Source organism: Labrus mixtus, chromosome 13 (genome assembly GCF_963584025.1).
Source record: "Labrus mixtus chromosome 13, fLabMix1.1, whole genome shotgun sequence".
NCBI lineage: Eukaryota > Metazoa > Chordata > Actinopteri > Labriformes > Labridae > Labrus > Labrus mixtus.
The window spans coordinates 26,500,256-26,632,597 of NC_083624.1; the positions used below are offsets into that span (position 1 = coordinate 26,500,256).

Sequence of the window (132,342 nt, forward strand, 5' to 3'; positions counted from 1 at the left end):
GTTGGTTGGCCTTCTCTTTTATATATCTTTGAGGCTCTTATTGGAAAACTTCCACCTTACATCACAGACCTGTTGGAGTGGAATACGGGTGCCTACATGACCCGTTCTTCTGATTGGCTCGTTCTAAAAGTCCCTTGAGCTTTTACTCTGAACTCGGTAAATCTGCATTTTCTTTTGATGCCCCAAATTTGTGGAACGCCCTCCAGCAAACTCTAAGGATCGGAGTTCTTCCCTCTCTTCCAGAGTTTAGGAATTTGATTTAGAAGAACTTTGTTTCAAATTGTAACTGTTTTAAATGATCTCAGTGATTTTTGTCACAGATTCTGAGTGTTTGTTGTGTTTTTGCTTGTTTTACTGTGCTTGTAATCTCGACGGCATTGGAAATGAGGGAAACCTCAGTGTCTTTTCGAGAATAAACAAAGGTTTGAAATGAAATGAAAAATGTAATTCACATGAACATTCATCATTTTAAATATGACTCAGAAAATGTTGACTTGTGCTCATTAGAGCATGCAGTAACTCCACACAGTCCAGCAGTTTTGTTATTTTGCACACAGGACTACAACAATAATCTCTGTTACTCGACTGGAGGAGAAATACTCATTAGGTAGTTCTCTGTTGACCTTGAGCACAGCAATCATTGAACAATAACACCTCATGGTTTCTTCAGTGGTAACTCTGGAGTACGGCATGTTGATACAGATTAACATTTACAATTTTAACTGGATATGGAAGGATCTAAAGGAAGATCATAGAGTAAAAATAATGATCAAAGAAGCTACGTAGTCTGAAGGGTTTTTTATGCTTGTAAGTGAAGTACATACAAGCTTCCATAAGTTTGAGCTACTCATTCAGAACTCGGATATCTGGTATAAAGAGAGACACTTCACTTAGGAGCTTTGTCAAAGGAATGGAAGTTAAAGATCTGACACTAAATTTGGAGATTTTGAAGCCTTAAGCTTATTTTTATAGGCCAATATTAATGAGGTGCTATCATTAAATATAAAAGAACTTAATCATCACATTTAAATTTTAAGTGTCAAACTCTATCTGCTCTTGAAGATCATGTGCTATGATTGAACAGCTAATAAGTACACCTTGATGTAAAAGTGTGCAGTGAACAAAAGCTGAATAACTAATGTTCATGTTAAAGACTTCTCCATTAGTAGAGTGAGCGGTTCGCTGAATGCATCAACACTTCTGATGTTCTAAGACAGTCACCAAATGATCAGATTAATCATCAGTATGTCACATTTCAAAATTCACCTTTAAACTCATACAAACTGAAAAACAACATTATGACTCACAGGGATCGCAGTCGGGATATGTACACTTGAGCTTGTTATTGATGCAGGTATGGCGACCGGCACGGTCTGACCATTAGGCAGCTGTAAGAGCACAGGGAAGGTGCCAGACACTGGGCTGAGGGGGACAGAAAACACATTCCAGTGAGGAAAACAACAAAGAACTTTGTGAATAATGCTAAAAACAGTGTTACAAATCAGAGACGGGTATGGATACAGATACAGATACACAAACATCATGTCATATCAGGCATCAGAACTTGTGGAAATAAAGGATAACTAAAACAAAAGCCAACTCAAAATACACCTGTTGTGTAAAAAGTTGCACTATAACTAGAACACACATTTGTTGTCATATTAAAACCCCATAAGTGACATCAGTGTTACCCAGATATGGACTTTTGGTTTGCTCAAACACATTGGTGTTCAAACATGAATACAAAGTTTTATCTGAAATAAATCTTAACTGTGAAGATGTTTTTTTTCCCATCTACTCTGAAGGGAACATTTTGTATTATCTACTGGTTCCTTTTACTTTACATTGGGGAGTTTTTGGGGTCTTTAAAAAAACATTTTATAAACCAGCTTTTGGTCAGACAAGATGACCTGTAGAGATGTTTGCTGTAATCAGATAACATTAGATTTGACACATCTGATATAAACTTACATGCAAGCCGGTTAGTTACTTACAAGTGTTCATCACTATTTTCTTTTTTTTAGTAAGAAATGTTAGAAGTATGAATTGTGTGGGATGCAGCATAATTGCAGCTGTGGATTTGTTCCAGACTTAAATGATAATGACCGTTTATAATGGATATTTTACATGTATGAAAAAATCATCTGGTAAACTCTGGAAATCTGGTGCTTTACTGTACCAGTTTATATTTCTTTTTACTTGAGTCAACCGTCTCTGAAGCTCAAACAAAAGGAAGTATCTAGGACTATAAATACCAGCAACACTAAACCATGCCATCATTTTGACAAAGATAGATTTTGAAGAATCACTTAAGCATATTTTAACTGGAGCGGCAAGTCCATATCTGAGTAATGCTGATGTTGATCATGAAAAAATTACTGAGGAGTGCAAAAACAAAAACAAGCACATGCCTTGTGAAAATATGAGCTCACAACGACAAAACGGCACAAATATAAATGATCAAAAAGAAGAGATGACTATGTTTTTTATTAAATGGACATTTTGAGTTACTTACACTATAGGCCTATTAGTGGATGGGACTTGGGTAATAACAGAGCTAGATGTTGGTGATGGGAGCGCTTGCTGTATTACAACACTAGCCTCTGTGGTTGCTAGAAGTACATTGGGAACTTGGAGGGATGCAGGATGGACTATAGTGGATGTTGGCAGTGAGGCTGGCTGCAAAGATATTTCCTGAAAACATCATACAAAACCTTAGCTGCAGGAATTGTTTAGTGAACAAGAGACTTAACGTATCATGTTAAAATGATGGCCAGATATCACTGTATTCTACTAAAAAAAAAATCAGGAGATTTACAAGTAGAGAAGAAAAGATAACTAAGTCATCTAACATCTCCACTGAGTTTCTATTCATAACAGTTTTTGTGCAGCACTGTTAGTATCATTTTACAGCATGATCCACAAGTAACATCTTCAAGTCACATTACAACAAGCAAATTATCTGATCCATTACTAAATTCATATTCATGCCATTAAAACTTAAATTACAGATTAATTTATAAAGAGAGAGAGTCCACTTTTTAAACTCTGTGATTACTATAAATATCAGAAACATTTAACTCAAAAGGCATTACCTTGTCATCACTCGTGGTAGATTCAGGGTGAGGCAGAGGGCTGTCTCGATGTGCCTCCATTGCTGTTGGCACCTCAATTTTGTTGTTGCGTATGATAGGCGTTGCAAGAGGCGACAAGTCCAACGGTAACTAGAAAAATAAGAATAGATTTTCTCCATAAGATGCTAACTATGTCACAAAGAAAAATAAGATCTTCTGTAGACAGGGATTTTACAACAACCTTTTTAATTTCATCTTCTGTTGCTTTTTTGAAGTCATGGTCGAACGGACTAGCAAGTTCATTGAAGAGTCCAACCTCCTCACAATTCTTCAAAAAGCGAGTAGGTGTTGGGGTTTGGTCTGCAGCAGAGGGAAATCTTTAGTACGTAGACTGTGATGGGGAGTATAGCATTAACATCAACACATGTAAACTTCAGGAGTGCTCACCAGCAATGATAACAGTGTCTGTCCTTGCTGGACCAAATTTCAGTGTCATCTCATGTTTGTGTTTGTGGACAGCCAAGTGGTCCTCATTTGTAAACCTCTGTGAACAGTCAAAGAAGGTTAAGACTCAGAGACAGAACGATGAGATACGATCAGCTTCAATCTCTCTACTACAAAAACACAACATCATTTTCTCAGTGAATTTTAAGATTTAGTTGCAGGGCTGCTGCTGACAAAAACATTGAAAAGTCCTTTTTTTTTTTTAAATTTGATGACTTGTCCTCGGATTTGATGACTCACTACATCACTTTTTAAAGCCAAGAAAAATGTAACATTTGCATTAATAAAAAAAGAAATTGAATATCAGGCGGAGAGATGTATTTACAGTCATGTAGGGCCACTCAAGAATTTGAAGATGTCATGAAATAAATAAATTAATGACAAAAACAATAAGAAACATTTTCTAGTGTTTTGTAGCAGTCCCCTTTAGAAGTCCAGTTCTGCCATTTCCATTTCAAGATTTAAAAAAACGTTATCACATTGTGACAGAAAATGATATTTGGTTAGAGGCTCGAACATTAAAAAACATTAATACCATTAACCTTATGTAAAATAATACCATGAGTAATAAGTAATAATACAATCTACATCACTGAAGCGCAAAGTCAACTGAGTCTTGCATTGTTACATATAATTAAAGCCCTGTCTTCTTGAGGGTCCCTGTGTTGAAATCCAGCTGTAACATTTTTCCTATGTGAAATTCAAACTTTGATCAGTGCCATCTGGTCTCTGGATCTCCGTACAGTATATAAATCTGCCAGCCATGGTGTGCTGTGATCATTGTAACTCAAGGGAATCTGGAGGTTTATTTCAGGGTAGTTTGCGCACTAACTTGGGGCATAATAAACGTTAAGAAGAGATGACTTACCTGTCCACACCCAGGAGCAGTACATTGAAAAGGTTTATCATCACTCATATTAAGGGATTCCTAGTATGTCACCCTAAAATAAAACAGGAAAAAGCACAGGAAACAAAATTCTAAATCAGACCAATAACTGCCTGATCAATAAGGACTAAGTGTACTTTAATATCAGGACTTTTGGTCCTTAAAGAGGTAGAATAAAACAATGTGACAATAGGAGCAGAAAACGTCAATTGGCTTACATTGAACACATTTGTAAGAAATGTATGTAGTAGCACTGTAAATATCCTGATAAACTGCAGCTGGAGGTGTGGACAAAGCATGTGGCTGATGGGCGGTTGCTTGTGTTGTTTACATCACGGTATCAAAATAAAAGCCGCTCAGTTCTCGTTTGGTTTGTTTTGGTCCGAACACGCAGATGAGCGTTATCCTTCACTGACCCTTAAACTGCTTTATGTGTTTTAAATATTGATAATTATTATGAGAAAGCTCCGCAGAAAACCTGCACCGTTATGACACACAGCGAGCATCTGTTCAGAATAACGTTAGCCTGCGTTAACATACAACCGGCGCCATGTTTGGACCTAAATATCACTTTAAACACAGATGGCAACGTTTATTTTGAGGCCGTTTAATTGTACTTATAAACATCACACTATACCCGACAGATATCAAGCATTTTACGACGGCTTATTATCCATTCGCTATCAGTTTCTGTGGTTACTTACCCCTCAGCCACAACCCTTGATTTCCAAAATCCCACGTCTGTACCAAACTGTCGCGATAGCACCATATGCATTTCCGCATACGTCACTTACAACTCGAGGAAGGATGGTCGAATCGGATTTGTTTTTAGGCAAGTTAACAGCAAGTAAAATACACCTTTTCAAACATTTAAATGCTCTGATTTAACTAATATCTAATAGTTTACAAGCTTTACCTTAAATATTTCAGACGCTCAAAATGTTTAAATTTCATTACTGTTCAAAGTCTTGTACCTCATTCACCCTCGTTTTCTAAAATATTTGCATCACGTCTTCAGGGTTAATTTAGTCACTATGAACAATATGTGGATTAGACTAGATTGATTCACTTTGTATAGATTTTAAACTGTCAACTTCACACTACTTCTGGTGAGCATTTCCTTTTTGTTAGTATCAAGGCTTAATTTAAGAGTCCAGGTATGAAACATTTTAATTTCATTATGTTTAACAGGCTGTAGTGTTTTTCTCTAGTCAATGAAACTTGAGATTCTAAAAACTGGTCTCTCAAAAGCTTACAGCGACACTCAATTCCAGATTTTCTAAAACAAGACCAAACCAAAGATCATTTTTTTGCCGCTTTGGAGTCGCTGGAAAAGGGAAATGTTGGGCATTTCTGTCCGATATCTGTTAGGACTATCAGTTGTGTCATTCAAAAAAGTCATAACCCAGCATATAGGTCAATTAAATCGTCTATATTTATTCAATGCCATTTACAAAAGCAAGCGCTGACTTGCTGCCTAATTACAGTACTAATGAACTGCAGTCGAACAAATAATTCCTTAAGGTGGACCCCAAAAAGCTTGCATGTGATGCTCTGAGAAAAGAATGCTGATTTATGGCAGGCATTAGCAGCTGCTTCACAGGAAAGATGACATTCATGAAACCTGACTGCTTTCTTTTGATTGCATGATACTCCAGACAAAAGGTTCCGCCATTGTTAAATAGTCAAATACATGTATTTTAATTACGTAATTTCTTACATTTGTACAATACATGTTTTGCTTACTTTGACAGCGTCTGAAAGACTTGAAAATGTACATTTCCATGACAGCAACACGGAACAATTTTGGTAGCCACAATAAAATATGTAGTCACATCTGTAATGAAAGTGTTGTTTTACAGCAGAGTTTTACATAGCAAACAGGATAAGGAAAGCAACCATCAGACAGAACAGTCCCATAGCTTCAGACAGGGCGAATCCCAGGATGGCATATGAGAACAGCTGCTGCTTCAGAGATGGGTTCCTGCAAACAAGGTCAAAATGTTAATGCATCAATGAAAGCACGAACAGGGAAAACAACAACCAAGTAATTCAGTATTTTATGTCTGCACGTCTGTGAGAACCAACCTAGCATATCCGATAATGAGACTGCCAAACACTGTCCCAATACCAGCTCCGGATCCAGCTACTCCAACTGTGGCAGCACCAGCTCCGATGAACTTGGCAGCAGTGTCAATATCCCTGCTGACAGCACTGGTCTGGAAGCCCCTCAGTGTGAGCTGGTTGAGAGGGCTCTGTGACATCACAGCAGCACCGCTCTGTAGCCAGAAGAGGAAAAAAAACAGTAAATACCACCTTTAGAATCATGGCATATGGAAAATGCAGGTGGCTAACAAGGTCTATTAGTAAAAGGAATTACTCAAAACCAGAAACTTTGTTACAGTTTTCCAAATCATTCAAAGTCTCAAATTTGTCTTTTTTTTTGGCTGTCTGGAATACTACTGACACACCGTCACACTAAGGACAACACAGTAAACGGCTAGAGCCAATTAGTCAACATTACAGACAAATTACAGGCAGATTGGTAATAGAGATTTTGAGACCTTTATGTCTCCTTACCTCTGTTGTGATGTCAGGCCTGGACAGCACAGAGGCAGACAGGGGTCTGTAAAGAGCCCGGGAACCAGCACGGACCTGCAGCAACATCACAGATAAAAAGCACAAATTTGGATGCATCCAAACTCAATCAGAAAATGACACACATTGATGGTAACTGTCCCCATCTTGCAGACAGTAAGAAAGTGGAAGGCACCTTGAATGTCACTTTGTCATCAGTGTTATTCAATGCTGTGCAAACGCAGGATGACCTGTGGCCTTTAATGCTCTACCAATACTGCCTGTGCTGTCAAAGTCATTCATGGTGAGCTGAAGGTTTATTAGTCCTTAGAACTTGAAACTACAGAAAAAACATCACTAGCAAGCTTTAGGAACAAACTACCCTCTTGTAGTTTAAAGTGGTTAGCTTGCAAGAGCCATTAGATACAGAAATATGACCTTGGAGAGTGACTAACAACTTATGTTAACAAAAATATTAAATCAAACAATTCAAAGAAGGACCAAATTACCAAAGTGTATCAATGTGGCAGCCCTGTGAGGGGGATTTCAAGTGAACTCTGCACTAAATTCGGCTAATGCAGGCTAGACATGACCTTAGCTAACTACCTCATATGAAAATGTCAGCTAAGAGCTAAAGGAAATGGCAGGGATGCAGTTTTTTTAAGACATTTTAGATGCACTGCAGTCGTGAACGATGCACTTACATGGCAACCATTTATAGTTTGTTATTTTGTGTTTTAGCATTAGCTAGTTAGCCTGTTGGCCTACACTGCAGATACCCTTGCCAGTCAGATACAGTCAAGTTCAATCAGAGGCCCATCCGATTTACGGTTCCTAATAAGAAAGACTGAAATCCAATGCACCAAAACACAACGATGAAATAAACTCACCAGAGCCGGCGTGGAGACGAATTTTGCACAGGCGTACATTTTCTGCTTCAGGTAGTTTTAACAAGTTTGGTCAAATCTGGATGAAGCCCGGGTCTCTCTGAGGAAGTTAGACCGGAGAGAATTAAGGTCAAACGGGTGTAAAAATGCTCTACAGAGAAAATAAAGGCATTCACGTGTACATTCAAATCCATTCTGCATGCTATCCTCACTTGTGCGATGCAATGTGAAGTTAGAAGAGAGGATGAAAAGGGATTTCTAAGGATATGCTTCTCATTCAAACTGCCATTACACACTTACCGACTGCAGAGGTCGAACCACAGTGGAAGAGTGCGCATGCGCGATGTGATGTATGTAGAGGATTTAGAGGCCCGGATGATGACAAGGGAAGGTCATTTCACGGAAACTTTATTGAACACGATCACGTTGACAACGTTCATTCACAAAACGAATTGTTCTTTGTTTAATGGCTGGGTTTATTAGTTGGTTCATTCTTATTGTATCAAAATTGATTAAAGAACGATGCAAGTTGATTTTCATAAAAATAATGCAGAAATTGGCAGCTCATGTTGATCTGAGCTGTTGGTAACCCGGAAGAAACAAAGTCAAATGGAATATTATATAAAAAAAATCATATTAAATATCAAAAAACAATGAATTGATCCGGTCTGATTAAAATAATTACAGTGTAGACACAGCTTGAATTAGTTTCATGGTTTTTTTTTCGGCACGATTATGGACACTCTAATTTTAGATGATTTCTGGAAGCCATAAAAAAAATAAAAGTGACCCAAAGCCATGACAATGGCCCAAAACAAATCAGTATTTAGTACAGTTTGAATCTGCCAACTACAGATCCCAGAAGCTTTAGGACCTCATTAATCCTTTTTTGAATGATGACTATCAGTTTTTAAACATTCCTACCTTACGTAGAAAAGTAATGACTTTTGGGCTTAGTGTCACAAACAGGGATGGATTGATGGACATTATATGCTCATTTTATGGACTGTTTTAATAATATCAAAAATAAATGAATATCACCAACCTAAATTCCTTTTTTGCAATCTATGTATCTTATATTGTGATTTAGCAGGGCATGTTTTCCAGCAAATGAACAATTAATCAAACTAACACAAATCATCTGCTACACAATAAATCTCTTACCTCTGAGGCTCGTGATTGTCTCAAACCCTGGGGAAGGTTCGTAATCCTGCTCTGAGCCCAAGTGCACCAGCACCTAAAATAGCTCCACAGAGGTTTCAAACGAGACCCCTGCAGGTTCACATTCAATGGACTGTTTGTTCTGAACAGGATGTCTGTTTCCACGGAAAACAGGCTATGTTTTAGAGAAAGGTGTTTTTAAACACCTTTAGCATTTTAGCATTGTAGCATTTTACTGTGCAGTCACTGATATACATGAAGTCTGTGGTTTCAATATTTTATAGTTTAATGTAGAACTGGAACAAACCAACACATAAATATACTAAAAATAATAATTTTGCATTCACAATAAAATGCAGTTTTAAATCTGAAAAGATCATTCTCAACATTCAAAATGTTTAAAGGTTGAATGAAATGTCAAACATCTAAAACTTCTGGGGCTTTTTTTTATGTATGTATAGATTAGATCATTATAAAAACATAATATACTACAAAAAAGGATAATTACAAAACAAATTCTTATAAGAATTTGTTTTGTGAATAAAGTGTATCTGTATAGTTGTCAACATTAACCAGTTCTTCAAATGTAACTTAACATTTACTAACAGTCTTTAATTCAGGACCGATTTTAGGGTACTTTAACATAACATTATACTTCCACTCGGCTAATTTACAAAGGAATATATTACTATTTTACTTTTGTCTCAACGTCTGTATGTTCAATTACATTTCAGTTTGTGATATTGAATTTCAACTTTCTGATAAAAAATAAAAGATGCTGTGTTTGTTAGGGCAGTTTTTCTGAGCATTGCACTTTGTGGTAAAGCTACTATTACTTTGTAAGGCTTTGAAAACCACTTTCAATGTGACCATTAACTCAACCATTCTTTTATTATGCTTTACATAGAATTAGACTGTAACAATGTTTTTACAAATATGGACATTCTTATCTGCAACATTGCCTTGGGGCCAAAACAATCATACAACATGTAGAAAAAACAAAATCTGCAAATTATTTGAGGTTTTGTTTTCATAACCAAAACTATTTTAGAACCTTGTGTTATCACACTGGAAGAGTGATAATGACACTGACATCTTTTTTCATATATCAAAACTGTAGTTTGCATTTCCTGTTTGAAAGGTATTCTGGATGTTATGGCTGACCCCAGCACAGAATAAGGCTCTGTCATTTAAACTGTCTACATGTTGTAGAGAAACAGAATTTCCACTTTGATTTCAAAAATAGTTTTTCCCCTCAAAAGAAAACCGGCCTGCCACAGTCCATCACTATCACCTGTTGTGGTGTGAATTTAACTCTGCGCCCGGAGGGACTGATGGCTCTGCCTCTCAACGGCTGACGGTGGAGCTGTAGGCTACCAGCACCAGGTGGATTTGTAATCGTGATGAATGACTCCACAGCAGCTGGTCTGTGATGGAGAGGTAATGAGCACAGGGACTCTTCAGGCTGGCTTTAAGGGAGGAATGTCCCACTGACTCCTCAGGTATGATCTTTTCAGTTTTACAGCCAACACAAAGCCACACACTCCTGACCTGAGCAAAAACAGACACAGATCAGGTATTCACCAGAAAATACTGAGGACTGCTTCTGATAGTGATAGATCTTATGTATTGAAAAGAAACGGAACAGCTGAACACAAGTTAATCTACTATTCTGTTTGATTCTTTTTTTATTCCATCACATCTATCCTATGTTATCATTTGTTACATACTATTCCATTATATCACATTTCATTTTAGTGGCCATTCTTGCATTCCACTTGCTCTTTTCTACTCTGTTCTACATGATTATTTTAACTATATTTATATTGTTCTATTCTGTTGTATTATCATTGTTTCTGTTTGGCCTCATTCTATTCTAATTTGTTCAGTTCACTTCTTAGACATCCTATTCTATTATCTCCACTTCTATATGATTTGTTCTACTCTGATCAGTTGTAATCTCTTCTACCATGATCTGTAGCTTTCTGTTCTATGCTGCTTTGTTACATTATTCGTTTTCATAATGAAATAACTCTTAATAACTCTTCTTCCTTGTCACTCTCCAGCTGTAATGTATTCTTTTTAAACATACTGTTGTTTTTTTGTTCCATTCTGTTCGATTCTGGTTTTTGTTGTGTTCCATTCTATTCGATTGTTTTCTGCTCTGTCAAGTTCTGCTCTCTTCTTTTTTTGTAGCAGTGGTCTGAAGTAATTTTTTTAAAGGCCAGTTTGAGCTCACGAAAAAAGCTTAAATGACATTGTTCAAACTAAACTTATTTATCCTAACATGCAACTTTGTCTCACCTCAAGAACAGTTTTAGAGTAAATTCTCAAACCGTTTAATCCTTATTATACTGAGTAAATCCAGAATAGCTTGAAAATTGCTTTTAGCAATCAAGGTCATTTCACTGAAGGTCCAGCAGAGGGTGCTATCAGGTCTAATGTGACATTACCTTTTGTTGCCAGGGTCATGGTAACTGCATCAGAGAATTAGACTGCTTAACAACACTGTTGTACAATTTAGAGGCAGATTAATCAGAGCAGAATATTTTGTTAATGTGAGTAACTATTTCATTGATAAAATGTTAAATATTATTTGTATGATAGTTTACACTGGTTTGGTCTCGATCTCTTAATCTTCCATTGTGCTTTGTTAGTGCACTAAGAGAGATAGTTAAAAGCCAGACTATTAAATGACAAATCTTTGTTTTATTTCACATAGCTGATATTGTATTGCTGTTTCTGAATATGTGAAATGTTGGAATGTATTGTAGGCCCACATGTTTTCAGCCACTTATAGGTCAGAGCTAACCGCATGATAAAACATGAAGATTTACAATATATTAATTGTGAGACGGCACATATCAAAGTGGCCGTTAACTACCTGAGGTCAATGTCATACTGTCTAATTAACCGGGCAGCGGCTGTGTGGTCCTACACGGCTGTGGAAGGTGGAGAGAGCAGCCGATCTCTCACACATACATACACACACACACACACCCTCACACACACACACCACCCTTTACCCACCTCTTACTTCCTCCCATTCAGAGGCACGCACGCACTGGCTGTCTGAGTTCTTGCATAGAACACTGAGACATTCCATTTGCATGCCCACCCCATCAAGCTGGATGCACTCAGACTGGTAATAAAAGGCATTGACCCCCTTAACCTTTATGAATTACAATTTGTGCCTGCAGCACGTCCTGTCAGAGGCCTCAGAAAAGCAGGCACCTCAGCCAGGGTGTGTGCGTGTTGTTTTGCAGTTGTTAAGGAGAGGGGAAAAGGTTTTTACAGCTCCTCGTCGGAGCTCCTGACAAGCAGGGAGGAGGCGGTCTGACAGGAGAAGCAGGGTAGGGAGGGACTGCGGCGCCGCTGATGGCTCCATGCTAATCTCCATTCCTGGATGCTGCTGCACGAAAACTACTGAGACTCCCTTTTCTTTGTCAGGACCGAGGATACACAGCCTGGAGGACTACAGTTCATCTGCCTTCTTCCGCTGATTTCTTACTCTCCCAAACATCACAGAAGGCAGCTCATAATCCTCAAAGTATTAATTAAAGTAGATAATAATCAAACAGGCTCTCATGGAAACATCTGGCTGGGCTTTCATTCCAAGTTGTTTGAGTAAAAAGAAAAAATACCAACACAAGCGTTTGTAAATCTGATGTGAGGACCATAATAACTCCAACAACAAAACTCACAAACTTGTTGACTTTCTTTGTAATATAAATTAACGAAGACGGCATGAACAGATAACATTTTCCTCCACTCTCTTTACCCCAGTACATATTTATAATCTTTACGTACATCTTCAAGACGGGGGAGTTAAGTCCACTTTTAACTCAATGAGTTAATTCAAAGTAAAGCTTTATGTCTAAGGGAGTCTCATTCATGACAAAGCCTCTTTGGTTAATAAAAATGTGAAATGTATTTCACAAATGACTCACACAAAACAGATGACACTAACTTCTGTGTGTTCCAGAACATGTTCTTGAATTAAACCTGGTCTTTAGATATAATGGTAGTCCTGATACATGGGGTCCTGATGAAAAATATACTGTACATAGGTTTAAGAGCAAGTTTATTATTAGTAATTACAACAGTAAAATCTGAGTCCAGGGGACAGAAGAATCTGTAGGGGTCAGGGCTAAAAGACATTTACAGTTTATCTGTTGTTTAGCAGTCGTCCTTTGAGGTCCTTGTGGAGTTCAACACATGTAAAGTCTGCTTAAGACTCTTATAACACGTGAGTTACATCTGCATCCCTCTCTAATATATCATGTGATTCTGAAACGGCAAGTGTTTCAAAGTTTAGGAACTGAAAATAACTTTTTGCTGATAAACTATGTTTTACACGTTTTGGTCTTGGTGATTTTCTGAGTTTCAGAGGCAATATGTAGCACAGGTAATCAGGAGAAAAGCTTTTTCTAACATGCAAGAGATCTATCTAAACTGGGTGGGAGTTGATAATAACAACAGTATTATCATACACCACTTGCAGCTTTATTCCCTGAGCAAACTGCAGAACAAGTGGAATGTCATGTGAAAACAGAATCCAGGTCACTTTATTAAACATACCTGAGTTCTTTAACCTGAGTGGCTCAAACAGAAAACCTGAGATCCCTTTTTTTCCCTGATCTTTTAAGCTGATGTTCCAATAATCCTCAATAGGAGTAGACATGGGGGGGGGGGGGGGGTTCTCTTATATGGCGGGAAATCATCTCACAGAAATGCAATGCCTTTCTTATCTCTGAAAGATTTAAAGGACATTAGCATGCACCAAATTGATTTTTTTAACAAATCCATAATAACACTGATCTTTGTGCTGCTGGTGAGCCGAGCAGTTGGAAGTGGTCTAAGAAATGCTGAGGCTTGCAGAATCATTAGTCTTTATCCAGACTCTTTTTTTGTGCTAAGTCTCTAACACCGCGATATCCTATCCTATTACCTATGTAAAGACATGCTCAGAGAAATCCTGTTTAATATTTCTGTAACAAAAGCATCGCAAAGCCAATATGTACTGGAGTTTGAATAAAGTGGAAGCTGACATTGTGCTCTAACTGAGCTTTATTCCCCTCTCCTGCCTCTGTTTAACATCAGGAAATTCAGGCGGCGACTGTGTGAACAGGAGCGTGGCTGACAGGGGCAGCCGTGCGATGATTGGTTTACGGATCTGCGCTTTTTTTCTGGTGACTTCAAGGTCACTAAGATTTACAATCAAACGGCTTATGACATTTTAGTAAAAGCCACCCAGAGCTGACGACAGGAGAAGAAAACATGCTTGACCTCATACTGTGATCCATTACCAGGATGCACTGTTGTCTGTTTTTATTAGAACACCTAACAGAGATTTGCAGGATAGTTTTAGCAGACAGAAGGTTGTTAAGGACGGCATATGGCGGGTTGGATTTGATCGACAGACAGTATATGGTGAACATACTATTGTATATTAGAAGCACCAGATAAAGTGCGGTAACACACTTCCACACAAAAGAGCAATTAAATAAGATATAAAGGCCAATCTGTAATAGGAGTGTGCTGCCCCTTGTTGAATTATTAGTGCCCTATACTTACTGTGTCCTGTCTCGTTTGGTTTATTTTAGTTGTAGCTCCTAAGTAAAATGAGCTTTTATTGAAGTAGCAATAAAGAACACAAAATGTGTGTACCTGAATTTGTAGGTAACAACAAAACGACGTATTAAAATAATGATTGGTTTGTAAAATGTAGCTTATTTTCCATCGACATGTCGCTCTTGAGTTTAATTTAAAACCCCCCAAAAAAATCCCTATACATGAAAATAATAGCTGCATTCTTTGTTTCAATCATCAACAACATTTCATTGCCAACCCTGGACTTGTTAGTCATAAGCTGATACTCAAGGCATGTTTACTTAGCACTCATATGGAACACTGTTGATTTTTTATAGGGCACATATGGCTGCATTTTATTGTGTTCAATTAAAGCGCTTTAAAACAGGATTAACTTTTTCGAAGCGGCAATCCATTATATAACGTCTCCTTACTCAGGAGATGTTCAGCGCGCACGCCTGCTGCAAATGTCTCCCAAGCAGCGTTCACAGATTGGGGTGTCAAATATGAGGCTGTCACAGCGATATTTAGTGGAAGAGCCCCTTCCTGCTTTTAATGGGCCGACCTACAGCCCAGTTCAGAGAGCTAATAAAGGCAGTCTGGTGGAGGTCCTGGAGCTGCACAATGTCACTCACAGATCCCCAACTCAGCAAGATCCGGAATGCTCAATTAGTTGCTTTTATAGGCCCCATTAATATGCATTAACTCGCCCTCTCTCTCTCTCTTTCTCTCCAGTGTATGAGTTCAGACAAACAGTCGCTGCTGGCAGCATATCAGCTAGGTAACACATTGTTTTTTAAACTTTTCTGAAACATATTGGATTTGAAGGAGCAGAATTAAGATACAGTCAATTCATTGGAAAATGCAGTGTGAGTACTCGAGTGTTCTCATGTACAGATCTGATGTGTTATACTTTACTGGATTAAATATACTTTAAACTTCTACTACACCTCATTCCAGAGGGACACATTTAAGATCTGGAAAGTTAATCAATTAATCCATCGAACGAAGAAAGAATTATTTTGCTGCTCGTTTGGTAAAACTTTCATCGTTTCAAAGCACACCCCCTAAAGTTTTGGACTTTAGTTTAGAAAACACTGAGACATGATATGGTAGTTCAGCTCTTTAAAACGATGACTTCTTCACATTCATTTGAAAGCTTCGGTAGGTAGTTATCTGTATGTTATGAAACATTACAACATGTCAATCACTAAGTCCTTGTTATTCTTAACCGTTTGATACTATAAGTACATATAGTTTGGTCATTTTAAAGTGTAATTTTGTATCTGGACACCTCCTCCACCACAGTCAATATCCATTTTAAAACGTGAAATGAATATTCAGACCTTGAGCTCCAGTGGAAAAACCCCAGAAACATCACACAAAACACAACACAGCAGTTATAGGGAAGCACAACATTTACATAAAACATTTACATATGATCACTGAGCCTGCCTCGGCTCCGCTCCTGAACCAAGACAACAGATAGCTCAGCACAGAAACCAACACAATCTGGTACCACTCCTCCCACACAGTAAAGTGATCTGGCACACAGCAAGCTGAATCAATCATGGCACTTTATTATCCTGTCACTAGTCTGCTTCCTGCACGGGTGTTTACCCTGTCCATGGCCCTGCAATTGTGGCTGTTCAGTGTACATTAAGACAGACATAATTGAGATTGTGGGCGGCCGAAAGTGCAGGGCTCAACCTGTTGTCGTTAATCTGTCATATTGTGGAGAGTCACAGCAGCAGTGACCTATAGGAGGCATGGCTGATGGCGCTTTGTTGTTCATGGCAAAGGGCCTCACCTATTTTAAGTTTATTGGTTTGCCACCAACGGAGAGCCCGACGTGTAATCTGTAGCCCAACCTCTGACTTCAAGTTCTTTGCTGTGCTGCTAATCCATGGTAGGTATTTGATGATGAGTAAGGACTCTGTTAAAACTCGTCACCTCGATTATATGGTGGTTTTCATGATTTGAGTGATTAAGAATCAGACTGTTTCTAGTATTAACGCTCTATGATAAGTTTTTTTTTTTTTTTTAAACAGCTGAGGGAGCACCAGTGTCCAGCATTTAAAAAAGCATTATACGGCTTTTTGTAAAATTCTAAATTATAAAGGCAATCAATTTGAATTAATTGGTAAGCCTCCAGGTAGCAGCAGATTCTTTATAAATTACATGACTGATGGAAATTTGCCTTCACAATTTATATAAATTAAAGCTCTGGAAAAGCATTTTAAAAAATAACAAGACACAAATGAAAGCAATCTTACTGGTGGAAAAGGTGCTTTTTACAATCACACAACATATTAGAAATAATGACTAAATCTCGCCTCAGCGGCCTGTTATTAATTACCTGGCAAATAGGAGCTGTCTGTTTTCAGACTGGGGGTAGAGTGGTGGTGAGAGATCACCAAAGAAAATTAATCAGCAATCAAAGTGCATTTCTATCATCATAATTCTGATGTTCAGCATCACCTTTACTGGAATGGCTCGCAACCAATCCCACGTTATATTAAGTGGCTCAATTTGCTGCTGCTCATATTTTATGCTTATGTTGCATTACAGCAGTGTCATGCATGTATCTGCATCCTTTTCATTTCTGCTCGTTGCGACGTGATTTATCAGACGTGAAAATATGAGAACGCTGTGATGAAAATGAAAGAGATAGTTAAAGACAACGTAGCTCCTAAAGAGAGATCTGTTCTATGTATGTGTAAAGCAGCATGATATTTTAACACCATATTAACACAGCAGCAACAACACTAAGCCTCCTGCAAGATGTTTTTTTTTTTTCACACATCATGTATACGTTTTATCAAACCCTGAAAAATCACAAATCAGTTCAATCTCACAGAGGATGTAAGTATCTGGCTCTGTGTCTTTAGAGTGTGGCTTCTTTTATAGCAAGGAGTGGGGGGGGGGTGTTATATCAGCCTGGAGACCCATAAGTTATGAAATGTCAGGATCCTATGCATTCTAATTGAGTGTGGAACAGTTAATGGCTGTGGAAATTCAGCCACTTGACGTCTTATTCCCCTGTGTGCCGTTTCGCAGCCGAGCCCATGAGCCTCAATTAAATGGCAAAATGGGCCCATTCTTGAAAATAACAACAATAAAAACACAAGCCTATACGGCAATAATATCAGGTCTCACCTTGAATCAACAATGGTCACAGCTTGCAAATGACTAAACGGAGACACCGGGGTTAGAGCGCACAGAGGGGGGCGATACAACCTTGATATGGGAATATACCTGGGCTCGACTTACATTTTAGTCATTATGGGTTAATCGTTTAGGCCATGAAATAGTACCAAAACAGTTAATATTCTCATTTGTAAAAACTAATTTTAGCTCAATATAAAGGAAGCTGACATTTAAATGTGGAAATCAACAAGTTAGTATCCAGTTTAGCTTTACATTCAACTTAATTAAATGATAATCACAATCATTTCTGTACATGGACTCGTTTTTTTCAGCTCCTTAGTGTACATACGAACCCTATATTGATCTCTGTTTTGAAGGGATTAATAAAAAGAAAAGGTACTACTTTATCTTTAAGCTGACCTACAACTCGGTGTGTCCACTGTACCCACAGGACACAGCACACGCTTTCAGACACAGGTCTACATTTCCTGCTAAACTAGATCATGTCCCAGAATATACCCCCCAGCCCCCCTTCTTAAAACTCAAAGTTACCTGTGGGTTCCTGAGTAAAACTTTTAAAAATCCAGAATCAATAAAGCCTAAACCTTTTCCCATTTTCAGCAGATGTCTGCAATCTATAAATACACATGGAGCATGTCCTATTAAATCCTGCGATATGGTGAATGGATAAATATTGACCCAATCCTGATTGGAGTGGATTTTTTTCACACCCTTGCTTATTGTTTTTATGACTCTTTGACTTTTACCTCTTTACTGTTTCACTGACTTCCCACAACAAACAATAGCTTTTCAATAATTCAATTTATAGCTCGCCATAAATGGAATTCAAAGGACAATGCTGTTGCAAATGAACACGGACGACGCTTTTGGCTCCAGCAACACTGCCAGAGGAAAGAGAGGATATTTATTTTATGGTTGCTTCACATTCCCATTAAAAGGAGGAAGCTACATTTCCGAGCGTGTGGTGTAAATGTAATATACAGAGTTAAAAAGAGACAGATGGTAGAGTGAAACTCTCATGTGGCAAAGCTGTGCACTGGTACCACTGCAGCCAGCGCCAATGTTGAAAAATACTCCCAACACCATCCAAGGCCAGATTAGATCTATTAATACATGTTCATGTGTGTCCATCACATGCCCGTTTACACACATGTTCAAGCAGGCGGTCTGATCCTCATCCACACGAGGCAACACCTTATTCATCAGTTACAGTTAGAGCCGAAACACAGAGAATTTATATAAGGGAATGGATCTAAGACACAAACACAGAAATGAATTACCCTCCTATTTATTTATCCAGGCCTCTCTGTCAATCACAGCAATAATCAGAACTAACTCATTCAAATTTTGAGAAAATGAAGCATGCATTCCGCCCAATTTTCAATTTGGAAGTGGCAACTATGGCCATGATGAATGTGTGAATAGTCCATCTTCCTCCTCTCATTTCTCCTAACCTTTCCTGACAGCTTAGATATTGCCTACCTGGTAATTTGCTCAACAATAATTGTTACTGTGAGATTTCCCCCCCCAGCCTTTAACAAGGATTCTTAACACCCTCTGTAGGTGACAAAATGCAATTACAAACACAAGTGCCCCATCGTGACGGGTCATCAGCAGCTGCCACCTCCATTCCCCAACCCCAACTGGTGTCATTAATGGAAAAACAAAAGATATGCAGACAGATTCTGCAAACATTTGCCGCGAATAAAACATTAATTAAAAGATATGAAGCTGTTTTATTGATTAACAACATCAGTGATTAAAGTGTACGGCTGACATTTTTTTCCACGCTTGCTGTTTTGTTTCCTCTCAGAGATCATTTATTTGTCGTGTGGCCCTGTTTATTGATAAGCGTGTTTGATGAATGCAGATGCGGCTGTTTGGAGAGTGGGCGTGCTGATGGAGCGATCATATTGTGCAAAAACACCAGGCTCGGGCAAGAACAGCTGTTGCCGCTCCATCCACTGGGACGCCATGTTTCACCAGCATCCCGAGTGCACATGCAGGCGCGCTGCTGTAAAACTGCAACCGACATACTCGCAGCGTTCTAACAACTCTATGAATTTTATGACACATCACCACAGCTCTCAGATCTCTGTCCAGCACTAAAACCTTAATTGTGGGACTAATTGCTACGGCTATATTCATCTCTGTGGTAATCCTTTGGTGATTACATTTTGTGTTCAATACCAGGCTTATCCTTTAATTAAAAGGATTATTAACCTTTAAAATAGAGCCATGTGGGATTAAACCCTGAACTGTAAGTGTCAAAAGCTTTTTTACACAAAAAAAAAAAAAAAACAAGCTTGGAAAGCGGTGCATCATTTCAATCATAATCAGGAGACTGTGGGCTGGTCAGAAGGCTCATAGCTGCACTTTAAGTTAGCCTTTTTAAGATGCTGACTTACAACAGCAATAAGCCATCATCCATATCTCCTTCCAATTAAATCCACAGAACGCTGACACATTACGCCTGGGCTAACAATCGCTGCACACAAAGAAGGATAATGATACTGCTGTTACCACAGAGAGTCTAAACATGGTGAGAACAAGGTGAAAGGGTGAATGAGTCAATGCTAACAACAAAAAAAACATAGAGTGAGATCTTCACCTCAGTAGCAGGTGAGATCAAAGTTCAAAGTCAGCCTAAGTGGAGCGTGATTGAAAATCACTGCAGATCTTGGAAAATAAAGGAACATCTTGAGTCAATGAAGGGAGTAAAGGGTGATGCGGTCAGGGTCTGATGACAAATCATTGATCTAAGGAGGGCCTCTTCATGCGTACCTGCGTGAGAATCTGTAAGTAGAAACCGTGCTGCAAACTCTGTTGTTGAAAAAAGAAGCAGAAGAACAAAACACTTCAGTTACTCCAGAGTCCACCTGAGGCTGGCAGCAAAAATAAATAAATAAAAGGGCCCATTTTAACATCAGAAATCTATAAAGCTCATCCATAGCCATCTATAGCTTGTTTCTTTGTGTGCACAGGGCTGAATAGTTAATTAACGCATCTATTTTGATTATATTAAAGCTATGAATTATGCATATATTTGCATAATTAGGGGTATGACTGAGCTGACTGACAGGTGGGCGCATTGTAGCTATCTGTTCACCAGGAGAACTTTATCTCTTTGCATGTTGCTATATTTATCTGAAGTTATGTAGAGATATTATTTCTAATATGTGACAACCATTATCAGGCCCAAAACTTCTCTTCAGAAACTAATAGGGGGAGTCACTGACACTGTGTCCATGTTTTATACAGTCAATGGGAGTAACTCTGATTAGCATGAAGATAAATGGATATAAGAGATTTGGAGTTGATACCATCAGTGACTTGGCTTCTGCAGCTGTTGTAGCCCAATTTGTCTGATCAATATCGGCCCTCATCAATAATGTAATGGAACGATTTGGTACCAATGAGCCTTGAGTGAAAGCCCAAAATGCTCAACCTCCCTGAAGCTGAGTCAAGCAGTTAGTATCAAGCGCTGTTTGCCCATGCCAAAGCCACGCTGCATTATCCAGAGCAAGTCTTCATTTGAATGTCCTAATTAGTTAATTAGTTGGTGGTTAAGGATGATATGAGCATCTCATCAATCTCTCTATCTCTAAAAATAAACACCCAGGGACGGCGGTGGTGAGTCATTAGAATACTGATGACTGTGGGAAGTGTCTGTGAGGATTAGAGGTCTGCTTCTGACACTCCATATTTCCACAAACCGTCCGGCTCCATAAAGAAGACTAAGGGGGCCATCGCAGTGAGCATTGTACGGATGACAAGCCAAGCATGACATAATGAGTTTACAGAAAGTCTGAAGAGTTCAATTAATGTTTTTTCATGCGTAGTGTTTGGGATCCATTTACTTGTTTATCACTGATGGAGGCAAAATGAGAATTAAACATGAGAATGAAAGTTGTTTTCATAGCCACAAAGTATCATTAAACCGATTTTTTAAGTTGGGTTGCAGGAATTACTAATCAATCATCAATATTTATACCCGACAAAGCCATGCAGCCAACCAGGACCCTGTCTGAAGAAGTAAGCTGGAGTAACCAAGACTGAAGCTATATACTGCTCAAGTGGAAACCTTTAGTGTTTACAATGAAGCCAAAGCAGAAGTGCAAAAAATAAACTGCAGTTCCACAAGTGTCCACTTGAGGCTGGCTCCAAAAACCAAGGAATCCCCATTAGGTTTCATATTATGATGCTTATTTTTAAAGTAGAATTAAACATGTTTCTAGTCTTCATAAAAACGCTTAAGGTCTCTTTAGCAGATTTTTTTATTTGTAAAAAAACGGTATGGAGGATGAATTAATTTATAACGCATCAGCTCTGATGATACTAAGGTGGAGAATGATGCATGAATTGTTCTTATCAGGGGTATGGCTGAGTTGATTGACAAGTGGCTGCTTTTAGCTGGAGGATTAGGCCCCGCCCCCAGCTCCACCGCTTTGTATGTTTCTTATTTGATCGAAAGTTAGGTGGAGATCGCCAACTGCCATTGTTGGGCTTCATAACGCCTCTTCAGAAACCAGTGAGTGACATCACTGAGGCTACCTCCATGGCTTATACAGTTTATGGTTCTGCTCCGGAATCAGTTTATAAGTCTTCGATATGTAATTAACGTTTTTATTCCATCATTAGCCACATTTCAGAGAGTGTGGTTTATGACTTACGATTTTAAAAAAGGACTGCTATTGAATTTTCAGTTCTAATCGTATTAAAGGAGCATCATGTAACTCTGACATCTAGCGTTTAAAATAGGTACTGAAGTCCAAATTCAAAACAAGGGAGAGTGCTGTCTCCCCTCGCCCCCTTCCTCCCTAGAGTCGATGCTCACGCTGGTTGCTATGTCGCAGACACTGAAGCTTCAGTGTTTAGCCAGCTCTGCACTAGCCTTCAAACCTGTCTGCGTTCTATCCGATTTCCATTTTTCAAAAGCATCTCCAATATTTATACTGTGCTTACCATGTTTCTGGTCATGGAGACTTTTGGGCTTTTTTAGGTCCGGAAGGATCAGTTATATCTGACTGTTCTCTTGCTTCCATCGCTGCAACACCTGTTGTTTTGCCGTTAGCCTAACAAATCGAGGGGCGAGGGGAAAACCGGCCATGTGGGTGTGCCTTAACACTGCCTAGTTCTCTGGCCAAATGCTCACTACCCTATATTTCCTGTCTTCAGCTTTTCTATCCATATATGCAAACAATGCCAAACACACAAACACAAAAAGCTCAAACAATATTAGCATGCTGGTGGCCTAATGGTGAGTTCACGCACCCAATGTAAAGAGGGTGCAGTCCTCGTAGCCGGCAGCCTTTCTCGCATGTCATGAACGCCTTGCTTATTTCAGCAAGACAATGCCAAACCACATTCTGCACCTATTACAGCAGCATGGCTCCGTAGTGAAAAAGACAGTTGATAAACTGGCCTGCCGAAAGTCCGACTTGTCCCCCATTGAAAATTAATCCAGTCTGAATAGTCCAACAGCTATAATGCAACAGTAAGCAAGAATGGTAAAACTGTCCACTTTTTTTTAAATTACAGAAACTGGTCTCAGCTTCCAAAACACTTACAAAGTGTTGTCTAAGAAAAAGAGATACAACAAAGATGTAAACACCACATGTTCCAACTTTTTTAAAACATTGCTGGAATCAAATTCAAAATGGGCTCATCATTTTTTTTAAACAATGACATTTCTCAGTTTTAACATTTGGTGTTTGGTCTTTGAGCTATTTTTAATAAAATATGAGGTTTCAATGTTACTTTATTTGAAGTTTACAGAATATCCCAAATACACTGAATTTGAGTTGGATGTTGGAATTACTGTAGAAAAAAGTAACAGCACGCAGATAATAGTTTGCTCCTCATTTCTGCAGTGGAGTAAAAGAAAGAAAAGGCTGAAGAGAGGGGAGAAGAGGAGGAAAAGATAGGTTAAAAATAGTTAGCATTTGGCAGCATATGATTGAGTTTCCAGGGCTCTGAAAATTCACTCTAATTATTCAACGGTATCCCACTGTCATCCTCCCCTATATGCATTCCTCTGCGTGGAAGTACAAGTGACTCCAACTAATATACATAATACTGCTACTTAATTGGCACGGATCGGGTGAAAGTGGGCTAGGAGAACTCCTCAGAGACTAATAGGGGCACATATCATCGGCTCCATCAGAACAGTAGTCCCACAGGTGATAGAAGTCAGCAAATATTTCATGAGCTGTGCTATCAGAGTACCTCACCTCTGGAGTCCTGGGCACTATTCTGCGAAGAACACTTCCCAAACTGTTCTGCTGTCAGGTGTATTTATAGCAGGCGGGCCGATGACTGATGCTAATGCCTGGGAAATTATGCAGTGCACTATTGCTGTCATAACAATATGTTAGACTTAAACAGGAAGGTTAACTAAACTAGTCATTTAAGTTATAAGTGGGGCACTGGCGTTTGTCTGCGTCCACAGTTATGGATAAAGCTTGGTGTTGCAGAAAGTGTAATCAGTTTTCATATACACGGCCCTAGATTTAGCCGGGTGTTGATTTAAATAATTTGGTGTTATAGGGTCAGATTTGCAGAACAGCTAAATGGGGGATCGGGTTTAATTGGCATTGAAAAAAGAAGAGTCAGAGGTCACCCTTACGCCAGAAGCTGAGGGGAATAATTGAAATTGTACATAAAAAAAATTAACAGTATCAGATAGTGTGTTAAAAATAGATATACTGCATTTTTTTTAAAAGATCACATTACATATGAGGATGTAATGATGATTTAAAAATACTTATTTTTAACCACAAAGATGGAAAATGATTAAACTACAATAGAAGAACGAGTTTAAGATATTTGCACAATGTGTGTTTGGAAGCTATTTGTGAGAAAAATTAATGTATTTGGATATTTAAAGTGCTACACCTCAAAACCAGGAAAAGTTGTTTTGCTGATCAAACTAAAACCTGTTACATGTAAACCCTTTAACAACGGGATTTGAGGACATTTTGCAGAACTATGTGCATTCTGGAGCGTCACTTGCATATTTAGCCGGTTTGAAGAGGGCATTTCAGCAGATTTAACAAGTTGTGTTTAGTTCCAGTGTTCAACACAGTGTTATAAATAGCGTTGATTAAACTATAGATCAGATTTTGGAGAAGAAGGTTGTTTTTAGCGTGAGTCAGTGTTGTTAGCATTGGTCGACTACAGCTTTCAGTTTGTTGTCATATGGCCAAAAGATTCACAGTAGCTTTAAACTTAATGATGTAATACATTCTGCATGCTAATGCATTTATTTTAGTTGACTGTATTTCATAAGACTTCACTGTATTCAATCTCCTTTACACTTTTGATCGATCGTTTTTAATATATACTGTATATATGGATATAACCTGTTTAAAAACATACTGTATATTTCTTTTAAGAATCCTCAGAAATAGTGCCAGTGCCATTTGTTTTAGAAAGAATAAAATAAGAAATATTTATGTATACAGTTAAATAAAGAAATAAAGGTGATTTAGAAAAGAACTATTGCAAAAAAAATGCTATTCATAGTGAAGACTATCTGCCGCTCTGAATCAAATGTGGTTTGTTCCCCGATTACTTACAGGAGAATTTAACATTTTGATGTATCTCTAGTCTGCTTCATCAACTGTATGCTTAAGAGCTAACATGGAGCTTAAACATGTAGGGACTGCTTCATCAACCAAGCAATCTCCTATCAACTCGGTGTATTCCTACAGGACGAGGCCCTTTCACCTTTCTTAAATGGATGTAGACCACCACAAACATCTAAATGATTGGTCCCTTCCCCCTCAGATGGTGATCAGTGCAGTCAGAAGCCTTTTGGTTGAAACCAGAACCTTCAGAAACGCCACACTCAATAGTAAAACGGCATCATAATAAAAGGTTCACACTATATCAAAACAAATTGTGGCCAATAAAGGAATCAATTTTTGACATTTCACCTCCATCTATAGAGTTCACTGACCCTGGCTCGGAGATTTACAGCTCCATGTAGCCTCAATCAAAGTGTTTGTCAGCAACGCATTTTGTCGAAAGTTTTAGTGTAACACGTTGCAGATCATGACATGTATGGATTTAATGGGCCCTTGAGCCACCCTTATACCTCATGTCACACACACACACACAGGATAAATATTGTAGCTCTCAGTGTAGTAACACAGGTGGAGATTTGTGGATGAGACCCCCCATTTCTAATCTCAGATCTATTACAGTGCTTCTGAATGAATCATCAAAGCTATGGGTGTCACTCGGGGATAGTTAGCTGCATCTTGCAGTCAATAACAATTTCTGATGGGGTTTGTGAGGGTGGTCACAAATGGTAACTTTTATGAATAATGAAATGTGTGAAAATCTACAGAGCGCTTCTACTGGTGTTTAGATTTCTCTTCTTAAATATTAGAAAACATTTACTCTATATGTTAGAAAATATATTCTATTACTGACATTAAGTTCATTATTTTCTTGTATTTTTATAAAGTTGAACACTTACTCTTGCACAAGGTTAGGAACTCAGCAGTAAGGAGAGGAACAGATACCAGCAAACAGGAAACCACAGATATAATCCTTACACTTTCTTTTCCCTGGAACAAACACAAACCACCAGCTAGTATTTTTTTTCTGAGAATCAGAGAGAGCAAGAACTACTCAAGCTGAGGATTCCCTGTAAGCAGCAGAGATGACTTTTCTCCATCGCGGTGAGAGGTGGTTTCGACTAGCCCGGGGAGAGGGATCATGAGTACAATATTGACTTTAAATTACAGCAATAGCTGCTGCTCATGCTGTCTCAGGACCATGCTGCGGATCAAACACAAAGATCAGGCCAGGATTAGGAGAAAGCCACTGACAAGCGTCAAGCCGCCTCTCTGCTGCGGCAGCACGTGTACTCACACAGCACCTCCCAAATCTCACACTAAGCTCTCCTCCGCCTCTCAACATGTAACACACAGACCTAACAGTCACCCGATTTGAATTTCAAAGCCAAAATTGATCACAAACAAAATTATCTAAACACAAGGGTTTAAGGTGCTTGGCTGGTGGTGTGTGTGTGTGTGTAGACTTTGTCAAGGGAGATCTATTGTGAGGACTTGAGGGCGGCTGTGTTTCCTCCCTGATGTTTCAAGACTCTCACGATCACTTACAGGATACAGCCTTGCTGTTGCAATGCCTTGTAACTGGGCTTTTATTTTCCTTTTCCTGGCAGTTAAACACAAATAACAGCATGGATGATGTGCCGGGACTCATTGTCTGTGCTCAGGGAGGAGTGCAGGATATGACTGGTGTGATAAATGATCGCGCCTTGTGCCTGGCGTGACAAAGAAAACTGCGGCACAATCTGCATGTGCTCCATCCTTTCGCCATCATTAGGTGTAATTGGGACTCATGGCGAGGCGTATTCTTTTTTCCGCTGTGGAAGTATCGGGGAATGGAGCTGGAACTCCTAATAGGACAAGTTACAGAAGGTAGACATGTCCAGGCCACTGCTACAGCACTTCAAAAAGTATGTCCCAGTATCACACTGCTGGACTTAATGGAAGCTCAACAGATATGTGCCTGTGTCAAATCTCATTAACTCTAATGTCAGAGCCACTCTATTGTCATGTCAAACTACGCTTTTTGCTGTTGACCTTCACAGTGTACACACGGAGGCTGTTATTGGCACCTGTCTGAGGCGGGTGGAGTATGCTCCTGGAATCTAAACGTGCTTATGCAAAAAAACATTACATCCATCTAGGCACTCATTATATTTTGCTGCTTGTAAGTTTTAATGTTGATGCATTTTATCACAAGGTTAAAATCTGACTCACAACTTCTCATGCACATTTTATTTTTCCTGCAGCACTATTTTTTTATTCAATGACAATATCAAATCAACGCAAATTAAGATAAACAGTAAGTTTGGACAAAACTAGCAAAGGAATAATGCAGAGGGAAAATGTGCACGTTTCCTGTTTGTCAACCGAATACTCTAAAAACCCTCACATGCATCCAGCACAATAAGTTCTATCAGCAGCAGCAGGATCACAAAGTCTTTGTTTCATGACCTCCGCCTGTATATCCTTTCCCCTCCTTTCGAATCAAAGCCCCCACACCATCTTTAGCATTTAGAATTAATTGCACAGTTATCCTCAAATTAATTCCTAACTGTTTTACAACACACAGAGAGAAAAGGGCAAACCAATTATTATTCTGTTTTCACCTTACAGAGGGGGATATTATGCAAATGATCTTCTCTACATGAGAAGGAAAAGGGGCTTTATTTTCCTCAGCAGATGCTGCCTAGACAGTCTAGCATTCTGTGGGGGACAGAAAGTGGGGATGCTGCGAAGATCTGATCGCTCCACCTGGCTTCCTACTGACTCCATATCCAAGCAATAATAGAAAACACACTGATTAATTATTTATTTTAAAGAATCTTTTTTTTTTTTTTCTTCATTTCATGCTGGACATGTAAGGTTAAAAGGAATGTTCCAGGTGCTGTCTGGAAGTATTTTACAACTTCTGTGCTTACGAGCTAGAGGTGTTTCTTGATGGAAGACAAAGTCCCTCAGCTATGCAGACCTGCAAAATGTTTTATTTGCTTCTTTCCCAGGAAGAGAGAATACACATGAAGAGCGCACAGTGAGCCTGTGAGCCAGACATCACGATGTGGCTGACAGGATGGCAATGCTGGGTTTCAGAGAGGACAGGGGGCATCTCACCTCCCTCAGCTGTTCCGCACTTCTGACCACAGCGAGTGTTTATTAATCTGAGACCTTGAGACCTCGTGGAAGTTGCTGAATGAAAACTAAAAAAAAAAACACAGACACGCAGCATTTTCAACTTCTTAGCAGTCAGGGGGCCATGATGCTTTGAAACGAGCTGCTTTAAAATCAGCTTCTTCTTTCACAAGGTAGAACAAAACCAAAGCTTTAATGAGCTGTGATGATGAGTTGAGGTCAAAGTGCTTATCGTCTTTACAAATCAGGAGAAGATGTGCTCATGGAAATAAGCTCCCATGAGTATCCATCATCACCTCAAAAAACTGCACGCAGCGGCGCAGCTCCAGGTGCTCGAGCAAATTGGGGCTTTCGATGTGGAATGGATCAAACACCGACTCAATATTCATTACTCTTTCTGACTGTGATCTGCCGCAGATCTGTGAGCGGGTGAGGGTAATTGTGTACCTCATTGTGCGCGTGTTTGGACCAAACTTAATCATGATGTCAGGCTGTTAATAAAAGGTTATTAAAGGAACAAAGATCCAGGTTTTACATATGTTAGGCAGGGGAGGTCTCGGGAACCCCTGTCTCTGAGGTAAACACGGGTCTTCATGACAAATGATGCTCATGCTGAGATCAGATAGTTAACAAGAGATCCCCTTATTAACCAGGTCTGCATAGATAATTGGCACTTGAGCCTCACATTTTGAATCTGGCCTGAGCAGTGTCATTTATCAAGAAGCCGAGCATGCTGTCAAGGCTCCATAATAAGCTGCAGTAACTGATGAATCAAGATTAGGCAGATAGATTGAGAATGAAGGAGGAGGAGAAAATGGGACACAGCCGCGTGGCAGGGGGCTTCGCTTGATTTTCATGACATTAAAGCGGTATTATTCCTAACGTGGAGGGAATCTATCCTGCAGTAGAAGCTATAGCTGTAAAATAGCTCCAACTCAGCAGCATCATGATGAAGAATCTTAATCTAGACTGCAACACTTTGCTCTAATCTGCATACTGTGTGTGTAAACTGTTTGACCTGGAGATAAAATGTTGTTTTGGTGTAACACTTTACATTTTAAAGTTAATTGTTTAGCACCAATACACCAAGTCAAATTCCTTGTACGTGTTAATGTACTTGGCAATAAACCCCGATTCTAATTTTGAAATCCAGCTTTGGATGTTTTAGTTATACATAATATACTCAAACATGTTACTTCTACAAATACCATATTCAAATTAATGATATGCTTAAAAAAACAAGTGTTTATCAACACAGTCCATTAATCACTTTGTAAATCCCCAGAAGGTTAATTAGTAACAAATCTGATTGGAAATGACTAATTCAGATGGTAGAGGTGATACATTTCAGGGTTGTTTTTAGTCGGCTGAATATCGAAGTTATCTACATTTTTAAGGGGTTTGACAAAGAAGAAGCACCTTCAATATGTCACCTTGGGCTACGTCATTTTATTATGGGCATTTTTTTATTTTGTGGCATTTATTTAACAAAAATGACGTTAACGAAATTGAGTAAAAAAAATATGAAAACCTCTTCATTGCAAATACAGCACCAAGCATTAGTTTCAGCCATACGTTAACATTGCTTTTATTTGCCTTACATAAATATAAGTCAAAAGGACAAGAGAGAGATTGCTGCATGGGCTTCACTAATAACTACTGTTCACAATTTGAGTAAATTGTTGTTGTTACACGATATAATTGGAATTAGCGAAACAATGCAGGAGCACATTAAGCCTATTACTGCTGTACAACAATATCAATCAAAGCAATTAGAGCAGATACAACTGCCCCATCAGAAGAACACAATTAGGTGCATTCAATCCAAACTCGCCTGTTTCCACTGCTTGGTAAGTGGATCATTAATATGAGTGTAAATGTGTATGTGTGTTGTCATGTGTGTGTGTGCACCACCCCTCTTTTTATCTCACTGGTATAGAAGTGTAGATAATTACAGATGATGGGCCGGTGATCAGCTGCAGGTATGGGAGCCACCTCAGGCCTCGCCCAGCCTCTCACCTCTAGCACTCCCCTGCTCCGTCAGGCATGTTTGGCAAGTGTCTCCTCTCCCCAAGTCTCCAGCTGTCCAGTGGGGTGCGCCAAGTCACAGCAGGAGCGCCTGCCTCTCCATCTATGGCCCATCTCTTTCTAGGAGTGTGTGATGCGAGTGTGTGTTTGGGGTGGAGGGGGGGTGGAGGGGGTCGTCTCTGTACTCACATTACTCGCAAGCAGACGGAGCATGCTGCCAGCACCCAGCATGTCCGCCCACACGCCCCTGCCCTGCCGGTTAGACCTCACGGTTGGAGGAGATGATGGAGAGAATCTGGGATCCAGGAGGGGGGTGGATCCAGAGGAATCTGAGAGACTGAGAAAGACAGACAGAAGCTCAGAAGCTTACCTCCATCCCACAGGCGATCCTCGGACAGCTCAACCTGATATGGTAGTCTGAAGTCTCCTTGTTGGGGTTCTTTTGGGAGGGGTGATTTTTTTAAAGGACAGCTAGACCATTTGTTTGCTTTTTGTATTATCACCTCCCTATTTGACTGCACTACAAATTCTATAGAAGACCTTCTCTGTGCATTAGATTAACATTTAATTTGATGTAAACTATACAACTTCAAGTCATTATTGTTAGGCACAGCACTAGATAGTTTAGATTTGTCATCCCAACTGGCTTTACAGGAGTAATTAATGACACATATTTACAAATACGAGCAAAGTAATTGGTCCAAAACTAAATTTAAGAAGCACTCCTTTTGTGCTTGATGTCAGACTATTTACAGTATTACCAGAATACGTGCCTTTTTTTGGAATACAAAGGGGAAAAAATAGGCATTTAAGCATTTTTTAAAGTTGGTGAAGAATCATTGCAGCAAAATATTTTAAGCTGCTTAGAAGCACTTAAAAAAGTAGTACTCAGCTAATGTTTATCATGAACACTGGGACCCACTCTCAACAACATCCAAACACCAGTAAGTATGGCTCATTACTAACAGCCAGCATTACTCTCGTGTGCCCACAGGGGGCTCTAGTGTACCACATATTTTACGGCCCAGTCTCTGTTAAGCGTCTACTTAGAGACCAAGGCACTGATTGTGTTGAGGGTGGACCTTTTGAACTGCCGTGCTGTACGATTGATATAAACATTAACCAAGCTTTTGCACAAATCAGAACATTAGCATGCTGTAATAGCGCAAATTAAACAAAAATAAAAACAAAAAGCAAAAATAAAACAGGGATGTAGTCACAGTGTAATGTTCTGCTGCAAAGTGGTGAAAAAGCTGTGAATACAGAGCTTATCCTTATTCAGTTATTTCTGACTATAAATATGTGTGTGTGCGTGTGTGTGGGGGGGTATAAGCATGTGTGTGTCTGTCTGAAATTCCAAGGTGGTGAACAGTACTTGATGAGCTAGCTCTGGAGACCTCTGAATTTTAATGATGTTGGAGATGATATTGTGTGTCCTTCAGCTTGTTATACTGACACAAGCACTCCATAAATCATCATACCTAGCTATCGTAAAATCAATACCAAACTGCTACCTCAGCGCTAACCCGTAATAAGTTTTTCAGCCGTCTAACAGCTTAAACTTTGCTGTAATGCCGTTCGACCTATAGGTTAAGATCAGAGCATGCTTAATTTGTTTTGTAATAGAGACTTTCTAATCCTTAATGAAGCGCCTATTAGGGAGGCTTTTGTTGGCACATTGGTGATCAGTTGGTGGAACAGCCATTGCAATTAAGTTTGAATCTTTGTCCTGAAGCAAAAAAGGGGAAGAGAAAATAAAAAAGGAGGGAGGAAAAAAAAGAAAAGCCTGAACGGTCAATAAATGTTAATCCAGTCAGAAGTCGTCCGTGCCTTTGAACAGGACTCACACTGGGTTTTTTTCACATGCACTTGTTTCATCCTTCCCTAAGAGAGGCTATCCCTAAAGGATACCGCCACTGATCCTGAGACCAGACTACCACTCACTAATAAGAGCCCATGTGTAAACAATATAGTCCACATTAAACACATTAGTACTAGGCTTTGTGTGAAATAAAAGCTGTGGATTTATTCACAGAAATGGCTCTTAAGCATGCGGTATGTTCGAGTTGCAAAAGGTTTACGGTCAGTTTAAATCAATCAAAGGACTATAAGCTTTTTATGGCTTTAAACAAGTCAGAGCTACTTTATTCTATTACTCTTGTCTTACTTTGTGCACCTAATTGATCTCTGCATGCTGTATTCGGGGAGTAAACAAGATGCAAATGACTGAAGAAAACTGAAAATGACGAGTCCTTGCAGGGTTTTTTTTTTAGAATCATAGCTATAACTGGGGCAGCATTTTCAGAGACACACAACATATGTAAAAGCCTTTGCACAAGAGAGAAGCCATTGCCGCAATTTCTGAAGCGTAAACAGCTTATGAAAGTCAAATGGATATGTGGCATAATCTGACACGGCAAGTCGCTGCTTCAAAAACATCCCTAACAACCCACGATGCCAGACAACAGCGACAATAGTTGCATGTTTTTAAACGCTCCACAGGTGATGGAGGTTTAATGTCTGCCAGGCGCAAGTGGACAAATTAAATTAGTTAGCGTGCATAAGTACATGATTCCTTTTGTTTTTATTTTGAAGCATAAAGTGCTAATGAACAGGCTCAGGAACACATGCTGTATATTTCATGAGTGCCAGCTTTGAGGTAACACTCCAGTCAACATAAAAGGTTGACATGGGTCACAAGCCCAAAATTTCCGTTTCCAAAGATTTAGCATTAAATCAGCGCCGCTATCAGCCCGTAACTCATGTGTTTTGGCAAACGGAACACCCACATACCCATGGTTTTTAAGGCTGCTGACGCTGGCTGTGATTTACACGCAGTAAGAGGTGGTGACCAATTGTCAGAGGTCTTGCTGTCTGACCCTGAAACATCTGTTTTTAGGGTCTGCTGCTGATTACACTGCAGACAGGCAGCTAAGGGGACAATATTAAACTTCCAGCAAAGTGGCCTGAAAAGTGTTTGGCTTGCAAGAATTTACATGATATTGTCATACTGTGTCAAATATACTTCTTAAAATGTATTTATTTTAAAAAGCTTTAAAAGATAAATACTGATCTTTATGCCTGAAGGTGAACTTTCAACTCTTCACCTCATACAGATATAAAGGTAAGAATCCTTCACCCAGGAGTGTCACAGTTTGATTCCTTTATTAAGGGACAATTAACCCTGAAACAGAATCATGAGTTTTAACGTAAGATAAATGGCTTTTTAAATAAGGGCAAAATAGGAGCCCCTGTTTTTAGACACAAGTCATTTAAGTGGAAGTTTGAACATTTTTCAAAATGTTTGAGTATTTATTTTGTTTTTTAGTGCAATTAATAAAAAACAATAGAATAAATCTTTATTGTGCACCAGAGGTGGAAATTTGCCTCCAGATAACCTGTATATATATATATATATCTAACAGAGTCTGTTTTATTTATGTATTTATGCAGAATTTCACCGCCATTTATACACAACAACATTGCTGGAATATGTTTCATTGTTTATCGTAAACACTGATAGTTACCACTGTTAACCGCTGTGTGTGCATATAGGCTAGTTGGAGCGTCAATATGAGTGAAAGATGAAGTTAAAGGAAAACAAAGAGAGAAAGAAAACTCAAATTAGGTATTTAAATGAACTTATTCAGTTAAAAGTAGTATTGTTGGTATTTATTTTCTAGATTATATAATGGAAGAAAGAAATCACATTTCTGTGATTTCTTTTTTAAAATCTTAACTAAGTGATGACACAAATTTAAATGTGGTTACAGACTTTAGGTTTCTAGTGTATTAAGAAGATATCAAAATGGAGAGTATTTACTCTGCTGATATATCCTCAGTATTTATTTTTAAATAAGAAATCTGTAAATAAAACTTCTGTTAGATTCATGGCATCGTGTTTGTTCAGGCCAATAGCGGCAGTCATGAACTTACAAAAGCTGTTGACACTGTGACTTTTCAGTGAGGTCTTTTATTTGAATACAGGGATAAATTGGAGCTGCCTGGTATCTAGCGTGTCTGTCACTGGCCTCCCATGTGGCTCTGATAGGGCTGTTAGGGACTGGCAAGGCCGGGCCGGGGCAGGGGGGCTACAGTGGGGGAGGGGAGGATTTACTCTTAAGGCCAGAGCTGGGATCCGTCAGTGTGGGCGGGTTAGGTCGTCTTCAGTATGACCTGCCACCTCTGGCGGAGCTCTGAAAAATGCAATCTGACCCTAAATGCTGAGCAGTCGTCCCTATCTGACACAAGCCTGCGTCATCTGAACTAACACTGCATACTGTAGTGGAATACTCCTCTCTTAATACTGTCTATACACTATGTGCCATTTGTACCTTGCAGTCTTGGTTACGTTTACATAAAATCCTAGTTTAATAAAATGAACGAATGGATACTTGTTTAATTTTTACTTCAAATTTAATAATAATAATAAAAAGCAGGACAGCAAACCTGTTTCTTATCTACATGAGAAATACCGCGTAGCCTCTCAATTAAACCCACACAGCAGCATCCCCTTGTTACGACACGTAGACGTAGTTTTTCACAATTGTATGATCTGCCAAAAAGTCCAGTCTCGCCCTTTGTTGAGCACCTACAGAGGGAGAAGCACAGATAATAAAGGTCTCTTTATGATGAGGCTCCTGCACACACACAGCCACAAAAAAAAAAAAAAAAAAAAACTTAAGGAAAAAAAAAAAGATCTATCAGGAGGTGGGAATTACATTGCCCTGTGCTGGGGTGGGAAAAATGAAGCAGGCATTTCTGAGCTAGCTGGCAACATAACCTTCAGAAACATCCTATTTTTCATTAGAGTTGTGTCAGACAGCTATGCCTTTAATAACATTCATCCCCACACCAAGGAGAGAATAACTCAAGCTTTAGGCACATAATGAATGGGAGAATAGGCCATGGTGCTGGCTCGCCAAACAGGCAGAGCTGCACTGCTCGCTCTCCTCCTGTATTAACGGCATGCAAATGAACAGTCAGATGCGTCCTGAAGAGGCTTTCTAATGTGGCCCTGTTAATTACTGTCATTAGCACAGGGGCCAGGAGAAAGGGACTAATAAGCCACCGTCCTCATGATCTCTGCAATTGGAAGTCATCTTCAGCGATAAAAACATGTCAAAGCCCCGGTAAGGAAATTGCAAATTGCCAAATTTGCTGACAGAGTAGAAAAATTTGTGCTGACTCCGAGCAGCCTGCTAGTGATGGATGCATTCTTGACACAGTCTTGGTGTTTAGACTTAAGAAATAATGAGTATCAATGTCCCAGCCGAGGAAATATGCAAAGATGAAAGAGCGCTGCGTGGGTTTAATTAAGGGAAGCAGAGGCAGGAGCTGCTTTCAAACAGAGTGACCCAACATGATCAGCTTCTTATTGCTGTCATTTTTGTGCTGAAATACGGCAGGTGAGGTGCGGGGAGAGCTTTAATAAGACCGACGTAATGTCAGAGCAGGCGAGCCAGAGGCAGCCAGTGGATTGTAAATGTAGGCAGGAGTTATTTTTGTGCAGAAAACACAGGTTTAAAGGTGTAGAACATTACATTTGAGAGCGAGGCTCTCTCGGTTTTGTTTGCACAAACAGTCGAATTGGTTTTCACTGCATCATTACAACCACAGGGGGTGTGGGTACTCATTGTTTCCACAGTCAAGTGAAGTATTTTGTTTTACAAATGCCCTCAGGCGGTTTACACTCCCTACATCGGAGGGGAAGAAAAAATGTTCCTCATACTTCAGAGAGCGAACCAAAATATCCCCTATTATGTCTGTGATGCATCAAATCCCTGCTGTGGCCTTGAATGTAGTTTTTCCCCCCAAAAACCGGAGGGTGACACGGTCAATATATTCACCACACAAGGCCACGTCCAGGCTAATCCAGAAGACTTTTCTCCCCTCCCCTCTTCTCTTCTCTTTCTTTGTTTCACTCTCTCGCTCTCATTCCCTCGCTCTGTTTTTCAAACGTCTGTGCGGTTGAGGACAAATCAAAGGCTCTATTTTACTAATGTAGCACTGAGCAGACTGTGAGGTGGCTGTGGGGATAATGAGGGACTGCAGAGATGTGAAACAGACAGGCTGAAATGGATAATTAGGACAGAAAGTTTCTGCGATGCCAATGACACTCTACAGGAAATAGGATCATTAAGTTCTATATAAAATCGCTCTATGTACAGTGTATCTATATAAAACTGCTCGTCCTCTTCATCCTTGTCATTACAACTTTTCATTTCATTACAACCAAGCTCTGCTTCAGGGAAGGTGCAGCCCTTACCTCTGTTTCAGAGAAATGTCACAGTGTAGCTACTTTAACTATCTTTATAACCACCTGTGAAATATATTTAGTATAATTGCTGCTTTGACCCGTCGGAGAAATACATGAATACTTCTTGTCCTCTCGCATGAGCGCCCACTTAAAGCCATTCTGCATTTCCAATAGTCTTGATTTGAAATGTGCAGATAGAAGTTATGCTGTCTGATTGTTAGGACAGCATGAGGATGAAAAGGACAACCTCGCAGGTCCATAGCACTCAGGAGTATTTCACTCAGCAGCTGAGGGTCTTCTGCAGGCAAACTGGATAATGAGCCACAATAGCTGTTAAAAGGCGTTTGAGGGAGATATCATGCTATGTTGCTCTATTATGATTAGATTTCTCCTTGACAATATGAAAAGATCAAATCAATATCTACTGAGATTTTGATGATCCACAAGCCACCCCTTCCCAGTTCCCCCCCCCCCCCCTCCAGGGCTCTATTGACAGAACATGATCTGACATCACCGCGGTAACTCCAGGCTTTTCTCTGCTACTATGAAAATATGTAACTGCGATTAGTGAAATGCTGAGGAAATGCCCTGTGCTTTGGATTTCCTCCCAAATGTTGCTGTTTGGATACCAATGACAGGACCTATTGTGTTTCACTTTAAAGCAATTCAATTAGGAGTCATTAGTCCTCTGAGTGATTACCAGTGGCCTATCGATAGCGAGGAAGGACACGCTAATTAAAGGGCATTTAAATGTTTCTCTGTGCAGAGTTAGGGGGAGAAACACAGCATTTAAAATGCAGTTTGCAGGAAAATATCCTTGCGCAGCAAACGACTGAAAAAACATGTTCACTTTGCTGTCTGCAAATTCCCTTTATAGACACACATATACGGGAATGGATCCCCGAGGAATACTTAAAGATGGTCATACAACAGTCGACAAGCTAACAGCCATGCTAGTGTGCAGGTAAATATTCAGATGTTATGGTTTCCCACTTTAGAGTAAAAAAAATAAAAAAGACAAATAGCAGAACTGATGTAATCATGGCACGCATTTATAGCACACATGTGAAATTGAATATAAGCATTTCACTAAAAGGGAAGATTGGATTATCTTTCATTTTTAATTGACTGTCAGTGTTTTGCATCTTTGAGTTCATTGTATCAGAGATGGATCGGTACTTTCACAGCCTATCATGAAGTTAATCTCATTCTTAGATGAATGGTAGTGCTTATGCTGAAGGAAGGTGAAAAACTCCAAATCCATTTTCCTCTTCCTCTATAATATGTTGGTGCGTTTTATGCAATCATACTGTGCTGTGGAAATCATCAGAAGTGAAATTAAAGACCGTCTGTTTATCAAAAAGATGAATGCAGAAATGTGGATTGTGGGAATGCATATTTAAACCTGGTGTATCCCTACCTGATAAACGTATATGTATGTATGAATGTATGAAATGCTGCAGCTTTCACACAGGTCACAACATTTAAACATGTATTTCTAAAGACTGATCATCCACAGCACAAGGACAGTGCAGCTGTACAGTGTGAGAGGACTGCTTTGCGTTAACATAGTGAGAGCTATATTGATTAAAGTATGATAAGAAGAAGCTCCAGTCCCAGGACAGTGCCTTTACAGCTATGATTAAATACGCTGCACCAAGCAAGGACCTATATCTAAGACAGAAGCTTTGCATCTATAAACAGCAAATGATCTTTCTCCCTTATATGGAATCGACGAGAATAAGAGCTCTAATATCCTTTCTGTATCTGTTTTAGATATTGAAGTGAATGCAGCCATCACAACATCATACTGTTAGGAGTTGTTGTTTGTCCCAAATGGGTCAATGGAGCTTTTAAATCAAAAACATTAACTGTCATGGCTTTTTTACTAAATTAATGGCAGCACTGTTACTCGGCCAATAAATACCAAAAGTAAAAGATCACACTGAAAAGATGCAAAACCTTGAAAAGTATCTTAGAAATCTGAAGGACCCGTAAATAGTAGCCAAGGATAAACAAATGTACAATAGTGAATATAGCATGGTAATGAGACAGTATGAGTGGCTGTAAAAGTGGATCTTTCTACAATGTTAACATTTCTCTGGGTGTCACGTGCAATAGAAATGACTTCAGGCTGGGGAACCTCCTTTTATGAATCGTTATGGACAAGCAGCCTGATGAACTTACTGTGATGATGGGCGCTAAAGTGTGCTGGGGGAACAATAACTTCACAAAACTTTATAAAATATCCAACAATTAGGTTAGCTTAAAGAAATCAACTGCATCAATTTAAAATCCATTTAAATATTTTTTTTCCACACAAAATGAGTGGAGGTAAAGAGCAAATGTTGCAACAGTAAACAGAACATGACATCTGACATAAATCGAGCCAAAAAGAGCTGACCTTGCAGAAAATATATATTTTATGTTTACAAAATATTATTAATGAAAATATAAGGATAGAAAAAATATTTCAACTGGGGCTCCACAAAAATTAACATGAACCTCGCCTTTAATTTAAAATGTTGTATACTACATACTTCACTCTGACATGAATGAGACACATCTTAAAAGCCCTAATTAAAACAATGAAGGATTTTGTGCTTACATTTTAACCTGTTTGGTTTCATTCCATCTTAATGTAATATGGATAAATAAATACTTGATAACATATATTTTTTAAACAATGTAAAATGTTTTGTTTTACCTTAGTTAAGGTTAGCTGATCCAAAAATGGGTTTATTATCAAAGTATTAACGATAAATAGTTTCGTTTTTCGCTGGTGTTGAATTCCACTGTGATGAAAGGGTTAACATGTATATTTAGTATAAGATTGTTGATAACATTTCTGATTTCATCCCAGTTCTTTACAGTCCAACATAAATACATCTGTAGTTATTTTGTGTAGTGAAGGAGGAGAAGCTCTGAATCTTAAATCATTATAATTCAAGGTCAAATATTGACCTGGACGTGTAGAAGTGTGTACAAAATAGTACACAGTAGCACCAATACATTTTGTGTTTATTTATTCATGCACTTGCATAACCAAATGAAACCATCACTAAAGAGACAAATTTCCTCATTTTCAATTAAAAACAAAACATTTCAGCCACAATCCACATTAGATAGCTAAAATTTGTGCTTAAACCTGATAAACCGACCTGGCATGCAGACGCATGAGACTCCACCAAGTCTAAAAACAGAGCAGTGCTGTGTATACAGCATGCAAAACAAGTCTGTTTCTTGTTTTCCATCTTCTCTGCTCAGTGTTTTTCTTCATTCACAATAATGTGTTTATTTTGGACATGAATGCCATTTTGCTTTAAATCTTGAATTCTAAAATTCCCGCTGGAGTCAGTTGAAGCCTTATCGTTTTCTTGTAAAACTCATTAGTAATAAAATAAATTCTTTCAAAACTGGAAGATCCAATTTTGCATGCCAGCTGTATTCCTCAGGTTTAGCTACGCAGCCGAAATAACAGTGAAAAACGTCCCCTTGGTGTGACTTTTATTCCTCACCTTATTCCCAATGTCATTCATTTGCCACTGAAGGTAACAAGCCTTTTCCACTCGGTGCTCTGTAACGGCAGACCTTTAATAGCCATTTCCCGGTGTGGTGAGGGGAGAGAGGGGGAACATGTTTATTTGTGTGTCTGCACATGCCTCTCCAGCGATTCTCTCTGCTCCACTCACCCAGCTGCTGGCTGGAGGAGTGATTCATGGGCCTGACAGATGCCTGGTGCAGCTGGATCTGTCCTTGATCATCCCAAAAGCCTGGACAGCACTGTCATTCACCATTGCCCAAATTATCTCTGTATTGACTGCAGAACCCTCTGTGACAGCGCCGTAATGGCTAATTACCCAGGATGCTTTGGGTACTTTTAAACCCCAGAGTGTTCCCTTGCTGTCTTGCCATGCAGGCTGCTGCTGCTACAGCGTGTCGCTGTGAGGGCCGGAGTTTCCTCCAGCCCCACCCGAGTACCACAAGCTAAGGGTCCCGGAGCAAAGCCTCAAGAGAAAATAGAAAGCGTAATATCCTCTTTTTGAGGAATTATACAGCAATGACAAAGTGACAAAACTTGTGGTCTCGGTGGTGTTTGGTGAAGTGTTGCTTGTGTCGTCTCAGAGGAGAAAATGTAAAATACCAGTTATGGTTTGTCTGTTTCTTCGTCTCCTCTTCATGTCAAGGGAATCACCTTGTGAAACCCACAAAGTTAATTATCAAAAATGTGACTAATTATGTTAAAAAAAATGCTTTTTAAAATCTTTTTAGTGTGTACACATGAAACTAGTTCATCAAGTAAAAATTGGTGGGGAGCTATGCAAATATATATTACACTTAATAGCTTTGGAATGGGGAAGTAATGAAACAGTCAACTCATGACAGGATACGTATCACGATACTGAATTCATCACATGCTGAGTTCACAAAATACGTTGGTATCACAAATTTGGATTATTTTCATGTTTTATAATGAATGTGGTATTTGCTTCCTGGTCTTGTCCATTATGTGCTCGCATCACTCCCACACCCCTGCTTTGAAAAAAAACAAAAAAAAAAACAGCTACTGACATCAGACAAGAGACGCCAAAACCAGAAGGCTCCCTCTGCTGGATCTAAAAAAAAGAGTATTGCAGTATATTTTGGTCAAATAGATTTAAATTGTCCCAGTTTGTATTGTTGTAAATGTATTGCGAGGTATCTCTACAGTAGAAAGTTTTATATTTCAAAGTCCACCAGGCATACTCATCTACAATTCTGAAGCTGTGATGTTACCTTAGACTAGGTGACAGAGGGAAGTGAAAGGAAATGAACACGGAGACAGAAAGAAGGGAAGGAGAAGGTGAGGGAATAGAGGGTACAAAATCCCATCCTGACTGTTAGAGAAGATGATGAGGTCCCCAGAGGATGGACAGAGCAGAGAGGGAGCAGCTTTTCTTCACAAAGACTCCGGTAATTTGCTACATCCTGTCCGCACACCCCGGCATGGAAGCCACTCTGTCCTTAATTACCAGGATAACAAACCCATCCCCTCCCAGCTCCTCATGGCGCTGTTCTCCTCAAGCTGCTTTCCAACATCGCCACCACCTAGGCTTCCCGCACTCCCCACCTCCCCCCCCCATCAGTGTCGGTCTAGGAATGAATGGGCTCTAATGCTGTCTGCAGACAGTGGACGGATGGACACCAAATAAAGTGATAAAAGCTGAGGGAATGGCCCTGCCTTGGTTAGCAGCTCGGATCTTGACGGACAGGGGCACTATAATGACACAGAGGCCTCACCTGAGTAAACTATTGCTTCTGACAGCCCTGTTAGCCATGTACACAGGGGAAACCTTTAGACAAGCCCACTACCAGTAATGGCTGCTTGCTAATGATGCAATTACAAGGAAATATGTTGATTTCTTCAAAATAAATAAAAAATATTTTGTTTTTTATCATGAGAATAATTTGCTGGCTAATCTATAAATCACTTCCAGTTTCCAGAAGTTTAGCTCCATAAGTACTTAATTGTACATCACAAACCGTGTGTCCCTTAATGACATCCCTGTCATGAGATGACTAGAGTTTAGAGGCCGTGGCCTTTTCGTCTGTTCGGCGCCTGTCATCTCCAAGATGGCACTATGTCTGCCTCGGCTTTATTTGCATCGGCTTTTGCATAAGTCCACATTGCAGCCTGCATCCTGACTCCAAAGCATCAAAACAAAGAGCCAGAAGCCACACAACAGAGCTGCCTCACTACAGTACATACAGATCCATTCAGCTCAGAGGGAATGACGAGGCTAGATTAGTGCAGTGCTTGTGTGTCCTTTATTCTTCAGCGTGCAGGCAGTGGGAGGGTCTGCTATTCCTCGGGGTGACGGGGTTAGAGGGTTGTGTGTGTCTGTGTTACCAGTCACCTGCTGCTAAATCCTATTAGCAAGGCCTGGGGGTTAAACCAACCATCACCATTAAAGGCCTGTCAGGGGAAAGCCCACAAATAATAGGGCTGATTGCTACAACTCACAAATAATAAGGTGCTTTGATAGTAGATAATCAATTAGTGATAATAGGAAGAGGGGTGACAGTCAGGAGAAGTGTCTAAAAGGGGGAAATAGGGGCATATAGGAAGCAAATAATTGTTAGAGGGAAATGAGAATTTGGACTTAAATAAAGCTCTAAACATTTAGAGGAGCACCATTACATCTGAAAAAAAATGTGTTTGTTTTTAATTAAATGAACAGATTGTGTTATAAGAAGTAGAATAATTTTTACTTAACCTGCATTTTTTTTTAAGTGTGTGCATACTAGACCTGACTATAGGACAATTGTGATGTGATATGAAGTGGTATAAATAGATACATGTTAAAGAGTGTTTTTTTTTTTTAAAACCTAGTTTTACACAGTATCTGTGTTTTCAACCTGTAACCTTCAGAATCCAAAATGATTCAAAAAGCATTGTTTAACTCTAAATTGGCACCAAATGATCTGAGGGTAACTAGCTTTAGCTTAATCTTACTGCATCAAAATGGTGTGGAAGCATGTCCATTACAGCCTCCATTAATTGGATAACATGAACGCATTGTGACAAATCATTGCTTTATTACATTAAACAACTTTTCTTATTTATTAGAACAAATTCAGATTCATGCCATTTGTTTATTGTGAAAGCTCATATTGCTATATCTGTGAAATTGCTATTAATTGTGCAGCTCTACTGCATAAAATATCATGACCTGCAAAACATTTGCTTTGACTTTAACATCATGCTCTTCAGCTGATAATGATGACATATTTGTTTCTAGTAAGGTAAAAAAAAAACTCTGTTTTCAAGGTAACTGACTGAAACCTAAGTGTGAGCAGTCTGGGTGATCTCACATAAACTTTGCTTTATGCATCAATTTACCATTGGAGTTGCACGTCACAGTAACTCACCACAGCTGTTTTCAGACTGCATGTTTTTGAGCAAACAGTGGAGGTGTCAGTCTTGACTTTCCAGCCAACCCAAGGACAAAACAGCGATTAAATTTGAGGCCTTATCCCCTCTAAAAAAAAAACTACAAGTGAGAGTAACAAAAGCAGATATTGTTATCCAAGGATTAGTGTCAGCCAAAACATTCCATATGTTTCCTAAAGCGAGGAAAACGAGGTGAGAAGAAGTTGGCATAGCAAGTGTTAAATGAGATGAGAAGTGACAGTTTACATCTCCAGCCACAATTAACACATTGATGGCGTTTTTCGCCAGGCCCCTCACAGTGATAATGCCTGTTGTCAAATCTGTTTAGCACGCCAAATCTCCTGGAGCCTTCAGCTAGGCAGCAAGCTTTTGACAGATTGAAGGTTCAGAGATAGGCTATCATGACAGATGGAAGCTGGCATCGATGTTCAGCTCTCGCCAATCACAGGGGACCTGCCCCCCTTATTCTGCGGGGCGCAGCTCCGCAACCTTCCCCCCTCTGATGGGAGCAGGGGATGGCATTGTTAAGCAGTGCATCTGTGAGACTCAGTCTCCTCTGATGGAAGCATAAGGCAAAGAGCTCTCAAGCAAAAGACGGCCACTGCTGTAAGCGCATTTCAGATATGATGGGAGGCTAGCTCGAGGGAATTGTGGAAGAGAAAAAGTTTGAAACATTTTGAGGAGCAGAGGAAGGACCCAGGAGAGAAAAGAGCGACTGCAAGAAACGTCAGCTATTCAGTAATGCCATTATTAAATTTGATTATTATGTAAATGCTCCAAAATGCTCTGCATAGCCACGGCACAGTGGAGTTTGACGGATCTGCTTATTTGATCAGTCTTTATGTCTGATTAGTAGAATGACGTTTTTTCTTCTGACCAACAGAATCTCACCTGTTAAATACTAAATAATGAGAGGGAGAATCAATTTAGACAGCCTTGGCTTGCGCATAAAGTCCTCCTTAGAACTCAAACTACAGTATGATTAGCCTTAATGAGATCCACCTGAAACAGTGGCACAGGAGAAACTCATTAAATCGAGCTTGTTCTAATCAGACAGGCTTATATGGATTTTGCAGACATCAGAAAATGTTCTAAAAAGAAAAATACACCGGGGCCTCTGAAACAGAAGAAGGGATCCGATAATTAAGTGTCTGCCATGCGCTGATGATATCACGAGTGTTAATGATCACTATAATGACAGTTCACGCTGCACCCAGTTGATTTACAATACACCTACTGTGAGGCACCACTGCGACAAACACTGCAGCAAACATACCCAAATGAAAACAGTTTAGTACAGACTAAACAGCCATGAGTTAGACCCAATAGGCACTTTAAGGGAGAGGAATTAAATGCTTACTTGCACATAAAAATTTCTGCAGGTAGATAACTTTGAGATGCAGCATTGTCGGTTTACTTACTGGCAGGCAGCCCTCTAAGTTGTTTGGTCTCTCCCTCCCTGTTTAGGCGAACACATTGTTGATTCAGACCCATCATGTTGAGGCTTGAGGTCACCCTGTCTCAGGCTTGGCTAGTTAGCAGCAGCCCACCTGATGGCCCAGAGGAAATCACAGCAGCCGCACTCACAGGAGAGGGCCTGACAGCCAGGCCCCGCACCAGAGAGAGGGGTCCAGCCAGGGGGGTGGAGAGGGGAGGGTCAGTATGGGGGGGAGGGGAAGAGAAAGGAAGAGAAGGGGGGGTCCTTCAAACATTGGAAGGGATGAGAGACGGCTAAAGAGGGCACAGAGGTGAGTTGTGCTGTGATCGTGGCTGCACTTAGTGAAAAAGTCTAGAAAAGAATAGGCTCAATGATGAAAGAGGAATGTAAGGAAGGAACAGGGTGCATAAAGGGAGTGATGACAACTTACTGGGTGGTATACCAAAGATGAAAAAGGGAGATAAGGAAAGAGGAAAAAGTTACAGGGTTAAGTTGTACAAAAACACTGTAAGAGAGTGATGAGGATCCCTATTCACAAAGATGGATACTTGATATTTTGGGGGAACAGAGGAGGATTTCATTGGCTTCGTAAAGGGGGCTGGTGTAGTGGTCTAGTTGTCTAGTTTTTCCCAACACCTAACAGCAGTTTCTGTTCAAGCAGAAGCAAAACTGCACAGTGTAAATGAAGTGAGGCATCAGTGTAAGTTATCCTGGGGCAGTGATGCTGCTCTTGCAGAGAAAATGTTGGCTGTAAAATGCTGTGATGAACAGCAGACATTTCCAGTTCACAAGTCTCCCAGTCTCTCCTGAGAGTCTGCTTCATCCCTATTATAGCCAATAATAGCCCATTGTAGTCATATGCTCTTTCTCTTCACTGTGACTGAATGAGGACACATTATTTACCGAGAGGAGACAACGCTAATACGCCGCTGCAGAAAACTGCTGACGGGAAGAGGGCAAAAATCAGAGGTTTTCCCCTCCTAGAGGACATTACACTTCTTTATATTTCTATTTATGCCTAATAACATCCCACAGTCTGCCAACACACCTCTAGACAACCTCCACAGTCGCTCTCACTGCAGGTTCAGCTACAAGGTGGTAAACTGAGAAGGAAGAAATCAATGTTTTATTTTCAAACTTCTACACTAAGTGTATATAGATGTTGATAAGGTCATTTTGTGTTACTTGAGATAAAAGAAGCTGCTTAAAGTTGGCAAGTACTGTAATAAGATTGTCAAACACAAAAGCTACATAACACTTATCAAGTTGTATATTTACATGACAGAATGTAAGCTAAACACTACGAGGTTTAAGATTTCATGTTTCACAACATGTCCTGTATTAGAACATCTTTAAATTATGATTACAGCTTGCTCAATCATGAGCGATGCACAAATTAAAGTGTAGGAAATTAACTCGTCAAATGAGTCCTTTAGTACTCGTTAAAGTGTAATCTCAAGGCATAAAGGCCCTTCTTCTGGAGCATTTCATCAGGGCAATAACTGCAAACTGCAGATCAAAGCCTTGCAGTGTAAGTGTGCCACTAACCACCGTTTCTTTAGGTTTCCATTTTGCACTTATGTCCAAAGGCATCAGGAGAAAAATGCCTCACCACAAAGTCATACACCATTAATGCAGTCAGTGGTGCTGTAGTCTCAGAATCTTATTATCTTAGTTGGTTCAGCCTCATTAGCCGTTCTATGCATATTAATGGATGGGGAAATGGAAAACTATACCCCATTTAAGAACAAAACATGCTCAAGGTACTTGCTGCTTCCAGGTTATAGGACATAACTCACTCTGCAAATTGCTATCACCGGGCTCCTGGCAGAACCCTGCTGTTTTCTTTACCCAAAAGCCCCTGGTTGCCTCGCAGAGACAGAGTTTCATTAACCTGCACTGCATTCAGATGCCATTATGGCTCTAATTATGGCACATGCTCTTGTGAGGAACTACCTGGGTTTTCAAAGACTTTTATGTCCAGCTGTCCTGTCGCCAAGGCCAGGGTCATCCCTGCGGCAGCCCTGGTTCCAGATAGGGAAGATGTGCTAATCTCAGATGTATTGAAGCTGGCTTTGTCGACTTATGCTGGCTTATCTACCATGGTCACGACTGCATTAGACATAAGACCTTAAGTTTGAAGTCATCCAAGTAGAAAGGGGAGCAAATTACATTCTTCTCATCTACCTCCTCAGCTGTGTCCAGATTGCATCAGTCAAAAGAAGAGCAATACGAACACCTAGCAAGGCAGGGGTAAGTCTTTATGTTCTGCTTGCTCTCAACAAAAAAATCTACTTAAAAGTCTTTACTTAATGCTTAGAAAAGCAAGATAATGGCTGTGTTTTTCCCTTCAAGACTCACATCTGCCAACAGACCAATGGAGACCTTAGCTGGGGAAACAAATAAAACCTCTGTCCAGTGTCTCATTATCCATGAAAGTATCTCCTCTTCTTCCTCTGTCTAATCAAAGAGAAAGGAAACATGGGAACCAGCCGAAAAATTCCAGCATGAGGGAGATTGAAACAGTTCCCTCAGTGTTGAGCATTGCTCACTCACAGCAGATAGTGAAGGTAAGAAGATCCTTTGGCAGGTGCTGCACTGCTGTCAGAGCTGTAGATGAGCTCTGCAGCTGGATAACATCTTGCCAAATGCTCAAAACTTGTCAGTTAAGAGTCTGCCAGAAAAAGGTGGACAGCTACTAACCTCTTGAAGAAAAAAACAAAGACCAACAGTAAGTTCAAGCCATGAAAAGAAAAGTTTAGAGTTTCTTAACTGCAATTATCTGCCAGTTCCTATTGAAGATTCAGCCCCTTTATAATGCTATTTTATGGGTTTTGTTCAGAAACATCAATGCAAAAAATAATTAACATTAACTTTAATGAAGAATTTTGAGAAGTGTTTGGGAAATAATCTTTTCTTTTTCTTTAAAGATCATTTTTTGCATTTCACAGATACTACTTATAAGTAGGTAAGTCAGTAATCAACAAGCAAATGACTTCATCAGTAAGTTAATGCAAAAGCCCTGACCTCTAGTGGTCTATAAATACATATATAGTGAGTAGGGATGCACAATGGTTGGACCTAGTGGTTGTACAGAGGCTTTAGGCAACGAAGTGGGTGGCCCTGGTATAAATCCGACCTGTGGCTCCAATATAATTAAGTCTGTTAGAATTGAATTTCATGTTACAAATTCGCCAACGAGGACACATGTTTGGTTGAAGTTAAATAAAAGAAAAAAAATAGGGCAAATGAAATATTCTATTAATGTTGTATTGTATTGCACTATATTATATGTATGTTCCTGTCCAACTTCTGAAATAAACAGAAACTTGCTATTCAGCTCTTAGAAGTTTTTTGTCGACACAAAAACCAGAATCATGACTCTCAAAACTGGAAATGTTGCATCCGACATCTACCATCTTCACACTGCCTTAATGTAAATACTGTAAAAAATAAATATCTACCTCATGTAAATCAGGTAGATAGTATATATAATAATATTGTTTATTATCATGTTTGTTTCAGCATTATTTGCCCTGCACAACACTACACTACTGTCTTACTTAGTCTTGTCCATATTAGTCTTTGGTTATCTGTTTGTTGATTGTGAATATTTATTGTTATACCTTTGTACATAGACAGCACAGTTCACCAAAGTCATATTTATTGTATGTGTGAGCCTTCTTTGCCAATAAACGTAGGAAGAATTTAGGATTATTTTCAGGCTAGTTTTAACTGAAAATTTACAAAGAAAAAAGATGGGGGCTGTACGGGATAGAGCGCGTAGAGTGCATGCTCAGCTTCCCCATCAGAGTGTAAATATTGATCATCTTTAACGTTTACCATTTGAAATTGGGGGACCCTGACCTGCATCAGATGACTCTTAACATCACAGGAAAATCTGTCAAGATCATCTTTATAACCATTAAAATATCAGGACTTTGCTTTGGAGTGTCGATAGGGAAGAATGGGGCCCTAAATCGGCCTGATCATTTTGTAGTGTGTACCCTGCTTACAAGTTCTTCAGGGCACTCAAAACACATGGAGTGGCTAATCAGCACTTGTTATCTTCTTTCTAAAGATAGTTATTGTTTTGTTTGTTTTTTTCCCACCATCTTTAATTTCCAGCTGATGTAGCCTCATTAGATTTCAAAGGTGAACTCATCTGTGAAAGAGATTCAGTTCCTCTCAGGTAAGTAAAACATTTTGTTCCGTAGCTTTTCATTAGCATTGAGTCAACTATTTTAATAAACTAAAAATCAACTTTTTAATTAACCCTATCTATTGTTATTCTGTCAACAACATGTGTCAAGTCAAAACCAAACATTAGCTAGCTTTAAATGTGTGGCATTGGTTTCTTAATTATTGAATCATTCTATTAATTTTATGTTTTTCTATATTGTTTGTATGTAACTGACTCTTTCTATGTGCTGGAACAATGTATCTGACTTATTGAACTATTTCACAACAGAAACCAGAGAGAAACCTCAAAGGTTTTACATACAGAATATGTTGAGTACTATTGATTCTACAACATGTGCAGGATGAGCCATCTGTTAATCACTCTGCCTGACACACCACATTTTGGAAGATTTCAGCAGAGTGTGAGACATCAGCTTCAATAAGAGGATGTCTTTCTTCTCATTTCCTCTCCTAATAGAACAAACCACTGAAATAATGTAAGCTCATGATAGGAAACGCAATGGAAGAGTATACACACTGTGAACACTTCACACTAGTGTGAAACAGCAATTCCAATAAACCCCTCTCCTACATAATCTAAATAATTTTGCTTTAATTATAACCACCATAATACCGAGCCACACTGAGATAAATAAATAACTTCACTGTCCTCCCTGGAATTGTGCTGATGCGGAGGCCTGCCTAGGCATTATAAACCTAATTAGCAGAAGATTACTATGCAGTGTGCAAGGCTGTGGTCCAGAAAGACATCATTAGGTCTTCTGATGGGGATATGCCTTCAGCACATTGATTCTTTTTCGCTCCAAGAACAATGCAGATTGCAGACTTTATAATTGGGCTTTCAGGTCACTTGTGACTTCCCTTCCACTATGTGTGGCTGGCGTTCTCCATTCAAACAAAAGACTCTGATAACAATAAGACATAGCTGCTACAGTAAGCTCAAGGAATGAAGAGGATGTTCATGGATTATGAGATGCACCTACGATTAGTGAATACTAAAAAAGTGTGTATGAAATAAATAAATATCCATCGGAAAAGATGATGAAGCTCTAGTTTCCAATTCGATATTTTGAAGACATAAAAGGAATGTGACACTGTTTGACTTTGATGTTTAGCATTATGAACTTCTTATATTTTGTTGATAGCAATCTCAGACCTAACAACAGAAACTTTCTTAAACCCCATCAATATCCAAGGGCTTTAAAACACTGCCATTGCTGAAATATAGATTGAGTGAAGCTACATCTTTAAGCCTAGCTTCTTTACAACAAGTGTCTGATACAATACAGTATCTAAGTCCTGGCCAACACTGCTTGTCTGTAACCTACAAACTCTAAATGGAATTGAAACAGGATCACATGGTACTACAACAGGTAGATGCTTGCAGTGTGAAACAGCTGAGTGGGAGGTCATGGCTGTAATCAGAATAACAATGGAGCACAAAATCTGCAAAAATTTGAGATATCATGATTAAACTGGATCTTTCACTCCTAGGCGACATCAAGAGATTGTTTCCTTGTAAATCACAAGAGAATCAATGACAAGAAACCTAGTGCCTTACTTGCTGGAAAAATTGAAAAACAGATCTCCATAGCATGTATATACTCAAAGTACTATATGGAGTATGGAGTACAATGAGTGCAAAACATCCAGCTTAGTATGGCAGTATCCAAAGGACTTATGATTACTACAGAACCAGCTGCCAACTGAAAGGCAAAGGTCATTTGAATTTAAACTCCATCCAGATTTAACTCCAAATCAACTTCCACTAGCTTTCTCTGTTGTGACCCTTCCAAGCATTAAAGTCACCCAGTAGAGCAATGGGGTCCCGATGTGGCTCCCTTCTCGGATAGGCAACCATTCCAAGAGCTATATTTTGTTTTTCTGTTGTATATCATGAAGGCATATTTTTTTTTTGATTATATCGAAAATGGGCCCAAAAAAATGTGAAGTACAAAAAAGTTTTTGGTGGCTGCCAAATGTTTTAACCTTATTAATTAATGTGAGGATAACTTACAGCTATAGAGTCATACAGCAAGAGTAAAAGAGTAAAATAAAATATGTTAACCATATTCTAATGCTTTTCTCTGCTTGTGTTGTGTTGCTTACTTTGCATTCCTCTATGTGCGTTCATAAAAGAGTTTGTTTAATCAGCCTTGCTTGCTGCCTTCCTATCTCAACTCGCTGGTCGTATGCCTGTCTCCTGCACCTCTTTCTCTCTGGCTGGCGTTTGTAACGGAGCACTACAGCCCCATTTGAGGTATGATAATCAGCTGATTAGCCGGCGAAGTCCTTTTCCCAGAGGCTCCTTTGTGTGCAAAATCCTCACACTCATTTGACATGTGGACATCATCAAGCTGATGAAATGCAATTGTAATGAACAAGTGAGGCATAGCATCTGTAGTGGGACCCTGAACGAAAAGGACCCTTCCCTCCTGACATGCTAATGCTGAAAGCTGCTCTCTGCCTGTACTCCCGGTGGGTCCCTCATGGAAATGTGAAGAGATGCATATTCAAACCAGCGCCTTCTGAGGGGGCTAGATGTACAGAAGAGAGGAGATGGGAGAAAAAACCCTGGTTGGACTTGGCCAAATGTTAATTCTGAGACAGATTATATTGCATCACGCGCAGTAATGATCTGACAGTTCATTTGTGAGGAGAGTTCAGGATCTGAGGTTTAATGCTTGGGTGGACGCAGGTGCTGAGCCCCAGCTCCTCAGAGCTGTCAGAGGAAAGCAGGGGGCTGCTGTCAAATTATCCCAGTTAAAAAGGCTGAGGCGCCTGCAAATATGAAAGACATTTAAGAAATTAATGCATTCGTATTCAACACATATTGCAACAGTGTTTCATTAGAGGTGCTCTAGTCATATTAAAACTGACATCTGACCTTTCACATTTCTCCGAGGCACTCAGGAACATTCTTATTACATACATGCTAAAGTCAAAGAGAAGGTAAGTGTGATAACTAGCAATAATTAAACAAACTGACATTTTTGCTCCATCATTTTCCCTTTTAACTCTGTTCTTTGAAAAATACAAAGCAGAATCATCATTAAAGCTGTATTTGTTTGAGTGAGTTTATTTCAGAGTAAAAGGTATGAACTGTGAAAATCCTGGAGGCTATGTGAATATCACTTTCTGCCAGAGTATACCATCATTTCATCCCTAAGTTGTTCTGCTTGACTATCAAGGAGACTTATTGTATTACCACTGCTGCTTTGTTACTGCATAATCTTGCTGTGATTATGATAAGCATGCATAATGGAGACAAATTCCATACAATTTCCCTGATCAACATTTTCTGCTTTCATGCATAAAACATTCATCATAAACAGAGAGAAGGAGAGAAGTCATGAAGACTATCAAAGTCAGGAATTCATGAATTACAGCAAGACAATATCATAACGAATGTTTCCAGCTGTGCTGTCACAGAGCAGCTTGCAAAGTGTATCACCACACTTGTTTTTTTTATATTTTAAAGAACAGTGTTGAATTTTGCAATGCAATGACATGTATGTGCAGTTGTTAGAGGTCAACCCATATAGACTGATAATGCCATGCATATTGTTGTATACAGATAGATGTAGGTCATTACACCTATGGCTTCCAGCTGAGATGTTTTTGTCATCACAGGACCTCTGGGCTTGGACCTCAGAGACTGAGCAAATGGGCAGTCAGCAGGCCCCCTGCTTTCAGAGCCTTTTGGGTCGCTGAAGTGTCGGGGGCTGAGAGGGTCATGGACCCTGATATCTAGTCTCACACACCTCAACTCTATCCCTAACCCAGTGTGTTCCCGACTAGACCCTAGGCTCTGAGGTGGGCTCCCTCTCACCAGGTGTTCTGGATGGCATACATGTCTTCAGGGTATGGAGTGCCGCTGGATGCCCAGGACTACACATGGTGCTGAGGGTCAAACATGGAGCCATGCTGGACCAGCTGTCGCTTTGCTGTTCACCCAAGCTCTGAGCCAGGCACGCTGGAGAGGGCCAGATGCGCATACTCAGTCACTCTCCTACATCTTACAGCAATATGGATCTTTTCACTATCCGACCACAGCGCTACGGTATTATTCAGCCAAGATTATTGCTGTAAAATGAGCAGTGATCATGGAAAAAATCCAACTTTAGATGTCTGTATGACGGCACAGAAAGGTAGCAGATAGTTGCTAAGAATTTCCCCAATAATTGACAGGGTCGCTGTTCTGTATTCCCATTTAGCATACAAGGGCATCCATTAATTTGAAAAGGCTAAGCTACCATGCTCGCACATGTACGCACCTAGATCACAGACACAGCATTGCTTTTGGAGGCAGTAGCACTCCATCTTCTGTCTAACTGCAGCTAAGAGCATGAAAGCAGCAGTGAGATTTCATTTGGCTAACTGACTGAAGGCACTGAGGGAGTAAAGCTCGCTGGAGAGATTTATACACCCGGCCTGATGCCTTCTGCTCCCTATAATAGAACAAAAGCTTGTTGTCTCTTCCAATTACAGATGTCAAAACGCTTATTTTGAGGGTTGTGATCTTTTCCCTTTTAATCTGCAAAGATAAAAGGTCTCAGCTTCATTAGCATGTGTTCTCTCCCCCCAGACTCAGATTCCCTGCAAGCAGCCAGCTCAGCCTTACAGCCTATTACCCACTCTTGGGGCCATTAAGGTCTAACATTAATGATGTGTAATTAGCATATGATGACAAATAATAACAATGCGCTCCCATTCCATGTAATGGGGGGTACGATAATAACATGGAGTCCCACTGTTTCAACCCTACATAAAGCTCACAATATCTGTGTTTTATTGCCCACTCTGTTGTTCAAAGGTATTATGGAGTGGGATGTAGTGCACGTGCATAAATTATTCAGATTCATATGTTTATCAAGAAATATCACAATTATAATTAATCAATAAGTCGAGGTGCTTAATCTGCACAAAGCTTGGCTGTAGTTTAATCATGTTCTATGACATGATAAGTAAACTCTAATGCATTTCTTATATTAGTGCTAGAGCTTTTAATGCAAGATCAAAATTCATGTGAGAATATTGTGAGCTACCACTTTCTATTCTGTGAGCTTGTAAGTCAGGCAGTTTGCAGAGAAATCCTTATATCTTCGTAACAAATGAAATTGGCTAAATAGGCAAATAATGGGCTTTCATTAGCTGTCTCTGCATCTTACCTGTATTTCTAATTTCTAATTATCTATTAAAATTAATGACAACAAGCACTGGAGTTAAATGGAGGGGTATTAGTAGACAAGGGAAATGCTCAGAACAGAGGCAAAGCAATCAGAAGTGACAGACCGTCTTCAAACGGCTCTCCTCATCCATTAAACAGGCTGCCTGTTTGTGTCAGCTGTGGGTCTGGAAGAAAACCATACAATTAAAGAGACCCCGCATGTTGACGCACACACATTCATATGCAGCGCCAACATGGAGCATCTTGTATTGTGCTTTGAGTAATGCAGCCTGCACTCCTTTTTTTATATTTGTTTATTTTTTTTATTTTCACATCTGTCACAAAACAACCCATCACCAATTATACCGAAGCACAAACATGGCCATGTTCAAATTTGTTGGTTACCTCCTGTAAAGAGGATGGTGGGGTATCTCAGAATCAAACTAATCAAAGCACCTCAAAAGCAGAATCTGAATGAATATATTGACAAACACAAAAGTGAGGAGCTGTTGAAGTAAACAAGTGTGAGATGTTGTAAGACATGCTGCTTGTCTTTGTTTCAAATGTGAGATTGGGTTTATACATTATTTTTGTCTTTTTATAAGCATTCAAGAATTCATCACCCAAAGGGGCTTCATAAATGTAAACTTGTACTTTCATTACTGGAAACATTTACATACAATTCCAAAATTAAATGCTTCAAACTAACGTAAAAGGACAAACTACAAAAATGGAGAAAAACGTGCACAGAGGACATTGTGAAATAGAACACTATAAATCTCTGCTGTTTTAAATTGAAATTGCTCCCTGGAAACACAGACATTCTCTTTTTTCAAGCCAGCCAAGCAGAGATACTCGAAACCCTGTTTACAGCACCCAGATCTCAAATTGACTTGCTAATGTTAACTTTTATTCAGTTGCCATGGGTTACCATGTCGTGTGATTTGACACCGAGCTACAGACACTGCTGATTAGTAGCATCCAGTTCTGTCCATCTCTGTGCATCACTGAACCATCTGGTCATTTATTCACTAATAAGCCCCTAATGGCCCAAATATTCAGAGGCCTGTCATTGTGACATGGCAGAATATGCCTACATCTTTCAACTCGCCTTGACATGTTGCTTGTTTCACATCAGAACTCGTCATTTACAGGAGAGAAACTCAGAGGGGTAAAAACTTGACCTAATCTGCAGTGTTAACACCGAGGAAAGGAGCTTTGTTATCTGCAAGACTGACTGAACGGATGTTAATGCATTCATCCTTCCCCACTTCAAGATCTTCTTTTCTGCTACGGGGAAAGGAGGATATGAGTGCTGTCAATAAGAATTTGATTATGCACACATTGATTCTACGCTCCCAAAAAAAAAAGAGAAAGATTATGCACAGCCTGAGAGACACTGTGAGAGAAAGCAAAATGCAGCTCCTGGTTCTGCAATGTGTTCACGTCCAACCTGTCATTTGTCGCCAAAACATCGACTTTCTCCATAAATATTTCCAGATGAACTAAGTCAGCTGGGATTGTAATTGGTGACATGCAGCCATAAATTTGACCTTTCCTGAGACACTAGTGGCAACCAATTAACAAGCCATTGAATAAAAAATAACCTCAATTATCTATCCCATTATGGCTACGCTGGCCTGCATGTAAAAAGAGCAAAGAGAAAAGAGGATGAGCAATAAATGCAGGATTCTGGTGACTTCATTTCCTATGTTGGTGTTTTATTCTTTTTTAAGAGCTCTGAGTTTATAAAAAATATAAACAATTGATGACATTAATGGAATGAAGCATACATAAGGGGCAAATGCATTATATGGATCCTTTTTTTTTTTTGATGTGTTAAAAACAAAGGTTTGTCGTACGAGGATAAACACTTTAATACTCAATTCTAAATGAAATCCTGAAACAGCCCTTTTTCTCTATCATTGGTCTGATTGGAGTGAGAATGAGCTTCATGTTGACTGGCTGGTTGCTAAACCTCTATGTCAACTTAACTATCAGCCCAGGATGGTGTGAATGTATACTTAACTCCCTGTCACTTAGCGAGGCATGCACCCTGAGTCTCCATCAAGACGAGCTAAGTAAGATGGAAGACGAGCAGGCTTTGGCTGCAAAGCAGACGGGAAATGCCACCTTTGGTGAACTCGCCTGGAACCAGAATCCCTCAGACTTATTTGAATGTTGTGCTAAGGCTGAGGGGATACAGAGCTTGTGTCTTTTACACACTTAATATCATATCTATTGTAGAAATGTTAGGGTATGGCTGTTTGAGGGATTTACTTCATACTTGAAGCATTCACAGGAAAATCCCTCTTCTAGCTCATCTTTTCCCCTTTTAAATCTCCTGCCATGCATTGGCATTGCAAACTACATCGCAAGCAGAGGAAATCAAATCATCTACGTCTTAAACCATCAGGCTTCACACAAAAATAAAGTTGAAACCAAAGACATTTCATAAAGGCAAGCGAGGAGAACATGTTTATGTATGCAGGGCAGATTCAGGACTGAATTCAAAGCAGAGTATATATTTTGAGTCCACTTCTTTTGCACTTCTAATTAGCCAAAGTATTCAAATAAAAACAGTCTAGCCTGTCTGCTGCCACTGCAGCTCTGTGGTCTAATTTATGTAAACTTGTTCCATTATATAGGCTGCTGAGAGTATCATTAAGATTTGGCTTGGTTTGGGGGACTCCTTTAACACAAAGCTACAATAAAGCACAGCCAGCTCATCTCATTTGCTCTGTGTGTTGGGTGCATATATTCTAATGAACGGCTTACAACAATGCGACCTGCCAGCGCAAATAATTAACCTTAAGTGAAACCAATTACATAGTTTTTTGCCATCGCAAACGCCTCAAAAAGCAATCATGTATAGCTTTCTCCAGGAATGGTTTGCTGATAAAGAAACTAAGTAGAGGATTCTGGGCTATTCTGTAGCAACAAATGAACACTGAGAAGTCTCTTTATGCTCAGAGAGATATCTAAAGAGGAAGAAGATAAACAACAATTATACTGCTCTCCCTGTCAGCGCAGCATGCCTCGGGTCAGTCCATTAGAGATCACTGTTTGGTGCACTCTTGTGCTGGAATAAGAAGTGCACCCGTTTGCGGCCAGGCTTTTGACTGGCAGTTGGGACCTGGAGACTGTGTGTGTGTGTTGTGAGCTGCCTGTGAATGCAGACGGTGGGGGGGGGGGGGGGATATCCAGACATAAACTTCCGCTGTCAGCATGGGCAATCATGGCACTTCATTGTCCAGCAGCATCATTACAATATGGTTATCATCTGAGCTTGAGTCTGACACCTTCTCCAGGACCTCTCCAATCACCCCCCATAGTAGGCTTCAGTACCAGGCAGTCAGGGCAAATCTCTGCTTTGTGCTTGTCTGCCTTAATAGACTGGATGTCACTTCTGCCTGTGGAATGTGCCCGGTCTTCAGCTGTCAGTCAGAGGCGCGGGTGTCAGGCCGGAGCGTGGCTGGAGCCGTCTGGATTAGAGGGTAGTTACCATAGCTGTCAGATTACTGACAGCCTGACACCCCCTTTCCCAACTTCCTCTTATTGTTTCTTTGTTTCTCTCAAACATCCTCCAGATGGGAGAATTACCAACCAGAAGAGAGAGAGAGAGAGAGAGACAGAGAGGGGGGAGAGAGAGAGAGAGAGAGAAAGATACAAAAGCTGAGGCGGGTTTTTAAAGTTCTATGCCACGTTAGCTTTGTGATGAAGTAAAGTGTGCTTGGTAGATTCCCATAGAGAGAGAAGGAAGCAGAAAGAGAGGATGAAAGAGAGAGCATTACACCTATTCCCACCTCTCCTTGTTATCTTTGGTATTCATGTCAAGATAGGTGATTGTGTTGGTCATTAGTGTTCCTATACCCAACAGAGTGTCTTAGTTAGTACCTTTGAGTAAAGCTCTACCTTCACTGAATATTCACCTCTATGACTGTACCTGTCTCATTCATCTAGAGAAATGTTGGAAATGTTCTTTAATTTCTCCTTCTTTTCAAGACAAATGAACTAGCTTAATGTGAAGATGTAGACAGGCATGATAAAAATCACTTAGATACTATAACCTATAATGAATAATGGAATCATCCACGCTTTCTGGAAGTATTTTAATGATTGAAGGAGCTGTGGGCAGGCTACGGGTCAACACTTGTCTTTACATTTTTCATCGCTCTCATTTCAGTGACCCTGTACAGCTGTTTCTTTTAAATGAGCCCAGGACTAACAGCAGACTTAGAGAAAGAGGTGAAAATCCATACCGCACTGCCTACCCAGTTTTGTATTTAATTAAGCATAAAAGGAAAATTCCTTTTAACAACAAAGGAAATTTAATTCTATCAATCTGATCAAATATTAATGAAATAAAACACAATCCTGATATCTTAATAATAGATGTTTAATATGCTTTAACTTCCACCAGCCCCAAGCAGGGAACTTCGGAAACAATTACACAGATGTAAAATGGAATGAAATGAGGTGTTATGTTTGTAAAAATACACTGTTACACCACTTCAGCCCCTGGCCGTCCAATTCTACCATAAAAATAACCAAAGGCAGATCACAGTTTGCCCTGACCTCCAATCTCCTCTAACAAGCCCGGCTACAAAAATCAGCGGCACCGTCATGTACGGGTAAAGATAATGAGGGCGGCTGCCCGAGGAGAGACCGAATGCAAAACAATTATAGTTAGTTACAGGAGCACAGGTTAATATTCTCTCATGTCCCTCTTCTCCAGCATTCCCTTTTGTCCTACATCAATCTTAATGAAAGTTACGAGACCTGTCCGCAATGATAAGCAGCCACTCAGGCGTACTCTGTGTCAAGGCTTCCACATTATGCCTCCCCTTCAGCCTATGTTTTGCATAGCCTAAAGCATCTATTAAAATCCCCTTGTAAAATTCATAAAACAAAAATGTGGTGGGTCAAGTCTAGAGGGAGCTAAAGTAAGCTGCTTATTAGCAGGGAGTCGAAAACACAGATCCAATTACAGATCCTGAACAAGGAGCACTAAGAATCAGCATTGGGGAATAAGTATTTTCCTTTTCTCTCCCCTTCAATTGGCCTAGGTGCAGAGGAGAGAGAGGGAGGTATCAGAGAGCAGGATCCAGGGATGGTAATTACAGTGGGAGTGTTTAGTGCATGAAGCTAGAGTTGAAGCCATTCAAGTACAAACTCATGTAAATCTTCACTTTGCTTCAGATAGTAAATTGGTCGGGTTTAAGAGGAATCCCACAAGGAGAGGAGGAGAGGGGCTGCGCCAGGAAGAGCCATGAGCTCCAGAGATATGTAAAGAATCTCTGTCTGGAATTTAAAGGGCTACAAATTAGACCAGACATTAGCCTTTTTCTTTTACAGAGCCAGCAGAATGTGAATGAAACAGAATAAATAACTATAAGACGGCTTTTCCCCCCTTCTTATAAGATGACATTAATCCTTTCATGTGCAATGACAGCTTACAGGGTCTGACCCTCTCCCCAGACAGCCATATAAAGCAAGCGGATTTCTGAGGATCCCACAAAGAGCATGCTTCTGTTAATAAGAGGTCCTGATAGAGGTCTGCACCCCACATTTAATACTCCAGTTTACACCACATACCCTTGCTCAACAGATGGCTCTGATTAAACCAATCAACAATGTGGTGAAACGTAATTCCATTTACACGTTAAAGCAAACTTAATTTGAATCATTCCGTAACTGTAACAAGCGGACAGCACTTTTAAATTTTTTCGTTCAGGGCAGTGAAGGCTGAAGTGTCTCTCAAGCGTACAATAGTGTGAGCATTTGAGCCCTTTGAAAGAAAAAAGATCAAAGGCTGCTAGTCCTCCTGCTGCTGCCGGGTTTAAGCCATAACCAGCACACAGACCCTGCTCTTCACATCTCGAATGGCACATAGTGGTGGGTGGCGAGCTGACTGATTGCCAGGAGTGTACTGTCAGCATCACTCTCTCCACAGAGGACCATGATGGCAGGGACAGTTTGCAGGCAGTCCATGTGGACCCCCACGCCAATACCATCAGCTCTGCAGAGAGAGACGGTGGCGGCCTGCGTCTCACATAATGACCTCAGTGGGTAATGTGCTACACTAATATCTGGACAGGGTAATTCATTTGCACAAATGGACAATCCATCACATTTCTGCACACAATGAATTCTGCATCCAGCTTAGTGGATGCCGTATTTAGTTTTCAATATATTCCTGAAAGAAGAAATCGATAGGAAAATACTGTAATTTCTATAAGTGATATTTAGTAGGAGGCAATGTTGTTGCATTTCCAAAACAAATCGGGTAAGGTCTTGTAGTTACAGTAAAATTATATCAAAATTATTATTAATGGGGGAACAATAATTAGTACATGAATTAACATGCTATAAAAGAAAACACAACACATTGACAACACAAATGGTAACATTCAATTATATGAATTATTAGTCGATGGTTATGGCAACGATATACTGAACAGTCACCACAGAAGTAGCTGGAAACACCAGAGGTTAATGATGTTAGCAGTGGCATTACCTCTGGAAACATTTGCATGGCTCAGTGGACTGTTAGGGGACAAACCATGTGCTTCTTTGTGTTGTGGTTTCAGGTCTCACTTGTGGCCTGTGTTGTATATCATCCCTCCTTTCTCTATGACTTACTATCCTATAAGCCTCCACTATTGTCTTAACAGAAATGTAGCTTTCTATGTTTCCATTCTGTTATATTTATTACAACTGGGCACATTGGAGTTGTGTCAGGGGTTAAACTAAGTGTAAGGTCCTCATGTCCTTAAATAAATGTTAATACAGTGGTATGAGTTAGCAGACATTCCTGTACAATTACCAGCCAGTGTTACACGGCTGACATTATCAAGGGGGAACTTAATGGTCTGCCTTTTGAAAACAGCAAAGTGGCCACTTTATATTCCATCACCTTAGATTTTTTTCCTCCTGCCGCCCCTTATTTCCACTTTTTTCAATCAATTCCATCTACTGCCAATGCACAACACACAATTTCTATTCATGCAATAGGACCAGACACAAACAAATAAAATCTGCGAGATCTGCAGTCCAAAACAACATCTGCTAGTCAGTGTATGCAGATTAATTGAAAGTCTTTGTGCTGTCATTTCAGTTGAGTGCAGTTTGACTAACATCTTAACCTACTTAGTGCAATTAGTGCTTCATTAGAGAGGCTAACTAACTATTGCTTCTCTCCATAATGATGTGCAAGAGTGTAGACATAAAAGTACATAATCAATGGTTTCCAATTACTCCACAAGTGCAACCACTATTTCAAATAAACTGGATAATAATATAGAGCCATTACAAAGTCTAAGGTAGCAGAACCATTTAATTGCAGTGCAGTTCTTCTCAGCTCCAAGATTTTTTCACACTAATGAAGTGTCATACAAAAAAGCCTGTATTGATTTTTTCACCACACAGACTCCACCACAAATATGTAATTATCCTTTTTATATCTGGCAGGGGATTAAAGTAATCTATAGTATCTAGCCTTTGCGCTTCCCTGACAGGATTGTGTGGGGCTTTTACCCTTTTCAAAATATGCGGCTTGTTGATGAATGAACTTTAGACAAAATGCTGTTCTGTTCTTTATTGTTTTGTCTAAAAACCTGTATTCTGAAGACATCATGCAGCATGTACAGCTGCCTGAGCTTTCAGTACACAATCATGGCATTTCAAGCCCTGTCATCTATGAGCCAGGCAGTTAGAGCTCACCATCAGCACACACACACACACACATACATACACACACAGACAGATATGCTCCACAATCAAACACAAAAACAGAAACAACACTCTTTACAAACTCCCACAATTTTCTTTGGAGATCTGTGTGAAGCAGTGAGCTCAATAGAATTCATCACAGCTGGTTAATAAGGTTAATTTAATCCAATAATGTGTCCATGAAAATCCCTACTTCCTCTGGAGCCCTACACAAAAGCTCCCTGCTGTTCACTGTCAAACACACAACACATCCACACTCATCCTCTGCTTCACATAATAACAGCCCAGTCCATTTAAACTTTGAGTCAGCTCCTCTTCTCCTCTCTCTCTCCCTCCCTCTCTGTCTGTCTTTGTGTCTCCAGACCTGAGATGGACGAGCAACCTTAAGACTACCCCACGCTGGGCTGCCCTTCACGATAATAAAAAGCCATTACCTTGACCGCTGACACGAGGCCAAGTGTGAGGGTCAGAGTGATATTTATTGATGAAACTCTGAGCTCCCAATCTGCTGCACTCAGTGCGCATCATACAGCTGTCAGCACAGACAGGGATCAGGCAGCATGATGGCCCTCGACATGGCCCATCTATAATTTATGAACTACACAGAAAACAACCAGGAGACAACAGAGAAGCCCCGGCTGCCCAGGGATTACCCTCCAGCCCAGCTAAAGAGATCTGAACGAGAACCATCTAAGGGCCACTGCGGGCCACACTGATATGGGGCAGCAGGTAAGCACAATAGCTGGTGTTCCATATTCAGAGGGGCCTCACCGGGATCCATCTCTCTGGAGGACACTGTTGTGAATAATATAATAGACAGTGTTTACAGTGGGGATGTAAAGTGAGTGCGCTGGTGCATCACACACCCCAGCACACTTCAGCTGAGCCCTGTAAATGAGCTAACAGAGGGGCAGAAGATGTAAACTTTTACACTTTATTCTACAAAAAGCTCTGGGACAGCCCTCTGGCAAAGACGCTCCAAACTAACAAAAGCTGGGTGATAATATTTTAGTTTTCCTATTTTTATTATAATTGTTGTAATACCTATTAAATTATTATTTTATAGAAGTGTGCCCTAAGAGAAAGTTAAATATAGTGGTGAAACATAAAAATATAATGAATGGATCAACTGTTATAGATTACATCTTTAAATTCTGGTTTTATTTAAACGATGGTCAGAAACTTCAAAACATTCACTTTGGAATACAAAAACGTCATTTTTGCTAGACACTTCAAAAGTAATTAATCACCATAATAGATATCAGTTCATTTACATGATTGTTGTCGATGCTCTATTAATTTAGCTAACTCGTGATTCAGATGCGTAGCACGGTGATATCTTTTGGCTAAAGGCAAAACAAGCACTAATTTTCCACAAACTCCTGTCAGAAACAAAATTAAGGTGTCATTTAAGTGCATCAACAAAAATAAATATTTTACTTCCAGTTGAACGTTGACTTTTCTGTTCATGATTACTCTGGTCTTAACAAGACATGAAAGTTACAGCAGAGAGAAGGATTTTTTTCTAACTTCTTTTAGAAATTTATTTTTTCCCACTGGTTTATTTCTGTATTGGTTTTTTTTCTCCTCATTTTAAATCCCACTTGACAGTTCTTTGTGGAAAACTTTAATTGCAAATACACTCCTGGCCCATTTTTTAACACAAGGGTATTCTGTCTCCATTCTTGAATTCCCTTCCAGATCAAATGCAATCCTTCATCGGCCAATTTCCCTGACACTTTCTTTTTATCCTCTGAATTCATCTCTACATGCCGCAGACAGACATATATTGTTTCTGATCAATAAATAACCATATAATTGAATACTGCTGCATCTCAAATGAAGCCCTCGTTTACCAAGCTTCAGTAAACAGCTAGATTCGTTGCCTATCTAACGCTGACATTTCAGAATTCAACACATTCAGGGCAGTGTCAGTGCACAGAGCTTCTGTATCCCACTTAGGCTCCCTTTTCAATATGGAACTATCTTCAGCCAATAAATTATTCTGGGCATCTCCGAAGTCATTACACATTTATTTTGATCTTGCATCATAATTCACAGCTTGGCGCACAATGCATTTTCTCAAAATGCATGGTAATTCCTTGGTGCAGAGCAAAGTTATGATTCATTTATACTGGAGTGACAGCATAATGCAGAGACGTCAAAATCCATTAAACTGTTCAATGTCTTGGGGTTTATTTTTAGATCCAATTGAGATTTAACTGATGGTGAAAAATATACAGTCAGGTGTGTTTACCTCACCTTTAGAGAGAATGTGTTATGGTTCCAATTAATTTGTTATTCCTGTCACTAAAGGCATTGTCTATGTCAAAACTGTCACCGCACCTTGGGCTTTGTTTTCTGGAGAATGGCATTTAATTTCACCGCGTTCTTTCATAACCATACTCATTTAAAAGAGGTGTGCATTTGATTTAGAACCACTTAAACTAAACACATGCTGATTTGATTGCTCATCACAATGGCAGATTGCAAAATTGCTGCTTGTTGCTTTGACCACTGAGCTAGTTATATGATCATCCACAGTTTAAAAGACATTCAATTATCTTATGGGCGCCTCCAGAGATGGGTGTTAAGAGGAGGGTTCTCCAGTCTGAATGGATACTAAATTGCATTACTGTGGGCATAATGCTACGATTTAACAGTGTTACTTTTGTGTACACTTACCTATATAATAAAAATATATAAGTTTCACCTCTTTGAGGCCCTTCATTCCTAGATTTTTTATTAAAATACATGTAAGGGCCAAAATGTTTAGAAGTATAATTGTAAAGAAGACTATACTTTAATGACACTATCATATTATTTTAAAACTTGTATTATTATTGTGTATACAAGTGACATGACTTAAATGTTTAAGTATTGTTATACAACATATTGTATCATGACTTCTATTAATTTATACAGTGTTTTAGTCAGGTGGATATTCTTGCAGAGAAAAACACGGAATAAGTAAGATATATATATTATTTTAATAATCTCAATGTAATTTGCTACCTTACTGTGCATTAATGTCGGTACATATTCATTTCAGTTGTGATAGTAAACATCACCTTGTTATGTTTCCTTTGTGTGAGAGCCCACTGGTGCACTGTGTATATGGCTAGCTGCTGTCGGGGATGGGGAAAGGCAGGCAGGAGGGATTTTTTTCTTTTCTTCTACAAGGATTTTTTTGTGTGCAGTTATGGTCCATCATTATTAAATGTCTCTTGTTGGATGGGAGAGGCGCTTTATCAAAAACAGCCATTCATCAGGCGCTGTGCTAGACAGCTAACATCTGACCTCTGCGGCAATAATGCCGCATCAAGTAGGCCAACTACCTAGTTTAGCGGCAGAGCAGGGAGCAGGGGCTGGCTCCAAGATTAAGTGCGCTGTTTCAGGTTTTCATTCCCAGGGGCTCTGCTGGCTGATGTTGTATTGATTGCAAAAGTTTACCAGTAAGTATCACAAACAACAATAGCCAGGTCAACGATCGGTGATGCCTGAACTGCTATTCCCCGGCGGGGGGCTACACGTTCAGGGCTAAAGCACTGCCATCATCATAGCTGTGTGCAGGGTGCAGAGAGGGCTCTCCTGAGCTGGGGAAGGAGAGGTGCACTGGCTGTTCCAACTGACATTTAGGAAAGCGATATGTCAGTGTGAAATGAGCAAGCGTGAGATAATTATAAGCCTTTGCATTATAAAAGGCTGCATCGACAAACTGTCTGTTTGGCCTTCCACAGAGGCACTCGGCCCTGTTAGGTACTCCTGCATAGTCTATACTCCTCATCCAATTCAATGCTTTGGTAATTTTTTTTTAACATCCATCGTAAAGACCCATGTCTCTTTAATTATGTCACTGATCCAAGCTTGGTGTAGGGGAAATTGCTCATAGTATAGCCTATTTCTAACAACTCACTTCCCATGTTTATGATAGCATGTCAAGACAGGATGTGTTACCAATAAGCAATATTTCCTGAAGGAAACTGCAGCGCTCTAGTCTAAGTTAAGTGTAGGGGCTGAGCAGTAAAGAACACGATTCACCCTAAGGCCATCTACGGCAGCCTGAATGATGGTGCATCCTTGGCCCTGCATGGAGGACAGCACACAACCCTCCATCACTGTGCCATTGGACCATTACCCAGGGACTTCAACGGCCAGCCGCACAAAGCAGGCCTCCTCCACTGCCCCATGAAGCTAATCATGTGATTTGATGCAATGACAGAGTAATGACACAGATTGGTGGTGTGTTCAGCTGCCCCTGCTGGAGACTACAGAGGAGGTAGTGAACACACAAAACTGCCCGAGCCAGAGCAAGAGCCGGAGACAACACATAACAGCAAGTTACCCAAGATATTCCCAAGCACTCTCACAAGTGAAATCAAGATTAATGGATCTGCTGAGGGATTCTTTTATGTCCTTCAGTAACTATATTTCACTTAATGAGGGACATTAGCCGTAATAAAACTACTCAGAAGTACAAGCCGCTAATTAATGCCTCCACATTACCAGTGAATGAGAATAACTGAGTTGTAGGACCCATTGGACCAAATATTAAAGGTGCAATCTGTGGGCTCATAATTTCCACTGCTCTGTGCCAATTCATCATTTCAACCACCAAGATGTATCCAAGTACTTCATATATAAACCAGTATTATGAAGGGTAAATCCCGATACAATACAATACTCGATTAATGGCCCAATTTAACTTTAATCTGCAATCCAGCCATTCTGTGATACTTGATATACTGCAAAACAATCATGATAAATCACAATATCTGATTAACTGAAGAATGCAACATGCTGCAAAACATTTTTTACCTCTTAACATGATTCGTCTTTAAACTTCTCACGGCTGTCTGACATTATCCTGCTGTCTTCTGATTGTTTATTCCTGCTGTCTCCTTCTTCTTTGGCTTTGGCCATCCAAGTTACCCTTCATCCATTCCATGCATGCCAATATGAGCGGTCACTATGTAAGGAATCATTACAAGTAAATACTACAGTTAAAGATAATGAGGACTTTGTCTGAAATGGATAAGAAATCACCCAAACAGATGAACGAAACACTCCAGTATCATTTAAGATCGGTCCTATTTTGTCTAGTCCTGCATCAGCCGTTCTAAAAATGACTTTGTGATTTTCACCACACAAATACATCTCACTAACTTCCCTCTTACAGCACCTTTATCTAGGCTATAATCCTGGCTGTAATGTGCCCTCGTTAGGAGAGCACTGCTGGCCCACACCAGAAGCAACACGGGGAAGGCCTCAGGCACCACTGGAATTAATTACAGACAAAAGCGATGGTGTTTGCAATTGTCATGCCAAATTTATCACTAGCCACTTAATGTGCCTCATCTGAACTGATCCACACTTGCTGAATTGCCCCAGGGCATCCATTCTTCCTCTGCCAGGAGTGGGGTGCTAGTTGTAAAAGAACGTGTGTGTGTGTGTGTGTGTGTGTGTGTGTGTGTGTGTGTGTGTGTGTGTGTGTGTGTACAGAGAAGTCTGCATCTGCTGGGGGCCTGCCTAAGTCCTGGGCTGGAGGCGTTGTGTGCTAACAATGCCCCAAGCAAATACAGAGTGTAGGAGTCTATAACAAATGTTAACACCCCTCCCAGGCCCCCGTAGTCTCTACCCACCCAGCTTTGTCTCCAGAGAGCGCTTCAAAGCCAGTCTTGACATCTTTAATTCTGTCATTTTTGTGATGATAATCCTTGATGTGCTTGGATGTGATGTCAGTAGTCATTTGTTCGATGCCAGAGTACATCTATACACAGGCTTTCTGCACAAAAACCCTCAGATCAATGACAGAATCACACTGTATTTATCCATAAATACTAACACAGAACATACTTATAGGTAGGGCTGTACCTGACCATTATCAATTCATCTGATTTTTTGTAAAAAAAATAAAAAACTGTGAATATTGTGAAAAAAGTCTTTATCCGTTTTTAAGAAGATGTCTTAAAATGTCTTGTTTTGTTCTTGTTTTTTTCAACAGTCCGAAATTAGAACAACTTAAATAGCAGACAAAAAAGAAGAAATACTCAAATTTGAGAAGCCTAATTGAAACAATTCTTTCTTCAAAACATGCCATACATATTTAATCTATTAATAGAAGTGTTGTTCTGTATATTTTCTAGACATCAAGTCATCAAGTACCTGAATGATCACTATAGCTCTCTGTTGAAATGGACGAATCTGGTTTGCTATGTAGGCCTATAATAAAGATGAGTTACAACACTTTTATCACTCAAGGTGAAACAGAGTTCGCATCATTTAGCTTCCTTCTTTAATCCTGTCATTTATATGGCTGTTTATATCAAAAGGACATAGGCTGTCCCAGATGCACACTTACACATAAGCCACTATTATCTTTCTGCTTGTGCAGCTGAAAACCTAATACCTTAGTTCAATAATAATGCAGAGGGGACAGCTCATTGGTAGCCCGGTGGTACAACAGAATAATAGCTCAGGAGGAGTCCTGCCTCTCTAAAACAAATATGCAGGTGCTTCAGTTCAACATAGGAAAAATGCAGCAAAATATTGTATCCACAAGTGCATAATGTCTCATCAACAGCGATCGGTTATCAATTAAAGCAAAACCATCTCATTATATTAATGAATGGCCTCAGCCGGTAATAGCCTGTCTTATTGATGTTTGAGCAAGGTAAGCACAAACCCCCTTACACAGCACGGAGATCTACAGTATCAGCAGCTGAGAAACCATTTGCAAAGAAGAGGAAAACAAAAAAAGGAAAAAGCAGGGAGAAAGTGAAGGACACAACAGGCTACTCTCAGAGGGACTGCATTTATTCCAGCAATTGTCATGCAAGCCTTGTTGTAAGTAATAATGTGGCCTTTAATGACGGGATGATGGACCTGCCAAACACTGCCTCTGCCATATACTGTGTGCATGTCCCCGCCGTCCGCTTCTCACATACCCATCTGGGACATATTAGCATATCCTCGTCAATTCACAGCCCACTTTAACATAATCCATATTTGTTGGGTAAAGTCCAACCGCAAGGCTTCCCGTACAGCGGTCATATGATGCTATGACACACTTCAGGAGCCTGGCCCACATAAAAGCATGCTTGGGCAGCTAAGCAATTCAGAAATGCAAAATAGCAGGGCACACCGTTCCCTACCTTGTACCTGGAGGGACAAATCCCTTTTGGCCAGACATCTCCAGACTGTTACCTCAGTATTTCTCCACTACGGTACCTGTGATTTTTATTCTAAGTGTTCAGGAAAGAGAAAGAAAAAGAACAAAAAGGAGTCCGCTGTCATGGCTGGCAGTGAGTGTGTAGAATACATTGAGCTGCTGAGGCATGGCAAAGTATGTATGCTTCACCTATCAGGGAATAATGCCATATTTTGATACACATTTGCTTCGTAAATATTCTTGCCCTTTAAAAAAAGCAGACTAGACTGCTAGAAATCCAAGTTTAGAATAACGTTAAATTGTCATTTAAATGTAAATATTAGGAATTGTTTGTTTTTTTCCTTTAACAACACTGGGCAGCTCTGAACATGTTACATCCCTAAGTCCTCTATTAAGGACATATTTATCCACCTGCATAAAATTGCTGATATGAATGTTGTGATATAAAGACAGTCATGTTAAATATGGCGTCAGTGATATCCTGCACTGAATGCACATGGAGGATAACTAACTATTCCCTTAAGAGCAGAACAGTTATTATTTCAAAGAAAAGAAATGCATCTCTAACGTCCTGACATTTATTGATACTGTAATGTGAGTGTAGATTTTATTGAGTACAGTGTGGAAAAGGTCTAAGAAAAAATAAACCTTAACTTCAATCAATCTGCAAATCCAATCAGAGGGTGGAGAAATACAACAAGTAACTAATGATAAACTCACTCATTTATTCTCCATTTCATTGATGCCATTCTTGGAAGTTATCTGCAGTGAAGACGTTCAGCAGAATTCCTTCACACACATGAAAGCGATACCTGTCATGAACCATCATCACAAGAGCCTTCTGAGATATAATCTCGGAGAACTTTTAACCCAGGAATTTCAAAGCCTCCTGTCAAAGAGAAAGCAGAGATCTTGGGATCATGACACTCAGTCAGCAGCAGTCACACAGCTCTGGGCCCGGTGCTTCTCAAGTGCTGGACTGTCTGGCAGCCAGCAGGGCCAGAGGCTGAATTTCACATAGCTTAAATAGTTAGTTAAATGTAAGAGCAATGGAATCAACTTACTTAACTTCAGCGTACCTAAAACTATGTACACATACATCAAGGCTCACTGCAAGTTTTCTCTTTTTACCAAATACAAAATGCTGTGAGATAAACAGAGTGGAGCAAATTGTAAACATCAAGGATATAAATATTTCAGCAATGTCAACTCAGTTGTCAGACCCACCTAGTGTTCAGGCCCGATACATCTAGTTATGGCTGAATTCTAACTGAGGTGGACTTATGATAATAAGATGCACTCACAGCACGATTTACTGTAAGTATACAGGACGCCTCCCTCATTTCCTTAAGTTTGGGAAGTTTCTCATTTAATTCCTCTCTACCTTCAAAAAGGAGAAAATCTGTTACGCATGACTTCAATTTTATGAAAAATTACACAAAGCAAACACACTCCCCCTGAGTCACACACCAATTTAATTTGTGCTCGGGAGAGGTCAGTGAGAGATCGGGCAGTACACACATCCTTCCCTGACCGAAACCCCCCAAATGGGGCTGCAAGCGGGACGCATCTCCGAGGGATGTCATGCTGCATGTCATCAGCCTGGTTAAATTGCACTGCCAGTGGGCAAGCAGCAGGGGTCACATGAGGCTCAGTGTGGACTGCAACATGTAACGCATGGTAGACCACAGTCTGAAGGCTGGCCAGTAATGACTCCAAAACATCCCGATGAAGATTGAGGGGCAGCTGTTTTCATCTAAAACAACTCGTCTCAAACACGCGTGCAAACACAATAGATGAAAGGCCGTGTAAAGCTCTGCAGCAAAGCCTTGACTAGGGCTGTAAGGTCTGTACTACAGAAATCAATATGTCAATACTGTGTCAATAGAATCCATTAACAATAGGGCAATTTGTAGGGTATATTATTTCAGTGTAAATGATTAAAGGACTAATTCATAAAAATACACAAACAGAGTATCAAGTAGAGGGAAAACGACTGTTTTTGGGAGCAGGTCCAAGCATTTGCCCTTGTGAACACAAAGCCCACATGTGACTGGGAGAGGCCTCAGTTGGGCAGACAGCAGAGGGAGTTAACAAAGCTAATTAGGGGAGGCTGACATGTTAAAGTGAGCTGCGGCTTGGGAGTCAGCTCTATCACATATGTTTCCTTTGTGGCGGGTGAAGTGGCTCCTTTGTTTGTGAATTGATGGCGTTTCGCTCCGCCATCCCTTTGGGTAGAAGCACTGACCTGCGGAGGCCCCTACAGTGAGAGGAGGCTCTTTCTCTGTCTCCCCAATGCCTGCTGCTCCAGCTGTCCCACTCCCTCCCTCCCAAACCCTAAACCTTCCCAGAGCCGTGGATGCACAGTGAGATGGGCAACACCTGTAAAAGAGCGAGTACCCCTTCAGCCCAGGCACCTCAAAGCAGCCTGCCCACCTGCTACTGAGCTCTCTGGGCCCTGCAGCTTAAACGCTCATTTTGTGCCTCTCAGCACGGGACTTATTGATATAAATAGCTGAGCACAAAGTGCACACTCTGTTTTCTCTTGGTCTGATGCAGTAGGTGTGTATGTGATTATATTCAATGGCAGCCTCTTTCAGGTGGGGATGAAATATGAGCAGTTTGGACACTGGGTAAATGACAATCTCTACTGGACTCACTGAAAATGATTATAGCACAATTGACATATATCGAAATGGACAACATGATTCTGGTCCCCGTCTTAAACAAGGGTTCGATATCTAATATGTAGACACAATTTACTCTGTGTTAAGCATTACATATACTGCCATAGATTTAATGATGACCTTTCCATTTATCTTGATAAAGCTTGTCCTTCCTCAGCGGTGAAAGGTAAGGTATGTCCTTGAAGGGGACGCTTTGGTAAGACAGAACAAAGCAAAGTGTGGCGCCCATATAGCACAAGCTTTCCAGATATTATGGATTTATTGTGTTTGAGTAGCTAATTGACCAATTATTAACTCAAAGAGAGTTCCATTGTATTTGTAGCAGCTTAAAACCAAAACAGTAGAACAAATCTTTCTGTACAGCATCTCAAAGACTTGAAAGGACTTTAAAGGGTTAACTTGCCCATTTGGGGCCGCAAACAAAGTTTGGAAAAAGTCAATCTCTTTCATTCACCTTAGCTGGCATGGCAAAAGATTAATCCTCACCTATTAAGATGACAAGACAATTTGTGGAGTAGTTGAGTGTAAATAAATACGCTGAGGAGGAGATAATTCATTAGGCTCCTGACCGGGCTGTTCCATTACAGCAGCACATTTGTTTCCATAGACGAAGAAGCTATTCAGCCGACGACGTCTTTCCTTCACCAGGTGAAAGTGGATTCTTGCCTCTGAGAGGAAAATAAGGGCATCAGGACTCTCCGACATTAACTTTCATCACAAAAGTCATCTCACCCACCAGGAAAAGAGGCTTTCTCCAGATCGCTCATAAAAAGGAAAAGATATAATACACAGCCTTCAGTTTAAGAGGTAACAATAGTTTTGTCTCCATTAGGTGTTATAAAACAACAGCAAAAAGAGACGCATCCACTGTTTCACTATGTCAGAAACATAGCTGTAAAACACTATCCTGTAACACCAAACAGTCTTAAAAAACCTACTGCGTTACATCCGTCATATGCATCTTTAAATTTACAAGCCTTTTTTCCATTTCAGGTGGTGCTTCTGCTGAAAGGAAAAAGGCTATACGAGCCAAGTGGCTGCATTGATTTTGCAGTAATTGATCTGATGGTTCCTTGTGATAATTGACAATTATCCCTGATTACCAGACAGGGGCTTAAAATCAGTCTAAGAAAATTACCAGCATTATGGGATGTTGTACAATGGCTGAACAAAGATAAATCAATACACCTCCGAAAACTGCTTAGAAAAAAAGACAAAAGAGTGTCACAGAAGACCACATGCTGCTCTGCCTCTAACAAACTCCTAGTCCAGTTAACTACAACATATACCAATGCATGCTATATGCATTCTTATACTATAGGGAGTTAAATTAACAGAATTATCATTTAAGAGTAGGAAATAAGCTACATAAATAGATGCAAATTGAAACATTTACTGCATGTATGTGTGAGTGAGTGCATGCTACAAAGCAGCAAACATCAGCATTTGTATGTGTGTCCATGTTAAATGTTTGTTCATGTGAAGCTATATTTCTCTCTTACTATGTGTCTGACCTCGGCTGATTGGTCTAACTGATTCAAGCAGACAGATGCAACTCATTGCAGCTTAATAAATACAGGGGCCCAGGGGATCTACGCTAAACAGTTCTATTAAGTTGGAAACATGTCAGCCAATATAAAAGCAGCCTGACCCCTAGAAAGGTCAACTGTGACACGCATGTTTACTCAGGAAAACAACTCGAGGCTGGAAGGTCTTGTTTTATCGGATGTCTTCAAAAGAGAGACAGAGTGTCTGGCTGCCCAGTTGTCGGTTTTTATGTGATTTTGGGTCTTAAAACACACACACACACAAAAAAGCTAGTGTGGCTTTGATTTTTCTGCAGACAGAGTAAGTAAACAGACAGATACACAAGGTTACAGTGTATGTAGTCCACATGTAGTATGTATAGTATAGTATAGACAGATTATAGTTGATGTAAAGGTACATTTATAAATAGATAGATGTATAGATAGATGTGTAGATAGATGTGTAGATTTATTTTGATGTTTATGTGTGAAATTCTGTCTCAGCCTAACTTTACGTCAACCTAACGACAGGCTTAGTGTCGGAGCTGAGGCGGGTTTTGAGCCTCTTGACGAACCGTTACATCGCCACCACCTGTCAATCATGTCAGCTACGCGCCTAACTATGGATAGCAAATCAAAATGGAAGCTGTTAAAAAAAAAAATCACCCCCACACAGTGTATGCCAGTGATGACAGTAACTAATTAGACCTATTTCGTTTTTTTGAACCAGGCTGTAAAAACGTCTTTTTTGCCAGTGTGTATGTGACTTCCTGTGTTCCTGGAGCCAGCCTCACTGCAGGATTTTGCACTCCTGCATTGTCTTCATTTTTCAAGACCGGAGGTTGCCGCTTGGATACGATGCGTATCACGATACAGAGCCCACGATAAGATTTTGGATAATGACCATGTCCAACACAGAATTCACTATAAGAGCTGTTCTTTATTGTTGAGAATAACAGCAGAGGCATAAGGATCCTACAACTTAAAACACTTCAATTCAGGTCCTCAGAGATCCTAGAAATACATTAACATATTTTAATCCCATGAGCTATGGCTGTGGTGTTATTGTGAACTGCACCATAGGTCAATTGTCTTTGAAAACTGTCATCACAGATTTACAGCCGTATCGATTGTGCAACATCTGCATCGATACATGTGTTTGCAAGGAGCACATGACGATATATTGCCATATCGATTTTTGAGCACAGCCCTAATGTAAAGGTAGATGTATAGGTAGACAGACAGACAGACATAGAGATAGACAGACAGGCAGACAAAGGCAGCAAATCATGACACTAGAAAAACCTGAATGACTTACATATGTGTTTAAATCATACCTGATATATTGAACTCAAACAACGCGGTTTACATCAGACTTTACAGAGGACACTATAAACCTTTCCTTACAGATGATGAGTAGTATTTGTGATGAGTAAGCTGAGATTGTAGTGTAAAATCTATTGTGACCTTCAAATGTGATCTAAAAGTTTTCTCCTTTAAGATAGATGTACTGTAACGAAACCGACAGATACTTTGATTAATGACTGGATAGAAAATTGAACAACAACAAATCCATTAATTAAATTACTGTTGTGTTTTGTGTTACCAACAGATTCAGCCCCAATTTATTTCAGCTGTATAAGGTGTTCCTGTTGCACAACAACAAAAAGAAGGAAAGACAGAAAGAAAGAATGAAAGAAAGAAAAAAGAATGAAAGAAAGAAAAAAGAAAGACAGAAAAAAGAAAGAAAGAAAGAAAGAATGAAAGAAAGAAAAAAGAATGAAAGAAAGAAAAAAGAAAGACAGAAAAAAGAAAGAAAGAAAGAAAGAAAGAATGAAAGAAAGAAAAAAGAATGAAAGAAAGAAAAAAGAATGACAGAAAAAAGAAAGAAAGAAAGACAAACATATGTGAAAAAAGGTTGAAATGTACATAGTGAGAGAGGGGGGGTAAAATAAAACACAAAAAAAAAGACACTGCATGTCATGAAACAACCTTCCTTGTCTTATTTTGGCGTGAGCACCCCCCCCCCCCCCCACTGTGACGACACAGTGAACCCTGTCGCTCTGGAACAGCAGAGGTGAGAGGGCCCTGCTTCTTTTTTTCACTAATCTTCCTCTACAATGTTTAATCAGCACATCAAAACATTGAGGGAGAGGAATTTCCGTGCTTGGTGAGCATATTAGGGATGCAGTCACAGCGTTAACTAGCATTGATGAACTGTTTGCTTATGCAGTAATAATTAACTTCCATTACATTACTTTGTGTGATTACTTTCTTAATTGCCTGAATTATGCATCAATTTAATATCTAATAACCAGTCTCAGACATTAGACACTGTTCAGACACAAATTGCATGTAGTTTCCGAGCTTTAATTAAACACACTAGAATAAATGAAACGATGCAGGATGGATGTCTTGCAGTGATTTCCTGGGTGCTTAAATATGCTATTTATTATAAAAGCATATTCAAAAATTCACTTTCTCCTCAGGAAAGCAAACCACAAGATGCCAATTATAGTATGCAAGTTGCTTTGCCGCAGCTTTTTCAGAATCTAGACTAATAAATTTGTTGAGTGGGACTCATTGTTATATTATGCAAATACATTATTATGCCATTTTTTAAGTTTCAAAATTTGTGTGCAGAGCAAAACATGTCCCTGAAGATGATTTTAATTATATAGCAGAATGGGCTCTGGTGTTGCATTGTTATTGTCCTCTTGTAAGGAATGGGTGAACCAGGTTATTAAATGAGAGTCAATGCAGATATTCAAATTATTTTTCCATCACTTTAATGCAATGCATCTCCCACACATTCTCTCCATGAAATATGCTCGTGTGTTACTGCTTGAAGCTAGAAATGAATAACCTAATCAGAAATATAAAAACACTATAAAGGTAAGGCAGCCGTAGAGCAATTATAGGAGTGTTATTTTAGACATGTTGTGGGTGGTTGCATCAGTGTGAAGAAAAGCTTTCTGCACAAGCTAAATGACTTTGCTCATCTCTTGCTATGCAATGCAAAAATAAACATTTTAGAATTAGGCCCATCTTTCTCAATTGTACCCTTCGTGCTACCTGATTTAAATTTGATTTACAGGTAGTAGAGCAACTGTATATCATACGAACGGAATATAATTAAAAAGCCAGCCCATGGAAGCACCAGGTCATTCGATGAATTGATATTAACTTTTAGTCCTCTTGTATCATCATTTTACCTTCACTCAAAAAGTGACACATCCACTTAAAGAGAAAAATGAACCCTATTTTCTTCATCAGCAGTGGTCGGGCAAACATACATGTAACACAGAACGAGTAAACGCCAGCTTCTCAATTAAACAACGTACAAAAACATGTAAAAATATCTGTTTAAAAATATAAAAAATGTATATGAATGATTGAAAAGTATAAACAAATCTGAATGATGGCCTCTGAATGTCAAACACACTGTGGGAATAATCACCTATGCCTGAAATAAAAAATCAATTTAGCTTATCTAAACTCATGCAAATCCTAGTGACTGGTGTTAGGTCTGGCAGCATCGTTAGTCTGCTTTTTAAATGATCTCTAGAGCTGGTGAGCTGCTGGCAATGCAAGGTTAGACAGAAAATGATGGCAGCACACGGATGCTTCACAGAACTCATGATAGTTTCCGTCTGTCATTATTTACGTCTGACTAGTCGCGTCATGTCAGCTACCTAGAGAGACACTTTTAATGTGAACCCCCCGCACCCCGTTCTCCTATTGCTTTTCACAAGCACTGTAGTATACCATTATTTCTTTGCTTCAGTACCTTTAGGTGAAGCTCACCCTCCTATCAGCTACAATCAAAGACAGATCCTCTGCTTGATATTAGACATGCCGGCGTTTGTACAGAGCTGGCAACCCGAGCTACATATCACAATGAGAAAGGCTACTCTGTATTTTATTTCACTAATTCAAAAAGGGTAAGAAAACATTGGGTGATGGTGTTTGGGGATTTAAGATATGGATCTCAAAAGATTTTCGAGTGCACAGCTGCAGCAGCAGCTCCATAATGAATATCTGAAATGTTTCAGTTACCTTGTTTGCTGCTGTATTTTTAGTCATTTGCTAACACAGTATGTTGGATACTGGAGACACAAAGTTTAATCAATTAGTTTCAAACTATTTTGATAATTAATTTTTGGTTTGAAGAACTTTTTAAAGAAAAATTATTTTATTTTTAACTAATATCTGTGGATTGTTGGCAAAGCAAGCGATGTAATAATGGTGAGAGAATTTTTCATCATTTTGTGACAGTTTATACATCAAACAAACTAATTGATCAATCAGGAAAATAATTGACACATTCATCAACGATAAATAAACGGTTAATAAAAAAAGATCAAACAATAAACGCTGAGAGTAAAGCCTACAGGCCTTTCTATGAGTTCTCCCTCAGAACATACAAATTTATTTCACAACAGTTACCCTCAAGCTCGATTAGACGGCCATTTATCACAGCACTGCCCATGAATCAAGTCACTTTGTAAAATCGATCATTGATTCACCTTATTCCCTTGTTTTTCCATCTGAGCCACATAATGATCATTAAAGTGACCACAGAATGTCAAAGAAATGGATTTATAATACACTGAGCTCAGCCTGAAACACCACAGGAGTGGTATCTTGAGGAAAAGATGACACAGATATAGCATACTAAAAAGGACAATCATTTAGGGTATCTCGTCTATGATGCTCCTCCTGCAGCTTTTTAGAACTCTCTTTGGCCGGTGGAGCCACAAACCCCGGGCCCAAGACCTCTTGGCTAGAGTCCATCTCTACGCTTTGTGCACGTGATCCAAGCCTAGATGAGCATGCTGTAATGGGGCTGCTTAGCCCCATCATGACCCAATGAGTGCCGGCTGTGGAGTGGATGTGCTTGGTGTGTGTGTGTGTGTCTTCCCAGCAGGGAGACAGTGCCTTATGAAGGTCACAACTGCAGCAGTCTGGGGTTCTCTAAGTGAACCCTGGAGAGGATAACAAGCCACCTCTAACGCTCTTTCTTTGTGCTCTCACAGCCACTAATTCACCGGAGAATAGTACGAGCTAAAACATAGTTAGCGCAAAGCAAAGGCAAGCTCTCTGGATGGTACCAAAAACATATATCCAGTTCCTTTTTGAGAAATTGCATCCTTTTACTGTACAGAATTATTATCTCAGAATCGAAAAATCAGTCTTCACCCAAAATGAGATATGTGGTGTTTTACAAAGCAATTCTTGTTCAGCCTGTATACAAAAATAGGAATATGAAGAATACCATTTACCTCAAGGGAATTTCAGTTCAACCAGAGTGTGTGACAGCATTGCCCTGTGTTATGGCCGCCTAATGGACAATGTAGCATTAATTCAGCTTCAGATGAACAGGCAGGACAGCAGAATCAAAAATGAAGACGGGGCGCTAGGTGTATGAATTATGCATATTTCATTACCATAACCCTACAATACACTGTGCGACAAAACAATACGGTGAAAATTGGCTTCGACTGAGATATTGACCAATTTCCTACGTAGTTCTTGCCTACCTTACAAGTGAGAGTGTATTAAGCTCCCTCAATAACAGCCGAACCCATGTGAGATTTATATGTTAACACCAAGTCCAGTGAACAAAACGCTATGTAAACAAGTCAGGGATAATTGAAAAGAAAGTCTCCTGACTGCTTTCCCAGGGACCTATCATTCAGGTAGATGGGAATTTGGTTAAATGGCAGGAGAGAAATTACTTTTTTCATTGATTTTCCTTTAGACATCACCGGCAGACGAATGAAATGGAACAATTTACTTTGTCGAGCTCTGAAATGGTATTCAAGCAAAACATGTCAGAAACTATTATTTGCAATCATGTTGCTCTTATTAATCCTGAGGAAAGAAAAGGATAAATGAGAACACACAAAGGGATTACTGGGCTACAACACATTTTCAGTTTGTATTAGTCCACAAACAGCACAGAGAGATGCGTGCAGTCATAGTGTGTAGTTCAATATAAAGACATTAAGTATAACTTAAACAAAGTTCTCAAACAAATATCACTTGAGAGTTGCTTTCTGAGATCATTAGAAGTGATGAAAAAAATGAGTTGTATCAAACATGTTTCACACTATACAATAAAATGATTTCTCTATTTTAATGGCAGTAGGTTAAGAATGTTTAACAGGCAGGTTTTCAAATACACATTTTAATATGAAAAAAAAGAAAACCTACAATGTTTGTCTTTCTTTTTCAATTCTTTGTGTATTTGGGATTTGCAGATGACTCCTCTTCAGGACACAGCCTTTGGCTGAAGCACACACTTCCAGTGTGCTGTGTGAAACAGCATGTGGTATTGGTAACTGCTTCTGTTCAAGCCTTGTAATCATTACCTGGCATCTTATTGCCTCTGTGGCTTTTAAACCTCTTGTCTCACCCCAAGAAAACAGGGAGTTATAGCTGATCTTTTATTAAAACTTTAGGAGAGCGTCCCCCTCCGGAGGGGGGCGGAGGAGGAGTGGGACAAATTAGTGTTGACAGTAGACACTTAAAGCAGGAAAATCACAGGCCCACTGGGAGGCAGGAGCCACATGGGGCTCCCTGCCTGTGTAAAGAACACTCCAGATTTCACTTGAGATGCAGTTGCCTTTTAACAGGGCAGGGGGAATGTCAACAGACCCTCCTGAATGAACCAATAAAGCCACTAAAAGGAGAGGATTAACCAGCTGATATCAGGGACAGCAGTTTGTTTTGAATAGAGCCCCCCTCCCTGGAACAAGGCCTGAAACCCACTGGGCGGAATATTTCCTCTGATAAGCAGGATGCTACACCGCCAAAGCTGTGTAGTTAATTGTGCCACGCTTGATTCTGGTCATGGTAGAGTTAACCATGTAATTCTATTATGACTTTAATTTAAATGGATTGTGACTTGGTGTTAATTTGTTACTGACAAAATTGTTTGTTTTTTTTCTCCTCAACTCAACTTCTGATAGTAGCCGTTTCCACCTTAACTCTTTTGTATGGTCGCTGCAATATCATTGCTTTTACTGCCCATTTATCAGAGAGCGCTGCTGTTCACGAGTTTGGCTACACAACATGAAACAGTAATTACAAGACATCAGGGGCTTTCAATCTCCTCTTAATTTCCCAACAGCTGTGATGAAAAAACCCTAAGTCCAATTAATGTGTCAAAATATGACCCAACAATGTCATGGCCTTCTCACAACCCCATAAACATCAAATAAAAGACAAGGCTTACAATAGATGTATTTGAACCCCATTACAGAATTTAATTTCTATAAACCACCAAACAAACAAGCAAAGCTGCCCACTTAGTTGTTTTATTTCTCAGGTGTTGAACTTCATTTAACAACTGCAGTGAGAGAAGACGGGGTTAAGGAGGGACACTCTGTTAGTGACATTTGATACAAAGATAAATATATCTCAGAGAGGTGTGAGGTTTAAAAGTTAAGGTCTGAAAACTGAGACTTCAACGTATATGCTGCAACATGAGAGGACTGTGGTATATATAGGTTAGCCTGCCCTGAGCTCTGCTTTAACATAGCAAGACTCTTTACCATTCACTGTGAGGTTTACAGTGAACAACAAATCCTGTGTAACAGTTCAACCTCATCTATATCCTTATACATTTCAGTACAATAAGTTATGATGTGATGTTTATCAAATCTTATCTTTTTTCTACATTAAACTAGGAAAACTGCATAGGGTAAATTATTTGTGATTTCATTTAGTTAATGAAAATTTAAATGCTATCATTAACAGCTAATTAAAAAAAAACAATATCCAGTCAGAACTGGACAATTTCCCTTTTTTTGGTCAAGTCTGCAACTTAAAGTAAATTTAATTACAATAGTTTTCTGTTTGGGCTGTAACTCTTTACATATGATTGTCAGTGCTATAACAAGAAAATGTGTTAAAGTTTAAAAAGGGGAAGGGCGTTGGTTGGCCTTGCAGTTAGGTTGCGCCCCATGTACAGAGGCTGTAGTCCTCCAAGTGGACGGCCCAGCATATCCGACCTGTGGCTCCTTCCCCGTATGTCATTCCCCACACTGTCTCCCTACCTTCATACTCTTTCCACTGTCCTCTCAAATAAAGGCATACAAGCCCATAAAAAAATCGTAAAGAAAGAGTTTTAAAGGGACAAAGCATAATTAGCTTTTTAGAACATACCCTTCACTAGAAACTCATTCATTCCTGTCGCTGCAACGTAAGATGAATTTTGGCATTTGGAATGTGCAGCTGATTTACTATGGACAAAATGAGGGTATAACATTGAGGGATTTCCCTTTAATCAGATCTCTTAGGAGTTCTTGCACTGGACCAATACCCCGATGAGTTCTCTTTTAAAAAGCCGGGAATATTAGATTGGCTACACGCTGCCTCAGTTTTACCTTCAATCAGAGGGAATTGGGGGGGATTTTGTTAAATCTAAAAGCCTTTTACACCTCTGAAAAGTTCATTTCTCTTCATCTATTAACCCTGAATAAAACCCTACCATCACTTATGCATTTGTCCATTTAGAAATCCTCAAGCGCGCTAGCCGTATAGATCTGAGCCCCAAATTTTGAGCTTACGGATGGCCAATCACAGAGGTGCGTGCCTCAGAGCTGAACCACAAATGGGTCCTTCACAGCATTGTAAATCAGGACCTCAAAGAGTATTATTTAGCCTGAAGCAAAGAGTGCTTGTTTATCAGATGGTGCCTGAGTCTAGGATAAAACCTTCCCATAAATCTGGTTACCTTTTATGTGCTCGTGGAGACAGGCAGGCTCATTCTGTGTTTAAGGCTTTCAGGAATGCAGAGGTAAGTATGGCATTCATGTCAAAGAGCACCCGTGTATGATTAGACTAGTTCTAAAGGATGTGCTTTATTAGATGTTTAAACATATTCTAATTGGTCTTAATGTACTCTAAATGAGACCTGTGTCACTGCCGTAACTTAGTCATTTAATTCAAGTGTTGAGAAGGAAGCCATAAAGCACAAATCAGTGACAAATAATAACACATAAAGGGTAAATTCAAGGTGAATCTTTGGCTTGGCTAAAGGCTTTGCCTTCATGATTTAGTGTGTGTTGTCACCATACAAGCTCAATAAGCACTGTCAATTTTTCACATGAAGTGTCAGTATGTGCCACACTACATCCGACAGCGTGCTACATGTAAGTTATCACGACTGCAGCACACCAGCGGGTCATTTTCTGAACATTTTATTTTGTTGTCTGATATATTGCCGCACAGATATGGCGATGCTAAACCCCAGATGATAAATCAAACGTGCAGTGGCTGCCTCTGATAACTCAATAAGCACCTGGACTCCTCCTAACATGTCACACCTGCACTTCTACGTATACCACTCGCATTCTCGGGGCCTCACTGGGGGGCTCAATACACCTGCCAAGTGCATTTCAGAAGCCTAGCAGCTGGGAGAGAAACATCATGCATGCTTAATTAGGAGGTTCAGGAACCATAAGAAGTCGTTGATATCTACTGGCTTTATGAAAATCCTTTCATATCAGGAGCAATTGAAACATTATGGTTTCATTTGTGTAATACATTTATAAAGAAAAGGGGCGCAATTAATAAAATATTGGAAATGATCACTTCAAAAAAACATTGAAATCTTTCTGTGCTTTTCTGAAGACATACTGTTTACAGTATTTGATACAAAGAACACTGCAGACTATTAAATACACTTGATTTAATGAGCATATTTAACAAGAGAATACCAAAGGGAGACTTTGCTGATCAATATTATTGCATACTTTCAATCCAATCAATTTAGTGTCTGCTTAGGAGTCTTTACCAAGTGTAATAAATAGTGTGTTTGTTTAAAAATATAATAAAATACTGATTCGCAAACCTCTGAGGCATCTATTAAATTGCATGAAGAAATGTTCAATGCCATAAATGAACAGCACAAAAAAAGGCCATTCAATGGATAGATTGTGTTCTCCTAGAGTGTCAACAAGTACTTACACCAAACATTGATTTTCAAAGCCTCCTGCTGAATTTAAAGGACTTCCTGAATGAATGTAAGTGATCAAGTATTAGAAATGTTTATAGAGAAATAAAAGGAAATCTATAAACCCAATTAAAATAACATTCATGGACATATTTATGTACTTCCTAAACACAGCAGGTGGTTGACAATGAAAATTATAATTGCTTGTCTTATGTCATACACATATACCAGTAAGTTTGTGTGCAGAAAAACCTCTCCTGAATTCAGTGATTAATATTCCTGGGCTGAGATGTGATGTGATGCTCTGTCCCATACAGAGAGGCAGTATAGTGTCTGAGAAGGCATTTCAGAAACAAGGATACATTTAAAATAAAATGTTCTTGTGTTTTACGGGGCCAATCTTCTGGCCGGTCTGAGAGAGTATTGCTTATAAGGTGTGACTCTTATCAACACTGCACAAGCTATGGGTTTATCACACACTTTGAGTCATAGGTCCTGTTCTGATATGACGTTGAGCATTGCTACAGAGGCTATAAACCCTATAAGGGTGTGCAGAGAGAAGAAGCAGTATGATAACTCAGAGCGTCCTGCTGTAATTATGGTATTCATGAAAAGATGAAATAGAGTGCAGACTAAATCTGTAGCTCGGGGCAAAATCAACAGCTTGGCATTACACCGTGACCCCTGCCTATACTGAGGATACGGCAAACATACCAAAACTTTGCTGCTTTTTTCATCAGTCAGGAGTGAGGGAATGAAGTGCATCGATTGCTTGTGATTATTAACTAGACTGAGATAAGCCCTCTCCTTATTATGCAGATTACTGAGGCTCCCCACTCTAGCATATTGTACAGATGCAAGGGAGCAGCTGCTCTTACAGATGGTGGGTACACGGATCTATCATTATGCCTCCATTGTCTCCACTTCAATTGTTTGGGGGACAACAGAACTGCATCAAAGAGGAATCCGACTGCAATGAATTAAGAAAGAGAAACGAAAACCATCAACTAAATTTATACACCGGAGGCCATGGAATGGAGAGGAGCGTAAAGCTGAAGATATTTCATATATACAACGATGGAGTCGCCCAGTCATGTATACTATATCCAAATCTGTTGGATGCAGTACTGTGCACCAAACATATGTTGTTTTTTTATTAACAAACAGATTAATTCAGGACGCAGGTATTAATTTGAATATGGGAAAAAAACACAACGCAAAATGGCTACAGCTTAAAAAAAGAAAAGAAAAAAGATTTAATAAAAAAACTGAACTCTGACAAAATGTTCAGGTTGTTTGCCTCAATGCTTCTTATTGAAACTTTTGTGTAGACCACTCATTTTTAGGGTTTATCACAGAATCATTCATAACCATCTTTTTCTGTGGGCCTTTTAATACAAGGCTCAATAATTTAAGAATATTAAATCATGCCACAAAGCCGACCGCATTGAGGGAAGAATATGCAGACAGCGTCAGTTTTGCCCTTAAGGGGAACCTCTGGTTGTCCATTTGACTCACCACACCTCCTGCTGTGCACTGCAGAGAGCAGGACACTGGTAGCTCCTCTGATCAAACATGACATTACACTAGAGGGAATTACATACTCACATTATAACAGAGAAGGTCACACAGAGTTGTAAGTCATGACAGCAGTCTCATACTATTCGGCACATAGGTAATATTACTTTAAGAATTAATGCTGTGACATTAAACCGAGCACAATACAAGTTTTCTGGCCATTGTCTGGCAGATTGGGAATTAAACGTTGGATGGAAATATCCCTGCAATAAAGTGATATAATGAGTAGATTCCGATTCACTTGCAACTGCCACACTGACAGAAAGATGGATGCACACTTTAATCCATTGGTTTTAGGGGCTGTAATAATGGTCACAAATGTGACAATGCTATTGATTTTTTTTTGTTTAGGAAGTGGAGTAAAGAATAAGGCACATGAGATTGTTCACCCCTTGTTATTCCACCATTTTTTAACATGCATGTGCCAGTGGGGGAAATTACTCAATAGCCATTCAAGGAAACTCAATACAGTCCACGATAGTTGGATTTCATTTTTATCTTATGTGTTTGCATAGAAATGTCAATGATGGATCTTGGATGTTGATGATTTTTGTCTTTGAGGGCATTTATTCTGCAAAACAGCAGGCATTGATTACAAAGAAAGTGCTCCTGCCAGCATCTACACAGTTGTATGCAGTAATTCCCACAAGATACTGAGAACAAACATTACAAACTCCAAATAGAAAATCTATTCCTTAGCAGAATATTTTCTGTTTTCAATATCCTAAAGATGTTGTCTTCAGATGACCTCACTATAAATAAATACAATCTCCGTTAACCATACTTCATAATAAATGAATTTGTTCAGTGTTAAAGTTTAAACTTGTGGCAGAAACACAACTTGCAAACAATTCAGTGCATCCAAATACACTTTGCATGTAGATAAAAACACACAAAGGAGGCAGAAAAATAAGTAGCTGCATCCCAGTAGGTCTAAAAGCCATATCTCAACATTAATTCCTTAACTCCTATCTGCTATATTCAAATAAATAACAGTTTCCCTTTCTTCGTTCATGTGTCATGGGTGGATAGACTGAGCTCCTGTCAGAGCACAAAGCCCCCCTCAGATGTCCGCATTGCCTCGTCTGTTGTTAGGACCTGGTCCACATGGGGCCAAATTTGATTGGAAAGCCCAAAGGGAGGAGTTCCACCAGTCACAGGGGCATTGTTAGCGCCTCAAAAATGGCCAGAGAAGAATGACTGATTATGCAACCACAGCCAGGGTTACTAATAGGAATTCTATTTGAATTTCTAACATAACAGATGTTTGCTGGGCACCTCCATGGAGTGTGCATACACAGTTATGCTAATTCGCCAGTGTTTCCCTTCAACTTAGCTCAGAGTCATTAGAGCACACAGCTAGCTTGGATCCCTCTGTCAAACTAATAATTGGCCATTATTGATATTAATTAACATTTTTGCTCTCTATGTCCTTTTTGACCCGATATCTGTGAGTAAATCCAGTTACTGAGTCCTATTAGGGCAATAAAATCCACGGGACGCTATAGTAGTTGCGAGCCATTTATCAGAAAGAGAACATAAAGCCAATTAGGACTGGGTGCAGACAGTTGTCTTCATTCTCCACTGACTACTTCTTGATCTCCATTATAAATTGCTAATAGGGCAGATACTGGTTTGCTAAAGGGAGGAGGAGTGGGGGGTTACCATTGCTCACTCCCAGCCGTGATGACAGGTGAAAAGGACTAGTTGTATTCTTGCCTGATGAGGATACACCATCATCAGCTTCTGTTTTTATCCGCAGTCTTTTTGTTGAGTGGCATTGTGTAGACCTTTCTTTTTCTCTACTGCTGGTCAATCATGTTAATTGGTCCAAGAGAAGCCATTAAATTGTTGAATGTTCATCTTACAAATAGCATTTGGTCTCTCTGCTATTATGATGCAATAAGCATCGGAAACAGTGTACCCCATAGGTTTATGGAGTCAGATCAAGAAATCCTAATAGGTGTATATTGACTGGTTTATTTTCCACAAAACTCCAAAGGGACCGGTGGTTGCAAGAAAATATATCAAAAAGGCTATCAAAAATGGCCTGGTCTTCTGTGTAAAATCAATAGTGAGCCATAGATGGCTTGAGTTTTCACAGTTCTCTCTCGTCATTTAAAAGGACTGTAGGCTATATGATGCATCAGAGGACCCATGAGACCTTTGTAGCATAGCAACGATGCTACATGTTTGAAAGGACACATATTGGTAATAACCTAATCAGTTGTGCCTTTGGTGAAAACACTAGCCTGTTATTTTGAACTTGATAACTGGTTCTTGTGTCATCCTAATATGGCGCTTTGGGAATAAGTAGATTACTTTTCTAGAACAAAAGAGCTCAGGTAGCATGAAGGATCATGATTCGTTGGAGAGACAGGTAGTCTAACATAACCTTTGTGAATCACAACCCATGTTCCTGCTCCCTGAATCCAGATGCTAGTAAGCCCAGCTTTATGACAAGAGGTATAGCAGTCCCTTAAATGAGCAGTATTTAATAGCCTGGATTCAAGTGTAAAGGCTCGCTCCCCTGTGAATTACTCCAAGAACCTAATTACAAGTTTCATCATCAATCATAAGCATTATTTATTCAGCAAAATGAATTTCTAATTAATAACTGATGAGCATTATGGCCTCGAAGACTGTAAAGCAATTAATTATGGTTGGCAACAGGGAATATCACAGTAAAAGACTATCTGGCGCACAGTCACAGCACAGCAGTGCCAACAGGCTAATGTCCACAAAGAAGAGGCACTGGATTGTTGTTGTACCTAGGCTTTATTGAGATAATTACTTCCATGAATGTTGTCTGGGGCTGTCACCCTGTTGGCAATGTCATAAACACTGAAAAACAGTATACAAATTTTGTTAAATGCTGCTTTGAACTGCCATCTCCCATGTTTTGTGCTGCCACCTTCTTTGTTTTGTTTTTGTTTTTGATTTTTCTCAGACTACAAGAGGACCCAGAGGGCTTTTCATGCAAGATCCTCTAAAAAACCCTTCATAATAAACAGACTCTCAACCAGTTTTATAGTGACGACAGCACTTAAAAACATCAAGCTACATTTGCTATTTCCATTTCTATGGTTTCAGAAGAAACGTTTCTAAAGGCTGCTGCTGTAATCCAGAGATCATTATAAACATCATATCAATCAGTGACTCATAACGTATGTGAGTATAAGTAGAAATACAACTAACAAAAGATACAGTCAAATCTACTGTTCATTGTATCCTACATAATGGTATTGTGATAATGTTGTGATAAGTTCTTTCTATTTCTGCATTTCACTCAATTTGTATGCAATGTTCATTTTTACAACTGGACATACACATTTTAAAAATGTTACATTTATTGCTATTAGGATGAGGGAAAGATGATTTACATCATATGTATTATGTCTTATGTATGTCTTTGTAACTATGGTTCAAAGCAAGACCTGATGCAATGTAACTTTTATTGTGTTTGGACTAATGAATGTTATTGTTAAAAGCTGAAGAAAAATTTAAGTTTGGATGTTAGATTATTTCAATATTACACATTGCATTGCAAATTATCAAAACATTTTTGTGATGCATTGTTCTGCTGTGGTTCATCTATCATTATATCACCATTTTTGGAGTTTCAGTAACTGCCCAAGTTTTTTGGAGGACTGAAAATAAACACTATTAACCTTATGCAGCGTAATTTTTAAAATATCAATGATTTGGTTTGGTGATTTTATTTTAATGCATGCATATAATAATAATGTCATACGACGCCAATTAGAAAAAGTTATGACATATCTCCTTCACTTTCTTTTTCCTGAATATGTACAAAATGTAGAGGCAAGGATTTAAATCAGTGATACTCAACAACTCTCGACTATGAACCCTCTCACTATGGCTCTTTAAGTCCTATTTGCAAGAAAAGTAAAAGAAAAAAAAGGGAAACATTGTCAGCAGAATTGATACATGTAAATCACATCAATCTAATACCAACCTCAGTTGTATCAACCAATCAATCACAATCTGTCCCAGGTCTCATGCTCTGTTTTCTGGTGCGCGAGACAAGTGCAAACTCACTGGGATAACTGACACATCACGGAGCTACAAATGGCAAAACAACAGCAGAATTGCAAGTATGAAGAGGAATACCGAACATTTAAAGAGACCTGGGAACTCGAGTCTTTCTTCATGTCCAATCTAACTGCCTGCTTTGTGATAACGTAACTTCACAAAACGTCTAATTTGCAGCACCATCACAAAAAAAACAAAGTTTTATCTAAATTGTGCACCGTGTGTTCTTCTTTGTTTGCAATCTTTGCTCTTTGCTGCTGTAACACTGTACATTTCCCCGTTGTGGGACGAATAAAGGATTATCTTATCTTATCTCTTATCTTCAGTACTGACATTCGAAAAGGTGAGAAGCTAAGGGCTGACAAGTTAGCAAAACAGAACCAAACTGTTCACTCTTCCACACCAATACTAGTGAAAGAGCTACAGAGGTATCCTACAAAAACTGATTAAAAACGTGAAACTATATAGAGAAATAGTGAAGGATTTCATATCCCTACATTGTTTCCTGAGAAAAAAATCACCTGAAACGAGAGGTAAAAAAAAACTTCAACTTTCTGACTACTACTTTTCTCGGCTAGGAGGGCATCCGATGTTACAGAGAACAGCTGCTTCTACATTTATTGCTGCTGCTATTTTTAATATAAATCTGTACATATATTTTTAAACATGTCTATTGCTGCTACTGTGAACAGTATATTTGTTTTTATTTTAATGTTTTGTGTCTGTGTGCTGTTCTATCCTTTGGTGCTCCCTGCTGCTGGAATCTGAATTTCCCTAGGGGAACCTTCCCACGGGTTTAATAAAGTTCCTATCTATCTATCTATTGAAAATATTCTACTAATATTTATATCTAATATCTGCTGGGTTTGTCAGCATTGCAATGGATGAAAGCCTGGATATAAACCACATGCCACAATTACTCATCTTTGTCCGAGCAATCGACAGTCATTATGACATTACAGAAGAACTGCTTGACATGGTTCCGCTGCAAAAATGGAACAACGGGCATGGAGATCAAATATGCTGTACTGGAAGCATCAGCAAAGTTTGACATTGGACAAGAAAAAGTTACCACAATCACAACTGAAGGTGCAGCATTTCTTGGATTGTGGCTCTTAAAAAAATATTTTCCTTCAATGTGGCTTCCAGAGTTGGGCAAGGTTGAGCACCACTGATTTAAATGTTTATGTAGCAGTTAGGATAATAGGATAATACTTTATTGATCCCCAGAGGGGAAAGTTATTAAGCTACATTAAACTGATCCTTTTGGGGTACAAGTTATAGGGCAAGGCTATAGCATTTTTGCCATAACTATGGGCCAAGCACAGATCTGTTAAAAAGGGCAAAAAGTAGAGCAGTGTACAGTGGGTACGGAAAGTATTCAGACCCCTTTACATTTTTCACTCTTTGTTTCATTGCAGCCATTTGCTAAAATCAAAAAAGTTCATTTTATTCTCATTAATGTACACTCAGCACCCCATCTTGACAGAAAAAAAACAGAAATGTAGAAATTTTTGCAAATTTATTAAAAAAGAAAAACTGAAATATCACATGGTCATAAGTATTCAGACCCTTTGCTCAGTATTGAGTAGAAGCACCCTTTTGAGCTAGTACAGCCATGAGTCTTCTTGGGAATGATGCAACAAGTTTTTCACACCTGGATTTGGGGATCCTCTGCCATTCTTCCTTGCAGATCCTCTCCAGTTCTGTCAGGTTGGATGATGAACGTTGGTGGACAGCCATTTTCAGGTCTCTCCAGAGATGCTCAATTGGGTTTAGGTCAGGGCTCTGGCTGGGCCAGTCAAGAATGGTCACAGAGTTGTTCCGAAGCCACTCCTTTGTTATTTTAGCTGTGTGCTTAGGGTCATTGTCTTGTTGGAAGGTGAACCGTCGGCCCAGTCTGAGGTCCTGAGCACTCTGGAAGAGGTTTTCTTCCAGGATATCTCTGTACTTGGCCGCATTCATCTTTCCTTCAATTGCAACCAGTCGTCCTGTCCCTGCAGCTGAAAAACACCCCCATAGCATGATGCTGCCACCACCATGTTTCACTGTTGGGATTGTATTGGGCAGGTGATGAGCAGTGCCTGGTTTTCTCCACACATACCGCTTAGAATTAAAGCCAAAAAGTTCAATCTTGGTCTCATCAGACCAGAGAATCTTCTTTCTCATAGTCTGGGAGTCCTTCATGTGTTTTTTGGCAAACTCTATGCGGGCTTTCATATGTCTTGCACTGAGGAGAGGCTTCCGTCGGGCCACTCTGCCATAAAGCCCCGACTGGTGGAGGGCTGCAGTGATAGTTGACTTTGTGGAACTTTCTCCCATCTCCCTACTGCATCTCTGGAGCTCAGCCACAGTGATCTTTGGGTTTTTCTTTACCTCTCTCACCAAGGCTCTTCTCCCACGATTGCTCAGTTTGGCTGGACGGCCAGGTCTAGGAAGAGTTCTGGTCGTCCCAAACTTCTTCCATTTAAGGATTATGGAGGCCACTGTGCTCTTAGGAACCTTGAGTGTTGCAGAAATTCTTTTGTAACCTTGGCCAGATCTGTGCCTTGCCACAATTCTGTCTCTGAGCTCCTTGGGCAGTTCCTTCGACCTCATGATTCTCATTTGCTCTGACATGCACTGTGAGCTGTAAGGTCTTATATAGACAGGTGTGTGCCTTTCCTAATCAAGTCCAATCAGTTTAATTAAACACAGTTGGACTCCAATGAAGGAGCAGAACCATCTCAAGGAGGATCAGAAGAAATGGACAGCATGTGAGTTAAATATGAGTGTCACAGCAAAGGGTCTGAATACTTATGACCATGTGATATTTCAGTTTTTCTTTTTTAATAAATTTGCAAAAATTTCTACATTTCTGTTTTTTTTCTGTCAAGATGGGGTGCTGAGTGTACATTAATGAGAAATAAAATGAACTTTTTTGATTTTAGCAAATGGCTGCAATGAAACAAAGAGTGAAAAATGTAAAGGGGTCTGAATACTTTCCGTACCCACTGTACATCTTCATCCAGCCATAACACTGAAATAGACATAGTATGTAAGATACACAAAGAAAGTCAAAATAATGAGAAAAAGCAATGAAAGGCTATAATTCTTTCATTAAAAAATATGAAAAATGTGAACCAGCTCTTTCATTTTAGATATTGTTTCAAATCAGCAGATTTTTTTTGTACATTTGTGGCAGGTTTTTCATATTAATCTCACACACAATACTGCACTTCCCTGCACAAAACAGAGATGAATTGAGTCATGCATGGTTGTTTGAGCTATCCAGAGTAAATGTAATAAATGTGCATGACTGTAATGCTGAATGTAGCATTGTCGAAGTGCATGTGTGTGACTGTTTTATTGGCTTTTAGGCAATATAGGATTTGTGGAGGTCTTTGAATTAATTATCAAATCATTGTGATCTTTGTACATATTAAGTGTATCAGAGTTGTATTACTTCAGTTTCATTGAGATATTTTCATTAAACTCATCAGTTTCTATTCAGTATTTGAGAATTTTGGGGAATTCTTTCCTTAAGATTTTCGGCACAAAAAAATAAATTGGCAACATGTCTTTTGCGTATTTTTGTCATAGTTTAATTAATTCTCGTTAAACATATTTTTTTTTCCGAAGACAATTGGAGTCTATGCTTTATGCTTTCGTCTTTCATATATTTACAATCACAAATGTGGAACAGATCACATGTACCATGTTTCCCTTATTCACCTGCACTGGGTAGCTCCTTTATATCTGTTGTGCATTGCATTGTTGCACCAAAATGAGCTTAAATCCAAACATGATCATGTTCTATACACTCTAAAACTGACGTTTTGTCATATAATATGTCATTAGAGCTCCAAATCAAGGGATAAAAAAACTAAAATCAAATAATTTTGAAATAATTTATATTTGAAATATGATTCAAATATGATATTTGGGGATCACAGTTCATGCATCACAATTTGTATCTATCAGAATGCTACCAAGAGGCCATGACAGCAACGTTGGAAGAGAGGGCTGAATACTCATAACACACCTACATCAGGGTTTCTACACCAAGTCAAGTTTACTAATGTTAGAGTCAAGAAGTCCTGCTACAACACAGCTTTTGTGTCCAATGTCAAATTACAGAACATGTTAGACAAGACAACCATAAAACATGGAAAACACAATGCAGTTGTCTGCATGTACTAGTTCAATAATTATATAATTATAATTATATAAGTTTTAGTTAAAGGAGCCATATGTAAGATATCTATTCAAATAAATCATAAAATTACCTTATTGTCAGACATTAAGGAAACACGCTATGTTGAAGTGATGTCTTATCTAACAACAATGCAGCAGTTTTAAGGCACCCCCACACAGCCGTTTCGGACGCCCCTCGCCCCCATCAATGGAAGCAAGCAAGCGAGCAAGCGAACTGGTTCATATAATGATTCTACACGATCTAAAAAGCCTTGACTTTTTTCTAATAAGCTCCACAACCATCAACGTTGTAAAACTAGGATATATAATGGAGATACTTTTGAAAAATGGAGAGAGGTTAGAACGCAGAAAGGTTTCAAGACCGATGCAGAGCTGGATAAACACTGAAGCTTCAGTGTCCACCACATGGCAACCTGTGTGAGCATCGACTCAAAGGGGGGGAAGCAGTGCTCTCCAATGTTTTCAAATTAGACTGCAGTACACATTTTAAACGCTAGATGTCAGAGTTACATATTTCTAATTTACAGTACATTCTCCAAAACTAAAAGCATAATGAATCTTAGGTTGGGAGCAAAGAAAAAGCAGTCTCAAATTCAACACAAGGTTTTAGATTCTAATTGGACATTTGATTGTAAGCTGTGGGTGGGCAGTAAGTTTTGACTTTTTGTTTGTAAACTTTTTATTATTCTTTTATCATGAAGGAAGTATTGTTTTTTATCGCCTTTATGTGTATGAATAAATTGTTTGGTCTTGTTATTATATTTGTGAATCCAGTTTACCTCAAATTGCAACCCAGGGGACAGACTAAGTATTTGAATTGAATTGAGAAGTGAATCGGAACGCATAAAAATGAGTGCACAAGGCAATTGCAAAAATAAAAAACAAAAATGTATGTAACGCTGTACTCATTTCTCTCTTGTCATTTGCTAAATTAGAAAACATATGTAAAACTTAGAGGGGACACTCAAGTAAGCAGGAACAATTAGAGTGTATCTGTTATACACTGCTAAAATTGTCTTTGGTAGAGTGACACAATCAGCAACATAACTACCAAACATGTTTTGTATTGATCCTGGGGATATTTGGGCTACACTTCAACTTAATCCATACGGTAATTACTAATTCTTGTCCTCCAAAGGCCAGGCAGTTTTAACAAGCATTTAGATTGATCTCAGCACTGCAGCTTGAAGATATGGTGTCCATGCTGCTTCAGGTATCTCTTAAAATATCAAATACAATCCAATGGATCCCATTGGAGTAACTTTTTTTTAAACTGGCCTGTATGTACAACCCATATGTATGTTTTTTTCTTTTTCTCTTTCTTTATACAGTACCTCGGGCCATATGTTGCCTTTTAAAAGATAGACCATTTCTACACTGATAATATAACCCCATGGTGACGACAGACATAATTTTCTGTTTAAGAAGTTTTTGGACACTTACTGTAACATTGTCCGGGCAACTTCGTAACTGGTGTTGATTCCCTGACAGTCTGCTCCTATGGGTGAAATAAAAAGGATAAGTACACCAACAATACGTAAAGCTGTTCAAGTTAATTTAACTAAAGTTACCATTTAAATTGTTTCCTGATACCGCCCCGCTGCGTCACCTGTTGAGCTAACCTGTAAGCTAGCTAGGTGGCGTTGGCAAATTTTTACGAATTGTCTTCCTTTAAGGGATGCTTCTTCTCTCCTGACCCGCTATTACAGCTTAGCCTTCATTTTAATTCAACAGTTCCTCGGTTTAATAAATTACATGTTTACTTTTATCAGAAATATAACGTGAACTAACTTAGAAACCACTTTATGTTGACAGCGTTCCTCAGACCGTTAGCGTAACACAGAGTTTGCGTAAATGGGCGTGTCCTGATACAGTCTATGGTCCTGATTGGATGTGATGCGAGCACAAATCCCGCCTTCCCAACCCTTAGAATAAACAAATGTAGACTGAAAAACAAATATATGGGAAGCTTGTTTTTAAAGTAGGTGTCAAACATTTGTAACAAACCCACTTGGGCTACATCCAGTAGTATTACAGAATATCTTTAAGTATTTAAGCTCTGTTATTGTAGGTTATAGCTTTAGGCTTTTAGTTTTAAACTCCTCAGCTTTTCATGCCACTTTCTATAAGGACCTATTTCTGATTTTAGCTTACCTTATCTTTTTGTTTGGATGCTAAATGGGTTTTAGGTAATGTTATTATCATATATAGATCATTTTATTTTTAGCCTTCTATGCATGTTGCTGTGTTTCAAGGCAATATTTATACACCATATAAACAGTTCAAATCTAGATTCAAATTCAGTATTTTTACATGCTACATACACTGAACATTTTTGTGTTCCCTGATATGTTTATTATAATTGCATTTCCCTGTTATTTTAAGGGATTAAATGTGGTTGAAAAATGAACTCGTTTTTTTTAACTAGCCAGAAGTCAGCAGGTCAGTTCATTATACATTATTCCACTTTTACAGCACCGCCAGCTAACCACTGAAAGTAGATAGTCTATGTCATCCTTCAAGATGAGTGAGACACATAGCAGAGACAGGACTGTGCACATCCTATAACTGTCCTTCTCTGCAGGTCTTCAACACACACACACACACACACACACACTGGGAGCTCTCGTCTTTCCATCTGGTAAAGTGGGCCGTTGTGATTGATTTGTGGATTTGCTCCCTCTTTTTTTCTCTCCATTTAAGTGAAATAATGTATGGAAGCAATCTGGCGACAGACATTTTGGAAAATCTATTTGAAATCATTTCAGCTGAAGCCATGGCAGTTTGTCTTCTTAGGGGAGAGGAGCAAAGTATAATTGTCTGCAGTCTAGTAAAACACAGTATAACTGCCATCACACTTGACTGAGCTTATAGCCAGCCAGTCCCATGGCCTCTAGAAGATAGAGCAGTTAATGTTCCCTTTTATTTTAGAGGATATGTCACTTGTGTCGCAGATTTATACCATGATACAGCAATTTTGTCCAAACAGATGGATAATGGTGTCACCAGCAAAAAGCCCTGTTTTTATTGAGTTTAGAGCATATTGTTTAGATAGGGCCCTGTGTTGAACATCTCCGCCAGCGCTTTCTCTCTTTATCTCTCTAATCTTGCCAGTATTAGATTTGATCATTTTTGTTTGAAGGAGGAAAATGTGGCTGTAATGGCTTCCTAATAGCAAACACAGGGGATACAAATCCAGAGACCCTGTTCTGTAGTGCTTCCATAAGCACCACTGATTTATAGAGGTCTTTATGACAGAAAAGAAAATGATCTGCCGCAGGTATAAATCAGGTGAGGAGAAGGAAATTGAACTTAGATATCATCTTGTCAGATGCTTAATGCTCTTCCTCCTGTCACATTCGATAGGACCAATTTGGAGAATCCTGCAGAGGTAAAAAGAAGACAATTAACAATGACAGTGTGGTAATAGATGAAGCTATAAAATGAACCTGCTGCCTGCAGGATGCTTTGTATGATTTCCACATGAGGTAGTGGCACGGGTGTGTTGTCTTGGCCTTCCATTTCTACCCCTACCTTTTCTGTTTACAGCAGTTTTGTAAACATCTCCACAAAAATATGCAAAACTTTAGTAAAACAGCAAGAAAACAAAGGGTTTTTTTGTCATTTACGCTGCTCTATAGCTGAATTATGCTACTTCATATGACAGGACTTGTAAATTTAGGTTAGACATGTTTTTATGTTATTGATTTTGAGGGCATGTTATATCCTAACACTACATAAAATTAATCAATATATCAATTGTCAAGCACAGAAATTATGCATGTAGAGGAGCATTAAAAGTACAAACAGCCCAATAAATCATATTCATTTGAAGTGTTTTAATGCTATACTGAAACATATATGTATCATGTCTGTGTTTTCTTTCTGAAAGTGTGCCTTCCCCAGTTTAGCATTTAAATAACAGAGGACTGTTTGCCCTAATAATTGTCAAACTGTGCGAGTGCTCAAACAGATGTCATCGCTCAGTGGTGTAATGAGTTCAAGATAGGACAGAGAATGACAATGCTCTCTGATCCCTGAATGTCACTCTGGTATAAACTACAGTGCAGTGCTTTATTGTCGGCATCATGAATTCAGCCGCATGCATTCATGGCTTTGACAGATAGAACATGAGGGAGGGGGAAAAAATGGAAAGCCATCCATCCTGAGTGTGTGTGGGTTTCAAATGACTTGAATTTAAAAAACTAATTTCTTGGAAGCTGATGACCTTTTGTGAAAAGCTGCTCAACTTTGTCAAGTGGCAATTCAAGCCTCGAGCAGCTAAAGAGCTCCGGTAATAACCAGAGATCCACTGCTCGGGAAGCATCGCCCCTCGCAGCTCATCAAGGCAGGCTCTTGTATCCTCTAATTTGATTTTAATGCTTCTCTGAAGGAGATTGTGCTCTTATTACTGTGTAATGATGCTGTTGTCAAGAGCCAATAGTGATGTCTGATATGACATGTTAACTGTTTCTGTGACGCTCATCTCAGTGTTTTCCACACCGTCTCCACTACACAATGTTTTTTGCTGTGTATATTTATGCCTTTGTTGTCCTTCCTGTTGCGTTCCTCTTAGAGATAGAGATAGACAGAAACAGTGTAAATCTTTTAAAACTCCCTTCCTTATTAACCCTGTCTGATATGGTACTTTTTTTCGTATTCAGTACAGTAGATAGAGCATAACGATGAAGGTCTTTCGCCGAGATGAGGAGAATTTTGAAGTGCTCACGCTCGGGGGCAGCAAATGGAAAAGTGACAAGCCTGGTGCACTTGTCTATTTTACTTATTCTGTGCCTCTGTTTCATATTCCGCCTCGCACCGTGGGGTTATTTTCCTCCAGGGTTCAGGAGGGCACGCTCTTTCATTTCTTCAGAAAATTGTTTCGCAGGATTTCAATCTTTGGCTGCTAGATATGACAAAACACAATATCAAGAACACTTATGTTTCTTATCTGCCATTTTTTCTGGGTATAAATAAAAGATCAGTATAAATTTATGTCAAGTGGCCTCGAATGCACATGTGAGAGATGAGTATGAAAAGAACTATGAACCTTGGGACAGCACCACTGTACATTTTCCTCGCTTGCACAGAATTACCCTGGCACTGGGGCTTTGTGTGTCATTTGTCATCCTTGAAAATCAATTAGTGTTTCCATGATAGCAATTCAGATGTAATCCTAAGAGAGTTTGGACAATTGGACACAGAATCCTGAGTGCATCTTTTGTTGTATTTCTTTTAGATGTACTTATAAGAGGTTTAGATGAGTCAATTAGGGGCTAAGATGTCTGCAGTATGAACACCCTAATAAGAGAAAGGGCCAAACTAAAAAAACTGATGTTCCCACTGTTTACCACATAAAAATGACCTAAGGAGTATTTTTTAAACTTTAATAGTCAAGATCAAACCGTACTGTTTAATCCCCAGATCCCTGTCCATGCATGAAATAATAAAGCCGAAGAAGAAAACTTAGTCGAAAATCCTGCAGACGGATGATAATTCTGCTCTCAAGTCCAAAAAGTCAAAAACAATTCTGTGTGGTGGAATCAAACATAATACTCAAACATACATTTTGAAACCACAGAAGCAGAGATCTTTGGTGATATATTACTTATGAGGATGCACATGCGTGCAGGCTATGTATACTGGACAACCTCCCAACAGTGTAAAAAAAAAAAAAATCCAAATGTTGTCCTATTGATGTCCCATTTTTTTCCCAGTTTGGCTCTTGTCAGAGGTCAACCTCAAACAGCACACGGTGGAATCAGGCGTTACTGTCGGTGTCACATTGATGCATTACAAGGCCCGGGAGGTCACGTCTCTGTAAACATACATTATCAAAACCCATAGAAGATGTGGGCTGTTGACCTCACCAATAGTTTACGGTTTATCTTCAGGGGAAAAAAAGGGTCATGTGATGGCAGCAAGCAAGTTTGTAGCCGCAATGACTTTCTTGTTGCAAATGAAGAGGGTCAAGCAATCAAGACTGGTTGGTCTCCGTGTCAGCACCATTATCTTACGCTGTCTCAAATGATCAATGAGCTAAAATAAAATGATCACAAGCTAAAATTGGCCTGCTAATGAAAACAGACCGTTTAAACATGCTCCTTGTTTAGAAGCTGACCAGAGGAGAAATAAAGCAGGGATTTAAAATACATGACATTATACAGGAAGCAGGGAAATATAGGAGCAACACATTTCTTAATCTTTTAATCATATTTTGATGTTCAGATATGGAATATCTTTAAAATTCTTTCATTTTAAACTCAGCATGTCATGTTTCTAACCTCATTGTAAATTATATTGTATTATTTCATTCTGTATATAAACATTTTTACATCTGTATATTGGCAGGTTTAGTTTGGGTTTTAATATTTGTATATTTAACTACTGATATTAGGCATCTTCCCAGTTTGCGCCAACGGCTTGCTTTGTTGCACTTGTGCAGTGACAATAAAGGTATCTTATCTTAAATCTTATCTTTTTTTTTTATTATTTGGAGCAAAATCAGTCAAATAATTCCTGACTTTATCCCTATATGAAAAATAACACATCCCTTTGTGTATATTTTCTGAAAAGTTTATTTATTATTCATACAGCAAATGGATTCTGACATTCAACGAACACATTCTGTCTGTAAACACTTAAATGACATTACTGTCTGTATGTAAATAGGTTTCATGTACAATACTCTGAAGCAGACACTTACATCTTATAAAAGGCACTTTGGGCAGGTGCACAGTACTGGCATAAATCTCATTTCCTCCCTTTAAGCAATAAATAACTGTGCAGTCCTATCATTGTATCAAGGTTGTGTAAACATGTTTTTAGCACTACCGTGTAGCAAAGTAGCCTCGTAAACACTGTCATGAATGGCATAGCATTACAGTAAACTATTAATAAATAATTTCCCATAAATACAATTTTATTTACCCACACAAGTTATTGTTTTGTTTCAGCAGTTTCCAATTAATTAAGCTAGAATCATCCAAAAATATTCCAAAATAAATAAAATATGGAAAATATAGAAAACTTTAACTTTTCCTGTGATATATGGGGATTTTTTTTTGTAACATCCATACCATCTTAATCCTAAACGCCCTCCATTACACATTGTGAAATTGGGCTGGACATGTCACCATATTGGATAAGAGGATCGTTTGGTGATGCTACCAAATGCCATGCTCTATATATTTCAATTCATAACTACTGTGCTGACTATAAAAGCATTTCTCAAAAGAAAAGGACATTCTGTTCTGTAAGTTTAAAAGAATAATCACATCAGATGCTGGTTTATTCCTGTGTTATTCCAACTCACGGCATTAGCTTACAAGTTAACTGCTATTTCTTCAAAGATCCAGCATTACAAGTGTTGAAATCACTACACCACCTTTTTTTATTCCACCTCCATGGCAGACAAATCTTGCTCTCCATCGGATTTTTCTGAGGATGGATCTTGTGACTCTGGAGTGCTCTGGCTGTCTGACGCACAGCTGGGCTCTGTGGTCGTTGGTGTGCCCGGCCCTTGGGGGTCTGTTTCAGCAGAGACGTCAGCAAGCTTGCTTTTCTCTGTAATTGCAGATAATAGTTCCATTTAGATGTGCATAGATTTACAACAAATATAAGACTAAAGAAGGTAGGAGAAAGACAAATAGAAAACTATAGAATATGCTAAATAGTATTTAAATGTGATTTTTTGTTCTTTTATTGGTAAACCATCAATGACCACTACACTTCACAGGTCCATATCACATGTAGACAAATCCTGCCCTTACCTAAAACAGAGTGGTCTTCATCTACGTCAGCAGCAGACGCTGGTAAGGGGGCATCAGATGACTCTTTCTGCTCTCCTGTGACCTCGGGCAGTCGGGGTGCCTGAGGCCTGGTCTTTCTCGCAGGGTTCAAGAAGTAACAATATGCGCATCGGAAGGCTGAAACAACACAAATAAGACATATGGTGTATGTCACTTTGCTTACACATTTTCAAACAGACATGGATTAATATACATGAATAGGAAGCAATGACAAAAGATGCCTGAGAAGCATAAACATTTCAGATTGATGTGTAGCACTCGTTTGCATATTCAATCTTGTTGCATTTTTGCTTACAAGGGTCGCTAGTGGCAGAGGCATTTAAGAGCCATATGATATACTACACTGCCAAATGCTAGAGGGCAAATGAAGGCACAGTGTTTGATGGTGACTGACAAAGAGTGTTTGTGTTTCTCCAAGTCTTACCAACGTATTCAAATTCCTCCTTTAATGCCATGCCGTTATGGGAGAGACACTGCTGACATATGAGAGCAAATCTATAAGAAAAGAAAGACAATGGAGTTATGAGAGCATACAGAGCAGCAAGATAATTCACTGTTAATCGTTGGAAATGATTCTCATTTAATCATTAGCTACATAAGGAATACATAGTCAGTTTCCTTTATTTAGTTCTTGCATCAGAATTAATTTATGGTACTTATCCAAAATCATTCCAAGGTAGGAAACTGTCCATACAACACGTTCAAATATGTAACTAGAAAAGAGAATGTGTCCAGTGAAAAGCAGAGATTTTGTACCTGTTCTGAGGGCCATCGCCAACAAGATACTCGATGACTCTGTCCATAGCGCCTCGATCCCTTGGGAGCACGGGTCTGGCCAGGGGTGGGCCTGGAGGGTGCATCCCTGTTAAAGCACAACATCAATGGCTGTTAGACACAGTCTGAAGTCTTAAGCACATTCTGCACTGCAAGCTGGCCCGCTTACAGTTAAAGCTCAGGGAAATCTTGAGGCTGAGACTCACAGTTAACTGCACAAACCATGATGAATTTTACTCAAAACTCTACCCCTTTATTCTTAATGACTGAACGCTGGATCTCAGTTGCAAAGCACGTCCAGAATCCCTGCTGTTTTGGCGAGTAGTAATTAATATAATCTAACATCAAGAGCAATCATAGGAAGATGACTGGTCATTTCTGTGAGACTTGGCAGAGTCTTGGTATCCTGCTGGTTATTAATTTACCAACATATGGAAACTCTGTGGTGACTCTTTGTATCAAATTGCTTTTCACTTTCAATTTTCCACAGAAGAGGGTGATAACATCAAGTCGTGTAAACCATTTGTGAGGTGTTCCCGATGCCAAAGGCAATTTCACCGAGCATTAAAAGACATTTAGTGAGATTCCACCACTATTGCCCAGAGAACAAATGCAGGTCTGGCTAATTAATCATAGTTAATGTAATCCTGATTTGTGCATACTTCACAGTTGGCATTCCACATGGCAATTGCAGCATGCGGCTTCCTCTAGAAACATGTTTTCTTTACTGTTTGCATCTTCTATTGAGAGTTCATAGTCCAGAAATAATTCACAATGAATATTCAATCCCTCTACATGCCACAGATGTCATCTGTTTCTAACAACTGTTCAAGGGAAAATATTAAATGGTGTTGGCTGGCTTTTGAAATCTTTGAAAGCAGCTTTAAATGAAAGGAAAAAAGCATCATATCCCATGTGTGAATATTCTGACGATATTTAAGTTTTGCCTACTTATAATTTTAGTTCACAATTCTTACCTTGTTTGAAAGAGGATGAACCTTTAAGTAAGATATTTAAAACTACATTCATATAATTACCCATTACAACTTCTGTATAATATATACCACCTTTCTGACAACACACACACCACAGGGCCTTGAGCAACTGGGGACACAGAGCCAGGGAAGAGTAAATCACACCTTAATCGACCACATTATGATGTGGTCCCCCTGTGTGCAGGTAACTCACCGATTCCTGGAACAGGTGTTCCAGGGGTCACAGGCCTCCTCATCAAGCTCTGCTGAGCAGCTATAGCCGAAAGGCCCCTCTCTGGGGGTCCACCTGGAGCAGAGTGGGAAGATCGGCCAGGATAGGTGGGCCCAGAGGCAAGAGGAGGGCGTGTAGCAGCTCCTCCACTATTCACCACCAGTGTGGGGGTTTTGGGGATGACATTGCGCTGGCGAAGCTCTAACACAGAAACCATTGCAGGAATTTTAACAATATTCAAACTTGGTGAGAGAGTAGGAAAAAGAATACACCTCTTAAGAACTTATTGCTACCTTGTCCTGGTTTTGGAGTCATCTGTGGTCCAACTGGAGTGGATTCCAGCTCCTTTACACAAAACAAGAGGACGTTAGAGCATGTTTTTCAGTATGGAACACACCTACATAATGTTACATTATCTTTTAAATGATAACAACATAACTCACCATTTTTTTCTTGGAATCAGGATCAAATCTCTCCAGAATCATTTTAGCATTTTTATACGTCTCAGTTTCCATAACTTCTTCAAGCTGGACAAAAACAGTCAGAAGAGATATAAAGAGAAATGCATTTTTCCAAGACATTACTCAGTGAAATTATTCCTATAATGGCTCCTTTGCAGAGTAATCATTAAATGATCAACTGATATAATTAATAGTAGTTTTATAAACACACATTAATATCTCAGAATCACCTACCATAACATTCAAAGTTTACTTGACTGAGAAAGTGCAGCCTGAAGTTACCCGAATGTACATCTTCATTTAAATCATGTACTAACATTCCTTAATGTTTACATTTAATATGAAGAATAATTACATTCACTACTTCGATAATGGAGAGTGTGAAAATCCATCAGCACTAATTATTGAAAGTTATTAGACTTGACAGAGGATGACAAGCAATTTCTCAGATTTATTTCTTTCCTGCACTAAATGCTATTAATTAAAGCGACATTAGTAGGGCGGGTTAAGTCACTGTACCTATCAAACACTGTCTGTATAGATGCTATATTAGCAAGTATCTAGCTGGAAATGCTGAGAGCATCATTATGAGCTGTTCTTATATTAGCAAATAAAGCCTTTACTCCACGAGATACAAAATTACAATGAGTTCTATAGAGATGAGGAGATTTAAATTGTTTCTCTCATTTTTCTGACCAGTGTGAGACTCACATGAGCAATTGTTTTCGAAAAGGTCGGTTGGTTGATCTCTTTAGCTGACAGAGTTTTTTTTTATTACATTAGAGAGAAAATCTCAAGAAGAAACGGGTACAAAATAATGAAAAACCATTAAGTTTGGTATTGAAATTAAAATGTGTTTTTTCCATCTCGAGGACAACGTACACTGATTTGTAAAGCTCCCTTCCCCGTCATATTACAGCTTTTTGGCATAAGAATTATTCTTTGAAAGTGCAAAATGTGCAGTGCTTGATCCTTAGTCTTTAGAAATATGCTATTGTATATATTATATTTCTAGGGGACTGGTCTTCTGAGTGTCCCAAAGATAAAAACAAGAAGACACTTTCTGTGCTCCAACATTATAGACCAGTTTACCTGTGGACATTAGGCATGCATGTTCTGATGATGCTTTTTTAGAGTAAAGCTAAAGACCCACTTGTTTACTGTTGTGTATGAGTCATGAGCTGTTTGTACGTTTCCCTGCTATCCTGTCTTGTGTTTTTACATGTTTTTATATTGTCTGTTTTTATAAGCCATGTACAGCACTTTGATTGAAAACACTTTATAAATAGATAAATCTATTAAAATTATATATATATTCATTGATGTGTAGCAGCAAGATGCTTCGCTCTTACAGGAAGTTTTTATTTCCGGTCTAAGCAAAACTATAGACCAAACAGAATACTGTATGAGATTTGAGAAACATAAAAGAGTTACTTACTATTTTCCTTTTTTGTGCTTTAAGATCCTCTAATTTGTCATCTGAAAAAAAACACAAAAAAAAACCAACACCAATTTCAACATCAAATAATCAATATATATATCTTCTATAGCAAACAGTAAAAATGAAAAGAATAAGCTTACTATTTTTTTCAGTTCTCCGTGAAAAGATAATTATAAGTAGTTTTCGAAGTAACCACACTCTAAAGAAACAAAGGGGAACATGTTACACTGTAGAGACATCTTTGAGAAAATGTGGAGCAATGGATGTTAAAAACAAATTGTATGCCCTTACATTAAAGGAAATATTAGAAAGGGAATAGCCAATATGAGCCGCCCCATCATCTGTTCAGGCAGGTACCAGGAATACACCACGATACACATGATCAGGTAGAGCAGAAATGAGTAGAGAATCAGCCGCCCAACCCATATCTTCAACTGCTTCTGATACTTCTCACCGTACTCCTCAAGGGTCTGTATTTCCTGGGAGAAAAAAAAAAAAAAAGAGTTTAATACATGCACTGAGCTTATGTTTTCAAATTCTCCAAAGGTCCAAAAGTAACAGCAATATATAATGTGGAGCAAACTATTAGTCAATATATTGAAAATGGTAAGATAAAACACAAAATAAAAAAGTATAAGCGATAAAAAAGGGAAAAAAAACAACAACAAAAACAAACGGGATCCTCATGATCCTTAGCAACAAATAAATAACTCAAATAATATAGTTCATGGTTAAAGGGATAGGAAGAAGTTGAAAACTATACAACACTTTGTGTTTAACACAAAAACACTGTAACAACTGTAACATTCTGCTTTGTCTACATGTCAAAAGCAATAAAACACAAGAACTTTATTTATCTGATGTATTTAAGTCAAACTCAGTTTATTGTTTGATCGTCCATTTGAAAACTTAGTATGACTTTGGATACTTTTTGCATATTTTGAAATACACAATTCACCCAAAAAATGTTGATAAGTCAAAGTCAGTCTTCTTGGGAATATAATATTGTAGCTGTTCTGAAATGATTGTTCTGAGAAAGTGCCTCTTATTCTCAACCATAGAATCATTATTGATCATTTTTACTTTCACTTTACTCCAGTAGGGCTTGGCAATCATGCTTTATCCTCGCCGTGTTTTCTAAGTCACAATGGAAGTATTTCATGTCTTTAAATAGATGCAAAGGAAGAGAAGTCTTTTTGGATTAGCTGTAAAGTATATTTACTGTAAATTCACAGCCTTCAGGTAGAAAAGCCAACTATAGGTACATAAATGTAATCAAGTATCTCTTTGAAATTAACAAATGACTCATTCAGGGTATTTTTTAATAAGCATATATTACACCACAGGGTAAACCAGGATGCACCATCTGAAAATAGCGTGCAAACAGAATGGGACCCACTCTGGTCACTATGGCTCTGCTGTAACATGTGTGTCTGTCACTCAAACACTGGATAAAAAGATCTCACAGTCAGCCCTACAGTACATCATCAATGTGTCTGTGCCGTCCAACCATGCACAGGACATTTTACTGTAGCTATAATCAAGTATTTTTCTAAAAGAAACTAACAGGCTTGAGACTCTTGGCTTCATAACTTCAATGCCACCTGACCTCTTCAGTTTAGTGTCTCGAAGGGCAGGAGCTGAAAATAACCTTACACTAGCTTAACAGTAGAGGAGCACCAAAGCTCCATCAGACAGCTAATGAGAAGCTGATGTGGCATTCATTGACATATCTGATTACTTATGTTAAAAGGTGCACACTTATGAAACATGACTGCCAGAGCTTACTTTATTAGAAACAGGCTCAAATGGTCTCTAAGCAACAGTGAAGTAAATACCGGTAAGCAATATCGACTTCCTATACATGCATCCCTTATTCTAAATGTTTGCCATACCATAAGGCATACATACAAACTATCTAAAAATGTTATTTGAAAGATTTCACCTTTGTCTGAACAGAAATAGATCACTGTGCATAAGTACTCCAAAAGATGCTTTGGGCTATCTAGACATTAGCCAGAAAGGCCGTCCGTGAGAACCCAAATGCTAACATGTGAATAAAGAATGCCGGAGAATTCAGGGCAACAAGTGTTGAGGATTTCTCTTCCCTTTTGAGCTTGCCTGGTTCACTACATGTTTGAAAAGGCAACTCTTGAGGGTGTTGGACCCGACTCTCCAGACACTGTCCGGACACAACAACTCAACAGCGGGGGGCATCTGCAAACTTGGAAGCACTAATCCAGGGGTATGATGTACTAAATAATCTACCTCCAATTAAATGTAAACAGGACACAAGAAAATAAAGAGAGGATTGTTGAAACCTATCCTGAGGTTAAGCATACCTTATCGATCCCTTCCAAAATCTCCACAGTGGATGGTTTAGCCTGTAGGGCAAACATTGTGAAATACCAGTCAGCAACATGTTTAAAAAATAATCTGGAAACTTCCTCTTTTAACTTCCTACTTCTGCACATTTTGTGTATGCATCATGAGTGTTCTTCTGTTCTTTTTGTAATTCAGTTTGCCTATGCATGCCAATATAACAAGTAATGATAACATAATTGTGGTTATGTGTATACATCTTTCTAAAGCAAGTAAACATTATTTGTGCCTACAGTTTGGATTTACAGACCTACATGTGCATCAAAAGCTTAATTACTTAAAGTTAAGCTAACTGATTAAATATAATCTTGCTCCTTTACAAAACAAATCACAAATCATATTACCAAGTACTGTACCATATGAATGTAGTTTTTTATGCTGCATAATGTAAAAAGCTAAAATTGATGAGGGTATTTGAAACAAACCTTCCACCGAGAGATGACAGCCCCCATATTGATGAGGGAGTGTAGGATGTTCTGCAGCTGAAAGCCTCCTTTGATTGTCTCTTGCAGTAAAGCTCTCTACCTGTTGAAAACAGTGACTGACTTGAATATACACTCAGGTAGAAGTGTATTGTTTACATGCTATAATGAGGGCTTTCATTCAGAGGTATTTGAGAAACTTTGATTGAACTTTCGCCCTTGGAGGTTGTTTGTGAGGCGGATTTATGAGAATCAGCTTATCTTATATCCTTCTAATGAAATCTGGAAATTCTAACTAGTTTGTTAAGTATTGATGGGACTTAATGGAGTGCACAAAATAGTTGAATATACAGGAACCCATGACGCAATGCAACAAGAACCACAAATTACTACCTAAAACAAGACCTTTTACATTTACGCCTTAAAACAGTTAAACGAGAACCAGAACAGAATCCAGTAGAGCTGTTAATATGCATTGCTTTAGACACGTGTACATGTTTGAGTGCAACTAACCAGAAAACTGTTTACATGCGAAAAGCAGCACACACTAGTTGAGATTGCTTCATACATAACCTTCAGAACTTCACTGGGACTCCTCTGACAGCTGGACATCGTATTTTAATTACTTAAACTTAAAGTAATATTCTTAATACATCTGTGAAATGCACATAAACACTCTCTTTTTAGCCCTAGTAGAACTGTTTTATATGACTTTGCTAACTTAAAATAGCAAACTTCCTCTCATTGTTTCCGAAGGCAAAGAAAGTACATCGAAACAACGTCATTTGAATTCAGAGGCATCTCAGCAGCAACATTACAAGTTATATAACTGTGACTGTTTTTAATGTCCGTATTTGAAACAATGTTGCAGTTAGCATTCGCGCGTCACTAGCTCACCATGGCTAGCTGGATGCTAACTACTGCTCACACTGAGGGTTAGTGCAGTCCGCCCCTCAGCTCACAATGATAACACCAAACTTTGCTAACTTAGTCGATGCGTTTCATAAGCAAGTGTAACCTAATAAAACACCTGGAAAGTGAATGAATTACAGTCCCGTGTTTTGAAATACAGTCGTGTATTTACCTTGACAGGAGAGTTGTCCGGTTTCGACGTTTCGACAGCCTGTGGCAGGACTGGACTCACTCTGTCTGTAGACAAGATGGGGGAGTGTCCACTTAAAGAGCAGCATGGAAATAGAGCAACAGGGTCAACACGAAAACGTTTAAGCTTTAAATATTAGATTCAGCACTTTGATACCTACTTTCACTGCTTATTATTATGAAACACCGTTAGCCTTATCGCCAAAAGTAGTTGTAAGTCAACGGTGAACTTGTAATTAAAGCAATGGTTGAAATTGACTAAAGCCACAGCTCCACCAAAAGTACCAGGAACTTATTTTTAAGGGACTTAAAAGTTCCTTGACTCGTTTGCTATTTGTGTTTTCACATAGTTCTGAAGAAGAAGATTAATTTCTATACACAGTTCTACTTGTAATCAGGGTTATAGCTAATGCTTCGACAGGCTTAGTATTGTATGGGCGGGGATATTAGCTGTATAATGCAATCCTGTAACATATTGGCTATCATTTGTCGAGAAAATTAATCAAGAGCTTAATATCCATAAACAGATAGCTGCATGTACACCCAGCTATCAAATCAGTCAAGGAAGTAATCTTTCAACTCTAGCTATATTCTTGTTGCTCGGGTTGCTAGCTCACCAGTAAGGAATAGTTGAGCACACAGAAAAAAAGTTTTGGGCCCAATGTCCCAAATTGTTTATTTGAATATCCAGTGGCTCCACCAGATGACCAGATGCAAATTAGCTTTTGCTCTCAGAGGCTAGCCTATATCCAGGACACATCGATAGCTAATTGATTCAGAGATTGCATTAAGATGAGACAAAAAAGTTTGAGTTAGATGAGTGAAAAAGTCAAACGTTTTTTAAACAATTATACATCGGTTACACCTACATTATTTTGATCATAAAAGTGATCACAGCATAGTTATATAATAATTTATTAGCATATCCCCTGCAAATAAACATTATAGCCCTTGTTTATTTTATCAAATGCCATCTCTCCTGTCTAAAATACTGAGCTTACTAGTTTATAATGGTGAAACTGGTAGCCACTACTTCCTGAGAGCAATGCAAAAATATTTAAGCATGGTATAGCAACACAACCAGACAGTCAAATTTGCTGTAAATCTTGTAAATGCTGGGAGTACTCAACCAATCATGTGGATATTTAGTGCGGCAAAACCCATCAGCAACTCCGAGATTAGTTGATGCCACTTGGGAAGCATCAGCATGTGCTGTAAGTCAGTGGCATGTGCTGTGGCTGATGGCAAGCCAGAATAGGGGAGCAGCAGTATGTGCTGCAGTGGACTGTATGTCTTGTCCGTGACACCAGTACCACTAATCGTCTACCACCAGCATGATGCATATAAACTAAAACCAGTGGGCTCACTTTACGACATGTACATTTTAATAGGTTTAGATTTTCTGTCTTTATTGACAACGTAAATGGAACATAGTGCTGCTAAGGAATGTACAAGTTTCTCTCCTCTGTTTTTCATGTGTATTCAAAGTATGTCTTTTAGTTATCTCTGTGATGACGGTAAAAACAAAATAATTGACATATACTTGCCCATGATACCAGTAAGCTCGTTGAAGAGCTTATCCCATCTATCTAACAAGGTTAGCCTATAGCCATCGTAGCCAGTCAGAATAATCGATTGCAGAATTAAGAGTGCGATCTGACTTTGCATCAAAGATCATCATTTATGATTTTTTTTAACTGACTCCTGAGTCCGTCAATAAAGATGATGATGAAATATACATGCAGCTAAACATCTATGCCAGTCATGATATGCTGGTAAATACACTTAATTCGGTGTTAATAGCAGTTTAGCCATTGAAATATTAAAATATGTTCAATTTAAAGAGAAACAAAAATGCTCTACCAGCTGTTGTGTACAACTCCATTTAACCTGCGTTGTAATTAATACATGTTTTCCTTGATTTCTTGTATGAAAATGCTCATTTGATCTGACTGATTCAGACTACTGAAGCCTACATTTTTGCGATAATGTCTGCACCAAAGTTTTATGCGATTTATTCAATAGTTTTGAGGCAGTTAACTTAAAACCAAAAATCTCCAACTCAAGGTGCCACTAAAGGAAAACTGATCAAATTTGTTAAGACACCATCTAGAACCCATAAACGTGCACACACATTTATGAATTAGTCCATTCAGTTGACACTAGAACATAAGAGACTCAATGAGAGGAAATTCCACCGACTGCTGGTAGAAAGTTGTAGGATTCATCCTCTTGGAACTGTGAATGTCTTTACCAAATTTCAAGGCTGTCGGAGACTAAATGTGGATGCCCCGTCTGGACAAAAGTGGTGGACAGACAACACAATAGTCCAACATTTACCTCCCCAGACCCGAATAGAAAGCATGGCTGAAAAAGTTACAACTGGTGCTGTAAAGTTTTGCTCTGCACTGGTGTTGGCAGCACAGTTTTTATAGTGCAAAAGAAGAAAGACAAACTGGAGCAGACCCCCAATAAATGTGTGAATTTTATGCATTGCTTGGCTGAGCAGACAGTCGGACATCTCATTTTCACCCACTGCTTCAACACGCCTGGTCATTGTAAGGGTCGACTAATGCCAACATACACGCCACAAAAACACTGGCCAGCGGTCAACCACAGAGATTCAACCATGGCCAAATGGCACTCAAAGGCTACCGTCAGCTTTGGGTTTTAGGCCCCCTTGTTTTTTTTTCTCATCTTAAGACTGCTGAAGTCATGTTTGCTCTTCAGTAAATAAAGCCAAATTCAACTGTGCTTTTAAAAAATGTGTGATCAAGAACAACATGATTGGTGTAGATAAACATCTGAATAAAACATTTATTCCAAAGGACATTGTAGCTATGGTTATTTTTATTTCTGCCTATTTTGTGTTCCAATTAAATGTTGATGTAAATTACTGGCTTGCAACAAAATGGCTTCTGATAATGCACATTATACATACTACAAAAGCCTTAAATAATTATACGTATATAGGTCTTTAAGGCAGTCAGACACATTTTTCCTGTCTAGGCCAGGTAACATGTCCCATGTTTTCATTAACTGCTTAAAGTCAGGAAGTCACATTTTACTGCTTTTTAACAATATTGTTTAAAAAAAATATCATTTTAGCATTCACACAGATAGGAATCAGAAGACAAAGTGGGGATTGACATGAAAATATGGTCTCACTCAAAGCAAAGTGATTACCTCAGTAAGCCACCAGGAAGTCCTATTTATAGATAGCCTTTATTTAATCATGTAATCCCATTGAGATCCAGATCCCATTTGCAAGTGAGCCTATTTAATGTAACCTTTTTTAAACTAGGAAGTCACATTGAGACAAGATAGAATCAGTTTGTTTCATTTTTCAATAGAAAAAACTGCAGTTTAGGGCATGATTCCTTTATTATAATACAATAAAATGCATACAAACATAATCTCACAACGTGGCACAACATACAGCTTTTAAACTTTATTTTTCTTCAGGTAAACTTGAACAGTCGATACAAAGAGGGTTCTTAAGTTTGAGGGAGTCTCTCAAACTTTGTCCCCTGGATCTTGCGGCCTATAACTCCCCACATAAAGGAGCCATGTTGTCAGGTAACCCTTTTATTGAATAGATTAGTAAATATGGCAAATTGTTCTAAGCTTACTCTGTACAATGCATCAAATGGCAACATTTTTTGTATTTTCATATTGTCCCTTTACAAATAAAGTAAACTAAACAATTTTTTTCCCAAATAGCAGTTCCTAGAGACTCCATATGAAGAATTTATACATGTGTTTATTTTATAGCATTGTATAAGCCGTCTACAAAATTGTATAAAGTTTTAATCCATTGTGGCAACTTGATAACCACAAAAAGGTTTACTATACACAGTAAATGGCTAATAAGTACAATGTGGTGAAACAAGCATGCAGTTGGATTGAAAGAAATAGTAAAACTTGTTGCAGCATGTAAGCATCTTTTTTTTCAACCTTCTGGTTGTCCTGAAAATGAAGAACAGAAGCCCAGATTGCCCACATAAAACCTGAATAACAAAAAGGAGCTTGTTGCATCGTGTCATGTGTTATCCGCCTACTTGTTTGATCCCCTGAGGAGTATGAAGTGCCAGCATGAATGATTCTTCTTTGAAGATCTTTACAACATGGAACTCAGTCCTCCACAAACTATGAAACAGACATGAGGATATACAAATGTGATAGTGAGCTAGCACTCCTAACATAGTTGTTATAATAATACTTTTTTTAACCTAGTTACTTATGAGCTTTTTCAACATCATGCAAAAGATTGGGCAGAGGAACTAATGTCCTTATATACTTCCTGGTTCTACCATGTTTGAAGATCAGGGGGTCCATTTAAGTCTGTTTTTGACGCAAACATATTTTCATGTTGCCAGTAATTACACAGATGTTTGTTAATGTAATTGCTTTGCCTTATTTGAACTAACTAACACAAATTATAAATGTATAAATTGCTGTGTATATGTGTAAATATCTTGCTAGCTCCCGCGCTGTTGGTTTGATCTGGTTCAAATTGGCTCCTGCAGGGTATGAAATGGCTGGTTAGACTACTGCAAAGGTTTGCTGCTCGTTTGTGTTGTTGGGTCTCATATGCAATACATTTTCAAACCATAAGTTAACCACTCTTTGCCTTTGCATCCTCACATATTCTTGATGAAAGGCCAACATGTTACCACTTCACTGTGATGTCTACTGTCCAAATGCTTCAGGTGAGCAATAGGAACTGAAGCTCCACCAGTGGCTCAATGCTAAAGTTAGATTTTGGACCGCACTGTGGGTGGGTTGTAATTCAAAATAAATAGGCCTACATCATATTTCTTTCTAATCTTTTCTTTCTTATGATTTTCTGGCATTGTCAGCCTTGTTTCAACATAGGCTGTGACCAAGTTGGCAAACAATTTGATGTGGCTAGCTAGGCCTGGCTGTGAGTTAGCCACTGACTTTATAAGTTTAAACCAGCTAGCTCAGTAACGATTTGCAATGTTAGCATTAGCTTTATTAGCTAGTTTGTTCTTTTTCTGATGTTTACATATGTTTATACATTGTCATTTAGTGATTATGGTGATCTATATGGTAATTAAAAACACATAATTGTACCTTTTTTATTAGAGCTAATGTGAAGGTAACTGATATTAGCTGGTTAATTTCATGGTAACTAACTTGATTGACTGTTATAGTTGCTCTGTGAATATTATTATATTGTGAACATTAAATGTCTGTAGCTTTATCATATTTTTTGCTAACACTGCTCCAGCACTTTTAGCTTAGGTTGTACTTTTAACTTTTGACTTGCTGCAGCTTTTATTATTACTAAAGCTATTAATTTAAATGGCTGTAACATGAGGCTGTTGCAAGATTACTGTTGTTGTTGCTGGCACTGCTAGCAAGCTCTTTCAATTACCAACTACACTGTCGGTCAATGGAAATCCCTTTTTTGTGTGTATACTTTCAGGAATCTGTGCTTTCATCTGCTGATACTGGAAAATCCCCTCTTTAACTGGCAGAGTAGGCTGGTTGATTTCATCTTTATTTGATCCCTTGACCTGGTTTCATTCCTGAGGACTCATCAAGTTCATCACTGAGGCCTGACTGAACAACAAAAATCAAGGTGAGACAATATACACCCATGTCGGCACCCATATCTGAACTTGCAGCACAAGGTGAGTACACAATGGCAATACAATGCTGAATCTTTCAAACTATGCATTTCTATGTAGGTAAAATGCTTAATGAATGTTTTGCTTTCCAGTGTCTTCTTTAGTCATCACTGAGAAATTATGATTTCTCTTGCCAAATCTCTCAGAACCAAACTGGGGCATTTATTGTAACCCTTGATAGCCACAATAGGGAATGTTTTTTTCATCATAGTGTTCCCATTCATCTTGAGAATTAAGAAGAAAATGTGACCACATATTTATCACACATGTGTTGACGTTGTTAACGGTCACTGGTACATACATCACTCAAATTATGGACCAATGAGAAGGTCAAAACAGAGTTAGTAATGGAAGCTAGACTTAAACTGTTTAATTATTAGCATTGTTACAGTAGATTGGATCTATATGGATACAGTCTTTTTAAATGTGTGGTAAATTGTTGTCCATTTTCTGTTGAAGTTAATTTTATGGAACTGCAGGGATACGACTGGGAAAAATGGGTTTGGGGTTGTGTGCTATATTGAGAGCTACTGGCTTCTTTGAAGAGCTTCAAGTTTATGGATGGGAGCGTTTTCCGAGCATTTTCTTGTTGAAAATAAAAAACTTGTTGAAGAAATTGGTGACAATATGAAACAGCCCAGTTCTTTGAGTTACCTATGATGCACTATTTGCTGGCAATGCTATTGAATTCATGGTGTTGTTGCTAACTGTATTGTTGATTATGATTACAAGGTCTTTCACTTGCAGAACATCTGGTGGCCAAATGGTAAAGCTGCATAACATGTAGCCAGTGTTCGCAGTGATTGGATCGTTCTGGGGCGTTCAGTGTTATATAATTGCATCAGTGCAATCAGTTGTAACTTTTTAGGTATTTTATTCAATTTTTTTATCTCATATGTGCATTTTAGCTGTAAATTGTTCCTTAGTTGACCCAAAATTCACAGTATTAAAATGTCTACATCAATATAAGACTAGATATTTGAGAAAATCTTAGTTTATTCAGTTTTGGCATACTAACAAATGAACATACTCATTCAAATTAAACTAGAATTTGACTGAAGCATTGCACTAGCTGAAAGTTTGCACAGTTCATCCATTAGAGAACAGATCATTTTTGTACTTCATTTTGTTGCAATTGTAGTTGATGAGACGATTCTCAACATCAAATTTTGTGCCAGTCCATCTTAAAGTTATTGTTCTTTCAAATTGGTGGATTGATGACAATAAGCAAGGCCATTCCCAAAACAATCACTTTTTAATTTTTCTTTGGGCCATTTTGCCTCTATTGGATAGGACAGTGTAGAGAGACAGGAGAGACTGGGGCAAGACATGCAGCAAAAGGCCAAAGCTGGAATCAAACCCACAGCAACAAAGGACTATAGCCTCAATACATGGGGCGTGCAACACAACTGCCAGACCATCTGGTGCCCCCCAAAACCAATCATTAAGTATTGGTAAAATAAAATTTGGTCAAAAAATCACTGAATACATTTTCCAATGTATTTCTATCATCTGTAGTTCTGATAAGTATTTGGTCATATTTGTAAAAAAAAACAAAAAAACAAAAAAAACACGGTTACATTATCATATCATTATTAATGATCAATAGTATGACTGTTTTGAACATGTATGTTGCACATATTTCAGGTCTCTGTTTATTCTTCATAAGCCCACCAGTATTGATTGCTATTATTTTGTCTTATTTTGAGGGTCTGCCTCACATGAGTGGCCAGGTGTATTCTGGAGTCCCTCAGGGTTTTTTTTTTTTTTTTTGCTTATCATAACGATTGAATATGTTGATACTGTAACGCTGATGGAAAATATACTTACACATATTCCCTATTTTGTATTTAATTTCCAAACGTGACGGTCTAAGCTCTTCTGCTTCCTCCTCAAAACACTTAACAGTATTATATAACATATTTATATCTCTATATATTTATCTTTTATTTCAAGTCATTTTTTTCTTTTGCTTTGTATTTCTGCTATTATGAGGCATTAAAGACCAGATCAGGTCTTAAAGCTGCATACATGCATAAGGAGATGTGTCATTTTGAAGAACTCTTTCAAAGTGAAACTTGTCATACTGGAGAAATCCAAAAAGAAAGGTGCTCACTGTGGAGAAGTGTTCTCACGTCATCTTGTGGGAAATAAAAAAACGTTTAGCACACTCGTTTGAGTGCATCACTCCCCAGAAATGTGCTCAGTTCTGCAAACATCTTTCCAAACATGGTTCTTTAGCCACAAGCTTCAGGAGATTCTACTTGCTAAATAAATAATCTTCTTTTTTATGTATAACCCTTGAATTATTCAAGTCTTCACTTCTGCATATTTAGTCAAAAAATGTAAAATAAGAAACCTCTGGGGACAAAGACTCATTAAGGAACTAAACTAAAGACAAGTCTAAAACTTACTGACTGTAATGAGAAAAACTATTCAACTAAAAATTATTTATAAAAATAAGTAAAACTCAAAACTGTAGACTTTTAATCCTGATCAGTCTGATCAAAGTGGACTTAAATCTGACCTGAAATCTATTTGACTTTTGGGGATTTTGATATTATAGGTGACTATAAGGGAATGTTAAGACTGTTGCTATTTCCAATGGTAGTGTGTTGTTTTCTGTCAAAAGTTTCTACCGAGCACTGTATTATCCTATTCAAATTAGAGAGCGTCAAAGTGGTTCTCTGTAAGACTACAAATGAACCTGGGACCGAACAGTTTCAGGGTAGAGAGGAATTCAAGATGAAACATGGAAATGAAAATGTAAATGCACCGTTTGTTTTTACTTTAAAAAAAAGAGTATTAGGGGGCGCTGGTGTCCTGGTGGTTGGTGCGCACACCCCTTATGTAGAGGTTAGAATCCCTGTGAGGGGGAATCCCAGGTTCAAATCTGACCTATGGCTCCTTTCCCGCATGTCGTTCCCCACTCTCTCTCTCCCCAGTTTCTGACTCTATCCACTGTCCTATCTCTACATTAAAAACATTAGAAGATTACACATCTAAAAATGAATAAATAAACATCTAAATAAGCCATGCATTCAGCATGTGCAGCCTTTCCTTGAACCATGATTATTTAATTTTTTTTAAATTTAGCTGGATATTGTATTCTGTATTCTTGATAATTGTTATTTAAAAATGTGTTAAAAAGGGTCTAAAATGTATAAATAGTTGATGTTACAGGAAATATGTTGTGTTAAAGGTTTAAAGAGGTATTTTTTAAACATTATTTTTATTACTTTCTGGAATGTTATAAGGATTAATGTCCAAAATCTAAAACAAAAACTACAGCTCCTGATAAAGGTGTCTCAGGCTCACCACCTTAACCGTTTCCAGAGCTGAGAATCACTGCAAGAATTAGGCTTTAAACCAATAAAACCAATTTCCAAACATAATTGAGAACATGTTTCAATACATATGCATGAAAAAAGGATTTTCCATCCGGTCGACTCACATGCTCATGTAATTGATTGAGGGGATGACCTGTTGTATTAAATGTTATTTGAGAACCATCAAAACGCGCAAAATTGCAAATTGCCCAGCTTGTATCTGAATTAATACCTCATTCATCATCATTATGAGTTGATAAGTTAATTTAACCATTTCATTCTGTCTTAATGAGCTATAGTTGAATTAATGTCATGTAATATATGAAAGTAACATTTGAACAGAGGCAATGATTTGAGACAAACAGAGCAGGGACTACTTTAGAAGCATAATGGTGGCATAAATCTCTGCAGGCTGCACTTCATGTGGCTCTGTACACTTCCAGCTAAATATGATTTTTCTTTTTTTAACCTGAAGAGGATTTTAGGTGTATATGCTTTTGTGATGAGATTTGATTGATTTCAATGTTTGGATGTAACATCTGGTATGTCAGTTGTAAAGACTGCATCAAATTCAGAAGTGGGGACAATATGTTAAAGAAAATTCTGAGATGTTGGATTGTTATGAACAGATTTGATGTGAATGCATGCTTTAGAGAAACAAAGGACAACATGTGGAGATTTTAGTTACAATAATGTTATCTAAAAGCCCTCAATGAAGACCCTCTTGGGCTTCCAGTCCTTCATCTGGCCCTTGAGTGACTGCATGTGACCATTAAGGGCTCTGTGCTGTCTTCTAGTTCCACCTTAAATGCGTTTTGGCCCCGCTTGCTCCCTGTAGTTTGGGTTTTTTTGTCCTCCCGCAGCAGCTGTCACCCTGCATTACTCGCAGTCAGCTAAATGAAACATTATTCTAAACATATGCATCGTAATCAGTCCGGTCACACTTACAAGAACACGCGTTAATAAGGCAATCAATCACTGTGGAACAAGCGAGTTGTTCTGTAACAGCTCATAAACAGTGTGTAATGAAGAATTGGAGGTTAGCATGACACGGCGCTGATCAGATAATCAATGTCAAAGATGCGATGAATGTCAGTAAATGCACTTTTCATGTCGTTTCTATAAAATCCTCAATTTACAACAAGCAGTTCAATTACCCTGAAAATACAGTCAATTAAACGGGGCTGATTGGACAGTAGGGGCAGGATCATCGATCTTTGCATTTCTATCTCGCTGCTGGACATTTAATTTGGTTTTTCTATTAGCACCGAAATAAAGAAAATATAAAATATATTAAACAAGCCCAAAGATTTATTTTCTTGTCAAAAACCATTCGGCGAAGGTGACAGACAGTCTTCTGCATTATGATGAATTCTTTTTTCAGTCGTGCACATTGGATACAAAACTAATCGTGTTATTGTGGCCGGTGTTTTTCTGGCCTCTTGTCTTCTCCCTTTTACACCTCCATCTATCTCAATGCTTTTGTTGTACGGGTTTCAACCCTCGCTTTAGTAAAGAGCAAGGAAACACGGTGATATATCACGCCCATATTTGCTGCCCTAATCCTATTTCTTTTAATGGGGACGTTCAAAAAAGCAACTTATCTTGGAGTCCCCCGGGGACGTTCATGGAGGAGGCTGTATTTTAACCAAGTGCAATTAACGACAGTATCAGCTTGTATCATTTAGAGGTAATGTAAAAATAATGGTAAATTATAGGGCCGGAATGACCCGTGATGGCAGGCCTCATATTCCCTGTAGCTTTCCACGTGATTTTAATTAATATTACACGGTGTTTTCTATAGAAATGGTGTCACAGCACCTAAATAAGCATAGCATGTCTTCATTGTCCCAGTTGAATGCTTTAACGTATAATGTCCTTAATAAAGCCTATAGCTTATTGTAAAAATAAAAATGTGCATTCTTTAACAATCAAATCTAGTTTGAAATAAAACGCGATTTATTTTACCACCGTCAATCTCTGCGTCATCAAGAAGCCTCATGAAGCGGTAATATGTAAAGTTTTTTTCTTTATTTCCCAAGAACAAACACGATCAATAAATAACATGATTTACATTTCATATTGCACATTTTTTTTCAAGTTAAAATATTTAAATTCATACAGTCATTGATAATTTAAATACAGAGATATAGCGTTATAACAGAGACCCAGGGGACAAAAGGCCAATAATATTTTCATCATTTAAATTTCAGTGCTCGATTAGCAGCCCTTTAAAGCCTCCCAAGAAATGTTCTCCATCTCCAAAATTCAGTGTTAATTTTTCACAAAATACAAATCATGAATTTGGACTACAATGGTGAGTTCACGGGCGAATTTGTAGGCTAAGTGATGGTCCTTGTTGGCGTGTACATCCAGTGTTTCAACATTAAAAAAAACATTCAGCAAGTCACAAAAAAATAAATTAAAAAAAACATTTTTTTAAAAACAGCCTACCGTCCACATTTCCTGAAGCTTTTATTTTTCAGGGCAAAAATCAATAAATCAGTTTTCAACTATCAGTAGGCCTAGGACTAACCCATCATTTTTGCAAAATATTTCACGATTTACAGGTCACATGTTTTATAATTAACATATCAGTGATGTCCCAACAGGAACGAATAAAATAGCACATAGCTATTTTCTTTTGTACAGGCGCAGACCGATTTTAAAGCCGGGCTATTTTGTCTGAGTGAGTGTGTGTGTGTGTGTGTGTGTGTGTGTGTGTGTGTGTGTGTGTGTGTGTGTGTGTGTGTGCAGTGTGTGCGTATGTGTGCTGAGGAGAAGGTCCTAAAGGGATTACACTCCTATGAAAATACTGGATTTGATATAATGAGGTTCAGCAATGTAAATAGAGAGAGGCTACTGTGTGTGGAGGTATCAGCAGGCTGCTTTAATATTTTTACATGTCAAATAGAAGCCTTATACACGATGCATTGTGTACCAGCTCTGTCGCTTTGTTCAGCCTCTTTTGTATGTCTAATGACTTCCCTCCGCGGGTTGTTAGCACTTGACAGCGGGTCTCAAAACGAGCAACTTCCTTACAGTCGTGTATTCAAAAGAGCTCCATCTAGGTACATGATTGGCAATTTTTGTCATGATCCTCTCATTATTAACATAAAAATTGACACCAAAAGACGCGGTGCAGAATTATATGCACCTTTCTGAGCTGATTAGGGAAGTCCCAAAAGAGTAGGGGGCTGGGTGTTGAAGGGGGTAGTCCTGCCAAAATCTAACTCCATTAGGCCTAGCCTATATAGTGAAGAAAGATATGCTGCTGGGCAAGAATAGCACACACGTTCTGCTAGCTAAATTTAGGTAGCATAATAAGCTGAGTTTGTGTGGACCAAAGGAGTGAAGGAAGGCTTTGTCACGATGGAATCTAGACATTTTACAAGAAGAAAACTGGAATAGTGGATAAATTATAGTCCTGCGTTTAATTTATAGCTACGATTTGCAAGGAAAAAAACCCAGATAACTTTAAAGGGAATACAACCTAGAAATGGAAAAACAAAAATAAAAAACAAATCCAGTTTAGTCCATAAAAAACTGCTCTAGTGGCACAACACACCGGCACGAGATTTTAGAAAAGTTTTGTGGGAGTGAGTTTAAAAATGTTCGTTACTCAGCTATTTCCCTAAAAGAGCTATTGTACTTTATGAAATTAATCTGTTTTTTTGTGTGTATGTAGTTGTAATGCTGCTTATTAACTCCAGGTGTATTTTGAAAGAAGGCCTTTTCCCTACAGTAGGACAAAAGCAAAAATATGACCCGTTTATGTGTAGGCTGTGTGTCGAGTTATCTGTTGAGTGAACTTTCCTCTCGCGGGTCTGGAGACGGGACTGAGGTCTTGCTGAGAACAGCTGCAGAATAGGGCAGAAATCCACTCTCGGATCTTTGCCCGGAAGCTGTGCAGGTAAAGTCAGAGCTCGCGCTCCTGGAGCCGAGCGCGCTCGCGGCCTGGCTGCTGTGGCAGCTCAGACACGAGCAGGGCCCGGATGCTGATGGCGCACTGACCGCCGCCGCCGCCGCTGCTGCTGCCGCGGCTGCCGACGCTGCAGCGGAACTATTGAGGCCTGCGGGTGACTGGTAGAGTCCCGGGTGCCGGAAGCTGCACAGGAGCTCTGGCCGTGAATAAGGGTGGGAAAGCGCCCGGAAAGTGTCGAGGGGTCGGATGGAGGTGGCGAAAGGTGACGAGGCGGCACTGGTGGCGGCCGCGGCGGCTGCTGCTGCTGTGACACCGACGTGCGGATAGTAATGTAGAGGCATGTGAGAGTGGAAAGGGTATGGTAGGCTTCCTGTAGCTGCCGCGTGCGTCATCATGTAGGTGTAGAAGCTGGGGTCTGCGGGATGGGGCCAGGACATCGCCAAACGCTGCCGTTTGTCCTTCATCCGCCTGTTCTGAAACCACACCTGTACAAAAAAAATAAACACAAGGGCCATACTGAAGCTGCCATGTTGTTTTCAAGCTCTAAATTTAGACACTGAGCCATGCTGGGAAAAAATATGTAGCCTATATAAAGGCTTTATAAATGCTCATAGGCCTAACTGAACAACAAAAATGCTCAATTGTCACATTCAATGTGCATAAAGATAGGCTCAAAATAGGAGAAATGTATAGGCTAGTTAATAGTAGGCTAGCATTATTTTCTTTGCTATAGGCTGTATTTAAAGCAGATGCCTTGGAATGCATTTTACACCAAACGGTCAATTTGATCCAATTTGATAAATACATTAAAAGATTTGTGTGCACAGTTTAAAACAAATAAAATACTAGGCTACAAAAATTGAAACAAATATCAGAATGTTTTCGTTTTTTTTTTTAACTGCATTGTAATATAATAAGCTAGTTAATGTTTTCTCTGCACAGACACACACAGACGCACACAGCGGACAAGAATAATGAAGATTAATCTGTTACCTTAATGGTCGTTTCGGGCAGATTTAGCGCTGCAGCTAATTCACATCTTCTCGGCCTGGAAACGTAATTTTCCCTGTAAAACTCCTTTTCCAGTCTTCCGATCTGTTCTCGGGTGAAAGCAGTCCTATATCTTCTCACTTGGTCGGAATTAGAATTGTTTGATCCCGATGAGTTACCGTTCATATTCGCGAGGGAGTTTGAGCTGGAGGACCCAGAATCTGAAAAACCTGACGAAAAATAAATTTTTAAAAAAGGGAAAAAAATGTAAAATTATAGGCATCAACAATAATAGACATCGATCATGTAGAAAAACAGAGTAAGACTCCTATATTTGACTTACAAATAGCAATAAAACCAATAAGTTATTTCAAGGTGTTTCAAAATATATATAAAACAATTTCATAAATATTTGTTGTATTTTACGTTCTTGCATTGTTAAAATTAATTTATAGTGGGAAAAATAGGATAGTGTATTATTACTTCAGGAATGAGGAAAGTAGAAGAAGAAAATTTAATGATAATAATGATAATAATAATAATAATTGTCTATGTGTTTAATATGTTTTTTTTGATAGAGAATTTTTTGTTTTTAAATAGAAATAGTAGTAATAATCACAATATTTCCATGAAACTTGACTATCAAATTTGAAAAGCAGATATACAGTATGTGAGTTAAAATAAACTGGTACCTTTGTTGTTCTCCTTGTGCTGGCTCGGGGAGCGGTGCGAAGGGCATCCCACCTCCACATCACTGTTAATATCTGAATCTGGAGAAACCTCAGAATAAAGACTCATTTTCTTCCTGCTTTCTGACGAAGAAATCTCCGCCGAGGAGTTATTTTCACTGTTGTGGTGCGTGCCGAAAAGACTGTCAATCTCAAATTTGCTTTTCGTCGGGATGTCCCCCAGATTTCCATGAAGCTGAGCCGAAGTTATTCTCGGGCTGAGCCGTCCGCTGTGCTGCGAGTTCTCCAGGGCCTCCAGCACTGAGTTTCCCGGGGTGCCGTCTGCGAGCCTCTTCCCTGCGACCGGACTGTGCAGCCCTCTCTCCATCAATATCATCTCTTTTCTTATCCTCTCCATCATTAGGCAGGACGACGAAGAAGAGAGAGAGAGAGAGAGAGAGAGAGAGAGAAAAACCCCACAACAACCCCTCAACACTTGTCCAAAAGAAGGGGGGCCGGCTGCAACACCAATGAGTTGTGTCGGAGCTAAATCCGCATGCAACTGTCTCTTAAATAAGTGTCTGTAAAGCTTTTTATAAGCAAGACGCGCAAAATGAAAGAATGTGAATGCAATCGACGAGCGACTGCTCAAAGTGAAGCGTGCATCCTCCCCGCGGCTGCAGAAATGTCATTCATCAAAAAGTGGATGCTGCTGTTCGCGGTTAAAATGCTCGGCTGACGTCGCTCCAATGATCATTTATTGTAACAGGTTTATAAGCAAATAAATAGGAGAGGGCTGTCACTTGATGATGGAGGCGGCCTTCGGTCAGACGAATAATATCCAAGTGGAGAGGAAGAGGAGTGAGGAGGAGAGCTGCGTGTCCCTGGCTTGATCTCTCAGTCTGTTTCACATTGCTCTTGGGTTTGGCCTCTTGGGTGAAATTGGCAGCCTGATTAATAAAATGAGCAGCGCAACATTTCCCTCTTCATTTAGGAATATTATTATGCTTTGATTCTCTATTGTTTCCCTGCTCTCTCTCTCTCTTCGCCCTCCCTCTCTCTAATCCCTTTGCTTTCATATTTTCACCTTGTTTCTTTTATTTTATACAATTCTAGCCACTTAATCGGTGCGTAAAATGCGTAAGGATTTAGGTGCCAGATTTTGATAGTAGATTTGAATAATCATTTTAAGATCATGCTGATAAAGCCTATTTTTCATGTTTTTCTACAATTCTTCAATGTTCATGCTTTCTTTATTCGTCAAATCCACATTTTGACGGGGTGATAATACATGCATGATAACACATCATCACACACACACACACTGATGCATTTATTTATGCATTTAGAAAAAGCTTACTTTTGTCTTCATGTAGGCTACTTTTAACATGATTTAAGAGTGACTAATCGTTTTAATATTTATTTATTGAAGATAAATCATCTAACTCGTGTTTTTTTCGTTCCCGCTCATTCCATACAGTTTCTTTGTCATTTTAATTAGTTTTTAATGTGGAATTTAAACGAATAACTAAGATTTAAGAGCTAAATGACTGAATATTTTACCTTTTCGAAAGAAACTGTCTATTTAAACTTTTTTCCTCACGATTTCCTCCTATGTGGGAAGTTTTACGAGCTGTATTGTACATCAATTCTTTTATGATATATATGAACATTTATGCGTCATATGAACTCTGCCAGAGACTCGATGTGTAAAGACATGACACCCATGCATGGACTCCAGGTTTCCTCAGTGTGAATGACTATAAATGCGCTTTCAGATGATCCTCTGTGCGTCCTCTGGCGCCTCCTGCAGGCTTTAATATTAATAGCTTTCATTGATATGAGGTGTTGAATGGGAGATGTAGGCTTGAGTTTACCTGATGTCCTGACTTGTGTGTGTTCTGAGCATATTTTCGGCCAAATAGATAATAACAATAGCTTTATCACAAGCTTGATAGCTTGAGAAGGGCTGGATACTGCTACAGGGCAAAAGAAACATGTGGAGCAGATTTATTCATAAATGGATTGAGAATGTGATCTAAATCAAAGCAGTGTGTCTGCCCAATGCTCCGATAGCACAAAATAATTGACTGAGTTTGGAAAAAGCTAAGCCTCAATATCAACCTACTGCATGCAGCTAATCTGACCATTTTCTGCCCACTTAGTCACTTGTCTAAATCACGGAGTTCTTTAAAGTCATGTTTCATTATCGTATAGGAGAACTGTTTGACAACTTGCAGGATCAGACCAATTTACAGATTTTCATTGAAACAAAGTAAATGGCCTCTTTAAGCATTTTTTTTCTGTTTCTAAATGACAAATGAAATCACCTCCTTGTAGGTTTAAGAATTTACATTTAATACAGTTGTGTAATTAGCAGACATGTACTGGAGTCATTGTGCAGCTGATGAATCTCATGGTGTTGTTTGCATTTTACTTCAGTCAGCATGTAGACAAACTCAAATATTCTGAATAAATGTCTTTAATTCACAGGTTTACGTCCTTTTCATTTCCCTATGACCATTGTCTTATACTTTTGTTTGAATTTTGGGTTAAAAAAAATTCAGTACCTGAAGCAGTAAATATGTAATAAGCAATAATAACGCTTACTGATGTCACAGACACTGACATGTATTCTCATCCCTTTAGTATAGCCCCACCCTCATAAACCCACCCCACTTATGTACTACATTTACATTCTGCCATCAAGTCTTCTATGAGGAGGACTTGAAGTGGCCTTCAAGCTCTTCAGTGGCTGATTCATGGAACAGATGTTTCCTAGTGGCTCTCTTCAGTGAGAGTGTTTGACTCAACAGCTCTGACTCTCTTTGCTCATAGAACATCTGGAGTCCAGAGAAGATATAAAGTTTGACAATTCAATGCAAAACATCCTATATGGCACAATGTTTCATGACTTCATGCAGAGTTTTTACCCTGCAAGAAGTAGATGAGGTGCACAGTGAGATATGTGTAAATTCAAAAATTGTGTGTGTGGGTGGGGTGGTAATTTTCCAATATTGTCATTGTAGGCTTTTTGCAAGCTCGTACATTTTACATTTTTTAATCTGTGTATTGATAAAAGCATTCAACTAAATGTACTTAAAGTCATTTTGATAAACACTCAAAAAGCCTGTCCTGTGAAAAATGATCATGGAATCTCCATAACATATATGTTGTTCAATCTACTGGTTTATATATTGACAAGTCAGATCAATTAAAATTTCTGTAAATGTGGCAGTGGGTAACAGGCTTACATGTCTGCTCCTGTTAGTTTCTAAGTGATCGGCCACAAACAATGAGTAAGGTCTTTTACCTGCTTTTTGTAACATAACAATGAGTAAGGTATTTTACCTGCTTCTTGTAAAGTGTCTCGAGATAACACTTGTTATGAGTTGACGCTATACAAATAAAAATTGATTGATTGATTGATTGAAACACAACACACTGAGACAAGGAAGTGGCAACGAAAACTGCATGTTGATAAAAAGGAAGTGGAAAACCTGGGTACATTTGGAGTGATAACATCCAGAATGTTTTCCTACAGCAGCCATAGTGGAAGTTTGCATAAGAAGTAATGTGTTTATTTATTTAATCAATAGAGGGAGTTGCAGCAAGGAGAAGGATAAAGTAAGTAATAGACTGATCAGTCTAATATTAACATGGCTAACTGTAATGATGATGAAAACAGGGAGCTATATTAGATATTTGTTTCATAAATTAAGCTGTTACCTGCTGTTAACAATACAAGATAAGTTACCGTAGCTGTCAATCAAACAATGGCAACAAAGAGAACTTGAATGTGATCCTTTAATATCCTGCACCCCCCACAGTTGTTTTCAGTAAATAAAATCTCTACTGAGGATAAGGGTTTGAAAGATTATATCAGCAAGTTAAAGGTATAAACTGTCTGTAATGGTAGGATTTCATGTTGACTTCATCCTGAAATCATCCAGCCAGTGCTGATAAGTGCTCTCTAACTAAGAGACCAAACTAAAAGTATCACCTCTATGTTTACCAAGTAGGCACAGGAGTCAAATGAGCTTTTTTTAATTTGTCAAAATTTCCTCTCTGCTAAACGACAATTGGATGCGTATTAGAAGACGTGGGATTTGAAAGATCAGGGAATGAACGTCCAGGGAGAAGTTTTGGGTAATGCAGCATCTAGTGGCCTTCAGAGGTACTGCAACTTAAATCACAGGTCTTCTGCTGTTAGCCATAGTGGCTGCCACTTGGTTCCCTTCACCCTGGGACTCCTTCCAGCTTCCTGACATTTATTGCCAGTAATAAAATAAAAGAATAAAATACTACTTAAAGAGATGGTATTCTAAGATGTGATAAAAGGTAATGATCATGAGGACTTCTAGAAATGACTAAGATTGTTCAAATCCTGCCACAGTACATGTCAGTGTAAAGGTTTCTTTAAAAGGATGTGTACTGCATTTCCCTTATTTTCCATGCTTATGATAGCTGTTAATTGATTTTTTTTAATGTAATTTATAATTATGCGATTTACCATGCTGTTTGAAAGCTCTGTTGTATGTACCTGAACATATAATTATTATTACCTGTGATCATCTACCAGGTATGATGTAATGCAGTGATTCCCATAGTGGGGTGCGGGGCCCCTGGGTGGGCATGGAGTTGTGACAGGTCTTAACAAAATGCACCTTTTTTTTTTCACTGTTGGCAAAGTGTGGCAAAGTTTGAGAAGACTTCCAGGTAAACATAAAGCTGGTAATTATTCTAAAGCAGACGTCACAAATGTGGAAGTTTCATGTTGCGGTATCACTTTAAATAGCTTCCTGTTTAAAAGTGGCTTTGTAGTTGTTTCTGTTCTTTCACTCACTGGACTGCTAATCTGTCATTTTTGCAGCCAATGTACATTCTAAAGAATTGTGAATTTGTTAGCAAAGAGCGTGACTGACTGATTTTGTTTAGTGTATGTCAATATGTATTCTGAGGGGTGGGGGTAGGTGGGCTTAAAAATACTTCATTTGCCAAAGGGGGGTCTGGAAGAAAAAGTTTGGGAACCGCTACTGGAATGTGTTTTTTTGTGATTTTTGGTCTAGAAATCGACTGGCAGAGATTTGAAACTCTTTCAAATGAGGAGGAATACCTTACCATTACATACCTGGGGCAGAAAGTGCCAAATAAATATATAATTATATATATAAGACAGAATTAGATGCTGCATGGCCTGCAGGCTGAACAGAAACAACTGTTTGTTCTTTAACAGAATATTCAATGTCAGCGTATGACTAAGAATATTTAAATATTTTGTTTCTGCAGAATCAATCCCATTCTGTAAAACTTAATCTATTGATAATATTGATATCAACATTGATATCACGCATTACATAAACATGAGTTCATGTAATGCATAAAAGATTAGATACAAACAGGAAGTTAAAAGAACTGAAAAAGAAGAAAAATGTTCACTATTTACAGTTCAATAAGGAAGGGGAATTAAGTAGAAACTGATCATTGATGATGCAAAAGTGTTTTCCACACCAAAATTCCATCATGCTGTCTTTAAAAGTGCACTCTGCAGTTTCAGATTAGCAATAGCAATTTTATTTATATAACACATTTAATTACAGATAAGCTCAATGTGCTTTACATTGAGGTTAAAAACAAAATCAAAACACAGCATACAAAAGAAAGAAAGTGTTTCCACAGTCATTAATAATTCATACATACGACAAAGCAAACATCAGTTACCACAAAAGTGATCATACATACACACACACACACACACACACACACACACACACACACACACACAAAATAACTGTTCATATGATTTGGAGAACAGATAGGTTTTGAGTTCTGTTTTAAAAGTAGAAACAGTAGTAATGGACCTCAGGTCAGCAGGGAGTTTGTCCCTGAGAGAAGGATCACAGTAACTAAAGGCCCCCTCTCTGGACTTTGATCTGATTCTGGGTACTTCACCTGATGACCTGAGGGTATGATTACATCATAAGTACAGATGAGGCAGAGCAACCTCAGCAAAATACTTGAGGCTTGGTTGCACATACCTGGGGCCCCTCTGCAGGAAGTAAACCAGGGGGGAGGACGTGAACTATGGGAGCCCAATGGGATCACAAAGTAAATTAAAGAGTGAATCTCAATTTTCATTTTTGAAAGTCTCGATTTTCCACAAACCTGTTATACTGATAAAATGGATATATCACCCAGCCCTAAGTTCACATGTTAGACATTTTGTATCTAAACTATCTGTTTTCTGTAAACTGAATCGGGCGGAGAGAAAGTCTACTCCAGCCCCTTTATGTACATGTTATGTCAAACACATGAATGGCCAAGATGATTTCAGTTCAACTTAGCATGCATCAGAAATACTTTCTGTTTTGTTATTCTTAATGCCTGTTACCTGGTTGGATTCTGATGCATCCATTTAAAGCTGAAGAACCAAAGATCTGTTATTTACTTTTTTTCTAGCCAAAGTTTCATTAGCGTTGATGAAATTGCAATTTCCGCAACAGCGCCGGAACAAGTTCACTTGACTTATTCATTATTCATGACGGTATAATAGCCCTGTGGTGTCCCATTGTGTGATTTCAATGTGTAATGGTGTTTCAGAAAGGGCAAGAGGCATGGCTTGCAAACATACAGCATGAAATCCACAGACAAACTTGTTCTGCTCTGTCTTGCCAGCGCCTACATTTTACATTGCCTCCAATTCACCCCTTTATGTCTGTCTTTGCCCCACCATTCCCGCCTTTTTGCATGACACATCACAGACAGGGGTTACAGGGCCTAAATTATCGGGACTTGAACTGGCAGTATGTAAGTGGCCACAGTGAGAAGTAAGTTAGCCAGTTTTGTCCACAGGGGGCGCCAAAATCCCTATCAGATGGAAGTTCAAAGCAGCCTCAAACCATACAACAGTCATGTAGGACCTGCCTTTATTAGATGACAGGTATAAGGGACATGTGGAGATTCTTTAAACAACACCAAGAACTCCTGTCTCCAAAATGAGAGTAGCCACAAAAATATTTTTAATCTTGTTTTCCATGTGTCTCTAATGAGCTGTGGATCAAAAGCAGCATGTAAAAAATATGAGCCAATGTGGAATAATCGCCTAATGTGATAGTAGAATGATAATACATTTTGCATTCATAACCCCAAACAGTAGGCACATTACTGGGCTGTCAGACAATGAAACATATTAACATGCCTTGCTCTTAGATGGTTATAGTCAGGGGGAGTCATTACGAGGCCACTTTCTTTCTTTACTTCTATTTTAGTTGGATTTTCAACTTACCCAAAATATGTAATTGCATTTTTAACTAATGGAGATAAAAGAACTGTACAGAGTTCAACCAATCAGAGAAAAACTGACATTATTATGTATTGAATGAGTTATACTTTCTTTAAAAAATCAGCCATACCCTGAACGCAACACACTATTATGGGGGGGCTGTGGCTCAGTTGGTAGAATCATCACCTTTCAACCGAAAGTTGAGCAACATGTCGATGTGTCCTTGGGTAAGACACTTAACCCGCATCGCTCCCGCTGCTTCAGTGGTGGTGTATGAATGGATTATTGTTGTACTTACTCTCTGATGTACGTAGCTTTGGATAAAAGCGTCTGCTAAGTGAATTGTAACATCATTCAAATGCTTAACGCTTTAGCTTTTGGATGTCAGAGAAGTGACCATTCTGCCTTTGCTCATGTCAGACTTCTTTCCTTGATTAAGAGGGCCATCTAGCGGCGACTTCTTGTAAATGCAACCAAACCAATAAATTACAGGACATGAACCAAGCTGCCACCCTAACCTTCTAAAAGTCAACATCTGATTATTGCAGTTAAAAGAAACATTTAAAACATCTCAGATGGGCAGTTTATGGATTATATCAAATGGATTTTTGTTTCGTTTTACTTGTCGTTGCCTAAAGCTGAACACAGACGATTGAGTATGAGGATGTTTTTTTGTTCTATTATGCCGAACGGCCAACACATGATCTGCAGTGGTCATACATCTCATGATAAAATCACTGAACATTCAACAATTTTGGGTTAAAATCTGCTACAAAGAGGTTAGCTTCCTGAACACAGTTTTTCATGTCCAGACAAAATAAAACATAAACAGAAGAAACTTTGCGTCCATTATCTACTACAACAACAAAAACAATTGATGCTCGTTTTAAAATTCACCGATAAGACAAACAAAGTGTGTCCATCTCTGCAGTTTCTTTAAACTTGTTTGTCTCATGGTTATTTTGCTCAGGTCCAATAGCCTTCATAGTTATATAATGTCTTCAGCTGCAAATATGTCCGTTTGTCACTCGACGGTAATAACATTTTTATTTTATTTAACCAGGTAATTAACCCATTGAGATCCAGATCTCTTTCACAAGGATGACCTGGCCAAGAGGGCAGCAGCACACCACACGTCATAGTACACATTACTTGATAAAGAGACAGTCTACAAACAATAAGGTAAAGAGGTAAACCTCAATTACAATGTGCAGATTGGTTTACAGATAAAGTGCTAAAGTCGTGATCCCGGATTACAATTCAGAAACACAGGCATAAAGTTCATGCATATGGCTACCTGTTTGGGTAATGTTTACCTGTTACCTGTTGAGTTTTAACTCGTATAGTTCATATAATTTTTCTTTATTCTGTGCAC

The 132,342-nt window shown here is 39.0% G+C and overlaps 4 protein-coding genes and 1 long non-coding RNA gene across 10 annotated transcripts in view; all 5 read right to left on the minus strand.

Moving 5' to 3' along the window:
* atf2 (activating transcription factor 2) overlaps nt 1-5,532 on the minus strand; it is a 19,128-nt gene extending 13,596 nt beyond the window's left edge. The window contains exons 1-7 of one of the 4 annotated variants that reach the window (XM_061054485.1): nt 5,169-5,531; nt 4,447-4,519; nt 3,522-3,618; nt 3,316-3,434; nt 3,096-3,224; nt 2,516-2,694; nt 1,308-1,422 (exon numbers count right to left, since the gene is read on the minus strand). In XM_061054485.1, coding sequence (XP_060910468.1) covers nt 1,308-1,422; nt 2,516-2,694; nt 3,096-3,224; nt 3,316-3,434; nt 3,522-3,618; nt 4,447-4,494 — 687 coding nt within the window. In that variant the 5' untranslated portion in view covers nt 4,495-4,519; nt 5,169-5,531. Of the gene's footprint in view, nt 1-1,307; nt 1,423-2,515; nt 2,695-3,095; nt 3,225-3,315; nt 3,435-3,521; nt 3,619-4,446; nt 4,520-5,101; nt 5,125-5,168 lie in introns of those variants that run through there. The other 3 variants (XM_061054482.1, XM_061054483.1, XM_061054486.1) reach the window with 3 other exon arrangements.
* Nucleotides 5,533-5,881: 349 nt separating this feature from the next.
* atp5mc3a (ATP synthase membrane subunit c locus 3a) lies at nt 5,882-8,367 on the minus strand. Of its 2 annotated transcripts, none has more exons than XM_061054487.1 (5): nt 8,229-8,367; nt 7,932-8,028; nt 7,045-7,119; nt 6,553-6,743; nt 5,882-6,448 (listed from the first exon to the last, which is right to left on the minus strand). In XM_061054487.1, exons 2-5 carry the CDS (start codon nt 7,968-7,970, stop codon nt 6,334-6,336), a joined length of 420 nt encoding a protein of 139 aa, XP_060910470.1. In that variant the 5' UTR covers nt 7,971-8,028; nt 8,229-8,367; the 3' UTR covers nt 5,882-6,333. The 2 variants fall into 2 exon arrangements, with proteins under 2 accessions (XP_060910470.1, XP_060910471.1); XM_061054488.1 differs by having other exon boundaries at nt 8,141-8,270.
* A 21,643-nt stretch (nt 8,368-30,010) lies between these two features.
* Nucleotides 30,011-95,044, minus strand: LOC132986550 (uncharacterized). The gene is made up of 3 exons (XR_009675527.1): nt 94,959-95,044; nt 35,045-35,186; nt 30,011-30,932 (listed from the first exon to the last, which is right to left on the minus strand). It is a non-coding gene; the product is annotated as an uncharacterized LOC132986550 (long non-coding RNA).
* A 5,025-nt stretch (nt 95,045-100,069) lies between these two features.
* lnpa (limb and neural patterns a) lies at nt 100,070-109,212 on the minus strand. 2 transcript variants are annotated; one of them, XM_061054489.1, is made up of 13 exons: nt 109,097-109,212; nt 108,016-108,115; nt 107,551-107,592; nt 105,500-105,687; nt 105,349-105,407; nt 105,206-105,246; nt 103,750-103,833; nt 103,600-103,651; nt 103,289-103,507; nt 102,083-102,188; nt 101,751-101,821; nt 101,288-101,443; nt 100,070-101,081 (listed from the first exon to the last, which is right to left on the minus strand). In XM_061054489.1, the coding sequence occupies exons 2-13, from the start codon at nt 108,040-108,042 to the stop codon at nt 100,909-100,911; spliced, it is 1,218 nt and encodes a 405-aa protein (XP_060910472.1). In that variant the 5' UTR covers nt 108,043-108,115; nt 109,097-109,212; the 3' UTR covers nt 100,070-100,908. The 2 variants fall into 2 exon arrangements, with proteins under 2 accessions (XP_060910472.1, XP_060910473.1); XM_061054490.1 differs by having other exon boundaries at nt 108,016-108,135; nt 109,125-109,154.
* A 10,902-nt stretch (nt 109,213-120,114) lies between these two features.
* Nucleotides 120,115-124,714, minus strand: evx2 (even-skipped homeobox 2). Its single transcript, XM_061054491.1, has 3 exons — nt 123,710-124,714; nt 123,021-123,247; nt 120,115-122,512 (listed from the first exon to the last, which is right to left on the minus strand). The coding sequence occupies exons 1-3, from the start codon at nt 124,104-124,106 to the stop codon at nt 121,898-121,900; spliced, it is 1,239 nt and encodes a 412-aa protein (XP_060910474.1). The 5' UTR covers nt 124,107-124,714; the 3' UTR covers nt 120,115-121,897.
* Between the last annotated feature and the right edge of the window lie 7,628 nt (nt 124,715-132,342).

Bases quoted from the DNA above. Each gene is read 5' to 3' on its own strand.
- atp5mc3a (XM_061054487.1), bottom strand. From the start codon at position 7,970: ATGTACGCCTGTGCAAAATTCGTCTCCACGCCGGCTCTG. The intron at 6,744-7,044 runs GTAAGGAGACAT...TTCTGGCTACAG, and splicing joins GGCCTGACATCACAACAGAG to AGCGGTGCTGCTGTGATGTC. The intron at 6,449-6,552 runs GTTGGTTCTCAC...CCTTGTTTGCAG, and splicing joins CTCATTATCGGATATGCTAG to GAACCCATCTCTGAAGCAGC.
- lnpa (XM_061054489.1), bottom strand. From the start codon at position 108,042: ATGGGGGCTGTCATCTCTCGGTGGAAG. The intron at 103,508-103,599 runs GTAGCAATAAGT...TTTCTGTGTTAG, and splicing joins GACTCCAAAACCAGGACAAG to AGCTTCGCCAGCGCAATGTC. The intron at 101,822-102,082 runs GTACAAAATCTC...CTTTTCTTATAG, and splicing joins GGCGATGGCCCTCAGAACAG to ATTTGCTCTCATATGTCAGC.
- evx2 (XM_061054491.1), bottom strand. From the start codon at position 124,106: ATGATGGAGAGGATAAGAAAAGAGATGATATTGATGGAGAGAGGGCTG. The intron at 123,248-123,709 runs GTACCAGTTTAT...ATTTTTCGTCAG, and splicing joins GCACAAGGAGAACAACAAAG to GTTTTTCAGATTCTGGGTCC. The intron at 122,513-123,020 runs GTAACAGATTAA...TTTTTTGTACAG, and splicing joins TGCCCGAAACGACCATTAAG to GTGTGGTTTCAGAACAGGCG.